This window comes from Cottoperca gobio, chromosome 21 (assembly GCF_900634415.1).
Source record: "Cottoperca gobio chromosome 21, fCotGob3.1, whole genome shotgun sequence".
In the NCBI taxonomy this organism is placed as follows: Eukaryota; Metazoa; Chordata; class Actinopteri; order Perciformes; family Bovichtidae; genus Cottoperca; species Cottoperca gobio.
Genome location: NC_041375.1, coordinates 20,352,202 through 20,481,318, shown reverse-complemented (window position 1 = coordinate 20,481,318; position 129,117 = coordinate 20,352,202). Strand labels below are relative to the sequence as shown.

The 129,117-nt window shown below is 40.8% G+C and overlaps 6 protein-coding genes across 8 annotated transcripts in view; 3 read left to right on the top strand and 3 right to left on the bottom strand.

The window, feature by feature from the left end:
• Positions 1 to 17,846: 17,846 nt before the first annotated feature.
• On the top strand, positions 17,847 to 29,534 carry col8a1a (collagen, type VIII, alpha 1a). The gene is given in 4 exon segments (XM_029458349.1): positions 17,847 to 17,861; positions 25,350 to 25,553; positions 25,555 to 25,648; positions 25,919 to 29,534. Coding segments are annotated over 3 exon segments (2,226 nt in total). The 5' UTR covers positions 17,847 to 17,861; positions 25,350 to 25,358; the 3' UTR covers positions 27,856 to 29,534.
• A 322-nt stretch (positions 29,535 to 29,856) lies between these two features.
• jagn1a (jagunal homolog 1a) lies at positions 29,857 to 32,137 on the top strand. The gene is made up of 3 exons (XM_029459186.1): positions 29,857 to 29,964; positions 30,733 to 30,833; positions 30,949 to 32,137. The coding sequence occupies exons 2-3, from the start codon at positions 30,745 to 30,747 to the stop codon at positions 31,409 to 31,411; spliced, it is 552 nt and encodes a 183-aa protein (XP_029315046.1). The 5' UTR covers positions 29,857 to 29,964; positions 30,733 to 30,744; the 3' UTR covers positions 31,412 to 32,137.
• A 200-nt stretch (positions 32,138 to 32,337) lies between these two features.
• On the top strand, positions 32,338 to 46,778 carry tfg (trafficking from ER to golgi regulator). The gene is made up of 8 exons (XM_029459525.1): positions 32,338 to 32,502; positions 34,361 to 34,574; positions 34,792 to 34,875; positions 37,254 to 37,400; positions 38,518 to 38,685; positions 38,795 to 38,941; positions 45,273 to 45,371; positions 45,473 to 46,778. The coding sequence occupies exons 2-8, from the start codon at positions 34,391 to 34,393 to the stop codon at positions 45,892 to 45,894; spliced, it is 1,251 nt and encodes a 416-aa protein (XP_029315385.1). The 5' UTR covers positions 32,338 to 32,502; positions 34,361 to 34,390; the 3' UTR covers positions 45,895 to 46,778.
• An 872-nt stretch (positions 46,779 to 47,650) lies between these two features.
• On the bottom strand, positions 47,651 to 76,030 carry abi3bpa (ABI family, member 3 (NESH) binding protein a). 3 transcript variants are annotated; one of them, XM_029459025.1, is made up of 21 exons: positions 75,715 to 76,030; positions 67,051 to 67,230; positions 66,837 to 66,905; positions 66,610 to 66,742; positions 64,535 to 64,725; positions 63,967 to 64,010; positions 63,229 to 63,277; positions 62,421 to 62,486; positions 62,143 to 62,220; positions 58,018 to 58,206; positions 57,205 to 57,273; positions 54,577 to 54,648; positions 53,182 to 53,307; positions 52,742 to 52,831; positions 52,390 to 52,599; positions 51,819 to 51,924; positions 50,793 to 50,872; positions 50,137 to 50,166; positions 49,842 to 50,000; positions 48,870 to 48,992; positions 47,651 to 48,780 (listed from the first exon to the last, which is right to left on the bottom strand). In XM_029459025.1, the coding sequence occupies exons 1-21, from the start codon at positions 75,821 to 75,823 to the stop codon at positions 48,665 to 48,667; spliced, it is 2,289 nt and encodes a 762-aa protein (XP_029314885.1). In that variant the 5' UTR covers positions 75,824 to 76,030; the 3' UTR covers positions 47,651 to 48,664. The 3 variants fall into 3 exon arrangements, with proteins under 3 accessions (XP_029314885.1, XP_029314886.1, XP_029314887.1); XM_029459026.1 differs by lacking the exons at positions 57,205 to 57,273; positions 58,018 to 58,206; XM_029459027.1 differs by lacking the exons at positions 57,205 to 57,273; positions 58,018 to 58,206; positions 62,143 to 62,220; positions 62,421 to 62,486.
• Positions 76,031 to 97,005: 20,975 nt separating this feature from the next.
• On the bottom strand, positions 97,006 to 119,104 carry impg2a (interphotoreceptor matrix proteoglycan 2a). The gene is made up of 21 exons (XM_029459408.1): positions 118,897 to 119,104; positions 115,114 to 115,280; positions 115,005 to 115,030; positions 114,858 to 114,890; positions 113,932 to 113,978; positions 113,544 to 113,614; positions 113,305 to 113,460; positions 112,376 to 112,434; positions 112,252 to 112,272; positions 110,793 to 111,001; positions 109,562 to 109,605; positions 108,244 to 108,430; positions 107,001 to 107,926; positions 106,171 to 106,458; positions 105,859 to 106,078; positions 104,234 to 104,444; positions 102,893 to 103,081; positions 101,495 to 101,696; positions 100,673 to 100,752; positions 100,108 to 100,168; positions 97,006 to 99,233 (listed from the first exon to the last, which is right to left on the bottom strand). Exons 1-20 carry the CDS (start codon positions 119,102 to 119,104, stop codon positions 100,126 to 100,128), a joined length of 3,387 nt encoding a protein of 1,128 aa, XP_029315268.1. The 3' UTR covers positions 97,006 to 99,233; positions 100,108 to 100,125.
• A 2,205-nt stretch (positions 119,105 to 121,309) lies between these two features.
• LOC115026633 (sentrin-specific protease 7) overlaps positions 121,310 to 129,117 on the bottom strand; it is a 15,114-nt gene continuing 7,306 nt past the window's right edge. The window contains 18 exon segments of the mRNA XM_029459512.1: positions 121,310 to 122,771; positions 122,921 to 123,071; positions 123,155 to 123,223; positions 123,525 to 123,568; positions 123,662 to 123,708; positions 123,783 to 123,840; positions 123,842 to 123,992; positions 124,079 to 124,174; positions 124,497 to 124,613; positions 124,725 to 124,841; positions 125,070 to 125,200; positions 125,486 to 125,904; positions 126,182 to 126,409; positions 126,878 to 126,911; positions 127,013 to 127,117; positions 127,666 to 127,793; positions 127,893 to 128,214; positions 128,814 to 128,932. Coding sequence (XP_029315372.1) covers positions 122,634 to 122,771; positions 122,921 to 123,071; positions 123,155 to 123,223; positions 123,525 to 123,568; positions 123,662 to 123,708; positions 123,783 to 123,840; positions 123,842 to 123,992; positions 124,079 to 124,174; positions 124,497 to 124,613; positions 124,725 to 124,841; positions 125,070 to 125,200; positions 125,486 to 125,904; positions 126,182 to 126,409; positions 126,878 to 126,911; positions 127,013 to 127,117; positions 127,666 to 127,793; positions 127,893 to 128,214; positions 128,814 to 128,932 — 2,474 coding nt within the window. The 3' untranslated portion in view covers positions 121,310 to 122,633.

Here is a 129,117-nt window from a genome sequence, read left to right as displayed (position 1 = left end):
TGGCTCCTCCAACAATGCAACATTCAGTATACCTAAGACATACAAATAAATAAAATGGAGCAATAAAACAGGACATTGCACAATAATTATGTCTCTAAATATGTTGCAGGATCCAGTAAAACCAAAAGTATTTAAGTGTTTTCAGCCAAATGTACTTAAAGCAGTAAAATGTTCCTTGTCAGTGTTTTTACTATTATATATGATGTGTGGATTAATATTACTGCTGCTTGTAATGTCACTTTTCAATACAAAGTCTTTGATTGGCTTCTTCACTATGTCTCTGGACAATTTAAACTAAAGCATTAAATCGTAATATTCTACATAACAAGTTATTAACATTGTGCACTATTGTCCTATAACTCCATTGTTTCTTTACCTACTCGCTCTCTTGTTGTTATTTATGTTCTACCTGCAGTGTGATCCCCCCTCCAGTACGACTTTAGAATTAGATATGAGACATACAACATTTAGATACTGTGATTATAACGCTGTTGTGAACTCTTTAGGCCACGCTAATCGTGTAGTGCAAATATACATGACGTGTCAGACCTACATCAGACAAATGCAAAGGAGTTAAAGTTATAATAATAATAATAATAATAATAATAATAATAATAATAATAATAATAATGTAGACAAGAGTGTGAAGTCTCATAAAGTAAAATATTGTTACTTTGCATCTCTGGTGAATAACAGCAGTAAAATCATCCTCACTTTTGTATTGTTGGTCGTTCACTGGGGCTTACGCAATGACTCCTGTGTGTTCCTGGAACTCAGCTGTTTTATAAACATCAGTGAGAGCTAAAAAAAAAAAACATATTGTCCCACCCGCCCTTTATTATTCCATTAATGCATTGTCCTTTTGGCTGAGACTCTGCCTGCACACCCAAATCTGGTACAAATACTGAGATGTTATTGAAGTGAGACGTACAGAATTAAGTTGCCTTTGTCTCACCCATTCCTTTATTCCTGGACAGCCAAGCAGCACCTTAATGTGAAGACTCGTATTATTGTTCTCCAACACAGCCACACATAGCAGAGAGCCTCACTGTGGTTCAACTGCCAAGAGTAACCAATAGTAACATGTAGCAACAAACACAGTTTCTAGCCTGTAGCCTGTGAGTAATATGTTGGATAATTCTGACTTGTTTTTTCTTCTTCTGGGTGTGTGTGTGTGTGTGTGTGTGTGTGTGTGTGTGTGTGTGTGTGTGCGTGTGTGTGTGTGTGTGTGTGTGTGTGTGTGTGAGACTGTGTTTCTACATCTCTGTGTGCGGACTGTAGGCAGATGTCCACGAGGGTGTAAGAAAGTGTAATGTTCAGAGACGCAGCCAAATAGTCACTCATGCTGAAATTGTCCACTTCTACATTCTCTCCCATACACACCCTTCGGCTGTTTTTACATTCCCTATCTTTATTCCTTATAACACATTTGTACAAGGGCACAAGGGGAACTCCAATATATCAAGAGCGGCAGGCTTATCTATATACTCCCCCCCAACCACCCCCCCCCTGAGGGACATTCTTACAAATTCCCATAAAAGTCCAATATAGATATCATACTATTATGTAGGGTTTTTAAAATATAAAAACATGTTAAATCTAATGTAATGTCCCTGCAGCAGATGGTATGTCTCTAAAGATAGTTACTTCCTCATCGTCCCACAGACGCTGATGTTGTAAGTGTAAACGACAAAATCAACAATTTATCGCCTTCAAATGTTTGTTTTTATTTGCTTTTTACTTGCACCAGTGTAAAGAAGTGGGCTTTCACATTTAAAGACAAAACACAGGCGTTGTTATTATTCCAAATGTTTCACAGTTCATATGTTATATGGACTCTGTGTGAGCGGTGACCGCTTCATTAGGTACAGCTGTGCAGTCTGTTGCAATTCAAGCTTTGCATGAATTCTACCTTTACCGCGTTTATAATGTTCAGTTTGTGTTGCTATTGTCAGGAATGTGTAAATTAATTTATAAGAGGGCTAAAAGTCCTATTTATATGCATGAGAACATTAGAAACTCCTCTAAATATAATGCAGACAGCACAGCAGCACGCTAACTATGACCTCAATGCTTAAACATATCATTGTATTAACACCTAAATACATAAAATACATACAAATATTATAAGTGATTCTCAAAAAAGTCTTAATTTAGTATGTTTTAGAGCCGTTAAAGAGTAAAACTGCATTAAATTGTGGATTAACAGGTGGATATAAACGATCATAATTCTATCTGTTACTTCAGACATGCTTCATCTCTTTCGCTTCCTAACTTTGTTATCTGTGTAACGCTGGCATCACTTTCAGCCCTGGAGGTTTGGCCGTGTACAAAGACTCATCTTTGTTCGGGAGCTGCAGTGCGGATTTCTGATCCAGTTAGTTTTATGATACCAACTAAAGAATAAATACTGGTTATCATTATAAAGACTGTGATGCACTGTCACAGCGAGGACCTCGGCTGACAAGCTGCACGCGTTGTGAGAAAGGAACGCAACCGGAAACTAGACTGTGCCACTCAGTGGTCACAAAGTATTATAACAAGTTTAATGTTGCAGCATCTTTAATCTTTACGGTACATTTTATATTATCACCTTCAGCTTAAACTGAGTGCTACTCATGATTCATATCATGTATTTGCTTTAATGCAAAGCACAGCACAGCGACGGTTAGTTGAGTATTAATAGCTCTTTTATCTCTCGTGTTAGATAATCTAATGAAGGCTTGGCACGGCCTTTTGAGGAAGAAAGTCAGTTAGTGAGCGCTGAGTCATCACATGCCTGCGTCATGTCTGTACCTGCTGATCCAGGTCTGGACAACGAGCGACTTAGGAAACAATACAAGAAACAAAACTTCTCTGCACTGGAGGTTAAAGTAATCAGGCTGAAATCAGAGGCAGAATGACCAATATGTGATACCAATAGTTTTAAATATTAAAAGTGAGTCATGAATATTGCATTAAAGGGAAATTGTGTTGCAGCAGCTACTTAACATAAATCCCGCCCAAAAAATGAACTACTTCAGTAACAAGGACATTAAACGCCCAAATAACAAAATGAGATACAAAATATATAGAATAGAATAAAATAAAGTAAGATATAGATTATTACATAAAGTCTGCTGAGTCACTGAAGATACACTGTATGATTATATGATAGAAATAGCACTTTGAGTTGTGTTTACTCAAATGACAAGTGCGCTTATAAATACAATTTATTATTATTCTAATTATTAAATATACTGTTATATAAAATACATTAGTGCAGTAAAGTAAGATGCATGTCCTTAAATATAAAAAAAAAGGTTTTCAGAATATATATATATATAATTTACATTGTGTTTGTACAGATGGTTAATGTAGTGCATAATAAAACAGCTCATTAAGCTAAGAAGATATCTCTACCACAACAGACTGATGAAAGCCTTGCGACATCTCGCTGCACACATTAAAGGATCTTTAAGAAAGTGTCTGCTGTGGACAGCCTCACTGTTGCTCAACTAAACCCCATGCATGTTAAAACACATGACAGTTAAAGGCACATTGTGTAAATTCTTTGAACTAACAACAGCAGAAGGGAAGCACATCATGCATGCAATAAGAATATTCGAATAATCATGTGCCCAGAAAAATGATCTAACAGATCTATATTTTTGGATTCATCAAGTTCACACTCGTATCAATACTCAAAACAACTCTTAGTATTGGAAGTGTTGTTACTTTAGGTATTAATCTGCCCACCACTCCTCAAATGTGTCCCTGTGAAAGTAAATAATGTTGCCCTTATATTGTGTCCGGACTATTTAATCAGAACATTGCTGCTCACTGATGAGATGTGTGTTTGAGCAGCAAATAGAAGTCGAAAGAATCAATCCCACCTCTGGTTCCCTCCTTATATATATATATATATATATATAAATGGCCTTCTTTGAATGACATAAACAAAAGGTCGTACGGCACATGGTTATAAAGGATTATTGACCTGTTGTTGAGGGAAATGAATGGAATTTCCTGTAAACGTTTGAAGTCTCAGCGTGTCGCTGTTCTTGACCGCTCAGCTCGAGAAGGTCAACAGATGCAGCGGGAGCCTGATTGGTATTCTAGCACACTCGGCTGTAAAGAGAGGATTGGACTTTAAAGAATTCAGCCAAGGTCCTGACAGTGACCACAAGGTCAAGAGTTTCCATGGTGACTCCAGCCTGAAGGTGCTCCGGATGCAGGAATCTCTCTGGTGTAATCCAAGTAAGCAACTTTAAAATCAGATGAACTGGACATGTTGTGTTTGACTAAATCGGTGACTAGGAATACATTTAATTTAATGACTTGCTTTGACAATTATTGTTATCTTGTAAGTCTTTTTACGGATCACCTGTTCCGTGTCTGGGAGTACAACGTGTGTCCTAACTTCTATCACCACTGGGAGTCAGTATAGGGCACAGCTAAGTGCAAATCAGTCACCTGTGCATCATTCTTCCTGTTTCACTGACTCAAAAAAATACAGAACATCCTGCAAAATAACCTCAGGGTGTGAGGGAGATTGCGTTGCCCTTTTGAAATAGGAGTCAAAGCCTCGGCCTCATATATGTCTCATATCGGCGGTCAGATTAAGGCTCACAGTGATCAATGGCTGCAGGTTAAGAACGTATTCATTTGAGGATATTTCAGGATTACAGGTCAGAGTAAGAGCCTTTATAGTAAAGAGAAAGGGGATACATGACATGACTGGTATGAGTTTGGGTTACCACTACTGCATATGTGGTATAAATTGTATAAAGCCCGTTGCGGCTCCAGAGGGAGCTGCACAATATCTGATACATTGCTACCAAAGGATGTCACTTGAGTCACCGGCGGTTGGGTTTGTAAATATAAAAACCCTGTAGTCAAGGAGTTAGAAAGTATTGAGTTTACCGGACCTTTGTAGCGCGTCGCTCATCTCTGCTTGAGGTTAGCGGCTCAGGGAAGCATCAGCTGCTACTAGCATGACACAAGTTGCATTGTGGTTAATGTAGGCACCAGGTTTTGACTAAGAAGAAGAATGTGTGGAAAGACAACATCTCTGGTTCTGCTGCATCAATTTTTGGTAATATCTACATCAGGGGTGCCCAAAAAGGTCGATCGCGAACGCCCCCCCCCCCGTCGCAACATTTTTCTTAGTACAGGTAGATCACCTGGACCTGGTCATTTCAAAAGTAGCTCACAAGCCCAAAAAGTGTGGGCACCCCTGATCTACATTATGTGAAAACCATGCATGTGTGTGTGTGTGTGTGTGTGTGTGTGTGTGTGTGTGTGTGTGTGTGTGTGTGTGTGTGTGTGTGTGTGTGTGTGTGTATCTCAGGGTTACATGTGTAGATCCAGGTTATATATTCCAGGTGGTAAAGCGTTAGAATTAGAGGACAGGGATAAAGGATAGTGTCTAGTATGAGTTTGAGTTATTTTAACACAGCTACTTCTTCCCCTCAGATTTATGTTAACATAATCAATGTAGCTTTGGTAATTCAGACAGTAGACGCTCTGTGTGTGTGTGTGTGTGTATCAGTCAGTGTTTTCCATGCATGTATTTGTTTGTGTGCATGTGTCTGAGTATATATACAAGAGCATGTGAGTTATGTGTCATCCTCCATCCATCATCACGGAGGTTAAACAGATGAAGAGTACAGTTTAAGTATCTAAGGGTCTGCGGTTGTCTGTGGTTTTAGCGATGTGGAAGGAAACATTGTTTAACTACCGGTTTGTTCCATATGTTTTCTTCCATTAAATAAACACGTGTGACTTGATGAGTCAGTCTCAGTATCCGGTCCATGGCCTTATGGGAGATCACGGCCGGTGGTCCACCGCTGTATAACCATTAACCACAGCGTCTGTCCACACCACAGCACCCTCCAGTGGGGCAGTCGACATGTGAACATACATCACAGCTTCCTTCATACCTCTGCACACAAATAGACAGACATGCAGCAGTAATTAGGCCCGGCGCACAGATGGTCGTCTTTTAACTTGGAGAATTTGATGCCGTTTTTAATGGGAGCTTTGGGAACAAGCTCTTTTCTTTTATCTGAAGACTAAATAATCAGCAGCAGACCCTTTCTAATCAGGGGTGACTGTAAATGAGGGATGTCATTTCCCTCAACTTGGATCTCATCTTCACTGGGAATACACATTAATAAACAATAGAACAAGGAGCTCATTCAATGCTGTGTGCACACAAACACATGCAAAAACACAAAGAACACATGATGATGAGGTAATAATGTAAAAACCTGGTAGAAACAAAATGCTTTGTTAACTTTCTTAATGTAAGGGATCAGCTCGGAAGGTTTTATGGTGTTTTTTTAAAATGATTTCATTGTTTTACAATACATATCTCTAAAGGCCGTTGTCTCAATGAGTTTTTATCTCATACTTATAGCCAGAAATCTTCACTTCAGTAGGTTTTACATACACCAAACTGTACAGTTTCATTCTTATCTGTATTCTGAAGGTTGTTAAAGAGGGGTTTGTTCAAATACCATTCATGGCCTGATTTATATACATTTTTATTCTTAAAAACATGGCGAGGATTGATTTCTTTGTATGGCTGTGAATCATATTTCAAGTGTTATTAGTTATTGTTATTTACCCTATTCATCTTTTGTAGAAAGATGCAGTTCTGCAGGTTTACGCTTGTTTGATCACACGTGCAGAACATTTTTAATTCAGTAGAGAATCCCTCGTCAGTCCATCTCTCTTCGTCCTCTTTCTCTCCTTCTTTCATTGCTTTTCCGACCTCTGATTGTCCTTTCGTACTTATTGTGAGCTAGAGGAATCGTGTTTGTCCATCAGGGTTGTACACACTAGGGTCTTTTCAGCAGAGAAATACCAAAGACTACAGGACGAAAGCACACAAATCAGTTTCTCCGTGCGCAACACGGTAAAGAGTGTCACTCTGAAGAGCTTTTGGAAAAGTTAGAAAACTGAATCTTTAAAACACTTTTGTTTTAGCAGATAAAACCACAGACATACATGATCCAATAATCTAATGGAGCAGTTTGTAGAATTAGATCATGTTCGGGACGGGTTGGTCCAACATGACCTCTGACCTCTCCTCTGGCTCAGTGTTTACTCCGATTGAAGAGGAATGTGTTTCTGTTGTGTGTGTGCTTCTTTTCTGAGTTGGCAGTGCCACATGTACACACATACACACATGTACACACCCACGTGTGTCACGCTGGTCATGCACAAACAGGCATGCAGCGATGTTTATTCAAATAGTCATTGGGAAGTAATCAGCAACAATTTTGACAATAAATGACCCGTTTCAGTGTGTTATCAACCCAACATTCTCCAGTTCCTGCTTCTCAAATGTGAGGATTTGCTGCTTTTCTCGGTTATATATCAGTAAAATAAATATTGTTTTATTTTATGGACCATATTTTTGAGACTGTTGGCTGAACAAGATGAACAATTTTAATTTCTCACCTTGGAAATTGAGACATTTTATGCCTTTTTCCCTCATTTTATAAACCAAACAAATAAAAAATGTAATTGATAATTAACAATGAAAATAATTGTAAATTGTACAGTTTATAAGTACAGAGATTTGGAAATTTGGAGATGAGCATATGTTCGATTCAATTAGTAAGAGCACATTTCATTGTGAAATCACTGAGCAGCCAGAACAATAGAAACACTTAGTAAAAAACATTTTAAAAAGCCAACTTTGAGGCAGTAGTTTGTGTTGTTATGATGGATTACGTACATTGTGCACTCATTGTACAGTAATGCACAGATTTACAGTATATGATTGAGGTTTAAGGTTTTGATCCGGGACGTGAGTTGAGTTCGAAGCTTTTGAAACTGTGTTTTATTCTACCTTTTCTCATTTTCTGCAGAACCTAGTCTTGGTTCAAGGCCCAGAGGTTTTTTTTCTTGAGGCTGAGATAGTCGGTCCTGAGCTGGACGAGCTCTGTCTGGAGTTTTGGACACATTCCTTGTCCAGGTGCTGTGTATTTTCTTTTTCATTCTGCATGAGCACCCCATGTAAACTTTTCCAGGCCAAATTCACTCATTATTCAAACACACAATAAAAGGTTTCATCTCCCTGGCAAGCAGACCAAGACTTCTTTTATATATATTGCTCATTTAACCAGCTTGGGACAAATCAAATTCTTAACTTAAACATTTTCCAAAAAGGCAGCAGGCCATACTTTATTCATAGTCAAACACCGCAGGTAGAGAGCTGGTATTACTGGTTCTGGTAGCAGTTTTTATCTTGGGAAAGAGAGGCATATTTTATGGGTATTTCATCTTCCAAGACAGAGCAAATAAACTGCAATATCTCTATTCTGGGGTTCAAAGGTCGACTTGTAGGAGGTCCGTCTGGTACACTCAGCTGTACTGTATATGGAACATGTTTGCATGTGTATGTGTGTGTGTGTGGTCGGAAGCTCCACTGCACATCATTTACAAAGCATGTTTTATTGTAAAGTCTCCCAAGTAGCGAGCAGAATGCATAAGTGATTGACAGAGAATGAGAAGACAGCTAAACAGTGGAGGAGCCTGTTGCTCCTGTCATAGTGGTTTCGTTTATGCCCAGTGTTTCTCAATACCTTACCTTTTCTACATGTGTACATCTCAAAATAAATAACTCACTGTGAAATTAATAGGAATCAGACATTGGCATGTGAATAAAGAAGTCAGTGAATGGATGAATGAAATATTCTAGAGGTTTGGAAGAAGACTTAAAATGAAACAATATTAAAACAACTCTCTGAAACTCACACCAAAACAATCTACATTGATACAAAGCACTACAGGTAAGAAGGAGAATATGGATTTTGGGCTGCACTGTCCCTTTCAAATGTGCCATCCTTTGCTTTCCATCTTCATCATCAACTCTGATGTCATGTCATGAAATACAAGTTAAAATGTATGTGCATTTTAACTTGTATGTTATAGCTGGCATGTGTTGCCTGCTCTGCCTTGGTTTGACCTTTAATGATGCCAACAGTGTGCGTAGGGTGGAGTAAAAGCTTGTAGTGCGGTGGACTGCCTAATGTATGGGCCATTTGGGACTATGGACTGTACATTAACTGTTCTCCCCAGCTAACAGGAGGGCCGACATGTACGGTCACTATAGAGGTTATTCCAATGTGCTTTAATGTGCAGACATTAAATAGTGCTTTTGTGTAAGCGCACTGTTTGACAGAAGACAGATTGGTTTCAGAGAGGAAATAAAGTGACGCAGACTTTGTTACTTGCTTGATGTTTCTTGTATTTAGTGCAACATAGGGTCCGTTACCCTTAGGGGGGCCCTCAGAGTTAATGCATGGGGACCGCCAAATTATAGTTTTATTTTTTCTCATGTGTATGTCTGAAAAGCCACATTACAGTAACATGGATCCAATTCATTATTAGCAATTATTATTATTAGCAATAAATCGGCCTATTCACAAAAAATGTACATTTACACAACATTGATGATAGCTAGCTAACCTATGCTAAATCACCAATTTAATATGCAACTCAGTTTTATACACATATAGTAGAGGGTCCCTGCTCCGTCTCTCTTTCAGCTAAGTGGTCTTAAAAAATGTTGAGTGTACCACATGCATAAATGCTTGTTTTGTTTTTTTAAGGTAGTGTCCCCGGTCTTTTACAAAGCTGAATGATTTCTGTCTTAAACGTGCGGGTGAGTCCCACATAGGCAAACTGCTGAAGCCAGAGCTGTCCCCATATGCTGCATCCGAGCACGCTATCTGTTTGTCCCAGGTCAACACTGAGTCCTATGAGCATTCCTCACATACTAACACCTCACTGCAGAATACCCTACCCACAATGCCTTTCAGAAAGCACCTGTGTTTATGGCCCAATGCCTTAGCCTTTCACCCAGTGGGGAATATAGCTTTATTTTTTTAGTAAAACAAATACATGGAGGAGCGTCAGTCTCATCGGAAAAGCTTACATCTTAGGACTGAGTGTAAGGGACAAGACCCAATGTGGAGATGTGTAGGCTTTGTGTGCAACAGTATCTCTAACATCTGTTGTATGGCAAGTGAACATTGCCTTTAACCTCCGACCTTTCAGCACCTCAATTCTGCAATGCTTGTGCATTTTGTTTGGTATGTGCACTGACAGCATGCATTCACCCTGACCTTCCTTTTCTTCCCATCACTGCGCTTTATATCAAGCGATGAAATGAGCTCAAATCAGTTACGATGATAGTGTGAGAGACAGTTATTCAGAAGTGCAGAAGTCTGTTCAACTTCATATTGAACAGACAAAGAGTGGAATCGATCTCGTCATCGAACACAAAAAAGCAAATGAGCGTATTCCCCCAAAATTGGAATTCCTCTTTAAAGTTGAGGGACACACAGGAGACATAAAGTGTGTGTTTCTTTCCAAGTGCATTTTAAATAGATGCATAAAAAGTATGGAAATGCCAGAAATTCTAAAAGATATTTAAAAATGTTACGTTTTTAAGCTTGACTGAGGAGGAAAGGTTATGTAAACGAAAATGATGCGACGACTAAAACATGATGTCCATGGGACTTAAATGTCCTCTGAAGAGATGAAAATATCGCATGTGTGTGAACCAATGAGGAGACTGTAACATTCCTTAAATGTTTAAACAGACATGCCATATTTAGATGATGTTTTCCACAGTTGGAGGTTTGACTGGCGCATTTTTAACTACGTCATCTTGTCACGTCATCTTCTTCCGCACGTTAGGATCCTAGCAGAGGAGGTGTGGGATCTGCACACACGTTGACAGGAAGTGTTGCCCGGGAGGCTCATCTCTATGAGGGAACATCCTCTTCCCCTTATTAAATTCTCCTTCGACACGACGAGAGATACACTTAGGCAAACAGTTCATAAATCCGAGTCGGGTTAGTGTGTGATACAAACAGGCTATAATCTAACACATGCGAGACAGATGATAATGTCAGACGACAGGAGCAGCGATCAGAAGAGAGGAAAACAGAACAGGCCTGAAAGACTTGTCTTTACTCTTCTCTCCGTGTACAGTATGACCTTGTTCTATGCCACTTCGTGCCCCTGTACCCTCCTCCTTATCCTTCATCTATCACTCACTTGTTTCTCTCACGCACCTAAAATCTGAGCAGTAAGTCAAATGTGACAGGAGTCTACAGACAGTCTGTCTGCCTCTGACTGTCTGTTTGCCCCGTTGTGGATGCAGATATAGAAACAAGGCGATAGTGTGATGAGGGAGGCCGGGGTTTTCTGTACATATGTGTGACTGTAGGGTGTTTTGGATTATCCGGCATGTGTGACTTTCCATTCCCTATAAACATCTCCTGTAATGACAAAACCAGTGCACAGGGGTCACAGCAGAAGAAACAGCTTGGGTTCGTGTTCATTAACGCTTTGTATTCACTAAATCGGCATTCAGTTTCCTTGAACACAGACTTTGGCTGATGTGACGCGTCCACGTTTGTATTTGCTAAATCATAATTACTGTATTGGCTAGCATTGACAATAAAACTGAGAAACAGCTAATTAATTACGGTAACTCTGACGCGAACAAGGCATCTTATGGAGCTGTGCTTGGTAGGTGTGGTTTTTCACAGAGCCAGGTTAGCTCTTTCTTCCTGCCTCCCTAATGCTAAGCTAAGCTAAGCGAACCCTGTCCTGATTCCACGTCTCTACTTAACACACAGACCAGCCTGGTCTCATTCCCAGAGCGTCGGACTAATGTTTTGTCACAGCCCTCAGCGTCTGATATCGATACACAAGGTACCCTTGAGCGTCTGTCTGTCAGAGCATTAGACGTAGCATGAAGATCAAGAAAGTCCTCTTACAGGAGACATGGATGGATGGGTCAAACAATCACAGGACGATCCCCCAGGAGACCGCTGTACGTGAAATTATTAATTAGGTTACGTTTGGTAACAAATATACTTAGTTTACTGTAGTTTCTCTGCCTAAACATACCCAAATGTAACTGCAACCACGGTGGAACGTCATAGTTTGACGAATTGCAGGTTAAAAAGGGACGCCAAGGGGTCGTGACCAAGTATGTAACGAGTGAGTTGCACACATATGAGGTTGGTATCAATCATCCAATCTCATTCTTAGACAGAAAACAACTAAATAAGTGTATTTCACCAAATGTGAACCATTTCTAAAGACAAAGACACATTTCTTAAAGAAACATCTGTTTGTTTTTGATGTCTCGTCAAATATTTCATTTAGATAAACTGCTCTTTTTCAACGAGCCCATTAGAGAAGAGAGCTTTTTGAATCCGACTCGATCCACCGAGCCGCCTCATACCTTGTTAAACGGTGTACCCGTCTCTCTCTGTAGACTGATGTCATAGTTGGACAGCCCTGGGTGAGAGACAGGAATGTTACAGCTTGTTGATTGAGGCAAAGGATTGTGGGGTGGGTGCTGTGTATGTGTGTTTTTTAACATGTGGAATGAAGACACTATGGAAGAGAGGCCGTGCACGTGTTTGTGCATGTGTACGCCTATGTGCATGTATGGGGGCTTTGCTGCAACACTGCTGTGTGAAGACTTGTCTAAGTACAGGCCAGCTGTGAGCGGGGGAGTGTGTGGACCGCCTGTACATTCACAGCAAAGTCACAAAGCTAAATAAGCCCACTACTCACTTAGAGGCACACATACATGTACAGTAGGATGAATACATGATTGTAGTCGCAGGGTTTGTGTTGTGCCATTATCCCTGGGGAGACTGAGTGGAGACTGTGCTGTTTGGGGTCATGGTGGTTGTGCGGGAGCCTCCAGTGTGGGATAAATTGCGCATTTAATTCCACTTTGGGAGAGAATTGGCCAAAATATGTAATCAAGTACTTTGTGTTGTCTTTAACCCACATTCTGGAGTCAATAAAAAATACTGCACATATGACAGATGGACGATTATTTTGAGATAAAGTAAAGGTTGTGGGATTTTGACCTCATTGGAACGCCCCATGTCTTAAACGCCACAGTGTACATTTGTTTCATAGGGTGGAGGTCTGTGAAAGAGGGAGGTGGCTGTACGAGTCCTGGGAGCCCCACTGTGTGAGCAACGGGCTTGTTTTCTTAAAAAACTGAATAACAAACCTCTGGACTTGTTGGTGGTGAGAGAGGCTTTTTTTGAAGTGACACATGGGGACTCTTAAACCCAATGATTTATTGCTACACCCATGGTAGGGGGCGAGGCACGAGAAGCACCCACCCTGAGTGTAGCAGGTGTGGGCTGAAGGCTGCAACAGTATGGTCATCATAACCTGAGTAATGTAGTGGGCGGGACTGAACTAACTTTATTTTAAAAAATGTCTTTATTTGGACATTTTGACAACCATAGAAGCAGTGAACATGTACTTGGACACATATTTCCTTTAAAAAAAAGGGGAATACTTTACATTTTACTACATGAATATCTAGTTTTGTGGATATTTTAAAGAGATATGAAGTAGTTAGAGATATCTGTTACTATGATGACAGTCTTTTTCAACTAATTTGTGGTATTTAGGTGCTACTAAAATCATGAATAAGGAAAATGATATAACATATATAACATTTATTTTACTTATTTTGGGAAAATGCAATTGTTAGGAATATAAATCACTATTACTGCTCGCAGCTCTGTTAGGCTGCACTGTACAGATTTAAGCTAAATGCTAACGTTAGCGTCAGCATTTAGCTTAAACAAGCATTGTTTACCACGTTCACCATCTTAGTTTAGCATGAAAGAGTGCTAATGTTCTCTAATAAACACTGAACTCAAAGTACAGCTGGGACTTTACATTTAAATGTTGACCTTCTGGTGGCAATAAAGGAAAAGTCAAAGGATCGGCAAAATCATTTGGATTCATGTTTCCTGGGCACCAAGAAAGACTGAACCAAATTTCATGGCAACCCATCCAACAGTTGTTGAGATATTTCAGTCTGGACCGTCGTTGCACCATGAGACTGAGATGTGTCCATGAAAGAGAATTGTGCAGTAGGCCTATAGATATTATTTGTGACGTAGTTTGGTTTCTTAGTTTACTGCCCTCAATTGTTCAAGTGTGGGGTTAGTTAAGTGTGACCTTTCAGAGAAGGAAGGTCAAGGTTCACTGTTCTGGGCACTGGGGCAAAAGTTCAAAATAGTAAAAGTCTAAAAAGAAAGAAGCTGATCACATACTTGTTGAAAGGCTCTGTGGGTATAACCCTGGTTTACTTGTCTGCTGAAAGATCCTCCAGCAGCAGGACGCTCGTTGGTGACATCATGAAGAGGTAAATATTAACTCAGTGTGAGATCAGAATCTGGCGAGAGAGGCATAAATATGTTCTACTATATTTAGGTATTTATGCAGTATGAGGACGCTCTTGAAAAGCACTGGAGCCATTGCAGACAAGGTAGCCAGTAAATAGCCTGTCATTCTCATGTTGGTGACACTGATTGTTTAAAAGATCACTTTCTACAGTGCTTTCTGGCAGGTCTAAATTCCACAGCTCTCTGTCCCTACGGACAAAGTGACACGGACACATTCAGATGTTCACTCCTGTTTGCACTGCAAATTCCAAGATTGCCTCATGGTGAAGAGAGAAGGAGTAAGGAATGTGGCAGCCTCACAAAGTCAGATGCCATAAACTCATCTGAATATGTGACAGGGACTACGGGATAGCAACTGTTAAACTGTTAAAGAACAGATTCTTAAACAGTGAGTTACTGGGGTGATGATGGGCTGGTTGTCTCTGCTTTATGACTGTAACATTTTAACTCACAGCTGTGCAAATATATGTAAAAAAAAAAGATGCATCTACAGTTGCCATGATGTGCTTGAAGCAGAGATGGTGAGTTGAATCCACAGCGCAGGAGCACACATAGTTTGGAGAGTGGAGGTCACGGAAAATGATCTGTGAAAGTTGGAGACTGAGAGATAGACAGTGACAAATGACAGAGTGGACACAGATTGCTCTGCAAGTTACAAATATATCTGATAATTTCCACACACTGACAGACATACTGCGTCTTCTGTCTAAAATGCCACTCTGTCTGCCATCTACTTGTTTGGACTATTAATAAGCAGTATTTTAATACGACCAAATGGGTGTTTTCTTTCAGCCTTTAAGCGGTGGTCCACGGGAACGCTGGGGCAAAAACACAAATACCTAGTGTTACTCTCATCGAGGGGCTCTGGACAATGTCATGCATAATACGCATCATAAACTTTCTCAGGGCACAGAGGTGGCGCTGCCAGCTGGTGGGAAAACAAAGACGTATATACAGCGTGTAAATCTGTGTTTGGGTAAGTGCACACAAAAAACATGTGGGTGATAGTTTATGTGTGTTTGTGAGCCCTCAGTTAGGAGAAACGTCCTTATGTTATTCTCATATGGGAGGAAAGAGCATTGTGTGTTAATGCAACTACCCAACTGTGTATCTTAATACTAACTATGTTCTTTGAAACTACTTACATGCAAACGTATGGTTTATATACGGTCAATTTTGTACTGCGTAATGCTGCACATGATATAGAGTATTATGTACAATATCTGTATGAAAGTGACTCCAACGCTGTATTCAGTTCTCCTTATACTTCCATTGTTCACCCGCTTGTTGCTGTCTTTGTCCGGCCCCTGTTTGGTGCCGAACAGGTCGGGTGCATCAGAGCTTTTTCTTCTAAAAACTGCCGAAAAAAGTCAAGCGTTACAGTTACAGTGAACTAAGTCTACTGTCACAATCAGCAGCATACTGTACAACAGGTGGAGGCCGGCTGGTGAGAAGCAGTTGTGAGGCCCATTGAGGCTTCATTAATGGAACAGGAAGAGAATTGAAGCACAAGGGTAAACACACACAACTCATTACCCCCTGTCTATCGTGTACCTTTCACACCGCAACTCTAAGTGTGTGCCTGTGTGTGTGTGTGTATGTGTGTGTGTGTGTGTGTGTGTGTGTGTGTGTGTGTGTGTGTGTGTGTGTGTGTGTGTGTGTGTGTGTGTGTGTGTGTGTGTGTGTGTGGTGCATTTATTGCATTTATATGAGTTCTATTTGAGTGGGCGGGAGAAGAACAATTACAAGCTATGCTCCCCATAAGATGAAAACCGCATTTGAGTATTTAATCTTATGTTATGGGTTACGTTAAACGCTGTAGGAATAACGCTAACAGAAAGATGATTTATTCATCCATTTTGAATGTTATCAGCCGGTTAAATTATATTCTTCTAATACAAACTGCACCTACTATGTTATTCTTACTTTGTTACACACACTCAACATAAAAACTACAATTTTTGAGACCTCTAAACATCATCACCAATGACTGACAGTCCTCGTCTAGAAAGTAGTGAGCTGACTAAGCTGACACTTGGCTGTCAGGACATCCACCCTTTTACACCACTGTGTCAGTTTGGAACCGCACACACACCCACTATCCTTCACACCCGCACACGCACACACACACACACACACACACACACACACACACACACACACACACACACACACACACACACAAACACACGAAGCCACCCTCCACCAGGACACACTGCTGGCCTCTGTTCTCTATCTAAAATCACGAGAGCAAGGAGCAGATCGATTGACGCACAGGAAATAAAAGAGAAAACACACAGTCATAGCTGAGGTGCAGAACACAGGCTCGTGCTGTATGTGCGTACTGTCTAATAGGTAGAGGCTGGACACGCCACAGTTACTAAGTTGTTGTGGACAGGTGTCAAACCTGCCCTGGAAAGTCTCTGTCGTCACAGACCAACAAAGACCCTCTTAGAAAAAGAGTATTTTTAGTCCTTGGCTGTGACTGAATTCACTTCTTCTCAAATGCTCATCTGACAGCTTCTCACCACGTGTAATGCTGACTAAGTCACACTGATGCTGCGACAGGTGCAAATGCAAGGATGTTATTTTTCCCTTGAAACAAAAAAACGGACTTTTTTTATCTTTCAGTGTACTTATACACCGTGATGGAGTTTTCAAACACTTTGTTTTATCACAATGAAAATACATTTTTAGTTACAGTCCCACTTTTAAATTGTCCTTACAGTAAGTCATATCACAGAAGTAAATACAATCCAAAAGTAACACTTACACAACCAATACACACAATCTAATCTAACTACAGAAAAGCACAACGTTTCTTGAGTTCGTTATGTGCTTCGAATGTTTTAAAGTAAGAATGGTAAATGGACTGCATTTAAAACACTTTATATTTTCATTCACACGTCGGTGGTGAAGGAGCTGCATGCAATTGGACAAAACTTTGGGTTGGAACTCTTCCTCATGGACAGTTTGACATGCTGACAGGAGAAGCTGGGGATTGAACCCACAACCTTCTGAATGCAGGACGTCCCACTCTTCTTCTTGAGCCGTAGCCACTGCTTAACATGGAAGCGGTTATATATCACTAAGTAGTAAGTAAGTAAGTAAGTAAGTAAGTAGTAAGTAAGTAAGTAGTAAGTAAGTAAGTAACGAACTAACTAACTAACTAACTAACTACTAACTAACTAAGTAAGCAAGTAAGTAAGTAAGTAAGTAACTAACTAACTAACTAACTAACTAACTAACTACCTAACAAACAAACTAAATAACTAACTAACTAAGTAAGTAAGTAAGTAAGTAAGTAAGTAAGTAAGTAAGTAAGTAAGTAACTAACTAACTAACTAACTAACTAACTAACTGTGATTACCTGGGAGATGAATATATTTGCTTATTTCTCACCTCAAAAAAAAAACTTAATACTGTAATGTATTGTGTGCACAATTGTTCAAATGCAGTAAATATTGTGTGTGTGTCTGTGTGTGTGTGTGTGTGTGTGTGTGTGTGTGTGTGTGTGCATCCTTGGCCCGTGGATCTCATCATTAATGAGGGAAACGTCCCTCTTCATCATTGCCATCCAGTGTGGACGCTCAGCGGGGGCATGTGAGCATGTTTTGCCGCTATAAATTATGGCATAACTTTTTGGGAGGTTATATTTACTCTCAGTCATCCCTCCTTTCCTCTCTGTCTCTTCCCCACCCACCCAAGTGGCTCCACCCTCGAGCATATATAAGCTGCGTCCACAAGGTGTGCGTCTGTTATGAGCACATATCCCAGGGTTCCCTCTGTGTGGTTGTCTGTCCGGCTGCTTTTCTGTCTTTTAGTTTGACTGCAGTGATTATTTCCTCATAAACGGCCGACCACCAAGGTAAGCACGGCCTTATTCTCATCACATCCTGTGTTTAATATGGGTTTGATTTGAATATGTTAGAAGTTTATTTGTGTGATTAATACATATCTTTTCTCGTGCATGTGCATGAAAGTTTGTGCATTATGTGAGTTCCAGTGGTGTTTCTCTACGAACTATGCATCCAACTCGTCTTGTAATAAGTTCATTTAAAGATTACTTTCATTGTAATTGAAGTTTGGTAGGAATGCACGGGAAAAATATTTTCATTTATTGGGTTTCTTCTTTTCACTCTCTTTTTAAATGGGATGTTTTATTTTAACACGTCTCCAACTTTAGCTTCGATTAAATCTTAAAATAGAAGAATTTAATTATATCGCAATAATGTTAAATATACAGATAACGGATAAAATGTTCTTATTTTTAGAAATATTTAGAAATAATTTTGATTTTTAAATCCAAAATCATTATTGTGTTTTGGTGACATAAATTAAATGTAATTGATAATTGTTTTGGGCTACCGAGGGATCTTAAACGCTTCATAAATATAGCTTTTAGCTTTGGAGTTAGCATCATGCACATGGTGTTTCCCAGGCTGCTGCATCCTAATGAACTATTTTGTCTCCAAGGCTCCAGAGAGCTGAAGTATGTGCTGTGCATCCATCTGTGAGAGAAATATTTTGTGTGCATGTGTGTGTGCAGAAAGCTGAAGCCAATCTGTCAGATGTATGTGACGGGGGTAAGAGCAGCAGTTTGGTGAGAAGAGACGGGAGAGCAAACACCGTCTTTGGCTCTGTGCAGCTCTGTCTCTCTGGACTGATTTGCTTTGTAATACTCTTTTCTCTGACATTAATCATCTGTTCGGTGCCTTGTCAGTCGACCTTTAAATTAATCACTTGCTAAAGGATGACATCTATTTATTTAAATGTAGATACTGAGGAATAGATCTGAAGGCACAAATTCCACCTCAGGCCTGTTAGTATGACGCTAAAGTGACAATTTTACTAATTGATAAAAGCATATTTTTCCTCTTCCAGCCATTCATACAGTCAAATCAAATCCTTATGAGCCTTATGTGCTTTCACTGCATTACTTTGAATGAAAACGATGTAAGGAAAAATATTTGTTCTTGATTCTTTGTTAGGATGAAGATCAGGTATTCTTCTCTTGTTTGATTATTAATATGTCGTTTTGTCTTTGCTGATCTGATCTGTGTGCATGATGTTCAGGGACCTTAAGTAAAATACACATACTACTGTGTGCAAATACACGTTTTCTAAAGGGTTTCAGTGTTCCTCACATAATTACAAATTCTTCCTTTCTTATTGTTCCACATAAAGTTCCTCCCTTTCTCTCTGTTCTTTTTTTATTTTCATTATTGATCATTGCATTGCAAAGTATAACATCAGTGTACGGCCTCTGCAGTGACCTTAGTGTGAGAAAAGTGCTTCAGAAGACAAGAAGTGACCTTTCAAATGGAGTGTTTGCTTGTCTGTGTGCGCACACAACATTGTACCCTCCAGTATACATTATTTTGGAAACTTCAGGAATGCAGTGGACAAAAGGACCCAATGAAAAGCAAGAATAATGGAAGGGTGAAGGAGAGCGACAGAAGTAAACACTTTGCTCATTTAGCTGCACAGCTGTGGCAATGTGCGTGTGTGTGTGTGTGTGTGTGTGTGTGTGTGTGTGTGTGTGTGTGTGTGTGTGTGTGTGTGTGTGTGTGTGTGTGTGTGTGTGCGCAAGGTTTGTTTGAAAGAGGACGTTTGCAGCGTCACTTGAAGAGGTGTTAATTTTACGAGGTGTGCTTTGTGATAAAAGCTGCGTTTAGGGAGCCGAGGAGCTGAAAATGTTTTTTTGCCCTTTCACTGAGAAACCACAACGTCAGTGCACTCAGCCAACCAAAAGATTGAGTGCATGGTTACTGCTGGCTTAAGTATGAATTTGTAAATGGTTTGCGGTGTAGGGAGGAAGGCGGAGTGGTTTGCCAAACATGTTCACTGGGATTATTTTAAACACTAGCTTTTGGTCAGGCTGCAGAAGGAGAAACTCACAGACCTAATTCGGCTGAATATATGAATTGCTAAATGTTTTGTACATATGCAGACATAAAGCACAAGCAAAGTAAATACATATGCACGTTTGCTATGCTCTCATCGCCACCGGACTTTCCTGTAGTGTCTGTCTCTGCTCTGTAGCAAGGTGGTTTAAAGAGACACACAGTCCTCCACGGCGGTCTGTAAGGTCACCGAGTGGCTTCAGGTCACTGAACCGGGATGTTTCCAAAAGGGGAAAGAAAAAGGGCCATCGAGGGCAAACAGACAGAAATGAGTCGGAGGTGGAGACGGTGCAGAACAGGCACAGCTCTGTTCACTCAGAGACAGGGGAAGAAAGAGAGACGGCGAGAAGAGAGATGTCTGTATCTGACAGAAGAGAGAGAATAGACAGATGTGTCTGGAGCTGATATTTCCATCTCTTGAGATTAAAGGTGCTTTTTTGAGGAAGAATGTTGGCCGTCCTGTCCCATCAGCTGAGCTCTGTGTGTGTGTGTGTGTGTGTGTGTGTGTGTGTGTGTGTGTGTGTGTGTGTGTGTGTGTGTGTGTGTGTGTGTAAGTGCGAGGGTTTGTGCATGAGCAATATTAAATCCAGGACACCAGAGACAGGTGTGTTTCCATAAGTGAGGAATCAGCCAAAAGCAGCTCTCAATGTCCTACATTTTTGGGTATTGACCTGTACGCTGCACTTTACAGCAACGTACAAAGAATTGTATTACTTTTATGTTAATTACATAACACAACATGGACTCCGTCTTTCTTACAGAAATAGAGATATATAAATCATTGACTCATGACATTAAAGCAAAGCTACACCTCAGTAGTGGAGTACTACACAGACTAGTTGTGTGTTTGGAGTTACACCTCGACATTATAATGACATCATTATAATATTATGCTTAATGGTGAGTGCTGAAACCACAAAAAGAAAAGCATTTAAACTTGCTTCAATAACTTTCTTGAACAGTTTTTAAAAGATTTGAAGTTTGACATTTTGCAATGAGCCCATTTAAGAAAATGCATTCTTCCATTTCTTTCAAATGTCCTATAGATATTGCGATAATATTGTAACCGTTAGCTCTTTTGGCCACGATAATCGCGTCGTGAAAAATCTGATATTGTGACAGTCCTATTCCATTTCCTGTTTTTAATATTTCCTCACTACCTCCAAGCATGTCATGGTGAATCAGAAGTACAGATGGAGCTGAGCTTCATTTCCACACACTGTAGTTTTGATGGATTCTTTCTTCATTCATTTGTTTAGGGGGTTGCACAGCTGCTGCTGCTGCTTTAATGAGATTCTGGAGATCGCAGCTTGTATAAACCGCAGTAGCCGACACCTCATCTTCTGTCGGCGAAGGTTAACTCAGCAAAAACAACATCTTACAGACACATGATGCCCATGAGTCCTCTCAAGTCGCACACCTGACAGACAATTTATTGTGTTTCCTATACGTAAAATGTCAAAAAAGATGGACATCTGGAAGTAGTCAGGGAAACAGAGGAACACACTTACACACACACACACACACACACACACACACACACACACACACACACACACACACACACACACGTTACATACAATGTAGACTTATTTGAGGTTTGCTTATTTTTGAGACTGTCTGGGCCTGGCAGGACATGCTGAGAAGTCAGTGGTGTATGAACAGCCACACATGATTTTGGTAGCAGATGTTAAAAGAAATTAGGATTTGGACCTCAGATATTTGTACCTCCTTTTGAGTGACAGAACTCACTAAAGGTGATGGATGTGTGAAAAAAGTAAATAATATTTCGGCAGACTTTTGTCCTGTTTTAACATGCTAACCGTTTTTACTGAACTATACACACATTACAGCCTGAAAGAATGTGTAACATATTGTTTTTTAGCCACACTAGCGGCATGTTTGTAACGATAAGATACCTCATTAACTTTGACTTGGACTGAGATTCATGGTCCCCAGATGATGATCAGGTCAAAAATGTTGATTGTTCACTTTGATTCATAGCTAAGTATCAGCAACACTAACATTAACATCAGCATCAGCTGTTCTTTGTGTTTACTGCTAATTAGCAAATGTTAGCAAACTAACCTGCTAAGCTAACATGGTAAACATTATACCTGCTTAGCATTAGCATATTAACTAGGCTATAGACAAAGTGCAATAAAAAAATTCATTGCAACTAAACAATAAAAAACAGGCAAATAGAAAAATGCAAATTATAACACATAACACAACACTGAAACTCGTTTTTTAAGTTGTGATCCATAATTGCACAAATATATGTCAATTGCACACGACGGTGTTGTGTGTGCTTTTTCCTTTGTCTTTAATTTATTCCGCTCGGTGTGCGCGTGTGTCTTGTCCTGCCTCGTGAACAAAGCAGTTTGCAGAGTGTGTGAGCTGAACGGGTGACATCTGAATATGTAGAACATTGTTGAACTGTGTTGTCGCTGTAACAAATGACAGCTTGTCAGAGAGTCATCATTGAGGGACATAGATTGTTTTACACAAACGTGTGAAAAGAATTAAACTGTAAATCTCACAAATGAGAGAAACGGCTCACAACTTGTTATATTCACGCCGTCACGACTTCTCACAGCTGTGGCACATTCATATCATGACTTCATGTCTGACATCTCTGGGATGACACTAGCATTTTAAAACAAAGTTATTTGGTATAATAGACTTCTTTATAGTGACTTTGGTTTGACTGCAGTTAAAACATGGAAACTTGCTGGTTAGTGTTTGGTCAGATGTCTGGAAGTGGCCCTGCTGTGTGAACGAGTCACTCCGGAGGCAACACTTATGTAGAATAATGTGTCGGAGAAAAGCACACCAGGTAAGGACAGGAGGAGTTTCCATCACTCGCCATGACAACGTCATGGTGTTGCTATGTGACACTGAACAGACCCCTGTTGTACGGTCCCTCTGATCCGTGGTCTCAAGTTTTGTCAGAATATTTCCAACCCTTTAAAAACACTCATGCATACTAAAACAAACACACACACACACACACACACACACACACACACACACACACACACACACACACACACACACACACACACACACACTACACACACACAGGGAAATATTTCCATAATACATCACTGACATCGCTGATCATGTCTTCTCTCTAGTTAACTGAAAAGAAAAAAAAACATGTATTTATAATAACTGTCTTGACATCACATTTTTATATTTACATTTTCAGTAAATTCAGTAAAAAAAAGTTTTATGCAAGTCAGAAAACATGGTCAACACATCACGATCTCATTCTCCAAACAGAAAACTCAGTGAAGACTGTTCCAATAAGTATTTGTAAGGTGATCTATGAAAATGTTTCAAAAGTGCATTTACTGCAGGCTTTTCCTCTTTGCCATAATTAGTTAATCAGATTTATAAGAAATATTTGTGTTTAAGGCATCTTTAAAAAAAACCTAATGATTGGAACACAAATCCTTTTAACTATGATATAAAGGATGTTTGACAAATATATTAATTTTAACAATATGGATAAATGTCTGAAATCAACCTTATGGAACTCATATTGTTGATTAGGACACTGGGAACAGACCACAGCTTCCGCTCAGCGGGAGAAAATAGGTCCCAGTTTTTGTTGGGAAAAACTTAACGCCATTCCTCCGTGCTCTTTGGCATGTCTGGCTTCTGTCGCCGTGGAAACAAAGTGGGTTTCTTTCAAAGACCAGCTCTCATCGGGGGGAGACAGTGGCACGGCCATGTCAAAATCACCAGCCGACTGAGAAAAGGTCAGAGGGCGGTAGAGATCCAAAGAGCCAGAGATGGACTGGACACTAAGGAAGTGGTTTAGGATGTGAATTAGAAAAACTACAGTTGAGTCGGCTGTGATAAAATGAGTGTGGCAGGAGATGCGGAGACTGAGACTGGGATGAAAATGACAACTGTAAAGAATGAGACTGAATTCTGACAAGACTGACAAGAATGCTCTTTTTTTAATACCAGCAGGAGTGGTGTGTGCCCCCAGTTAACTGGGAGGTGGAAGAAATACTTCACATGCTTGTAAAAAGAGAAGAAAAAAACAAGCTTTAGTGTCTGAATGCATGTTAATAAAAATGTTATCATTCTAATGTCACCACACATCTCAGACAGTAGGAATGATAAATTATGGCACTTGTATTTAATTGTATTATTTTCTCCAAGTTTTATATATTCACATCACATTTGTCAAATGGTAAAGTTTCAGCGCAACATATGGACATCCTTGAAAAGAATATTCTCTTTGACTTTTAGTGTGGCTCCCTCTTGTGGACACCTATAGTAATTGCAGTTTATCCCAGTTTAGCCAGTGAGAGTAATACTTATTTTATATTTCCCTCATGTGTATATTTAATGCCCTAACATACACATTTCAGCTTAAGCTCAGCCAAAAATAACATTAACACACATTTCAACCTATACTTCTGAAGCACAATCCTTTCCAACCCTTCAGCAGTAGGTTACAAAGACCCTAAAAAAAAGGACAGAATCGGTAGACATAAGCAGTCCAATCAGTAAAGATTACGAATCAACAAAAGAAAAAGGAATCTGTATTATATTGTAACTTGAACACATTTGTAAATCAGATTTAAACCAGAGGCAATTTGTTTACAAGAGTAAAGCTTTCCAAAATCTTATTCTAAATGTGTTTTTTCAACTTTATTGTTAACATTTATAGAAATAGTAACAGTCATGGCAAAATAAATGTAATTTAGGCTTTAAAAATTAATATATTTTGTTTCATGGAAATTGTTTCAGGTATGTGATTATGATGGTTTTATATAGTAATAGCATAAATATTTAAGTTTACACTCACCAACTTTGGTTAATTGCAAATGGCCTATACTTAACCAGCCCAAAATAAATTGACAACTTTCCAATTCTAGTCTGCCTATGACAATATTATAGTGCAACTGACTAAAAACACTGGTCACAAGTCCATTGTGTAACTCCAATGTACATCCAACAGAGGGAGACAGAGTGTGACCTCCTCCTACTGCGTAGTTTGCAAATCATGTTGTCCACTTGTCTCATACAATTAAGGTCATAATAACTCAAGAAATGCTAAACTGCTACCATACTGATGTTTGATCTACGTACTTACTAATGTACAGGATTTAAAAATAGATCCCTCCCTCATATCTTGTCTTCTCTACCTTCCATACAGGCCTTGGCCATGCCTACCTTCCCTATGACACTCTTCTTGACACTGCTACAGCTTGCGGTACTTATTTGTGTGAGTTCTGGGGCATACTATGGACACAAGCAACACCCTCAGCCATACCAGCCGATGCAACACCTCCAACACATGGGCAAAGAAGGCTTTCCCCAACAACAGTACCTTGGCAAAGAGGTGCCCTATATGCAGTACCCCCCACTACAGGAAGGAGCTACCCCAGATGCCCATGCACAAGGGCAAAGACAACGCTCGTAAAGGGGGCGGCTATAATGGTGGCCAAGACAAAGGTGAAAAGTCATAATTTTTACCAAACAGTAACCAACAATCTTCCGAGAACATACATTCACATCTTGAACAAAGGTGACACTACCTGCTAAAACATGACAAGCGCACGTTTCTTTATGTTAAATGGCTTATTGTTATTTGTTAGTGTTTCTTCATGTACCAGAGAAGAAATATTAATAGGAAGTATTTCTACTGAGTGCCGATTGTATGTGCATGTGTGCATTCTGTATTTTCAAATAATAATTTCTGGTTGAATATCTAATTTCTCTCAGGTCAGACAATCCCTAGTGGTGCTGAGGGAATTCCCCAAGGAGAGCATGGCCCAGCTGGACCACCTGGACTAGAGGGACCTGCAGGACCTCCTGGACCTCCAGGGATTGTACAGCCCGGACCTGAGGGACGACCAGGACCTCCAGGTCCTTCAGGAGGGCCTGGACTGGGAAAACCAGGTTTGCCAGGACTGCCAGGCAAGCCAGGAGGAAATGGCGAACCTGGACCACAAGGAGAAATGGGCACTAGGGGTGAAGAAGGGCCAGCTGGACAGCCAGGGCGTCAGGGTCCCCCAGGACCACCTGGACTACCAGGAATAGGTAAACCAGGAGTACAGGGATTACCAGGCCAACTAGGGCCCAAAGGAGAGCCAGGTCACAAAGGTCTGCCAGGACTACCAGGATTACCGGGACCCAAAGGAGACAAAGGGATGGGCCAGCCAGGACAACCTGGTCACAAAGGTCTCTCTGGGCCCCCAGGACCTGCTGGCCCAATAGGGCTGCCTGGTTTTGGAAAACCTGGTTTGAATGGGGCACCAGGGCCACACGGACCACCAGGAGAGAAAGGACATCCTGGGGAGCTAGGACCAGCTGGGCCACCTGGTGAAGGAGGACAGCCTGGACCACCAGGTCTACCTGGTCATGGAAAACCAGGTCAAAATGGCCTGCCAGGACAGCCAGGCATGCCAGGCGGAAAAGGTCATCCAGGACCACCAGGTTTGCCAGGAAAGCCAGGACTTCCTGGATTTGGTAAACCAGGTATGCCAGGACCAAAAGGTGACAAAGGTATGGGGGGACTACCTGGACTTCCAGGGCCAAAAGGAGATAAGGGCTATGGAGGACTACCTGGTATACTTGGACCTCCTGGACCAAATGGTCTACCAGGTCCTCAAGGCCCTATGGGAACCCCAGGAGGTTTAGGTGCACCTGGTCCTAAAGGAGACTGTGGAGAAGGAGGACCTAAAGGGCTTAATGGAGCCCAGGGTAACCCTGGTGCCTCTGGTATACCTGGTAAGGATGGTCTGCCTGGAGATCTAGGAGAGCCAGGACCAAGAGGTCCACCAGGACCGAGTGGTGCCAAAGGAGACGGTGGGCATAAAGGTCTACCTGGTTCCTCTGGTTCTCCAGGACTTCCTGGACCGAAAGGACAAGGTGGATTACCTGGTGAAGTGGGACCTCAAGGTCCTAAAGGAATCCCTGGAATGGATGGCACAGCAGGACCAATCGGGCCTTCTGGTCTTCCCGGGATAAAAGGAGATAGTGGCCTACCTGGCCCACCAGGCATTGCCGGTGAGGGGAATTTAGGTCTTCCTGGTCCTATAGGACCCCGAGGGAAAGAGGGCTCATCGGGACCCCCTGGACAACCAGGTAAACCTGGTCTTCCTGGACCACCAGGCCCAGCTGGAGCATCTGGTCTGTCTCCTGAGATGGCTGGAGTGCTCTCTCAGATGGGCCCTGCACTAGATGGTGTTAAGGCTGGTGGCTATGGTAAGAAGGGCAAGTATGAAGGCAATGGGGCTGAAGTAATGGGTGCCAGTGGGTTGGAAATGCCAGCATTCACAGCTCTAGTAACAACTCCCTTTCCACCTGTGAACACTCCAGTCGTCTTTGACAAGCTCTTGTACAATGGTCGTCAAAACTACAACCCCGAGACAGGAATCTTCACTTGTGACATGCCTGGCATTTATTACTTTGCCTACCACGTTCATTGCAAAGGAGCTAATGTGTGGGTGGCTTTGATGAGGAACAATGAGCCAGTGATGTATACATATGATGAATACCAAAAGGGTTTCCTGGATCAAGCATCAGGGAGTGCAGTACTACCTCTACAACCTGGGGACACTGTGTATATTCAGCTGCCCTCAGATCAGGCTGCAGGACTTTATGCTGGACAGTATGTGCACTCCTCATTTTCCGGATATTTGTTATATCCAATGTAAATCCACAAACTACAGGGAGAGAGAGGCTTCAGTGAGAACAAAGTGGGAGCATATTTTTGTACAATATAAACATTATCATAAACCACCTAAGACTTAGCAGTCTTTTTAATGTAAATTCAATAACATTTTGATCTTGTAAGCAGAGGTGAGAGGAAAAATCGGAAGTATGATGGTCTGTATGTACATGAGGCTTTTATACTTTATAGCCTTATAGCCAAGTAATTGGGAGAGTGAACACGTTTTCTTTTACAGCTTTGAAGATATAAAAGAATATATAAAAAGGCATTCAAAGAACACCTAAAAGATGACAGCAGATGTATTTTCATATGAAGTCAAAAAGCCAAAAGGCGATCAGAGCGCAATTTGTACAAATTTTGTTCCTGTACCTCTTCAAAACTGGCAGCTACCCCATGTGGTGAAGAATGTGAAACACAATAGAAAACATGACAGCATATTCCTTTTGGTTGGAAATTTATATTTTTGCATGCATACCTCTTATAAATACAATTGTGTCTCTACTGAGAATGGCATACATGTTAAATGACCTCTTGAGAATGAGGGTTTGCATTACAGCAGTTTGTTTTACATGTTTTAGAGGTAATCACATTTCTGGTCATGTAACCTGCAAATGACTGAAGTTTGGGAAAAGGTTAATTGTTTACAAACTAATTCAGATTTTCAATGGATCAATCTCTCAATGTACCACATGGATTATCAAAAAAAAAGGATCACATTTGCAAAATGCAGTGTGGGAGAAACCCTAAATGAAGGCCTTACGTATACTGGGGTCAGGGTGGTGAACTATTATATGGCTATTAATGTGCTCTCTTGTAGGAGCACAAACAAATAGAGAGTGAAAATTAAATAATCACACACATGATATAAAATATGTTGCTGACTGACAATTGCTCCCATGAGTGAGATTCAAAGAATAAGAATGTAATATTAATTTTGTTTGCGTACAGGTTTATGGGTGTTAAGAAACAGCTTTTTTGCAAAAGTGCAAAAGTCCATATACCATACTGCCCTGAACTACGAAAACCACTCCATATTAAACATGACACCACAATACAGAAAGAGCCACGCTATACAGAATCTCTGTGTCACAAATTGTACAGGTATACATGACACATGGTAAATATCATGAAGCAAAGACTCTGCCTGTGAACATGTACAGTTGTAACCACAATGTTATACTCAACACAGATCAAGCAGTGTTTCAGTCAAACAAATCTCTCTGAGGATTTGATCTAATGACTCTTCATTTAGCTTAATTTCAAAGCAAAATCATTAAAAAAATTAATTAAAATTAAATGTATTCTTCCTTACTTTTTAATTTAAAATTCAACCGATTATACTCTGTAACTGTTTTGTAAGATGAATCCATTGTTTAGTTGTAAATGCATTATAATTATTCATAAAATGGTATCTTGTTTGGAAAACAAACTATGGATTGTTCTTTTGAAATCAAACACTTTAACAGTGGGACATGGTTGTTATCTAGTCCAAAATACATTTGTATTACAATTGACTAAAGCAAGTATTGAATGTCGCAGCAATTCATAACAATGGTTATGCCAATAATTTATTATTTTATCTGCTGATCACTTGCAATGACAAGGACATAAAGCATGACAACTTTTAAAGAAAAATAAATGTATATTTTTCATTTTAACCATGGTGCTAATATTTTATGTCTTAATGTTTCACTTTTGTTATTAATGTCCATGTAGTTTTTCTAAATAAAAATTGTTTAAATAAATAAAAAACTGTTGTTGACATCTCGATTTTTAAGGTCACATAATGCAAAACATACCAATTTGCCTGACAATGGTATATTCAATGAAAACTGTGTAGTTAAATTCACTGTGGGGGGGGGGCTCACCCAAGAGAGATGAAATGAAGTATCACTTCCAGTTGAAATCTTGAATCATGAGCTGTGAGGAGAGATGCTGAAGCTGCGGTGGGAGTGTCTTTCAGTCGACGACTGCAATTTTGCGCATGCGCAAAGCGGTTAGCAACATCTGTCGCATCTTTTGTTGTTACAGATTGAATCTGTACTGAAACAACGAGCTCAGCCAAACGTTACGGAAATACGCAGCGGTCACGGTAAGCATTATTAGCTATCAAGATTTTAAATGGTGTCACACTCCGAGTTGTAATAGCTAATAATAAAACGACGCCAGCCCCATCATACAATACGGAACTATCTGTATAAAGGTAATGCTGAATTGGGTTAGCTAGCAACAGCAGCTAACGCGCTAGCCTGTTTCGGTGCAACTGCCCAACTGCTGTTAATCTACCTGAAATAACTCTCATTTTCTATTTGAATACTTGGTAGCACCTTGGTATCAGAATTAGACAACGGTCTGGATGGTTAAGATTGATCTCATGTTATATACACGATTTTCTCTTCCCTGTGATATCATCGTTTTTGTGTTGTTACATATGCCCGTTAAATCCATTCTCATAGTTAATACGAGCTGGCTAACAGTGTCAAATGTTATGCCTAGACCTGAAACAAATAGTTGATTGATCAATTAGTCGACCAAAAGAAAGAAATTGGCAATTGTTTTGATAATTGATTGTTTGTTTGAGTCATTTCCTAGTAAAACGTCCACATTGTGCATAGTTCCAGCTTCCAGTTGTGAGGATTTCATCTCTTAAATAGATAAGAAGATAGTTCATCAAACATATTTGAATATCTTGAATATATTTCGACAGCAATTTAAAGACACCATCTAAAGGGTTTATGAAATTGTGATTTTTCATTATTTCCAAACATATTATAGACCAAGTAATTAAAATAATACAGTGTAGTAGTTTTGTAGTAGAAGTTTTGGTTTCTGTAATAAGATGTGTTTTGTGTGTCAGTAGGTTTTCCTCAACATGACGTCACGTGTTGGTCTCAGAGCTGGAGGTACTAATGGAAGTAACTTCAAACCCAGAGAGAGGGTGGCCCCACAATACCAAATGAGGCAAGTAACTTTTTATCTATTTCTGATATTAAACATTAAATATGAATGTTGTCTAGCAGCAATATCAACAAGGATTGCTAACACACCTTGTTTATCTGTTGTCTTTTTTTTACAGTGCTGCCCTGAAGTCAGAGGTGCGGAAGTTAAACCTGGTGCACCTTCTCCTCTGGCTGCTGGTGGCTGCACAAGTGACTGTTAGCCACTTCGACCTGGTGTCACATGACACAGTGTCCATGCCGTACCAGTGGGAGTACCCCTACCTGCTTAGCCTCCTCCCTCTATTTTTCAGTGCCCTATCACTTCCAAAGAACAATATCAGTTACCTGGTCTTATCCATGATCAGTGCAGGGCTGTTCTCTGTGGCACCGCTCATTTATGGTGGAATGGAGATGTTTCCTGTAGCGCAGCAGCTCTACCGACATGGAAAGGCCTACCGATTCATTTTTGGCTTCTCTGCTGTGACTGTTATGTATCTCATCATGGTGGTTGCTGTTCAAGTGCACGCCTGGCAGTTGTATTACATGAAAAAGCTGTTAGACTCATGGTTTGACACCACTCAGGAAAAGAAGAAGAAGTAATGGAGTGAGAAAGCTGTGACTGGGCAAAAACTGTGTTTTTATCTTAATTTATTCATAAGTTAAGCATCTTATTTATGTCTATTTATTCAGTCATCATTATCATGAAACATCATACCTTAAAACCCAGTGTTCTCTGACGATGTACAATTTATGCAGGAACATGGATTGCTTTGATGCCAGGAGTGGCATCAAAGCAACATTCATACACATGGCGTTCAGTCTTCTTGTTCCCTCTTCATCACTGAGTTTAAACTGCAGCTTTACTCCAAAAGTTTAGGATCATGTTCATACATACTTAAGTACAGCGGTGAATGCAATATCTGTTCTAACATATACAATTGCTTAGAAATTGTAGCTGAATGTGTTAAAGGTGGAGTCAGCAACTCTGGAGAAAGATTGTTGATATTTGAACTCAACATCTGAACAAACAAAAATAAACGTAAACATGTGCCAGATTTACCAATGCCTTCCCCCTGTCCTGTGCACCAGCAGGCGTGAGTAGTGATGGCTCAATCCACCATGCCACTTTCTTTGTTTCCCATTTACAGAGCAAGGGATGTGTATGAACGCCAGATTTTCTTCAATCGCTGACTGCGCCTTTAAAGGAACTAGGTTTATCTTTGCTGCAGATGTGCGGATGCTGTCTCCTTCATTAAGTCTACCTCTCACAAAATCTTTTTTTTCCAGAATGCATTTTAGCCATTAAAAAAAATAAAAGATGGTGATCAAAATAGCTGATTGTACTGTGTATTCTTTCCGCATAAGAAAGCCAGCCCTTCACTCAAGTGGACACAAATAACATATGCATTGTAAAGCAAATACAAATAAAATCAATGCTCTTTAACTTGTTACATTTGATGTTAGATCATCTTTTCAATTAGGTGAGTCAGTCATAGTATCTGGTCACAACACACTTTGATCTAGATGGTCTGAGGCTGCGCAGAATGAATGCCACGTACTGGTTGACGTTGACAGTCTAAGGAGGACACTTCCTGATGCTGGTACCCGGGTCTAGCTAGGCTAGCTAACATATTTGATTTTCACGGTTTAGGGAAACCTGTGAAACAGCGCGGACAAGTCGTCTGATTCAGGTAAAATACTTTCTTTTGTAAATGGTCCAAGTATGTTATGATGTAGTTCAAAAGACACAACAGTTCCCATCTTCTCGCTGTTGGAGTTGTATTTTGCTAGCTAGTTAGCTTGCTAAGCGGGTAGCTTGCTAGCTAACAACTACTAATGTTACGGTCGCTACGCAGGGAGCTAATGCTAAGATAGCTCGCCTAAACAGGTGTCGGCTGATTCGTAGGAAGTTACTTACAAAAAGAACTGACATTATTATTTTCGAATTTCAAGGACGACAAAGTTGATACATTACTGTGTTAAGTATATGCTGGTATATTCCTAACGTTAGCCCTGAATGCCAATTAAAGGTAGCTGTTCCAAGTTGCACAGGAAACCGCTTTTTGCCGACCGATTGCTATAAGTGCAATTAAGTCGAGCTATTATACCGCAAGTTATGGAAGAATAAAATGGGAGATTAATGATATGATTGCTTTTGCCTCCGAATTCATAGTTTATAATGACACCATTGACAGTGCAGTGATGGGACGGCCTAGCTAACGTTAGCCGTCACTAGAGATCTGTTTATGGGCCACTGACAGATGACTCTGCGAATGAGCGTTTTTTACAATCAGTGTTAGCTACACTTCAGCGACATTGTTCACGTTCAATTCCAAAGTAACGTTACCAAACGTTTCACCAAACATGTGGTATTGCCAATCTAGGTAGACGTAAGTTTGTTGTTTCCCCCATTTAAAACAAATGTATGCTAATCGCTAGCTACCACACAATCCCTAGCATCCAGCTAATTATTCATCTGGCTAGGACAGTCAAAGCCGTAGCATTTCTGGAATTAAATTCAACATCAGCAGGTAACGTCATAGTTAATCCAACTGCTGACAACACACGATCAATGAGATTAATTAATTAATGTTAATGTATCACAAACTGTTAAAGCTAATTTAAACTGAATGCCAAATGTAAGTAACCCTAATCTAGGATTGCATACCAAACCAAATATGTACGTTTCAGCTATCTAGCATACAAATGATCACATTATATTTTTCTAAAAGATCCATTCGACATAGTTGAAAGCTGTGATTATCTTATCGGACAGGTTGATATTTTGGGTCAAAGTCTGTAATAACGTACAGCTGTTTCTGCCACCTCACGAGGGATGTTTGACCCTTAGACTGCAGTTCAAGTAAAACTGTGATATTGTTACTGCATAGGCAAAGTCTTGATTGGATAAGATTAAGTAGTATAAACGGACTTTAGAAAACGCATCACTGGCCTGCAGTTAGATAGCCCCATTGTTGAGGGACACTATTAAATCATATCTTTAGTAAAGATAAGCTATCCCTTGATTTTGAATTATCAGAGTGTCTTTAAGGAAGACAATAAGGATTAGTTACAACAAAGAGGAGCTGCTCATTTGAATAACTTAAATAATGACTCTCACAGCGACCCCCTCCCCTGACCTGTTAACTTAATTACACGGACCCAGTGGTATCTAAGGCCTTAATTTCTATGATCATTTTGACATTATTGTATTTTATTCCCAAAGATGGATGTGTATATTATTGAGTGAATAATTTATATCTGGCAATACTGAGCAGAGTAATTGTCATTGTTATTTTAATCATAATCTTGCAGTCCTAGTGGGGTGCAGCATGTTTACTTCCAAACACTTTTGTCAGTATAAACAGTTTCTGTTGGTGATTGTTTTGTTTATGATACAACATATGATCAAAGCCAGTCCAACTCAGCTGTTGGTAATATGTCATACTCAGATAGGCCCTTTTTAGCATTAAGACAGTAGAAGGAAAGCTAGGACAACAGGCTTGTTGTTTCGTTGGTTGTGTTTAAGTCTCCTCTGACCCTGTTAAGTGGTGGGAGCAGAAGTGGTCGGACGGCACCATGAACGGCCAGCTGGACCTGAGCGGGAAGCTGATCATCAAAGCCCAGTTGGGCGATGACATCAGACGCATCCCGATCCATAACGAAGACATCACTTATGACGAGCTAGTGCTGATGATGCAACGTGTCTTCAGGGGAAAGCTGCAGAGTAATGACGAGGTTACCATTAAATACAAGGATGAAGGTGAGTAAGGACATCCAGGGCTCTTTGCCCTAATTGGTCTCAAGGATCAAAGTGTAAATGTTGCCAATAGGTTTTCTTCAGGCCTTATTCTTTATTAAACTAGTGGCAAGTTTATGATACTGATACTAATTACTTAACCAGTTAATTTGGTCACATGACTAATTCCCATAATTTCCCATACAGTGAATCATCTGGTCTTTCTTTTTCCTTTCTCTAGATGATGACCTCATCACCATCTTTGACAGCTCTGATCTCTCCTTCGCCATCCAGTGCAGTAGAATACTCAAACTGACTTTGTTTGGTAAGATATTAAAGCGTTCCCTTTCTCTTACCCATTCATATACATACACCGCCATGTTGTGTGTGAACTTTGCCTCGAGGAATCCAAACTTCAAGCCTGTAGATGTCCTAAATCATGTAAAAGTGTCATCATGATAAACCGTAGACCAAGATGTTTCACATCAGATGTTACTGCAACCAATCACTGGAGGGCAGTCCCGCTTATGTTTCACACAACAAACCCCAGCTCTGTCCGAATGAGAGTCGTCTACACTCCCTTCTGACTAATTTGGGTTGGAATTTCAATGCGTTTCTTAGTGCGGTTCAAACAAACAGCATGACAGGCAGTAGATGGATGTATTCATAAAAGCCTTTTCTGCCAGTTATACTGGTTCCTAATAGAAATCTGAAATATGTACCAGGCCAGCTAAATCCACAGTCATTCAGTAAACCAAACAAGATTTAATTACATTTCCTCAACCTCACCCTAAAATGTCAGGTTGAGGCCTGTTTTTGTTTGTAGTGCATACATGTTGCATAAGGTTTTACAGAAATGATATACAGGTCTTGCAGATTAATTAATGCTTGACCAAAAGTATGATTATGATCATTGCGTAAAAAGGAATACTTGAAAAAATGGCTTATATGGGAAATGTACATGCAGCTTTATGGGTAAATTGTGTTTTCTGCTTGTCTGATTACTTAATCTTGATAGAAACTGTATCTTTTCCAGACATTAACAAAAATAAATTCAAGCTATTAGTGAATTTAATCTGTTCTGTGGGGGAAAAAAGTGTTCAATGGATTTCCTGTAAATGTTGTTAATTTAAAGGTAGGACTATGTCCCAGTTTTTGGCTGCTTGATAGTCTAAATTGAGTTCCTTCCTGCCAGAAAATAAAGTTGGGGTAGAGATTTATCAGTATTGGAATATATCTACAGAATATTGCTATCATCTGGGGGAAAAAAAACATGCCTCAATCATAGCACACCATGAACGTGCATTTTACAAATTTAATAATCTTGAGTTATTTTTAAACTCAAACTGGCACAAAGTAAGATGTACGCTCACTCTGCTCATGAATCTGTAAAGGCAACACGATCCTGTGCTCTGCTCCGTCAGTCTGTCCTCCTGTTACCGCTACTATTAGCCAGGGATCTGTATGATTTCTTTCTTTCTTTAAAAACAAAAAAAACATGCATGATGGCCTCACGTGGAATAGATTTTGTTGTACATGTGTCGAGATTCAAAACGAGTGAGAGTAGCTGGAACCTTGTGGCAGCCCGTGTCGCAGCACTGGGCCTCATGACCCCGTGCATCTCTGTTCAGCATTATCCACTCAAACAGAGAAACTTGTGTGAGAAAGGAATGTTTGGCGATCTCCCTTGTCTCATTCATTCTTTGCAATGGAAATTACACTTCTCAGTTAATTTGTAGTGGGAAAGACTGAAAGAAGGTAGAATGACCCACGTGGTGCAGGTCACATGGGGTCAAAGATTGTGAAGACCTTTTGTCCTGTGTTTCCTGCTGAACGGCATTGTAATAATGGACCTATTGTCTTGATAGTTTTAATTTGATTTCATTAAGTAAGCGCAGAAAGACAGCGCCCTTTTGCTCAGCCTTCCCCAGCTCCTTTGTGTGCTCCTAGCTCTCAGTCCCTCGGTCAGTCTGGCTGCTATTGTAAATGGCTTAGTGGATTCAACCATGTGATAGATGATCTCTGTAATCCCAGGTATTCAGAGCGTGTTGCCAACATAATTGGGACGGGTCATCATTCATATTGTACACATAGGTGTTGTAGAATTAACAGCTTTTCTAGACCAATGAACTGGAGAATTATGAGTTTTCACTGTGTTTATTTTAAAATGAGCAAATGTTGGTGGATAATACTGTCTGTGCTGATTACCCGACTATACATTTTGACTATCCAGTTAACTGTTAATCATAATTTACCAGTGAAATATTTTCAGTCTAATAGATTGAACAACACAGTGTGTCCTTGCGTGGGTGTGTACAGTTCAATAACTTCAATGCCTCTGTGTGGCAGCTTGTATACTGTCAGCTTTTAGTCCTCGACAGACGCACTTCTGTATAGTCTGACCCAGATATTACTGGGCGCTTGTGGCTATAACTCAGATCCAGACCATATTATATGTCAACCAGCAGTTCCACTCCAAATGGGAAATGATCGTAACTACTTAGATCCAGATTCACTAATGTACAGAAGTGCCCATTAATAAAGGTATGAGTTAAAGGATTGTTGTCTTCTGTAAAAGCGATCATCAGTCTATCCATCACCCTCCTCGAGGTTTTACACAAAGATGGAGTCGGCTGTGCAGACATCTCTTTGTTTAATTTGCTCACTTGTACCCTCTCTCTCTTCATCTCTCGTTATCTGCAGTGAATGGTCAACCACGACCTTTGGAGTCTAGTCAAGTGAAGTACCTTCGCAGGGAGCTCATTGAGCTCAGGAATAAAGTCAACAACCTCCTGGATAGCTTGGAGCCCCCAACAGAGACCGGTCTGTCTGCTACAGCACACGACAGTGGTAAGCATGTTAGAACTAGACCGACAAATCAATCAATATTCCCTTATATTTTAGTATCAGTGTGACAAGAAATTACAATACAGAAATGCCAAGCTATGTCTGAGATAACTTCAAAACAGTGTCACCATTTCATAGTTTGTCCACCAGAGAGCGCTGACAAGTTGATCTTTCAGTTGGAAAATGTCCTACTTAGTATGTATCCTGGGTCACACACAAAAGAACAAATCTAAGGGATCCGTATTAAGATTTTCTGTTTATGTTATGCCGATATATCTTTGGTTGGATTTTTTTTTCAACTGTCAAATATCGATATCAGTATCGGCCTTTAAAAAGTGTCTTTCGGGTTATAATAATATATATATACTTTGCAATATCTTGAGTCATTTGCAGTCTTTCCGACAGTGTGTGTGCACAACTGCTCGTTGAATTGTTGTAACATGAGAACTCATAACTTCTGCCCATTAATGGAAATCACAGACGCATACTTGTGCATGAAACTGACAAGTTGAAAATCAATTTACAACTCCTATGTGTGCATATGTATTTAAGACAAGAACTTGTTGGATCCATAAGAAACATTCTGCCCTAATAGGCAATGGTATATGTCCACACATCCAGATGGTTTTATTTGTCTTAGTTTGTTTGTTTTTACATATCACAAACCTTGTCTGTTGGGTCTCTTAATCTCACTGATGGGGGTCACACGGCTTCCTAAACAAATAGCACTTGTTCGTATTCCACATGCTCGCTTTTGAAATCGTAAGATCCCACATGGATACTGGTACAAAAGTGAGACAGTTTATAAGGGTCAGTCATTGTTGGAATAATTTAACAACTTGTTTTCATATGAAGATGTGTCTGGATAATCTGTAGTATACTCTACATTTGTAGTTTTAATTCTAAACTGCATATGTACTGGTTCAGACCAGTTTGAATTTAGTCACACACTCACACAAATACGCATCTCAAGCAAAAATACGCCCCTCTCGTGTCATCATAACTTTGACCAAAGCATTTATGTCGGTCGGTCATATCACAGTATGATAGTAGGCCTTATTGCCACATTTTGTGTTTGCCTCTGCCGGGTCTTAAACATTTCTGTGGCTGTTGTTTCTAGAATCAATGGGCGGACATGAAGGCAAAATGGTGGCAGCAGACCCCACTGTGAAACAGGCCACTCCAGTCAGTGCAGCCAGCATGTCAGCCTTCGACCCGTTAAAAAACCAGGACGAGGTCAGCAAGAATGTCATCTCCGCATTTGGCCTGAGCGAGGACCATGCCCCAGGTAATGCACCCTATCCACATGCAAAAAAAATAGAAGACACTTTGTTTTTCTGAGTATTTGTTTTGCTGTCATGGAAATAATTCATATCTCCTCTGTGCTGTCTGAGCAGCTCCGCCAGCGGTTGCACTAGAGGAGCGCTCAGGAACCCCTGACAGCATTGCCTCCTCCTCGTCTGCAGCCCCTCAGCCAGTGGTGGCCCCCCAACCACAGGCTCCCTATGCTGGAGTACAGCAGGGACCCCAAGCTGGCATGGATGGTGAGGACACATGCACAAACTACTGCACCCCCCCAATAAATCCCATATCCACACACGCCCTATTTAATACAAGCATTTGGTAAACACACAAACCGACACATACTGTGAGGCAGGTTTGTGTACAAAGAATGCATTATGGGATAATGTCCTAATGAGCACAGGGAGGAGGAGACCCTGCCATATGGGTGGTTAAGCAGTTACACTTCATTTTATAGTGGTGCTGTTGTATGGGATGTTTTACTAACATTACCACCAATGTTTCCTCATAAAAATGTCGACCCCTGCTGAGCATGTTTTTATGTGTTGCCCTAAACTACAGATCCAAGCTCTTTTGATTAAAGTAGTTCTTCTGGAAACTTTTAGGCCAAGAACTATATCCCTTGGTGGGTTTTAGATGGTGGGATTCAATGTACAGGCTAGATAATTGTTCTTTTAAACATTCTGCATTAGTAGTATTGGTTCTTGCTGCAGTAGGTGTAAATCTCCACCACCCAGACACATATTTATTATTTCTAGCCATAATTACTCAGGGTAATAATACTTTAATGTACAAATGCATGTAGAGGATCCAAATGTAATCAAATTGAACTATGCAGAGAAGTAAATCCATTGGTTGGAGGGGCAACACAAAACATAGAAGCAATAGAAAAAGAGATGATGCCCAAGAAGAAGAAGAAAAAGCTCTGCATTGTCTCAGGGCTGACACACGCAGTACTGCAGTAAAAGCTCTGAAAATAAATCAAAATGTACGACTAAAATATATTAAATCATAGACTCTCCAAGCTGCAGTTTTTATTATGATGTTCAGTCCTGTCTGGACTGTGGTCATGCACATACAGTACATACACAGGCCTGTTGCAACGCAACGCCCTTTCCTTTTCTTTAGAACTGTGACTAAATGATTTACTCCAAGATCCTGTGCAGACAGTCAGTGAAGTCCTACTGTGTGAGATGTAATTTCATGCCTCGCTTGAGTGTGTCCACTCTGAAAACAATTACACATTCAAGTGTAATTTTGTATTTCTATGACAGATTAAGATCAAATAATACACCAGACCATACTACATTACCATTGTTTAGTTAGCTGTGTTGATTCAATTCACCTTCTTCGTGTTTCTCAGTGGATTATAGAGAGTATCACTTTCCCCCTGCCGGCTATTAGATTAGGAGAAATCTTCACAGGGTGGAAGAATGTTGTTAAAGGAACACATTGAGGAGGATAATAGATATGATGCACATAGAGCACCTTTTGTTTACATTTACTAAAGTTTGCAGTTCACAGATGTGTGCATGTACTTTAAACAAGTACTTGTTCCTTGTTTTGGGGAATCGGATCCATTCTGCTGTAGAGTCTCACCACTGCGGAATCTTAATCCACTCTATAAACAAGAGTATCCATTGATTGTTAGGGTTTATCTTGCTCAGCAGAAACTTTATCACAGCTATCCCCTGTGTGCGATCTTTAACATGGACATGCTGGACCCAAACCTAAAACCCAGATGAAGATTAATGAACAAAGGTTCAGGCAGTAAATTGGCAAAAACAAACATGACTTATTTTACTTAATTTTCTCAACACCACTCTTGGAAATGGTATTCTGTGCCAATCACGCATGTCCATTTCCTTCCGTCCTTTATCCAAGTATCTAATTTAACATGAAGGAATTCTCTCGCTAGTTTCTCTTGTTGTTGTGAAGAAAGGCCCAGGCAGGTGCTGCCACAGAGGTGACGCATGTTGTATTGTTTACCACATTTCTGTAAGGGATCGGATAGATTTCAGTTTGTGGTTTGGCCTCGCTGAATGAGGACACCTCTGGAGCAAAGGAGAACTAACTTATTCTCAGAGCGATCACGCTGCTGACTCCTGAGAGCACCTGCAACATAAAAGATCAACACACATGTGCTATTACTACTTCCATTTAACTGGTGGTTTGTGGTTTGGCCTGGTTGGTGTTGTAGGGGCCCATCCATTGGGCTAATAAGAGTTTAGTTGATCCAGATGAAGATTTATTAAATCCCTGGGTTTGCCATCCCAACAGCAAGCTGATCATTGCTCGTTCCTTCATCTCCTTAACACGAGGACTCGAACAAACAGACTTTATTTTCTAATGAGTAACTTGTTCTTGCTGATTTGATGTTTGCACTTTAATAGTGTGTGATGCAGCGATGCTATCGTTGAGGCATGTTTTTGTGGAATTATTATTGTTGAGCAATAATCTGAAATTGCTCATACTATATCTCTCTTGCCCTGTGATGGTTTTGTGCAAGTTCTCATCACATGTCTGCCAGATTAGTGGTTCATAACCACGGGCATTTGTACCCCAGAGTGTCCATCCTGTCAGGCTTCACATAATGCGTTTGTGCTTTTTGAAAAAATAGCAAGAAAACGACTGAAGACTTTTCTCGGTGGAAAATATGTTGTTGCTGTTCTCCCGACAGTAAGAGTTTGATTGACGGATGGTTCATCCAATCACCTGCCAAGTATTTTTCAAAGTTCCTGACTTTTCCAAGCAGTTTCCAACCGCGGCTTCTCGGGTGGTGCTGTGTAAATAAACCATCTGGCGTGTCAGTTCCGAGTTTCATGAAAATCAGGCCAGTAGTTTTTCCGTAATCCTGCTGACAAACAACAAACCAAACCGAAAGCAATAACCTTCTTGGCGGGGGTAATAAACTACCAGAGAGAATAACCCAAGACAGGTGGTGGGATGAAGGGATACTTGATCTGATCTGATAGGAAAGTTTGTAAAACACCAGTCTATGTCAAGTACTGGATGTAGATAGCTAAATGTAAGGTATTAAATAGGCTGACCGTCCATTAGTGTAGGACTGAGATTCAACTAAAGGCCCTGTGTGAGCAAGCATTACCACTGGTTAAAGTTCAGCAAGCCTTTGTCCCAGCTCCAGGGGAACTTTTCTGTACCAACTAAAAACGATGATTTCCCCACAGAGATCAGTAAATTATTGTTATTGTACACGTTGGCAGCTCTTGCTAAATACCATCTTGTAAACTTGTAGCAGGTTGTTAGATGCCTCTCCAAGCCCAACGTAGCGACGAATAGTTTGTCCTCTTCTTACAGTTTCCCTTCTTCATTTCTCTTCTTACTTCCAAGGCTGCAGATGGTTGGCACATAAAGACATTAAGCTAGATCATGCCAGCTTCTCCCACTCAACCCTTTTTTCTCACATTATTTCGGTCTCTGGCTGCAGACTATCTGTCAGTATGACAGCCTCAAGGTAAATTAGAACAGCCAGTTGATGCACGAGAATGTATAAAAGGTAATACATGATGTTGGATGCCAAATAAGCCTGTGTGGCCATTTGAAACTAGCCTCAAGCAAATGCAAGCTTAGGTTACTTATTACCATAATAATGACGCTAACAAGATTCATAAGCAGATGGTAAAGATTTTAACCTATTGTCTGTCACATGCTGAATATGTGTGCAAGACATAAAGAAACGATAAATACGTGTTTGTAACAACGACTCCTACATTTGCATGAGGCTCTTTATCAGATCGGCAGAAGTGTGTTTAGTCTGAAGTGTTTATTTAAAAATAGGACCTTGTTTTCTTGACTTTTTCTTGAGGCATGCTTAGAGGTCAACAGAACTACAGCCAAATGCTCCTTCGTTCCAATAAACATAATTTTCCCATCTTGGGATGTTTCTCCTGAAAAGCTGGCTGTCTTCAGTGAGCCCCTCGTCAGGGCTCCAGGCTGCAGCCAAAATGATCGCATATGCGCATTTGTCTCCGAGTTAAAAACTTCACGTAGTCGCATTCATGCCAGTCCATGATTATCATTATCATTGGTTCCCTTCGCAGAGGTTCCCCGTCAAATCCATCCTCGCTTTCAAAGTCAACTTGACAAGTGAGCAAGCTTTTCTGTCTTTGCGCTTGCGGATACTGTAATGTGCGTTCGCAGAGCAGAATGTTCCCTCGCGAGGATGGTTTTCCGCTCGGGGCTACTGTTCTGTTCGCTCGTATCACGTACACGGGCCTGGATTTTATGTGCACTGGTTTTGAGACTACATGCCATAAGCATGTGTGTAGCGGCGCACAGCGCGCTTACCTAGCGGCGCACAGCGCGCGTACCTAGCGGCGCGTACCTAGCGGCACGTACCTTGCGCCGCACAGCGCGCGTACCTTGCGCCGCACAGCGCGCGTACCTTGCGCCGCACAGCGCGTGATGTGTATGTACGCAGTGGCGTAGAACTTAACAAAACAATTAAATTAGCCGTGGTCCATATGGTATATTATATTTAGATTAGATTCTGTACCAAAAAAGGGTGCTAGAGGAGAAGTTAGTCTGGAGCCCTGCCCCCAGTCATTTCTTTGTCCCGTGAGCGCTCAGCAGGCTAATGGATGACCTCTTTGCCACACTGAAGTGAAATGAACTCCCCAGGCCGAAGAGGTCTAACATCCTTCCATCATTCTTACATAACACGCATGATGGATTACAGGTCGGGGAGAACAGGAGGAGAAGCCAATTTAACACACATGCCTTCTCACACAATAAAGACCATGGTGTTAAATGTTAAAGGTGCTGTCAGTGAGATAGCAGATGGCTGCCACATCACTTCAATGCTTATAAAAAGACACTAAAGAGGTACACTGCTTCCAGCAAAATGTCTCCCAGAACAACGCAAAGCAATATGACTTGTTTTCTGACTGCTGGTTCATGGAGCCTCAGCTGCACAGTCAGTCTCCTTTTTAGGACAATAATTTGTACTGTATGTGCTACTTTGAATTATTGGATTCAAGAAAAATAGGAATTATTTACGTTCTCTTTTCAGCTTTGCTTTGTTCAGACTCTCAATAATTGTGAAGTGTCATGTCAGCCCTCCCGAAGAGTGGAAAATCAGCACCACTTTTACCAGGGCTTGAAAAACCAGTGAACCCTGGTGCGGCCGTTTTTCATTATGCCTTCTCTCTTTGTGCTTTTCGTGTGTCGTCACCCCAATTTATATGCCAGGCAGGAGATTTGGGAGAAAAATATAGGCCTCGTTAAGGGGGAACACTAGTTTGCCAAGTCTTTGCTTGTCTGTTGAACATTCAGGCATTCAATGGAAAACTTGATGAGCAAATTTAAAATAACAAGGAAAAATAGTTTCCATGTTTTTGAAACATATAAGAGATCACAGTTAAGCAAGATATTACCAACTACCCATCATGCTATTTAAATGTTGCTATTAAGTGTAACATGATGCTCCAGACTGGCTCGGATATTCAGAGGCCTTCATCTTTGAGTTGACTGGAGCTGTAGACATAATGGTGGCCATCTTCCACATGTGCATGTATGCTGACATCGATGTGTCTAGTGCTTCAAAGGACAACTCCTTTCCTGAGCTCTGAATGTCTGTGCCTATAGTATTTCAATAGTGGATACATATGGTAGCCTCAGTTTTTCAATAATTGCATCCTTTACTTTGTGTGTTTATGTCTAATCGGAAACTTGCATGCTAGCTTAGAGCCAGTTTTTACTGTAATGTACCGTAGAGGTATATCTGTGGGTACTGGGCTTAACAACAAATACTATCAAAGTGGTTGCAGCTGTTTTTACTGAAGCAGTTGTTTGTTTTTCTGTCTAGATGAACAGGTGTTTCCGTGAAGTTGCAGTAACCCCATCTACACTTACTTACTTCATACATCTTGGAAAGCTATTTGATTTCTTTTTAAAGCGTAAATGCAACCAAAAGGCTTTCAAGATAAATTTGCCATCCAATTATGTTCTAGCCAGATGTTTAAAAAGGTGTAAATGCATTTGTCTCTCCAAGACATATACGTAATCTTTACTCCTCCCAAGTGTAACTACGTCAGTAAGTGGTCTATGAAAGAGCCGCTACACGATCTGTTCCCTGTGATAATGCCACTAAAAGTAGCAGTTGAAAAGCTGCTCCAAATGTTAACACATACAATCATTCAGAAGACTCCGCAGTGGATGGTAGTTGGCCAACTATTCATTATTGCCAATTTTTTTTTATGTTGTATCTTAACTTCTTATGCTGAAGTTCCTCTGGCTGTTTTTGTTCCTCCTCGTGCATTACTGCCACCCTGGAGTGACCTTGATTTGCATTTAGCCTGGAAAAACCATGATCTGGCCGAAAGTATGTGGCTAAGTGTATACGGAGGTGTATTAAATCGCATCTGGATTTGAACCTGATACAAGATACAGTGTTTCCCCTTGGTTGACAGCATTGGGACGGCAGATGGGCCAGCTGCTTTTTGAAATCCACATGAACAACACTCACACATCCACAGCATATAACTCTCGTTATTTCATATTGGTATTGTATATATTATCTGTGTCCTGATCATGCTTGTCCCGTGTCTTCAGGTCAGTTGTATCAGCAGTACCAGGCTCCAGGTGGATACCCGCCTCAGCAACCAGCTGCCCCACCTCAGCAGCCGCAGCAGTACGGTATGCAGTACTCTGGTAAGAGTAAAAATGTAGCCGTTGTGAAGTAAGATGGCTCTCTTTCCTGTCTAGAGTGAATTAAAGATACTCACTCCCTTCCTCCTTCCCTCTCTCTGCAGGATACAGTACTCAGCCTGGAGCCCCGCAGCCGCAGCCGCAGCCGCAGCCGCAGCCGCAGCCGCAGCAGCAGCAGCAGCAGTTTCAGAACTACGCGCCTCCCGCCTCCCAGGCTCCAGCCCCCGGTCCGACTGCAGCTCCGGGCTTCCAGGGTGGCCAGCAGCAGCCCCATCCAACACAGGCAGCCCAGCAGTATCCACCAGGAGCCTTCCCTCCCCAAAACTATACCTCCCAGGCCTCCCAGCCTGCCAACTACAGCCTGCCGCCCAGCTCCCAGCCCGGCTCAGGGTACCAACCCCGCCCAGGATACACCCCGCCTCCAGGCAACACTGTCACCCCTCCACCAGGATCTGCTAACCCGTACGCCCGCAACCGCCCCCCTTACGGCCAGGGCTACACTCAGCCAGGCCCCGGGTACCGGTAAAAGAGGATAGCGGATGTTACTGATCCTCACACACACCCCCAAACCCCTCCCCTATGTGTTGCTCCAACAGTTTGGAGTGGGTGCAGGAAACATGGTTTACTGCTCTGCATCCCCCCCCCCCCCCCCCCCTTTACAAATATCAAGTCCAAACATGAAACAAGCAACCCCCCCCCCCCCCCCGGTCTGATGGTTAGTGTTCGTATGCTGTCTCTCCAACACACCACTCTGCTCTGGCCCTGGTGTCTGTTCTTTGTTATTTTCCCCTCTTCTCCTGTGACCACCACTGTCCGCTCTGCCCTCGTGTACCTGTTTAAAAAGTAACTAGTCTGTATGCACACACCTGGGAGACCAAATCGGGCTGTTGCACAAAACGTTTATTGTTCTTTTCATGGTAATGCTTCATTTTGCGAGTGAAATCAGCATCTTCATTCTGCATCGGTGTCATACATGTCGGTGACAAACGTTGTCAACCGGTTGTGTCGAGTATACTATGTATAGATGCATTTATAAGACACTATCTAAATGAAAAGTTATCCTTTTGTCGTTTTGTTTTCTGTCTGTTTGTCGTTTTGTTTTTCTTGATTTGATCAATTTCACCACCATGTCGATATTAATGATGTGTTAATGAAACTGCCCCATGTTGGGAACACTAGCTAAGTGATGGCTAATGGGAGGTGTAGATCCCAGTGTCATGAAGAAGGCTTCTTTTGTTTAGCTAATTATATCATCCGCAGTAAGGCTTGCTATTCCTCTTTTTCTCTTTATCTTATCACTGGTTTTTACTAATAAATCAAATTCCACCCTCAAGTGAGATTAGTTGTTTATGTATAAAATGTAACTACTTTTTTTTTTCTTTCTTGAACCTAATAAATGATTGAGACCCAGTTGGAGAACTTTTTTTTTCATCTTTTTGTTTTGATATTGTGTTGCTCTTGGCCCGAACGTTGTCTTGTCGTCTCGCTCTTAACACTCTCGCTCACTTTGGTTTCTGAAGTTCATGTCTCTGTTAAGTTTGGCTTCTCTCTTCCTCTTCTCCCCCACACAGATTTGGAAAACTGTAGTAATGCTGGTATTCCTATTTAGCTTTTCCTGCCTGTGGGTTGTGGTTGGCTGGGACATGTGGCATGGGAGTATGTGGTTGATATTTCATGTCAAACTGTCTCAGCGAGTGGGAGGAATTGAGTACACAGGGTTTATTAAAGATAATTTAAGAGAAGTGTGTTTAGCGTTGCTCTTCACCTAGTCGGTGCAAAACCAAAATCCCTTTTTAGATGTTAAAAGCAATATTTGTACAGTTATGAATTTGTTTTCTGGTTAGCTAACCTCTGGAGTTGAATTCCATCCATCATCTTTGTGTTTGATCCAATTCAGATCAGAGTTGATGCCAGTGACGATGCATCATCCCTTAAAGGAAAAGTTGGACGTTTTGGAAAATACGCTTCGTCTATTAGCGGAGCACTGAGAGATAGAAATAATAAACTTTATTTATAGAGCACTTTTCATACAAGAGTTGTGCTTTACACAATTTTAAATACATTTAATTTAAACGGGCAAACTGTAATTAGATGATTTTTTTTAATAATTAGAGAATTTTTACAAAAGATATTGAGTGATAAGCCAATTAAATATAGATTTTCAACTGTTTTAATTGTTTTAATTGCAGATCGATAATCTCATCTGACTAAATGCAAGAATTCCCAAAATGTCTACTTTTACCTTTTACCATAAAGTCATTGAAGTGAAACGGAAATGAATATCAGTAAATATAAAAACAAGATTTATTGCTGAAAACAAACATACATACATACATGGTGCATCAAATCAAACTGCCGTCATGACAGATGTGGAAACAAACTGACAATTTATAGCTTCATGTACACATTAACATAAATTATGTCATTTAATTATGTAACTTCCACAATAAAGCTCAGTTTAGTTATTTATAATGTTTTTATATATGTTATTATTTTATAAAATATAGGACAAGACTGCATTAGCATTAAAAATACATAAATCTTTCCAAGTGACCCCGTAGAAACATCGGGCTCAAGCTTCGGCTTTCTTACAATAAATCAACAATTTTGCTAAGAGCTGTCTTTACCTGAAATGTATCAAACTATATCACCCCTGGTATACATACTGTATTTCACACCATATACATATATGAACGAAAGGTTAAATACTGTGCAAACTGCAACTGCTAATAATCCCTTAGGGCCAGCAGAAGGTCAATTCTGCATGTCTGTGTGTACTTGTATTTTACATAATCCAAATGTACAATGAAAGCATGATTGCTACCTTTCTGTATACAAATGACACAATGTGTGTGCTCAGTGACATGCAAGTATTGGGAACTATTATTATTTTTTTCTCATCTCAAAAGCCCGAGCACACACAGAATATTCAATAACGATCCCCTTTGATAAATAATATCATACAAGTTATAACACTTTGGGAGCCAGCTTCCCAACATTTTCTCTGTAATTACTGTATATTCAACGCTTCGGTTCACTCGAACCCTCGCATTCCTTTGTTGAATGCATTTTTAGATAAATAGAGAAATTAAGACCAATGTTACAAATGCACTCAATAGAGTTTTGTGACACCCAATAGTCCTGTACAGGTTCATACCTTGGAGAATAGACTGAGTTCAAACAGACAAACCCATCTACAGTGTCAAAGAAAGGCCACCTCCCTTCAGGCCTAGTCAGACGTCTTCTTCTTCCTCCCCACCAAGGAAGTCATCCTTCCTGGACGGCCCTGTAGGGTCTTACCACTTCCCAGGTATGGGTGTGCCACACTCGTACCAGCCTACGTAAGTAACATGTGACTTCCCTCCAATCTCTCCGAAGTGGACAGGTTCCTGTCTCATCGCTCTGTAAAACCCTGGTACAAGGACACAGAGGAGGGTATGAGAATATTGCATCATTTGAGACTTAAAAACATGATTAATGGTTATAACTAACTAAAAATACCTGGCCTGCTTTGTAGCTGGTCAGCAAACATCTGGGTGCCGGTGCGTCCATCCAGAAAGGAGTCCACAAATTGACAATGGTCCTCACCATACCCCGTCTGATCTCCGATGTTGTAGAACTTCCCTACAGAGACGAAGGAGGAAAAAGGTTTTATGGCTTTTGAAAGAAAACCCGACCACATCATCATTTTGGAATCTGGTTTTCACATTGACATGAAATTGAACTGGTCAGAAATTAGTCACGCTGTGTTAAAAAGACATCGTCGAGGATATTTTTCCTCAGGAAATTTAAAGGGACAGTTCAGCCCAGATGATTTTTTTAACAATCATGATTATAGACCGTTTCAACGGAATTGCATTGCTAAGCAACAGCTTGAGTCCATGACTATTTCCTGTCAGCTGATGTCATTCACTTTATACTGCAACAGGAAATAAACTGGCGCACATTTATACGTGAAATAGCTTTTTCATAAAAAATGTACGACATGTTAATGGCTTTATGGCATTTCTTTGGCATTAAAGTACTATCCTTCTGACATTTCTATGGCATACCTTACTATGCTGTTTGTTTTCTATTACTTTTTTTTATAGATATGCTATAATATGTCATTTTTGTGCCTTTTTTTTAACTTATTTTTACAATACTCTATTCTACGACTTTTTATTTACATTTTTAATGACAAGCTATACTAGGACTTTTTTTTTTCCTTACGACATACTATACTATGACTTTATTAATCACATTTAGATGGCGTATTGTACTATTTAAAATTTCATAATAGAGTATTTCATAAAATGGATAGTAATAATGTATAGTATAATACCTCAAATGTAAAAAAAAAAGATCATAGTATAGTCTGTCATGAAAAATGTCATAGAAAAGTCCATGTTTTCAATTGATTTGTAATTTGCTGAGGGCCTCTGGAGACAGTAAGCAGCTGCTCAGTTCACTCATGTCTCAGTCTGTAATTACCTTTGAGAGAGTCACTCAGGTAGATCTTGTATCTCAGGGAGTTGCAGAGCTGGATGCCCACAAACTTTCGGTACCAAGTTCTCTTCACATACTGCTTTCCATTGCATTCGGAGTAGTCGTCGGATTTAAATGGGAACTGAGTCCAGATGGCATCTTTGCCTGTGAAGAAATCATTAGAAGGCTATTCTAATCTTTATTATCTGTATAAACAGGATTAAAAAACTAGTGAACGTTTTTAAAATGAAAGCTTAATTTGGATCGAACACTCGAGAAAAAACCCCCCCACAATATTCACCTGAAACATGTTCGCTCACTCGTGGATCCGCTACACACGTAGGAGAAAATTGCAATGAATATCATCATCAAAACAAGTTAGAATTAACACACAGTCATAAGACAACTTGAATCATTGTGCTAGACAAACCAAGACTTGTATCAGAGCCCATTTGGCAGAGTATTCAAAAATATTCAGTCCCAACAGGCTGGGCTTTGATTGCACAAGGGCAGGAGGCCAATTAAGCAAAGCTTTCCCCTCTCAGCGTTGTCATTGTGAGTTTAAAAACACAACATTTGATCAACTCAGGGCTGAAATTCAGCTTCTTTACGATTGGTGCAAAATGAGTTTTGTTAATAGCGCTCCGGTCCAGGTGGATGATACGCCTCTGTTAGAAATGAGCCTCGAAGGACATGTTTTTATTGCCAGCTGACAAGACCCTTGAGTCTTAATCAGTCAGACTCCAGTGCCATGTTGAAATCATTACACTAACAACTGCTTAACAGCCCACCTTCTGAGATTTAAAGCAATGCTTACAACTGCCTGATAATTAGCAATGTATACAGTGGGATTAACATGCAACTAATTAGTGTCTTCTGTCAGAGCAAACACATTCGAGTTCATCAGGAAATTCCTCTACTATGACTTCAGTGGATTATATGGTTTGTAAAACTTGCCTGATTCTGTGCTAAAAGACACAGGATCACTGGAGGGTCCTGTTCCCAGCTCATTCTTTGGTGTTACTGTGAATTCATAACTGAAATAAAATAGAAAAAAAAAGGAATAAAAAGGCATAATCCAAACTTTGAGGTGTTTTCAATCTAAATTCCTCCCAACCTCCAGAACTGGGACGCATAATATTTTCATGCCTTTGAAAGCTAAGAATGGGTCACACAAATACACACACACGCTCACACACAGAGCTGATGGTTATTCCACGTGCTGCATTCAGATGTCCTGGCAATAGTCGGGCCAGCAGACCCAGCCCATGGGAGGGTTCTGGTGAGTTTTTGAGACTCCAGATGCTGAGATCTAATTAAAAAGTCAGTGAACCTCTTCACCCAGATTTGGTGTCACTTTGGCCATTTTGTTATTGCAGAACTGAACATATTTCGCTGCAAAAAGTACAAGTGAATCTGAACATACCTTTAAAAGTAGCACACTAATATCCATTCAGTGCCATTTAATGTGACTCCCTTGATGAGATGTACAGTAAACCTTACTAATGCAGTCAGCCAGCCAGCAGTTCAAGCATACAGTGTTTGTTAAAGGTGCGCCGTGGAGTTTTCTTATAAACAAACAAAAGTAATGTGTACATTCAGCGTTACCACCAAAACAAACATGATCAATGCATTTCCTTCCTCATAAAACACTTGTAAAGCCAATTTTTTCTTAAAAGTCAGAAACCTGCATTGTTTACATCAATGTTTACTAGCCAGATGTTTTCTTCTTCACTGTCTTTGTTGGCACATAAGTATTTTGTTTTACATGTTACCATCAGCTGTTGCTCAGTGGAAATAGAGAACCTGCCCTATAGCTCCGCTAGAGGTTAAAAACTCCACAGGGAAACTTTAAGCAAAAGGTTTGTGTGGACAACCGTGTGGTATTGTAAACCTGGTTTACGTAGTAAGAGTACCTGACCAACTGAAAGATTAAAGGAAAGAAATGTTTTTACAATACATGATCTGTCTCAAGTCACAAACCTGCTCTCTGGGTTGAGATTCTCCACGGCTGTGTGTGTCTGGTTGGTCGTCAGTACAGACACCTTCTCTCCATTTGGTCCTTTAGTGGTGGATACAACTTCATACTCTGACAAAGAAGCAGGAATAAGTTTCACCTTGTCAACAGTTGTAAATTATACAACCTCATTACTTAGTTACAAGTAGACAGTCTAACATGTGATGTTGAACATGGAGAGGTATTTTGATGAGAGAGGTGTGAGAACTTGTGGCAGGATATGAGGTTTGGGGTTAAGGTGCGACATCGAAAGGCTTCCGAAGCATCAATTATAACTAACCATATAGACAACCTAGTTACACTGCAACCCTTAGGTGCAGTTAGTTATGTACAACCCTTTATCAAGTGTTTCCATTTACATCTGTTCTACTTTGTTATCATGACAGGAGGCACAGCATGAATGAGTGAAGATAGACTTATTTTGCATTCAGTGCTCATTTTCTGAAACAAAATTGGACTTCCAGACAAGTATAACGAGCTCCCGGGTGCAATTTAAACCAGCTCCATCCAAAAATGTTTCGTTTGTTTTTACCGTACCTCTCGTTTCATTGTCAGATTTTTGCCAGTCAAGAATGATGAAAGACGGGCAGCCCTCCACAGTCACCACCGTGAGGTTGGAGGGAGGGATGCGTGGAGGACTAGTCACGTTCTGATCAGCGCTTTCCTCATCTGGGAAGAAACTGAGGGAGGAGGTGATGGAGCACGGCTCATCCGGCTTCTTATCTGTCTTGTAGATCACATGGGGAGCTGTAGACGGGTACAATACAAACGACAGTTATTCATATATGCACGCTACCTCTTTTGGTTATTCATTGCAGTAGTACCGAGTGAGAGAGATTTCTATGATGACTGCAGCGGAGATGTAAAAACGGCCATGAAGAAGTCTTACCTACAAAGCGCTTCTTGCCCATGATGTCTACATCTGACGCAGGCAAGGGCCTGAATATGGAAGAGTTTTCATTTATGTCAAAACGGCTGGCTGAAAAGGAAACAGGAGAGAGGAGTTGGGAAAAGTTTGATGTGCCAGCAGTCCCTGGCAGCTCTCTTTGTCCTCATTCTTGCAGCTCTGGCCCAGGTCAACTGGCAAGCCTAGCACCTGCTCTTTGTCTGCCTCTAGATATTCAAAATGTTGTCATTTCACCTTCCTACTATACACACCTGCAAGCTGCATCACCAATACATCATGATTATTATCACATGCATGCATTTATTCAAAGTCAAAAAGATTTTTCATTGAAGTTCTCAATTTTGCCTGCAGCTATGAAAGCTTTTATGACAATGAGACGTAACTTTCCTCCTGAAGTACATTATAAGTTGTGCTACTCGTACTGTTTACTGTCGGGGCAGAGGTGGTTGTCTGCTGTTGTCTGCGCTCTAGCTTGGGCTTGACTGTGACCAGAGGAAATGGCTTCAAGATGGACTCCTTGTCTCCTTGTTTCAGATCCATGGGTTTATCTGAGGATAGAGAGCAGCAGAAGAAGGAGAAGCGATCAGTTCTTCACCCTCATCATCTGACTCATAGTCATACACAGTTGTGATCCATCTGCTCTGGCCATCCTCACTGAGCAACTCAGTGGCCTTTTCCTGGCTGCTGAAGGATCAGAGATTGCTTGTTGAGTAATCTCTCTTGTGCTCTTTAAAGGGGAAAAAGGTTTGCCAGAATACATCTGCTGAGACCAAAGATGCCCAGATGCTCAGAACCATGCACACACACACACAGGCTTTGTGCACATAAGTGCACTTATGTGAGGACAGAGAGATATAAACAAGTGACAGAGATGAGCTGAATGCTGTTTTGTTCATTAGTAAACAGTGCATTTTATTGCAAGCCATTGTGAAAGTTGTAAGCAGTTGTTTTTTATTTGCAGGCTAAGACAGCGGTTCTCAAACTATAACAGAGGCCGCAGAGGCATTGCAGCCAAGACTTACTTGACCTTGTGGAAAAATGTGCAGTGGAACTAACGTTGGATAAATTGGATTCATGTGGGACTAATAAACAAACAAACAGTGCTTTCACGCTAGTAAAGCTATAAAGATAAAATGTAGCAAGCTTCATTCAGACAACAAAACAGCATGTACAAGTTTAGATGGACTGATAGACAGGAAGTAAAGAAAAATATGCGATGCTCATTAAGCAATCATGTCAAAAGAAGTCAATTCAATACAAAAAAGCTTGTTTTGATTCAGGCTCACTGTCAATGTAACAAGCCTTATGTCCTATGTGTCTGGCAGTTTGGGTAAAGTTAAAAGGAATAGTTGGGCATTTGGGGAAACGTTAATTTGCTTTCTTGCCGAGAGTTAGATGAAATCGAAACTCCTCTCGTGTACAATAAGTCAGTCAATACAGCCAGCAGCCTTTTAGCTGGGCTGAGAATGAAGACTGGAAACAGGGGGAAACGGCTAACCTGGCTCTGTCCAAAGGTAACCAAATCCGGCTACCGGCACCATAAAGCTAACACTTTATATATATATTTTAATCCATACAAAACATGAGTGTAAAAATGGGGCTGTTGTGAAGAACCTTTTATACTGGTACCTGGCTGTAGCTTCATATTTACCATACAGACATGAGAGTGCTGTCAATCTTCTCATATAATTCTCAGAAAGCTTTTTAACTATCTATACTTTGGCTACTATGTCTCGGCTTGCTGTGTAGGATTACAGTATACAGGACAAGGTGCAGCAGTGTTGAGTGGTCAGTGCAGCCATCACTGTTGCCCTCACCATTGTCACTAGGTTTCCCCACCAGGTTGGTCCTCTTGTTGCCAGGAATAAGGGGACGCAGGACTGCAGGGACTTGTGGGAAACAAGAGTCAATTTCAGATTAAGAATCACATTGAAAGAGAACAAGTGGTCGGCACTGAAGAAGAGAAGCAAAACTGAAAACAAGTTTGGTTATTTTAAAAGTGCAATAATGATGAAATAATGTCAAGTTTATAGTTTCAAAAAGAGGGAGACATTTCGTCGGTCAAAAGAACAAACACTGACATAATGTACAAGCAACAATAAAGCACATAAAAGCAAAGCAGATCAAATCATGTCAGTGTTTAATAACCTTAAAACTATAAAGCCGGTGCTTTAGTCACCCAAAAAACCCGCAGAATTTAATTTAGAAATGTAAAAATCCTTAGTGAATCCTAAACAGGAAAGTGAGGTAGCAGGTTCAGTAACTTGCTTGTATGATTTTAACTCCCTTCAGTGGAAGATTATTTTGGATCTGATGCGGTTTGACCATCATATTTTCCACCAAATTCCTGCACCATGGAGAAAACAATAAAATAAAGATTAAGCCAAACTATGAGATGAAGACCAGATCAGTTCAACTCTAAACTGCTTTAATGAACACGAGGAATGAATTGGCTTTACTGAACCGGATAAGTAATCACAAGGAAGAGCGAGTAAAGAAAACACCATCATTCTCAGATATCTTAGCATTAGGGTTCTGAAATGATTTAATGTTGTTTAACAAGCATAATCTCCCTAAACATTTGTTGCGATATCTTAGAAGTGAAGGTTAAGCACTGGGAAGTTTGACACATGCAATTTCCTTTACACGTTTCATATCCAAGTTGCTTAGAGATCATTTGAACTGCGATTTATTTCCAGAGCATCCACTCTCTTCGCAGTCTGTCATCCTCTTATCTCAGAGATTCATTTATGTTCACTCTGTCGACAAGATTCCGTAATTGTCCAATTGTTGAGGCCAAAAAAACCTTAAAAAGATTTCTCTTGGATTCGATCCTCCCGCTTACCTCCCCCCGAGTCGGCATAAATCAGTGATCTCTGGCATCTACTCCCAAGACAAAAGAGTTGAGTCTATCAAGACAAACTGAAACAACATCTGCCGACAACTCTCACTGATTAGCTCAGAGTACATTCAAGGAGGGCCCCTGAGTCCCACATGGTATAACTGACAGTTAATGGCAAACATATGCTCATACAGAAAGTCACACATTATGGAATGCCAGTCTTAAGATAAACAAATACTAAAGACGTACAGTAGGTACGTGAGGATAAGGACTGACAGCTCAGAATGATACAAAATAGATGTCAACAATACAGTATGTCTACAATGCATATAATACGATCTGGTCTGCGTTTCTACAGCGGGTGTGTTGTGTTAACTGTCTCACAATAAACCCCTAAAACAGCAGGCAGAGTCTCTGATGTGCCAAAGGCCTCAGTTGTGTGATATAAAACAGCAGTGGTGGTGTGAGCGCTGGTTTTTGTCAGATAACTTCATCTTCAGGGCAAGAATGTGAAAATAGATGCAATCAAAACATAGAGATTTACGTTCAGTCCAGAAAAATATTCCCACTGAAACACATACCATTGTCTCACATCACTGGGGTTTGTTGCTTTTGAAACAAACACTCAGATTTCATGGATGGGATTCATGGATGGACACTGTCCATTACACACCTGGAGTCCTCTATAAGCAGAGCTTTGAAACAAACTCAAGTTGAAATGCCAATGTGAAACTGAGCTCCATAAAGCTGTCAAGGACAAGCTAAGTCACGCCAAAAGAAAACTCTGTACCAGCTTTTGTGTACAATACAAAGTTACAGAGTGCTTTTGTAGAATAACAAGTATCATTTACTTCATGGGGACAGGAAGGTGAACTACGTGTAGGTTGTGTCTTTTTTCTTTTTTAGAAAGGTAGAAACGGTCATTAGGAGCTTTGTGCTTGATGTGTGTGCAGTGTGGCAGGCAAAATGTCTATTTGTTTCTGAAGAGTTGCTTCCAGAGAGCCATGTGACTCCTTGAAGACCTCTGAAACTGTCAACGTTTCCAGAAATAACACACACCAGCTGTGACATGGGACTGAAGCACAACCTCTCTTCACAACTCCAAACAACAGAGTGAACGGAGCATCACCATTAATACATGTGGTCCAGACATGGTTTGCATTACTACTTGAGATGGATTCAATTACTCTAATTAACTGAGCCTGCCTGGCAGAATGGAAACAAAATGATTGACCAAAAAAAAGGACAAACCACAATCACCTTTCACAACAAGCAGGCTGAAGCTATTCTCAAACAAATTCAAACCAGTTCCCGATTACAGGTCCATATGTGCAGTAGACTAAACAATGTGGAGAGGACAGGTATATGTTTAAATTAGAATTATATATGGCTTCAGTCTCAGTCAAGTATAAGGACTATTGGACAACACAGATCACAACCAGACACAAAACGTCACACTGACAGACAAATTGAAAATCACAAAGCATGAGAGAATTGTGACAAAAGCGCAGATCAGTGTGACTGTGTTGGACGGGACATAACAGTGCCTCTTAGGTTAGTGAGTGAGGAACGCTGAAAGGTGGTTATCTTGGTTTGTCTTTACCAGGTTTTTCTCTGGACCACGGCATGGGTTTAGGAAGAGCATTGCCCCTATGATGAACCCCACCGGCTGCTGGAGGGAGAAAAAGGTCTGTTATAAAATGTTTTGTGTCACTGTGACAAACAAATACCAAATAAGAAAGTCGGAAAGAAAAAATGTTTTTTGTCTTTCTTTCTCATCATCTATTTTCTTACTAATGTCAGTAAAAATGAAGTTAGAGACTTGTTTGTGTCTTCAACCTGGTTTTACAGATGTTCTGGATATAGAAATAGAATTGCCATGACTTAAAAACATTAATTATATCCTTTGACAGTTCTCACTTTATACTTCTATAACTCTTTGGGGAGTATGTGTTTGAGAGAGAGGAAGAGATACAGAGAGAGAAAGAAAAGAGAGACTGGCTGTGGCAGCTGTACTGTCTGCACACTGCTTGGCTTGGCATGGTTGGTGTAAAATGTGGTGTGTCCTGGCCAGTGCTGTGGCCAGACTTCCCAACCGGCCAGCAAGAGGGACCGTAAATTATGTTAACGATCTTGACCCCAGAGACGTACACTGCTGCTCATGGTAAAACTGTGAAATACACATTGAGCACATGTGGCAGAGCGTGGAGAACATATGGACTGTGAGAGGAGGTAAAGCAGAAGATTGAGCGGGAGAAGGAGAAAGGCACCAAGCATTGTGTATGAGTTTTGGATGCCTTCTTCTGTAGATGCACAGTTGCATAGGAGAGTGAAGAGAGTGCTGACAGCAGAGGATAACCTGAGGTAGCTACTTGGGAAGAGGGAATAAAAGGAAGGGAAATAAGTACTCCATTACCCCCAGGTGTGCTGGAGCTGTGAGAGGAGGTCAATGTCTTGGATGGAGAAAATGTTCTGCCACTATTACGGGTGGAATGAGGAGGAACCCGGGTGCGGGACAGCGTGGTGTTTCTTCCTGCTGGAGGACCTGATGAGCTAATGGGAGAACGAGGAACCTCAACAATGGATGGCCTGAGGACGCCTGTACCTAGATGAGCAGAAAGGCAATTAGGAAGGTTAAGGATTAACCACTTCCGACCGCTTGATCGCTTTACCTAGATGGAATAAATGATAGAGCACATCAGTGAAAAGGAATGTAGAAGAGTGGACAATGGATGAAATGACAGAAAGGCATAAATGAGATCGAAAGTCAGACACACTGCACTGGTTGTGAATGGGGGCAGGGGTGAGGTGAGTGTGCTAGGCTGAAAATGGAGGCACACATAGAGGCAGGGGTAATGATGGGGTGGGGTGTGTAGGGTGGTATGGATGTAGATGAAGATGGGGAAGCAGTGACATCATCCAATGGTTTGAAGTACAACTGAAAGCACTGGGTTCCATGTGACTTGACGAAAGCAGAGATGGTAATGGGACAAACTTGTCATGGTGTTTACCCTGCTTGTAACTATCAGCCTTCTCTGTAGCCAGGGCAGGTCTTGGTAGAGGCTTGCCCTCTTCTGGTGGACTAGGAGCTGTATGAAAGAAAACTCACTATTTATCTAAGATAATACGAATATATTTTTGACTTTTAAAGGGTGCATAATAAAGATAATGGACAAAGAGATTATTGTTGGTTTTAAATCAATGCAGCAGGGTATTTATTGTGATCATGATATCTATGAACAGTAAACTTTTTCATGTAGTCAGACAATGCTGAACTCTGACTGGAGGACCAATTTGACCAATGGCTCATGTATATGGACTCTCACTTTGGTTTACCAATTGAGAACATTTAATCATGCTTTGAAGGAGCCCAACATTCTTTATTTCTACATTGTTTGGAGCAGATTCTTAATACAAAATCTATATCAAAGATAGCTTTTTAGCAATTTATCAAGATCACATGAAAATCCGCAGAATTTATTGACCAGATTTGGACACTAACAATAAGTATTTATCAATACAAATACAACCAACATTGTTAGATAAGGTCTTAATACTTAATTGTGTGGACTACTGATGGCAAAAAGAAGGGTCTTTACCCGTAGTGACTGCCTGCCTTGGGGTGACCTTGGTGGGATCAGAGTAGGTCCTGGTCTGAGACTGAAGCCCAGGTTGAGGTTGTGGCTTGGGTAGAAGTTCAAGTGGAGACTGAGTCTGGGCATTTGGTGAAGGTTGTGGTTGGGTAATAGGTTGAGAATGAGATACAGGTTGGGCCTGGGTCTTTGTTGGAGGTTGTGTTTGGGGCCATGGCTGAATCTTTGGTTGAGGTTCTTGTTGGTCCCTTGTTTGGGTCTTTTGTTGATGCTTCGGCTGTTTTTTGGATTGAGGTTTTTGTTCAGGCTTTGGCTGATTTTTTTTTCGAGGTGGTGGTTGGGGCTTGGGTTGACTCTTTGGTTGAGGCTGTGTTTTGAGATTGGTTTGGAAAAAAATAATCTTTGGTTTAGTTGTTGGTTGGGCCTTAGTCTGCTGCGTGGTGGTTAGTTGAGCCTCAGGGTTAGTTTTTAGTGGAGATTGTGGCTGAGGCTGTGGGTTGGTCTTCGGTTGTGTTCGGGTTTGTGGCTGAGTTGCAGATTGAAATTGTGATTGAGGATGTGCCACAGGTGTGGGCTGAGGTGATGTTTGAACTTGAGGCAGGTTTTGGGTCTTTGGATGGGGTTGTGTTTGAGGATGGGCCTGGTGTTTCGGCCGGAGTGTTGGTTGAGGTTGTCGTTCAGCCCGGAGCTGGGTTGTGGTTTGAGGCTTTGATTGGAGATGTGGCTTTTGCCGAGATTGTGACTGAGGTTGGGTCTGGATTCGTGGCTGGGATGTTGGCTGGGGTTGTGTTTGGGTTTGGATTATATGCTGGGATGTTGGCTGGGGTTGTGTTTGGGTTTGGATTATGTGCTGGGATGTTGGCTGGGGTTGTGTTTGGGTTTGGATTATGTGCTGGGATGTTGGCTGGGGTTGTCTTTGGGTTTGGATTATGTGCTGGGATGTTGGCTGGGGTTGTGTTTGGGTTTGGATTATATGCTGGGATGTTGGCTGGGGTTGTCTTTGGGTTTGGATTATGTGCTGGGAGGTTGGTTGTGGTTGGGTCAGGGGTATGGGTTGTGATGTTGGTTGTGGGGATGGCTGATAATGCGGCTGGAGCTTGGGGTTTGGTTGGGGTTGTGCATGAGGTTGGGATTGAGGCTTATGTTGTGATTGAGTCAGAGGATGCTCTCCATGTTTCTCTCCATTTTTCTTGGGGGCTGGCACAGAAGCAATGTTGGGTGTAATGTGCAGTGGAGGATGGGGCTTGGGAACTACTGGGACCTCCATGAAAAAAGGCAAGACAGATCTGGAGAGGTCTCCTCCTCCTGGGTTGTGTGAAAAAGAGAAAATATGGCCATGAAGCCACAATACTGTACTGTAAAATATAATTTCTAAATATATTATATTCTGACAAAATGAAATAAAAAAAGATACAGTATTTTATTGTCTAAGCAAGACATAAAGGCCGTCAGCAGAAGTGCCAACAGCTACTGGCTACTGAGCTAATCTTGGACTAAAGCACAGGTTACATAATAACTTCTACCTGGCACATGTCTGATAGAGGGTGTCTAATTTCAAAGGAAAAGAGACCATATGGAAATATTTGCAATGTAACAGCCGTGTTACTACAGACAGACTCAGCTACCAGTGCCAGAACGCCTGTGAGCAACGGCCATCCAAATCCATTGGCTGTGCCCTTAAACACATGAGGGTTTAATAGTTGCTGACTGATTGCTTGCTGTAGGATTTTGATGGACCATTCTAAATTGATTGTTCAATCTGATCAGATGTTGACCTCAGTGAAAGAGAATGAGAGGGAACAAGAGAAGAAGTCAGAAAATAAGAGAGAAAGAGAGAGAAAGGGCAAAGAAACCAATAGATAACATGACGTTCCAGGCCTTTAGTACCTCTGCTCAACTTTATGGCCATGTAATGCTTACAGTTACACTGTTTTGGGGGTTGTTAGCCAATTCAGTGGAATTACCAAACCAACTAAGAACAGGGAACATCGGCCAAATGAAAATTTCTTGGAATTGCCTCCTGTATATCAAAAAGGTATGGAAACTATAGCCGTGTCTAAATACAGACTGGATCCTCCATCCTTCAAATTCAGGCTGCATTTGAAGGAGCCTTTGAAATTAACAAGGTCTATTTGGTTGTAATCAGGCCTTTAATTGGGACATAGCATTTATATGACAACAATCTATCGTTATTCAATAAGAATTAAGGTTATTTTCAAATATAATAAAAGATAAATGTTGGAAAAAGGGACATAGAAGGACAGTGTAGTACAAGTAAAGAGTAAGATAAAAATTCTGCTTGAGTTCCTGTGGGAGAGAGAGAGTATGTCTGGTGCATGCAGTTATGTCATGCAGACTTCACATCACCTGCACTGCATTGAAAGCAAAAGCCTCAGGTTTGTAATCAGCAAAAATGGTCATACTGTAAATATTCCTTATGTGATGTAAACATATTAACTTACACAATGTAATTGACTGATGCAAGATTGCGTACAAATGCCAAAGAAATGAGAGACGCAGACAGAAATACAGTCTGCATATATGACATGTGAGTGATCTGAAATGCATTGTTTGACTGAGCAGCACCTAGCAGGGTTCTAGGGTAAGATTATGTTGATTATATCTTGCAAATCAGTTCGTGTAAAAATAACTGGCACACACACAGTATAAAACATCATTAAGAATTCCTGCAAGCTTTGCTTTGCTAAAATGCCATGCAGCTAAGGCCACCTACCTTACACTCATTACAACTCAAACAGCTGACTCCATTAATTTCCACAGGGAGGGTCTAGCCACTGTACTCACTCAGAGCATGCTACTCATGCAGCTAATTACAAAGGACACTGTGAAGCATTGACAGCCTCTACAGTCTGCCATGTCTATAAATGCATACAGCTTGATTGAGAGCCATTAAGCTTTTTTTTTAAGAACCATGATTCACTGTTTACCGATTGGCTGTTTGGTGAGCACAGGCAGTGTGGGTCCAGGGGTCGACAGAGATTCCTTTTTAGTAGTTGTGGTGGGAGCTGAGAAATATAGTGTACATTAGTAGACCTGCGAGAAAAATGATTACTGTATGTCCTGCATGTACAGAAAAACTGGTGTACAGTATGTGCAGTAAACAATGAGCGGGACAGTGAGGGAGAAGTCAGGTGGAATGGTCAGATGTAAGGTTAAGAATATTTTCAGACCTTTGAACTCAGATTTAGGTCAGAAAAGTCATTACCAAGAGTTGTCTTTGGGGCTATTTTCCGGGAGACGGGCAGTCTGCCCTGGGTCCTGTTATGGAGAACTGACAACGACAAGGGAGGAGAGATTTAAGTGAAGGAGAAAGTTAAGAAAAATTGTTAAGTAAAGGAATTAAGATCAACTATTTCACAACAGCAAAATATGCATTGGATGAAACAAATCCCCCTGTGTTATATTTCTGTAGTGTGCTCAGTATCAGCAAAATGTTCAATCTGTTAGTATTCTGATCCAGATTCTTTGGCCACATGGGGGCAGCGGAAACAGGGTCTTAACACAACATTAAAATATTATAACCTTTTAAGGTGATATGATGAAGAGTCATGTTTATGGCAACCTGAGAAATGTAAGTCCAAAAATATTCATTCTCATTGTATCTCCTTTTTTTTTGGGTTTCACCAACTCCTCAGTCAAATTTCTGATTACAACTCCACAATGTGCGGCAGAAAACTATTGAGAACAGTGAGAATGAGTTAGACTGAGATAAGAGAAACCGTAGAGCTGAGTGGAACTGCACACTCCAAAGGTAGGTAAAGTTTGAACATGTGGGCAAACCAGCCAAAAAAAAAGGTGAATTTAGAAAAAGTTCTTTTCTGAAAAAACGATAAAACAATAGTTATAGTTAAAATTCTTAAAGTCTTGAAGTTTTAAAACAGGGGTCAGTGAGAAGGGCTAAGACAAACAATACTGAACAGCAATAAATCAAAGTATGTAATGAAAATTCTGCTGCTGTATAAAAAAAGGGTTCAGTGGGTTTCATTAAAAGCAGCATGTCTCTCTTGGCTTACCATGGCGTGGAGAAAAAGGGAAGGGATGTGGACCTGTCGTTAAAGGTTTCTGAAGGGTGGAAGACAAAAAGACAAGGGGAAGAATTGGTCATTGTCTTTGTAATGACCACAGCAAAGTATTAGCATACTACCTCAATACCACTTCTTTCTTTGCCTCTTTCTCTGTGTTTCATTAGTTTCTAATCCATGTCAAATTGGTAAAGTCCCTGGTGAGAAGCTTGTTATTTTAATTTTCCCTCTGGAAGGGCAAGTGTTCGTGCTGATTCTCAACAGCTGTGACGTTTTGTGAGCACAGAGCCAGGAGCTTGTGACATATCGGCCCTCCACTGTCAGTAAATCAGTGCCACCTTTCTCCTCTCAACTCATTTCCACACGGTGATCCTTCCTCCTCTATCCTGCCTTCTCATCTCCTTTTTTTTTCTCTGTTTTATTCCAAACTCCAGAAGTTAGCTAGCTACAGTCTGTTCTTGGCCTGGACGATCCTGGCTGCACTGGTGCTGTTTCCATTCAGCAGTTAGATGGAAAACTAATGAGGCAAACAACCCTGAGAATAGCATAAGCTCACTGAAGTGCACAACATGGACTCTAAGGCTTATTGCCTGTTCCAAATAAACACCCTGTTCCCAAAAGTATATGCACTGTACCTGTGCAGTCTCAGTACTTCCTAATGTAAGAACATCTCGTACAAAACACCATCATCATAAACGTTATAATTAGTTAAATGTGTCCAATACATACCACAGGGTTGACGGGACGTTTAAAGATTTTCTTGATCGCCTTCTCTAGAAACATGACACAAGATAAAAATCAGTAAAGAATTCAGCGCAGTGGAACTAATAGAAAGTGAAGGAACTGAGCAAAACCACATGCTGCGCTTCAAGATGCATTTCATCTCAGTGGTGGCTTCATACAAGTTAACCACACAATGGTTTGGATTCAGTAAGACTAGTTCATATCTCCTGCTGCTATTACGAACATGAAAACTGTTAAATTAGCAAACGTGCTGTTCCCTGAATGAGTGATCAAACAGATTTTCACACAGCAAAGAAATCATGCAGAAGTTTTCAGACTGTCAAGATGAGAAATAACAGAAACAAGATGAAACTTTCTTGGGAGCTGTGTGACATTGAACCACAGAGCACAGGGTTTTCTTAATTAAACATGAAATACAATCTAATGCTTGTCCACTAGCTTCACATGGTCACATTGTTTAAAGATACTTGTTTTTGTATTTGCAACAGCTGTAGCAGGTGTTTCTTTTGTGGGGTGAGAGGGACAACATGTGGTAAACTGACGTCAAACATACCCTCTATGCCCCCTGAGCTGATGTTGTGAATGACCGGCTTGCTCCACAGTCCAGTGCCATCCTTAGAGTTGGGCTGGACACCAAACTCATAGACTGTGTTGGGCCTCAGGTGGTCAATGACCGTGTCGCTAGTTGGGCAGGTCTGGTAGTTCCACTTCCTGTTCCTCTCGCGATAACGCACGGTGTAGTGTCTGAGCCGAAGACAGGAGCAAAAACAGAACATGAAATTTAAACGGTAAAGTCATATGTCTATAAACAAACTCAGACATCCAGATGATAAAATATCTAGAAGTACAAAAGTATTTAAATGTCACAGTCGAACTGCCAAGTGCTTTCAGATATCATAAAATATTATTGTCTTGTTTTAGTCAGTATTGCGTAGTTATTCCAACAACGCTGATAATGTTCGACTGCAGGGATTTGATCTTAGCTTAGGCTCATTTTAAGAAAAATGCGCGCACTCCTTGCAAAAATGTCCATCTCAAGTTTTCCAGTGTAGTTTAACACTTTACATTCCTGCAGGAACTGCACAGTCAGGATACGATGTTTTGATGCTGGGACAGAAATGTGCTCTTCTTCCCACAAAAGAGCAGATGAGTGCTTTTATCCATTTTTTTCAGAAGACACATATGAAACTAATATTAGACATAAAAACAAGACATTTGTTCCAAAAAGCAGAATAGGATTATTTTACTTCAAATGCTTCCAAAATGGCTTTTTTTTTTTTTTTTGAGACAAGGAAAACTTTGTTCACTTGTTGTGTGGGTGGACTCCTCTCCTAAACACCTGTGTGCACAGGCTGTCCGGATCCACTTCTCAGTAACCTGAGAGACTTCACGGATTAATTTACTGTTTATGCAGTTATAGCAGATTATCTACAACGCCATGTGTGTGTGTGGGAAGAAGAGAGAGTGAGTTATCTGTTTCTAAGCTTACCAAAACTACAATGCAGTCAGTGTACATGACATGAAAAGGCTGAAAATTGAATGCTCAGATCAGATCAGAGGTGTTCGGTACAGGTTGGACAGTGGTGGAAGAAGTATTAACTAGAACTAACCCTAACCCTAACCCTAACCCTAACACCTGGTGGAAAGAGGATGGAGGAGGAAGGAGCGGTTTAGCATTTTGAATTTAGAAGCAGGGAAACCTCAGAAGAGAAAGACAAATAAAGAGGATTCATGGAGTCATAATGAGAGTGAACAGGAGAAAGAAACTTACATGGTTTGAATAAATATGTGGGTTTGGGAGAAGTGGAGCTTTGTCAGAAAAACACACTGTGCCAAGATGGATAAAGAAGGAAGAGGGAGAAGTTAAACTCATCGATAAAACGATCCGGCTTTATAGCCGTCCAGTGTCTGTGAAGACTGGAAAAAGTCTTGATTTTGGGGGATGGGATGTATCTGTAGCCAGCAGCATGTTTTCAGCTTAGCACTAAAGCTCTAATAAAGGCGTAAAATACTTGATGGATTATCAAACGGATTGGATGCAATAAGATTTAAAGAGTTTAAAGTAGTTAATGAAAGGTTTGAGACTAAATCTGTTATGCTTCACTTTGATTTGGAGTACTTGCCAGTTCTTGGACCACGTGTTGTACCCAGTAAGGCGGTATGTTCCCAAACCACTGCACCGCTACAATGAACGAATTGTTGGAGGTTTGGGCAAAGTCTGTTTGTGTGTAGGAGGGATTTTTCCACATGTGGTAAATGTGGGAAGAATAAATGCGAATTCTTTGCAAAGGGAAGTATGCAGCATGGGAGGCTAACTCTCCAAAGAGAGTAAAGGAGATGTAAATGTTCAGGGTTACATCTAACAAAAGGACAAATCCGTCGGGGAGCATGAGGAATCTTGCTTTTTGTAAGAATCAAAACCTTTGTGGCCATGGGAACTGTACTGCTGGAGTAGAAAGAAAATTGGCATGATTATAGCTGCCGCAAGGATTTGTCTGGGTATTATGGGCAGCAGTTCAGAGAGAAGCTTTTAGGCTCTCTCAAACACCTGGGAAAGAGAGACTTTATAGCGAAATTGGTGGGAAGGAGATTAAGTTCTTGAAAATGTGTGTCAGTGTGTAAGCTCACCCATCCTCAAGACAGTCATTCATGACGTTGCCTTCATAGGGAGTTTTCAGCAGGGTCCCCCAAGACAGGAGAACTGAGCTGGGCGTAACGGACCCAATGACCAGGTGTAGCGGCTTCTGCAGTTCAACTCTACCTGAGAACAAATGAACATTTTACTTTTACCTCCATGTCACACCATGTCACATTGATGATGATTTCTTAATATAAAAGTCTTGCAGTAGCTTTACCTGCACAGTGCTTTTTCAACTCATTGCTTGGGATGGGCTGGACGGCGATAAGGTACTTGGGCTCAGCATCTAAACACAGAAGAGGAACAAACTAAAGGTAATAAACCCTCTTAGCTGTCGCTTTTAGCCATGACTATAAGGTCAAAATACAAATGTACAATATAGCATCTCTAGGTGGAATTTAGCAAACACACATATCAACAGCCTTTCTTACCAAACTCAGTCTCGTACGGCTGTCCGTTCTCAGGCAGCTGAATGAACTGTTTGGAGAACATGCTGCTGCCGTAGCCCAGGATGTAGCCCTCAAGCTTGGTGTCAGCGTTGGGACGCAAAAACTTCATCACGATGGTGTCTCCTGTAGCGTTGATACGCACTTTCATGTTCTGACGTCTCACTGGGGAGGCAGGAGAGGACACAATTGTTCCAATCAGCACATTCAGGACAAGGTAAGTTGCATGAAGGCCCAAAAGGTTCCGCACACTTCAGTTCATTGCATGTATTTGAAGATAAAACTAAGCTTTCGGTCATTATAGACCTTCATCATGGCAGATGTTTGACAAAGGTTGTCTCAGAGCTTCAAATGACATCAAATAGAGCACACTTGTGCTTTTTCATGCATACAGGAAATGTAGTTTAACATTGTAAGTCTTAACTTCTAAATATACAGCAGCTGCCACAGCAAGCGGGAAATCAAAATACATATCAAAAGCAATACAAAAAGGAAGGAAATACTTCATAAAAATGGGGAGATTGCAGTACAAACAACCCTCAATTAAACTTGTTTTATTAGTCTTCTTTCCATTTGAATCTTGTTTATATTTGACAAAACTTCCGCTCAGAGCAGTCAAAGCAGACTTGTGGCTGGTTTAAATTTAATAAAGGAGATTTCATCAAGCGAGCACAACAATAGAAGAAGTGCGTACTAACACTTTTTATTGTTTGCTTTCTAACTGGATAAGACTTTTATAGAACGAGCACACGTTCAGGATCTGCCAAAACAAACATAAACTGCAAACATTAAAGCTTTTGTATGGGGTCAACGTAATTTAAAATGCATACACCGTTAATGTGAATCAAAACCAGTGATTCAAACTGGAGGTCATCTTGATCTCGTGTTGATTTCACAAGGAGATTTTTGTGTCTCTATGTATCACACACAAACACATTGATGTCACTATTCAAGAAACTGCACATTTGGTGCCAGAACTGACTTTAACAGAACACAGTCCTAATGAGCAGAGTCTGGGGACAGATATTGGATGAGGACAGCCATTATAAAGGGTGAGTCATAATTAACCAAAGCCAACTTGACTTCTTGTGAGGATGTTTAATAAAATATAGCAGAGAGCCACTTGGCAAAACAGTCATTTATTGTTCTGAATAATGGTTATCGATTTCTTTTCTGGCACTGAATACTTTGTTTCCACTTCCCAATTGAGCAAAAGGCTTTTCTTTGCTGTAGTTATAACAAGTAAAAGGTTTTTTTGTTTTTTATTTGGAGGGTTTAAGGTCCCTGAGGTCACTGAAAGTGCAAGGTGCAAGATGAACGTTGGTGTGATCTGTGTCCAGCTCTGTGAAGCATGTTATTGTCAGCGTAGAGGCAGCTGTTAGTGTCTGTAAATCCCATAATCTGTGTTGTTATGACGGCTGTATTAGCTGAGCATCAGGGTTGGAAGAAACTTTATATGTATTTAGATATAAAGTTCTTCCCACTCTCACCACATATTTGGTGAGGATTTGGCAAATTTTGGATGCAACAGTCTTCTGACCAATAATCTTATCTGGAGGGGATATGATCTTTATCATTATCAAAGCTCTTTATGCTTTATGGCTGTAATTCCTGCTGGTTTGTGTTAACTTTTAACTTGTGTTTAGGAAGCAAGTCTAGTGACCTGACAAGCCGCTCAAGCACTCTGCAAGTACAAAGAATGGATGAATTTTCTCTCATCACTCGCTTCTGTCACGTGGCCTTCGAAACAAGCCAAGAACAGGGCATGCTAACAATTACCTCGTTTGTAACAGGCATGCTAATAAACATCAGAAAACTCGACAGTGTAACTTAATTGTAAAACAAACAATAAATAACCACCCCAGTGCAGACTTGGATGATAAATGGTGAATAGCGGTATAAAAAAAGATAAATAAATACAGGTTTGATTAATTAAGCCTGTTTTTTATTACATTGTGGTTTTGTTTTTATCATATTAAGCGTGTTTTGATTCAATGATTCAAGCCCTTCGTGAATCTAAAAAAGAATGTAGAGCAAATTTGTAGATATAATTATATTTCCATCCTCTGTTTCTATCATTTTTAAGCAGTGGAAATCACAAATGAGACTATAGGGGCCTAAACCTCCACCCCTCTTAGTCTGTGAAGTAGGATTATGGCTTGTGCTATACTCTCCTCAGCAAGTCCACGGATCATATTTCAGCATTAAATGAAATAGTGGAACTTTGCTTGAGGGATACTGCCAACGGCTGCCTGGACGCCAAATCACACACTGACAGTGAAAGAGGGGGAAGCCCTGGATTTGAAAAATAACCCCCTGCTTTTCCAGCGATGTGTTTCCTATCAAAACAGCGTTTGTTTTGATTCTTCCATCAATATTTCCAATAAAACACAAGTGAGATTGGCTCAGAGGGAGAGGCACTCAGAGCGTATGAAACATAGGGAAACTCCAGTACAAGCAAGCACTGGCTCAGTCCCACGATAACCAGTCCAAGCCCAGCCATTTGGCCCACACACTGCTGAGGGACTTATCAGTATTTCCAGAGTAAAATGTATAAAGCTTCAGGAATTAATCTTGTCACAGTCCTGATAATCAATCAACTACAGTACAAAGGGAAAATATTGATATTTAGCGAGCCAGAAATAAAGCTACAAAGTAATCTTGTGTGTGTTTGTGTGGATGAAGAATTAGTAGAATAATGATGAAACATTTGAATCCATATTCTTCCTGAGGGCAGCTCAGCTGTTGACTCTGACATTGTTAAATACATGAGATCATTGAAGATTTACAACCAGGCTCAAAGAGAGCCTCTGTGTGAAGTGACTGTTAACATTTGTTGTTGCAAAGTTGATGAAACGACCACAAAGAGACATGAAATAATCACAAAGAGACGTAAAGAGACGTAAAATGACCACAAAGACACATAAAGAGACGTAAAATGACCACAAAGAGACATAAAGAGACTTAAAATGACCACAAAGAGACAGAAAGAGACGTAAAATGACCACAAAGAGACGTAAAGAGACGTAAAATGACCACAAAGAGACATAAAGTAACCACAAAGAGACATACAATAACCACATAGAGACGTAAAGAGACGTAAAATGACCACAAAAAGACGTAAAATAACCACAAAGAGACATAAAGTAACCACAAAGAGACATACAATAACCACAAAGAGACGTAAAGAGACGTAAAATGACCACAAAGAGACATAAAGAGACGTAAAATGACCACAAAAAGACATAAAGTAACCACAAAGAGACATACAATAACCACAAAGAGACGTAAAGAGACGTAAAATTACCACAAAGAGACGTAAAATAACCACAAAGAGACATAAAGTAACCACAAAGAGACGTAAAGAGACGTAAAATAACCACAAAGACACATAAAGAGATGTAAAATGACCACAAAGAGACGTAAAGAGACGTAAAATAACCACAAAGAGACGTAAAGAGACGTAAAATGACCACAAAGAGACGTAAAGAGACGTAAAATAACCACAAAGAGACATAAAGAGACGTAAAATGACCACAAAGAGACGTAAAATAACCACAAAGAGATGTAAAGAGACGTAAAATGACCACAAAGAGACGTAAAGAGACGTAAAATAACCACAAAGAGATGTAAAGAGACGTAAAATGACCACAAAGAGACGTAAAGAGACGTAAAATGACCACAAAGAGACAGTAAAGAGACGTAAAATAACCACAAAGAGACGTAAAGAGACGTAAAATAACCACAAAGAGACGTAAAATAACCACAAAGAGACGTAAAGAGACGTAAAATAACCACAAAGACACATAAAGAGACGTAAAATGACCACAAAGAGACGTAAAGAGACGTAAAATTACCACAAAGAGACGTAAAGAGACGTAAAATAACCACAAAGAGACTTAAAGAGACGTAAAATAACCACAAAGAGACGTAAAATAACCACAAAGAGACGTAAAATGACCACAAAGAGACGTAAAGAGACGTTAAATTACCACAAAGAGACGTAAAGAGACGTAAAATAACCACAAAGAGACTTAAAGAGACGTAAAATAACCACAAAGAGACGTAAAATAACCACAAAGAGACGTAAAGAGACGTAAAATTACCACAAAGAGACGTAAAGAGACGTAAAATGACTACAAAGAGACGTAAAGAGACGTAAAATGACCACAAAGAGACATAAAGTAACCACAAAGAGACATACAATAACCACAAAGAGACGTAAAGAGACGTAAAATGACCACAAAGAGACGTAAGAGACGTAAAATGACCACAAAGAGACGTAAAATAACCACAAAGAGAAAAATAACCACAAAGAGACGTACAATAACCACAAAGAGACGTAAAATAACCACAAAGAGATGTAAAATAACCACAAAGAGACGTAAAATGACCACAAAGAGACGTACAATAACCACAAAGAGACGTAAAATAACCATAAATAGACGTAAAATAACCACAAAGAGACGTAAAATGACCACAAAGAGACATTAAAATAATCACAAAGAGACGTAAAATGACCACAAAGAGACGTAAAATAACCACAAAGACGTACAATAACCACAAAGAGACGTAAAATAACCATAAATAGACGTAAAATAACCACAAAGAGACGTAAAATGACCACAAAGAGACATTAAAATAATCACAAAGAGACGTAAAATGACCACAAAGAGACGTAAAATAACCACAAAGACGTAAAATGACCACAAAGAGAAGTAAAATTACCACAAAGAGAGGTAAAACAACCACAACCACAATCTATCACAGGGAAATGTTTAGAGCAGCAAACATGCTAACAATAAATCTGCGTCTCAATAAATAAATATATAAATAGTCTAATCTGTATGTTATGGAGAGATGGTGACAACACGCTCACATACTTACATAATTAATTCGATAATATACTTTCAGTCAAATCCCTCCAATTAAAACATATCAGACATAATCAGTCTGCAGAGAATGTAACCAATTCACCCACACTTACTGTACCAAATCCATCAAAACGTTCAGAGTCAGCCAATAAACATGTCAGATTATGCAGTAAACAACGCCACATCATTCAATAAACATTTCACCGTTGCATTTTTCCTGTCTTGAACAAATCGCCAGAGGATGTAATCCTGCTGGCCTGAACAGCAGAAACACCCTCAAACTGGAAACTCAATCTTGGCTCAGCAGAGCGGCGATCTTGGATCATCAGCAGTGATGGATGATCCAGCGGGAAAGGGAGTATGTTAATGGGGTTGTCAGCTTGACACGCTCACTTTGAACTGCTGTGCAACATGATATTTGTATGTCTGTTTGGTGTTCGAGAAATAAATATTAAAACGTGCATGGTGCACATGCAAACAACAACAACACATCCTGATTTACTGTCTGACGTTATCCTACCACAGAGTTCCACTATTGGCAGCTCTCTCACACTCCGCTGCCTCTCTCCTCTCTTGGTTCAGAGGACGAGGAGGACTGCGTTAAAGTAAACACTGACATCATGTCAAGACTTTTCCACTCACTCTGATGTGTGAACTAATGAACTATAAATATCTGAAGCAACGCCTCAAAGAAACAAGACTACAAGCCTTGTTTTGTTTTCAAAATGTGCAATGGAAAATAACTTTTCCCGCCATATGTTGAAATGAATGTGGTCGTTTTTTGGTGACACAAAATAATGAAGTCATGTCAGTTTGTCTCGACAAGCCTGTAAATCCCCCCAGACTAAATAAGGGTATAAACTCTTAATATTGCTGCAGTATATCGCGCTACACCCATCACACACTTTCACATCTATGGAATCAATTAAAGGGACTTTAGATGACACCCTTCCTGAGTGATGTTACGCAGCTCTGGAGTATAGTATTTCAGCCTCTCGGGTTTCTGTCCTGGAAGAGGAGATGTGGGAGAGGAGACTTGGCTTCCAGCTCCGTGGAGACAGACACGGATGTTTTATGGCCCCTTGGTAAAACGGTCACCTTCATTTAAGGCAATGAAGTGTGAAAGTCTCTCTGAGCTGCGTGCCAGCCGGAGCACAGAGGGTTTGAAATCATTTAGCTGGTGTGCGAACGACAGCTGAACTGACCTATATTAGGCTTTAATGGGAATGTCCCGAGCCTGCAGACCGGGCTTACTGAGTCCTCTGAATAGATGTCATCCAGCAGGAGCCTCTTTGATCCCGTCCTTCTCTGGGATTATCCATCTCACAGGTTCACAAGAGGCCTCACCTTGCAGCCCAGTGGGAAAGAGTCGTCCCTGGGATCATACTCCGACATTTTCCCCCCACCTTGGCAGCTTCCATGCTGGTCCCTGCGCTCTCACACTATAAATCTCCCCCGTCAAATTCAACAGAGCAACAGCTGTTTTCCCCTCCCCTGTGGCTCCGCTCCATCCCATCCCTTTCCTCCTTCACTATATCTTTGCAGCCCTATATGTGTCAGCGGCCATCTTTCCATCAACCTGATCCTTGTTTAACTTCCTTAACTGCTTTGAATTTATCTCTCTTGTCCTTTTATCCCCTCTCTTTCCTTCTCGTTACTGTAATCTGTACATGACGAGTGGCCATTTTTTTTGGCTCAGCTGCAGTTTCCAGGCCATATATTCTCCTGAAGGGTAGTGGTTTTGTATTGGATTAAAAATGTTTCAGAGTATTAACACATGTAAATGGCCTTGGAAAGTACAGATTATCTAAATCACCTGTGTGTTATGCTATAATATCTATGACATAAGAACGCATGCACACATCATTGCATAACGTGTTTGTTATACTTTAAAGCCAGGGCCTTGATCCAAGAAGAACAGAGTTGCAGACGTCTAACTCTCATCCCAAAGCAAAAACACACACTTTCCTTTCATCTGGCTCCCAAAGCTGCACACTGAGATTTGTCTGCGAGCCAAGTTCAGACCGCAAGTTACACACTGGAAGAAGCCTTTTCTCCACCGTGCTTACCTCTTTATATCGACTCCAGTCTGCACTTTTACTATCATCAAAAGTCTTCAAAGGGGTGCCCGAGTTTAACATGCAAAACAGAGCATGGCTGCGACGCATAAAGTAGATGGAAAGCCAGAGTTCTGTGTGTGTGTGTGTGTGTGTGTGTGTGTGTGTGTGTGTGTGTGTGTGTGTGTGTGTGTGTGTGTGTGTGTGTGTGTGTGTGTGTGTGTGTTGACTGATACAGCAGTGAGATAATGAGACAATATGGAAATGGTTTGTGGAAAGATTTTCTGTTTTCCAAGAATGTCGTGAGAATCATAATTAGATATAGGCTCAATCTGATATAACTTATTAAAGTGAGTCTGTCTTTCCTTTATGGCATGTTGGAGAAGAAAACACTGGATGTAAAAATCAGTACTGTATATAATGCAAAGATGCTGTGATGGTTTGCATGTTGCTGTTGTGATACGTCCACTGCGCTGTCTGTGTTTAATAAAGGCTCTCTGCAGGGGGTTTGATTAACAATCCATTAATAAGAGCTGCGATGTGTTTAAAACAAAAGAAACAATAAAACTACTTTTGACTGAGGCAATAAATTAAATAATGACCCCACTTACAAACAGTTCGGAGCGCCTGCTTGGTGGGCACAGTTCCAGGAAAGCCATCCCACCAGGTTGTCTACAAGTCTAACCTCTGACCCCCAACCTGGAAACTCTTTCATTACAAGCTGTGAGCAGCAGCTGACCTACTTCCCTGCGTCTGCTCGGCTCATTCCAGGGAAATATGGATAAAACACAGGGATCAAAAAAACTGTGCTTTCTAATCGATGCAGTTTGAAAGCCTGTCAAGTGGCTCAAGAGCAGATAGCTGATTTCACTTTTAGGTTTTAGGTTTCGAATATGAATTATTTCAATGTACCCTATACTACTGAATCTATTCATTGCAGGAACTAAATAGGTTCAAACTCAAAATATATGAACAACTTAATACACTTAGCAACTTGACTTACAAATAAATACAACTTGGCAAAATAACAAATATGGTACATTGCTTTTTAAACAAAACCTTGAAACAGAATTTAAAATAAACTCAGAAACTGAAACTTCTCTCTATTCAAGCTAAATGTGGTTATCACATGTGCATAGTGATGGTGGAGGAAAGATGTTTTGTCTTGTTGCCTTCACTTATCTGCATCAACCCCCTTTGTTCATCTTGTGTGTGTGTGTGTGTGTGTGTGTGTGTGTGTGTGTGTGTGTGTGTGTGTGTGTGTGTGTGTGTGTGTGTGTGTGTGTGTGTGTGCGTGCGTGCATGCATGTGTGCGTGCGTGCATGCATGTGTGTGATCAGAGGCTTCCAACTTTCTTTATGATGTTGCAAACGATATGTGTCCAACTGTATCCATCACTGAGGTACTTTGCAGTAACTTGTTGTCTAAATATGGTTACAAAACACTTTCTCTTGTCATGTATCTTTGAAACAAATATCCATCTTACTAACTATGACAAATACTCTCTCCAAGCCTATCCCAGCATGCATTTGGCAGAAGACAGAGAAAGACCATAGAAAAGCCATGAGTGCAGCACTGGACTAATAGAGAAAGACAATCACGCTGATGTTCACGTTCACCTGCAAGGATTTTACATCACTTCACATGCATTCAATAGTGTTTCCTGATGTGGATTTCCCACTGGAATACATTAACACTTGAATGAAGGCATCACCCACCTCTGCTTCTGCGGGGAGTTGAGGGGCCAGAGAGCACTATTCCAGCGATGAAGACCAGGAGGAGAACGACCAGAAAGCTGTGTGAGTGTTGCTGCATCCCCATCCTCATCTCTGCTGTGGTTGTCTCTGAGTCTCAGGTGTAACAAGCTGCCTGTTATCTGAATGAGCTCAGTTCAGCGTGAGACACAGAAATAAGAGGCAATTACTGAGCGTCACCTCGCTGATTGAATCTAACAGGTTGAGCTCATGTGTGCTGCAGCTGCAGGAGTCAGGCTGGGTGTTTCTGGAGAGGCTGGACTACTTCTCTGAGCTGGTGGCTCTCAGGACTAGTGCAGCTTTCTGGACTGGACTTCTGGCTGCTCCTGCACCATCTATACCTCGCTATAATGGAGGGAGGGAACAGACAGAGTCGGACACACCCACTCCCTTACCCTTCCCCCATCTCTGCTTTTCTTTCACTCTCCATCTCACACTCTTTTTCTCTGGAAAAGGAGTGAAAGTTTTCTCCAAGCTTCCCGCCCTCCTCTGTCTTTTTTTTCTGTTCTCTTTTTTCGTCTTTTTGAGCAATCCTACTTTCTATCTGCAAGGCCCTTTGACACTTTTTATTGTTCTCATTCTCTCTATGAATTTCCCTTTCTCTCTCTCTCTCTTCTTTTTCTAAGCTTGTCTTACACTGAGACCTGCTTTGATATTCTGCAAAAGACGTTTACATGGAAGAAATCTGGTTAAACCTGATTCTGATCGTATTCAGGTTTCTAATAGTCTGTGCAAAACTTAAATATGTATTCAAATTCTCACTTTCTACAATATATAACAATATATAACTACAGTACGGTTAGGAAACTAAAAGATCAGAGTTGCAGCTAATAAAGCGCATTATAAAGAACAATAAATGAGCATTAATAAACTGTAGTGTTCTGCTACACTCTTGACGGACACAATACTTCCTGTAAGTGTTCATGAAGTGCAGATTTGTCCAGCGACAATATAGTTTGTGCTTCACGTTCACGTTCGTTTGCCTCGTTGGCATGCGCACCTTTACTTTTATTTAAAAAGACTGTACATCTTGCACACGTACACAGCATGCGAGACACTATTCACACAAAGGATAAGGCAATTCATTGCAGACAATATGTCATGTGTTACAGATAAAGATGTGTAAAGTGATGTAATAAAGTGTTATCCAGGTTTATGAAACCATGATCCAATGTTTACACAGACAAAGTATCCCTGGGATACTCAAAAGAAAACAAATGAAACCTGGGGTTGTGGTGCGCCTGTAAACACATGCACCGTGTTACTGTGTGCATGTAAAGAGGTTTCATTTGTTATCTGTGTGCTTACTTGCATTTTACTGCTTTACCTCTTTTCTCTCATTTTACAGACAAACACACACACAGACACAGCCATGTAAACAAGATCTATTCAAGCCTGATCCTGGACTCAAACCTACAACCAAGTCACAACCCTAAAATAAGCCGTTAAAGTTTGGAGGACCAACGTTTTGGTCCACAGAACAGGCAAGTCCCTGCAGCATGCAGGCTTCCAGATTTTGGTCCCCACAAAGCCATATAAAAAAAACGAATCCACGCTTCAGTCAAGAGAACTTGAAGAGTAATTGAAACAGTCATATAAGATGTGTGTATCCAAAAAGTTATGAGTGTACGGAGTGTGGCTGCCATTATATTCCATGGAAACAATGTCTCTCATTATCCTATCTATAAATATCTTCCCTGTCAATGACAAAAGACACATTAACATCACATGCACAGCAGACCAGTTCACAAAAACATGGCATATGCAGCCATGTGTCACACATTCAGGCATGACTCTCTGGTGCATCACAAACACTTTGTTTGAGTAGCATCATGGGCTTTCTTTGGAGTCGAACTAATGGTATATTATCGTTTACAGCCAATGAGTTCAGTTTGTGTGTGTGTGTGTGTGTGTGTGTGTGTTTCCTAGAGAAGTTTTATTCCTGGTCAGCCAAAGCTCTCAGCCAGAACTGGGCCTCAAGGACGAGAAGTGTGTGCGTTAGCGCAAAGCGCTACACATGTCTGCTTGCACGTGCATGTGTGTGTGAATACTCCCAACATCTCCGCCCTCCAATGCAGTTGATTATATCCCACGTGTCCTCACACGAGACAGGAAATGGTGTTGCGCGCCAGAGGAGGTGTGTCCCACGAGGAAGTCCCTGAACAGATTGTTGCAGTGGAACCCCGGCCTTCATCACGCCAGAAGCCATTAAACACAGATGAATCATAAAGTGCTCTCTGTGAAAACGATTTTTAAAAGAAGGCATTGGGGTGTAACCAGTTTGACCAAAGCTGCAGATTTGTTTGTTCATGAAGTCGTGGTAATTCTCTGATGAGGGGAAACATGGTAGATAAAGACGACCATATTAATGACTAACTAACTAAGGCCATTTACTCAAGAACTGTACCTAAGTACAGTCATTTGTTAGGTACTTTTGAGTATTTCCATTTTTGGCCACTTTTGTACTTAGAAGCCACTAACTTTCATAGGAGGAAATTGTACTTTTTACGTTTTCAGATTTAGATTTTACACATAAATAAAATACATGCATACAATGCATTGTTAAAAAATAAACATTTTTGGTTTGTGACCCCCCCCTCCCTCCAGATGTCTCCACCAAAGAGAAACTTCCACTGTAAACTTCTCAGATGGTTTCATTTAAGTAACTGTTTGATTTCCAAAGTGGTAAAATTATCCCAAAGAAACAAACTGAAATACAGACTTTTGCAGCAGAACTTTGTTTTTCTTCTTTCCTCTCCCATTAATCATCTCACGACCCTTCTTGTTTATCTTGTGACCCTTTTGAAGCTACATTAGTAACCTAAATTAAACCACCAAACTTTAAATAAAGTAGCTAAACAACCACCTGGATCATCTACAGCAGCTAAATCCTGCATGTTTATGAACTCATGCATCAGTATTAACAATCTAATCATGTGATAATATCTCACAGGTGCAGTTCTTTCTGCAGAATAAGTACATTTTGCAGATCCTTTTTCTGTACTTATGATGGCATATTTCTTCATTGTTGCATTAGTACTTATACTTAAATGAATGTTGTATACACCTGAGTACTTCTTATCCATGCAGTAAAGCCAAGACCTTTTTAATTTGAGCTCTTTTCACTTTCTGTCCTTCATGCAAGAAATAAATCCAAAGCTTTCAGGCATTCGCTAAAGGTCTTTCTCTTTCACTTTGTCTTTAATCAGTGGGTCATCCACCTTTTTCTTGCTCTGGTTTCCTTCACTCCCCTCGTGCAACCCTCTTCCGGCTCTTCTTTCTTTCCTCCGGGTCTGTTAACGATGCGTTGGACAGAGAATGGGTCAGACACGCTGTCCTCACTCAATGTACACACTCACACATCCGTTTATGTGTATATCAGTTTCTAATTCACAAGATCATAGCCACTACGCTCCTTGAAGATGGATCACCTGTCCTCAGGTGGAAAAGCACTCACTAAAATCTGAAACTGACATGTTAAAATTTTAAGATCATGACTTTTGCATCCTCCTGGATTTCTTCTGCAGGCGATTGGAAAATGGTTGCCGCTGCGTGCCAAGAGCAGAAGGTCTTTCACAGCTCAGTCAAGTGTGTGCAAGTCTCTTCACCAGGACTGGTTGTGATTTTGAGTATGGAAAAAGACAATAATTTAGATATTTTTTCCACTCACTTTTTCCAATCGGCCGATGCCATGAATGAAGTGGCTTATTAAGTTACAGACTCCCATACCAGGTCGGAGCAGTTTGAGAATGAAAATGTTGCAGACACATATTCATACTTCTTATGCTGTACTTCATTCCCAACCACAGATATCATGCTCCTCTGTCATCGCTACATCCCCACGTTTCTACATTATAACCTGTATACTGATACATTAACTGAAAGAATACCTCTGACTTCTGACCCTGGTCCATTTAAGTAAATTTATTATGTGCCTGTCAGGATGTGTGGCAGTGCAGCAAGTCTGGTTTTCCTGCCAGATAAACGAGCACTGCATTCTGTAGCAAAGTGGAAAATATGATGGAAATATTCTTCCAAATATTCACAGTTTCTCAGAGGTCACGGGCTCATTCAGTTTCACTTGTGTATCCATTATGTGCACACACACTTTCTTTTGCACGTGTAAAAAAAATAGCAGATCACTCTGTCATGTTGCTGATAATAATATTAAGTCATAAAGTTCAAAATGGCAGCGGTACCTGGATCCACCCTGAGGATGACTTCATTGCTGATTACTGTAACAGTCGCTTGTTGCTAAACAACTACACGATGCTAAAACGTTGCACACTCCCACACAGAGCAGGTGAACAACATATGTGTGTTTTTCTGTATCTGAGGAAGATTTTTGAAAAGTCTAAAACCTACATAACAGACAATTCTTTACACCACAGGCCAGGATCAGCCATTCCTTTGAGAAAATGAGACCCACAACCACAATATGATGACGTTTGACAGACAGGCCAGTGTTATTGCCAACTGCCATGTGGCAATCAGCAAATCTTTCTTTCTGGAAAGCCCACAGCAGCATTGTGGATGATGAAGCAGAAGGATTTAGGGGGACTAGAGGACAGAGAAAAGAGACAAATATAATTCATACACTCTAAATTTGTCTCAGAGAGCAGAAGCGAGCAAACCAAAAAGCTCAATGTGGTTCTCATTTTGTGTGCCTTTCTTTGTATATTTGTGTGTGCACGCTCACTGTGACTGTGCAAGCGTGCATACTTTATGTATGCGAGTGTGCTTGACGGGATGGATCCTCCATCTGAAAGATAAATAACCACATTACATGGGAGGATCAGGCGTGAAGCTTAGAGCTGACAGCAGATAGGATACTAGACAAATCCACAAGCATTAAGTAAGAATCTGGCTCTGATTCACTGATACAAAACCACACAGATGTCTGCGTCATCACTTTTAACATGCTTTCTGCTCTGCTAATGCGCCGTTATTTTACTACTAATACTTTTAACATTCTGCAATACAAATGTGCCTCTGTTGTACACATGCTCTCCTTACCCTAACAAACTAAGAGATATTTCAACATGTTGGTAAACATGCGTTGCTGTCAGTTAGTTGAGAAGATGATACCACTCGTCATGTCATGCTAATGTTGCTCCGTGTCTGCTGAAGGCAAGGCGAGTTTATTTATACAGCACTTTTCAGCAACAACATAAAAACATCAAAAGCATGAACACAAAGTGCAGGAAATAAACCCACAAAAGGACATTCAAATACAATTAAAAACAGTCATCAAAGAGCTGAAAGAAGAGGGAGGGAGCGACGGCATGCGAGCAAGTTCGACATAAAAGTTGTCAGTGTTACGTTCGTAGCTTTTATCCACTGCCCCAAAGTGGCAAACTATGGCCTGGAGACAGTTAGCTTAGCTTAGCATAAAGATTGGAAGCACCTCTAAAGATTTTTGGAATTTGTTTCTATGTGCAAAGTGAAAACGTGCAACGCACCCAGAAAGATGATTTCATCAAATTCATTATTTAACAAGAGCCGAAGATCAGGCTACTCAGGCTAAAGGGTGGCTGTGTCTCAGGGAGAAGAGCGTGTCTGATCGAACGTTCGGGGGTTCGATCCCCGGCTTCTCCTGTCCGCATGTCGAAGTGGTCTTCGGCAAGATAGTGAACCCCCAAACTGAGTGTGTGTTAATGAACTTGAGGTTCAGTGAGGTGTGTTATTAACTGCTCAACCATCATATATTACAATACGTAAAGTATTCTCCACGATTCCATCGAGCATCCAAATGCAAAACACAGACCGGTCAAACAGGAAAAAGGGGGCATCCTTGACAATAGTTAAAACGGTTATACTTTATGTAACACATTTATTACTAAAATAACATAGCAGATGCACATCATGCTAAAGTCATTTTTTAAGCCCTGACACACTGAAAACCGTTCACTTCTGCTTGATTTCAAGTAAAAAATCCTGCATCATATTCAGCTCTTGAGGTTAAGACACATTTCTGAAATAATGTTTTATGGTGGAACGTTGGCGGGCTATGAGAGGGCAGCCTTGTACTGCAGGCTACACGAGAGCTGAAGAATGGGTCAGTGTGCACACAGCAGAGCAAACGCAGGAGGTGTTCAGAAGCCAACAGATAAATTGTTTAGATGTGTTTGTACACAGCGCTTCATTCCTTACCTGCACTTCATCGTTTGTGTTATTGTGAAAGTTGACACTGCACTTTTGTACACTGTCAACTTTTGTCCAGGAATAAAAACGAACGCTGCGAGATGACGTCGGTGCAGCAGCTCCAGCATCTGTTGTCTCTGGATTAAGCAGTGATGGCAAACTGTTAATGTTTTTTAATGTTTTTTTCCGATGGCAGTGACATATCGCCCCATGCTAAGGCCCGTCACTTGTGGACGAGATGTTTAATTGTTAGAAAGAGGTTCAGCGACAGACAGAAAGAAAAGAAGGCCCTCTGATTGAAGTGAGTTTGTTTTCCTGGCTTGGTGATATGATTGTACTAAAGCCTTCTTTGGTCTCGGCTCCGTCTTTGTTCCTCCGGGTGATTTAGACAAATAAACCACGGGATCAAACTAAGACAGGCTCTGGAAGGCAGGAGAGAGGAGAGATGTGGACGTATTTAGCCCAGCTCAGCTCAGCAGATGAAAGCAAACAGGATGCCAGTGCACTGGACTGTGGAAAATAATCACCCAATCCACACCACATCGTTTCACACTTACTGAACAGAATACACAGTTAACAGTAAATGATGTAGCAGCCTGAAAATCTGCTCTTTCTAGAGAAATGAATTGCTCCTTCTTTCCATTTGTCCAACCCTTCATTTATCTGTTAAACCATCTGGACTGTGAGGTAGAGAAGAAGAAAAAAAAGGGCTTTTCCAATGAAAAACATTACCTGGATTGGAACCAGAGTGAATCAACATGTGACAAATGAAGTAAGAGGCTCTATATGGATACACAGCAGTCCTTGTTCGACCTCGCAGGAGATACATATAACTCTCAACAGGTGTCTCCGTAGGGTTTCATCGATTCGTGTTGTTGGAGCGCCGCTTACAGCATCGTGAGCTGGCATGATAGTCATAAAAGTATAGATTGAGGGAAAGAAAGAAGAAAAGTGTTAGAGATCCTGTGCCCAGTAAGAAACAGAAGTAAACACAGGAGCTCATTTTCTTTTAGGCGGCTTTAAAATACAAAGGAAAAGCTCAATCAGATCGGAAAATTCCTCCATCTTTGCACAAAACATTCAGGATGCTCCTCTCCTAATGAGGTTCTTCAGAATATCTAAACACCACAATCACTAATGCACTGCTGCACATGCAACCGTCAAACCACCAATAGGCAGTAGTGGAAGAAGTACTCAGATCTTCTACTTACATCAGTGCAGAAATACTCTATTACAAGTAAAGGCCCTGCATGCAAAATGCTTCTAAAGTAAAGATTTATTTGTTGATTATATTTTGTATTAAATAGTTAGAATTTGCAAAGTAACAACAGTTATTTGTCTCTGAATTGTACCGGAGTATACTCAAGTAAAATAAAAGCAATTAAGTACTTGAGTGAATGTACTTAGTTACATTCCACCTTTGCCCTCTGACATTCAGCACTCACTGGAGGCAGACTGAAGTCTGGACGTGATAAGCTCGCTCATCACGGACACAACAGAGTGCTTTAAGTTAAAACACTCATGAGCAGCATGTGAAGTGAATCTAGAGGACGGCTGATGATGATCCCCTGAAGCAAAATCGTAGCTTGAAGCAGCATTCCTGTGGCAGAGGGATATCCTCAAACCGACAGCGAGACTCATGAGCCAGTGGTCTGCGGTTGTTTATTATGTTTTCAATCTCCCCTAATGACGAAAACACTCCATTCTCATCCACATGGACTCACATGGAGAGTGGATTTTCTGCTCTGCAGGGGAGCATTACAAATGATACAAGCTGGGAAGAACTGGCTTCCTCACAAAGGCACGGAGACTACGACTGGATGCATTTGGAAAATATTCAGCATGTAATGATAGAACTTTCTGCACCACCCTGCAGCGTCGAGAGCGGCAACAAATCATTTCATAGAATGCAAATGGCTGTGGGGGATTACAGACAGTGACGGCAGACGTTCAGGGTTTTGATATGCTTTGCTAACTCCCAAGTGACTTTAACCATCCTGCAAAGAACTCAAAAGGGGAAAAACTAAATATCAGAGCCATAAAAAACTCATGTAGTATAAACTCAAAGCTGATGGCAATGATACTTAAGTTATTAATAATTATTTGGTCCATAAAAACAAATGACATGTCGGTGGTTCTGCATGTTTTAGCCCATTAACTGCTGTTTTACTTTCCATTTTCCAAGGCACACCACAAGTTTTTTTAATTGATTTTCCTCATTTTCCAGGCAGTCATTGGTTTCAGTTTGCTATAAAAATCAACTTGCAGAGACTTTCAATTTGCTTAAGATGTAATCTATCACAACGAACCTTTTTGCTACCTCCACAGTAATTCACAGTCCGAGTTATGTTATGATGTTAAATCAGTTGTTTGCAGTAACTTAAATAAACATGTTTCATCCAAGTTTTGAGACTTAGCTGCTGCTTATACATAACTCAACACTATTCACATTATTCAAGTCACAACATAGACATACTTTAAAGCTTCAGCAGGGGGTCCGCAGAGGTACTGCAGGGGGGTCACAAAACGTTTTTATTTTTATTTTTCTTCTTTGCTTTGCGCACTCACATTCCCTCCTTCGCTGTGTTTCGCGAAGGGAGGGACTTCGCTCCCGACACACACACACACTTACAGTCAGAGACAGAGCGGAGGAAAGGAGAGGGGTGAACCACAAATTTAAATTCCTTCATTATTGTGGCTACATGATTAAAAACAAGACCAAGGCATATCAACCATGCATTGGTCTGCCACAGGGTAAATGAATCACACTCAGAGACAAGTGAATGTTTGTCTTGTGTGTTTTCCAATAATGCCAACACCAACACCAATGACTTCATCCATTGTCATTTCAAAGTGAGCACAAATCCAAACCATTAGAGATTCCTGGAACCTGGATCCTACCTTCATCTAAACGTGCACAACCTGTTCCAGCAAAGAGCAGAAAAGTGAATGCATACACACCTTGAGCGGCTGCCACAGTTAATGGAAGTAGAAAAGTCTCCAGTGCACTGCAGATAACCGGTCTTTATGTGCAGCATGTGGGAGATATTCTCCATGGCAGCAGTCCGGGCCAGCTCTGTAATGACCATGCTAAAGCCTGATTGTGTTTAATTTGATACAAATGAGAACATTATCCAGCAATTTACCAGGAGCCATTATTACATAACAGCTCACTTCATTAACAGATGGGGTCTTATGACTGGCATGTTGCATCAAACACAAGTGTCCTCTCTTTCTCTCAGGGGATTGGATACTCTCGCCGTGGAGAGGAGATGTGCTGCTGGTGTAATAAACTATGATTCCCCGAAATACTGCTGAAAGATTCCTGACAGAAACAGGCCAACATCTAATTGGGCCTGGAGAAGAGCGAAGTTCTAACTCTCAACTCTTTTTTTATTATCCATCCCTGTGTTTCTCATTAAAATAGTTTCCAGCCACTGAAAAGAGGATTTGAAACAGACAGCCTCAGGTAGTACCTGCAGAAATATTTGCCAGACAGTCAGGCTGAACTCTGGACCCTGGTTCTGGTGTTGGACTCTTTCCAAAAGAAACCTTCAACCGTTCAGTTGTAAGTATGAGTCTTTACCATTTATTTGTTCCTCTTTTGAATCCAAAACTCACAAATCCCTCTGCAAGGAATTCTGTGATTCAAAAAATGTGTGTTAATTGTTGTCAAAATGAGAAAGATGACATTATGAATCACGTACATCTACTGTATCATGTTTACTGGAGAAATTAGATTCTGCCAAGTGTTAGTTACGTCAAGGTGGTTACCTCCAGTACCTTCAAGTAACATCAGATACATGGAAAATAAGCTTAAATCAGCTTCTTGCATTGCATCACATAGCAGTTCATTAACAAGTGAAAGCAGATTTATAAAAACAACTGTATTAGTGTTGATATTGGATTTTATCAAAATGTATAAAATATATGAAAAACATTACAAAATGTAAATTAAGTTATGTATTATATTAGTTGCGAGTAGAAGTATTAGTTTTAGGTTTACGTTCATGAGTCACATACCACATCAAAAAATATTTTAGTTTACATTCGTTGTCTACAGTATAGCCTGTGATACGGCGTTAACTCAAACTTAGCAGGGGACAATGGCTGAAATTTGGTGACTCCAAATAACTCAGTCTTAATATTTCTGCACAGATTACATCAAACAGTCTGATCTAAGATTCTTAAACTAGTCTGAGACTAAGACTAAGATCTCAAACTACATTTACAGCATGCAACTGATCTCTAATCAAAGCTACACGACCCATTCAAAGCTTCATGAACCTTCATGAAGGCTTTGGGAGAAAGATGAAGGACCTCAAACTTAATATGTAGCTTAAGAGGATACTCTGAGATAGTTTTATGTATTTTTCAAACTGAAGAGCTGCATGTTTCATAGCAAAACCATGAAGCTAAAATCATCGACATGAAAGTGTATTTCTGAGCTGCATTTTATTGCTTTGATTCCAGTCCTTGACATACTTCTGGACAGTGATTACTGAGGCCGCAGAAGGAGAGAAGAGAAAAGACATCCAGGTCTAATTGTGAGCAGGTGACCAGCAGGCGAACAGTCAACGATTTGGAAAAATTGCCCCGACTTCCAAATGCCATAGTCACCCCGCCGACTGGCCCGTCTCTCTTACAGGCCTTTTTAATTTTCCATAACATTCCTTAATCCACCTGGCCGACTCTGCACACACCATACCAGACACATGCAAACATAAACACACAGATGCACATTCTTTCACATTTTGTAGATGGATGTGTCTGGGCTGCTTTCACTGGTGCATGATGCACGCAAACCACAACATGTGTCAACAAACAAAAAGAGAAAGATCCACAACAATCAGAGAGTGAAGGACACACAGAGGTCTATGTTACACACACAATCACACACGCATACACATAGATGTATTGTGTTACACTATGCATGGTACAACATGCAAGACCGGGTTGTTTCGACAGGTTGGTGTGCAAACCACAATCTCTTGATTACACACACTGGTTAAAGCCTTAGAGGACTTGTTTGGGTAACGGACCATCTGGTTTCCATATGTCTGTCAGAAGCAACTCTTACTATTGGCTGGAAACCAAAAAATATCAGCATTGCTAAGCTCAGCAGTTGGCCGAGGGGCTCGTCGCTTCCTGAAGAGAACAGAGAGCCCTCTGATCTATTAAAAACCCAACACAAAGATGGATGCTTCGTGAAAGTGCTGTTGCTGCCAAAAGTGTATTTAAATGAGTGTAGCCGGGCTCGAAAAAGAAAGTCATGTTTTGCACCACACGGCTAACTCCAAGTGCACATGATGTTACCGCGCACCATCCCCCATCAAATACATAGCTAATTACAAAGATGATTAATTGCATGTATTTAGTTTATGATTAAGTCTTTTTGCACAAAGTTAGATGAGAAGATTGATACAACTCTCATATGTGTATGTTAGATATGAAGCTATGAACAGCCAGCTACCAGTTAGCATAGCTTAGCATAAAAAATGGAAACAGAGGGAAATGTTGTTTCTTAGGTAGGTATTGAAATCCTCCATCCAGCATCTGTACAGCTCATTAAAACACTATATGTATGTATATATATATACATACATATAGTATATTCCATGTTGTGTTCTGGAGTCTACGCTGGGACTTGGAAAACCAGGAAGTCACATAATTCTCAGTAAAGCCACAATATGTAATTTCCTCACTTGAAAACAAATGAAACCGTTTCAAGAATGTGATTGTTTTGACGGTTGAGAAATGATCACAGGTGCTGTGTTACAACTTTTATTTCATTCCTGATTCCCATGAATCTCTGAAAAAACACACACAGATTATTCATAATCAATTAATAGTCAGAGGTTAAAGATTAGTTCAGGCTTTGTATAAAATGAGGCTTCCCTCTGATCTCGAGGACAGGCCGGATCTGTCCTCAAAGTTCTCAGGTCGGAGATGTCGTGTCATCCAGCCAGTTGGACTTGAACACAACCAGGAATGCGCCTGGCTACAATATCCTTTAAGATTGTTAAAGCCAGTGGAGAAAATAAAGTAGATGGAGAGGTTAACACAAGCATAGGACGTAGAACAAGAGGGGAATCGGTTCAGACGGGGTTAAAAGGAAAAAGCTAAGTGGATCAAGAGATTCTCTTAAAGGAGTATCGTAATCGTAGATGATTTAAAACATCCTCTCCTGTTGAGGCCCAGATTTTATATTTCTGCTTTAGATTGGTCGGTAAACCACGATTTCCTCCTCACAGCACCACGAATATCGAAAACATTATCGCTGTCGACCACAGATATGATGAGAAAGACCTCAGCAGAAGGGCCAAGCAAAACAATCCAAGAGACTGGAACACAGCAACAGAAACAGTTGTAAGAAATACTTTGTCATCCTGTTGGAGAGATTATTGGTATTGATTAGATGGAAGTCCAAATGTTTCTTCCCTTTTTCAGTATTTAAAGGAATTGTTTGACAGCTTGCGAAATACGCATATCAAATGTATTGTCTAGAGTTCTGTAAGGAGGTTGATGTCTCATGTCTGTATTGTAAATATGAAGCTACAGCCAGCAGCCAGGTAACTTAGCTCAGCATAAAGAGTCCAAACAATGGGAAACAGCTAGCCTGGCTCTGTCCCACACGAGTGAAATTAACATTCGCCTCCCATTCACTTCTTTTTATGCGAGCGAAGGGGAGAAAAACCTTTGCTTTGGGTGCAAATTTGCATCTTTGCTTTGCATAGAGTTCAACTTTGGTGAACTTTCAGGCGAATATCGAGAATACTTTGCTGTTGAACAAGTAATGAAATGATGTTTGACAAAGCTCACTGTTATGATTGAGTTAACTTGGGTGTGTGTGTGTCAGTTTTAAACACTTTAAAACAATCTGTTCATGATCATGAACAACCTAAGACATGCCACAACATTTTACTCCAGAACATTTCAGGGTGGTGTTCGCCAACAAAGATGAAAAAAGCAACAAACATTTGGTCAGTGAGCTAGCATCGCTGCAGTAACCTGTGCTTGTCGGTTTTTATGAGATCTTTGACAGTGTTTTACAGACGGCCCCATGGGTTTTATAAATGTTCTGAGGCCCAGGAAAGCAGCTTGTCCCAAGAGGAAGAGAGAGGAGCAAGATGTGACGTACAACTGAACAGTCTGCTCCCCGTCTATGACGCAACGCAGTCTTTAAGCCTGTCACATGTATTAGTCTAGTCCTTGTCTTTTTCCTCCCATAAGTAAAAGGTTCATCTACAGCATATATGTTTGACAAATACAATAAATCTCATGCCGGTTGGTTAAACTGCATAGTGAACATTGACCTGGCTTAATTTTTTGCCAAAGTAATATTGATGCACGGTAAATGTTTTGGAAAAAGTGCTTTGAGGACATTTTTAATGCAAAAAAAGCATTAAATTCACATTATCCTTTACCTGACATCTATGGTTATTGTTTGTCTTTACTACTCACCGCCAAGCATGAGTTTTCCAATCACTGATGCAAACTGCAGTATTGAGGCTTAAAAATTGGACTTCATTTTCACTGGGATGGAGTATGTTTCTAGTCTCCACAGGTTAATTATCATCCTGTAATTAAATGACTAGAAACTTTGTTTGTATGGCAGGAAATCTGCCTCAATCTTCTGGTATGCTTTAGAAAATGGTCAACAGTAATATTTGACTTTTGCTTAATGAAATAAAACAGATACGACCCACCAGAGACGGCTTGCAGAGTATTGACAAATGGATTATACTGCAGCAGAGGGCAATGATCTGTGGACTGGTCTGTATCTACTTTTTAAACTTATTTGACCTACTCCTGTTCCAACCACATGAAACAGACAGACAGATTTGGACAAAACAGACAGAAACCTCAAAAAGCAAACTCCCACCACTGTTTCTCAACAAACAATGTCCAAAGGGATTATTTCTCTTGGATTACACAACCTCATTTTTTCAAAAATGTTTAAAATGTCAGAAACCAATGGTGTCAACATTCAAAGAAAGTTGTGTAAAAACTAATTGTTGAGGCTCTGACCACCAAAGTATTACCTCAAAGGGGTTTGTGTTTGGTTCAACTTCTTGCTGATGATGAACAGTGTGATAGTTCTGCTACTGTCTGACGTTTACAGACTTACAGTAAATTAGACTCTCCAGCTGTTCTCTCCACATGAGCAGAAGGTCTCAGGGGGGCTTTTGGTCTTCTCTGGTTTCTACACCTGCAAACTGTCTCAGACTGTTTTCCTTTTCCACACAGTGTCTTTCTCTTCCAAATGAGGTCTTGGTACTCCTGCCAGCAGGTCAATCATCACACACACAAGACCCACATGTGGTTTAAAATATAACGCTTGGGGTGCCGAGTAACTGAGGCTGAGTCCTTACCGGCAGAGGCCCGGTTTCGAATTCGACCCACGGACATTTGCTGCATTTTGTCCCTTGTCTCTCCCAGTTTCCTGTCTATCTTTGGATGTACTGTGGAATAAACTGTAGCCAATGACAAAAAACGAATTTACTTTATTTGGGGGCAGAAGAGGGGACTTCTTGAAATAGAGAGCTGAAGTGAACCTCAGGGTTTTGTTCCAGAAGTGAGAAACCTCATTTAAAAGTCCATTGACATTTGTGATGTAAATAACATACAATAATATCCAGCCTTAGAACAGAGCCTTTAAAAGACAATCTGTCTATTCAGTGTTTCTGTTTTTTAGTGCCATTAAAGAACTCCATTTCCCATGACCCCTAGACCTCCGCGGGTCAAACAGCAACAGCAGAGGTTACAGCTAAAAGGTTGGTGAGCTTTCAATATGAAAATCAACACGATGATGCAAGTACTCATGGTTTTCATGGGAGCTGTAGTTTTTTGTCATCATCATCAATCATTTAACTTTCTTAAAATCACAAAGGTTTATGTCTCTATTATCAAGTGCTGTAGTGGCTGCATACTAGTCTCAGTATATGGAAAGTTATACGCCTATTTTTTGCCGATAGGACAATTAAAAGATTGCAGAAGTTAGTGGAACAGATGTGACGCATTGTGACGTTAATTTAGGCTCTTTAGAGTTTTGCACGCGCTGCCAAGGTCAACAGCCCAACATTTGGGTCGATGTGGAGATCAGCAGTTTGACTTTGATCATTTCAGACACGTTGATGTCAGTGAGAGTGCATTTGGGAATGATTGGGTATTCTTATCCCTCGCAGAAAGCTGACGAAAGAAAATAAGGGGATACTTTTACGAGTTTGATCTAAATTTGTCCTGAATCCTGTCTTGTCTTCCCTCATTAACAGTCCGCATGCAGCAGGCAGTTATGCAACCAAAACAACAAAGACCTCTGGATGATCTCACAAAACCAATACTATAAAATTATAATCGCATAAACAGAGAGCATTTATTTATCATAAGGGAGTAAGAAGTTTTTCCTAACATTTAACACTGTGGCCACTAAAAGCTGATGTGAATGACAGTTTGGAGCTCCGTGGATATGTGAGCAAATTCTTCCCGATCCAGGAGAGACAAACCTGTCCGTCGCTATAAACCGAGGTGTCGACGGGTCAGAAGAGGTTTCCCTGCTTCATTCATTCCCTGTGATGAACTGTTTGTTCCCACCCGCCCCTGCTGAGGTCTCTGCTGACAGAAGGTCTGGAACAAGACAGCTGAGATCATGTTTTTCACACTATTGATTTAGTAGTTCCAACACAGTTATAAATAATGTCATGGGGTGAACGCTCCATTACACCCATATAATAGAGACAGAGCAGAATTGGAAAAATGAAGAAAACCAATATTCATTTTTGCATTTTTGTACGTCAGTGGGGACAAATGCCTCATCGCATCAAAGGGTTTTTTTCACACGGACTGTCTCAGCCTATTATAGTGTAGGTTGAGTGTTTGTACAACACAACAACAATCACCAACACAGAGCGATAACCAGCGCCAAACATCCAACTGATACTTGCTGATAAATAGCCAACTGGTTAGTGCTGCTGCCAAAGAACCTGTTGTGAATCTACTCCTGATTAAAGAGGGATGACATTATGATGCGTTTTATACTTTAAGCTTCAGTCTGTTGTATAGAAGCTAATCTAAAAATGTGTCTCGCTGCATGGAAATGAATAACATCACTGAGCAATTTGATAAAGGAGTAACACATTCCTACAAGGGAATAAATATCAGAAACGTTGCTGCTAAAAATATAAATTACAATGAAAATTAAATTAAATTAAATGAAACATTTAGCTGAAAGAAATGGATAAAAGACACAAGAAACAAGGGGTAATGGAGGAATGGTACAATAGCTCAAAGTAAAGAAAATGTTAATAGTTATTAAAAGAAAGAAATAGTTTAAATAGATTGCTAATAACAAATAAATGGGTAAATATCTCAAAGGATAAACATTTAAATAGAAAAAACAGATAAATGGTTGAAGGTTTGCGACATTTGAAGTGGTAGTACTGATGTCCTTACTAAACCAACCTAAACATTGAAAAAATAATATATATATATATGAACTTTAAGTGTTAAACACCTTCCAATGTCAAATCAAACTAGAGACCATTTTGCGTTGGGATCACACCAGCCACAATGCCAAATCAGGCCAGGGGCCCACTTACCCACCTACTTCGTCACAAAAGAAAGAGAGAAAAATAAAGTTCCCCGTACAGTAGGTGTCTCCAGGACCATATTTTCCCATGATGACACACACACACACACACACACACACACACTCACAAGGTGAAAACCAGCGTCCCTGTCGTGGTTTATAATGAAGACTTTTGAAACATGGTGGTGTCAATGAAGGGGTTGGTCTACTTGAGTTTATTTGGAAGAGGCTGTCAGACAGAAAAGGTTGGGAGCCACTGTGATATAGTGTAACTGCACTAACCTGCCTTTTCTCACTCTGATAGTCAGGAAGCTATTTTCCTAAATGGGGGGAAAAAAAGAGTGAAAAGCTCTTTTCATTACAGTGCCATAGGACCTTTAAGTGTTTCCCCTGCAGAATACCTTGGAAAGCTCTGTATTGCAGCTAATGGCATCACAACCATCGCACAGACACACACACACTACTTCCCAACAGGATAACTGCTCATCCCAGAACATCTGTGTGGTATAAATCACCGTCAGAGAGGTTACCTCACAAACCACCAGGCCTCAGAGTGACAGAGAGAGGAACCCTTGGCAGCGACCGCCAAGCAAGAGAAAGGAATTTAACTATCATAAACTGCAATACATCATTTTTTTTAATTGTCAAAACATTGAAATTATGCTTCAAGTGGGATTTGGGGATTAGAAGTAAAAGTAGGCGGAAAAATGGCACAGTGCAAAGGCATGCTGAAATCAACACCCCATTGTGCTGAATGTGTCTCCAGAGGCCTGTATCACCGTGTGGAGGCTGATCTGTCTGCCTCAGATGCACAATAGGAAGTCTGAATACTCATATATGCTATATGATTTTTGGAACAGTATTAATACAACTTACAAGAATTACACTCTAAAAGTAGACTTTCACTGAAAATGCAGAATAAGAGTTTCCTTCCTTTGGATAATAATAATAATAATAATAATAATAATAATAATAATAATAATAATAATAATAATAATAATAATAATAATAATAATAATAATAATAATAATAATAATAATAAACAAAAAATACATTTTAAACTAGAAGGGCAGTCGGAGAGCGCAGACCTCAGGCAAGGCCATTTCCATAAGTTCAAAAATAATGCGCGTATCCGCCCTGTGATTCAGATTCTCTACAAAATGTTAAGAGTTTATAATTGATCCATTCTATGCGCTTCCATCAAGTTTCATGTAAATTGGGAAAAGTAATAATTTCTGTAACACTGCTGTCAAACAAACCAACAAACCGAAAACATAACCCCATATGACGACAAAAGGGATGACTAAACGTGATGTCTTCATGATTAATGACACAAGGATTTCCCCTACACCTGCCACACAAGTTGTTCTTTTAAAAGAATAAAACTTTTGCTTTTCACTCACTGCAAAAACCTGAATTTCTTTTTTATATTTGTGTGACATTATTAAACCTGCAGTAATTGATTTTTTTGGCCACTTGGGGGCAGCACAATAAACACAGCTTTGACATATTGCTGTTGTTAAAATGGTGAACCAGTTAGCGGACACTTACGTATCCAGCAGGTAAGATACGTTTGTAGACACTCTTTCTCTCTGTAGCCCACTGAGGAATACCTCTGGTGAAAAGTGTTTAATTAAGGGCAGATTTAGGCCTGTGGCAATGACTGTCTGGCCAGTGGGACTTGGAAAAAGCAATCGATGACTTGCACACTCGTATCAGCCAGTGAACTCCTGTTCACCCATTACATGCACTACACTGCTGGTGAGGCACGTGGGCCGAACACAGAGCAGCAATCCAGCCACGTGCATTTTCTGATTCAATTCTCCCTCGTCTTCCATCCCGCTCCATCGGACACACGCCCACATACAATAACATACTGGAGACATAAATGGGTCCACATCGGGCTTAGAAAGAAGATACTAGTCATAATAAGATATAAAAGGAAATGAAAGGAGGGACTTGTGCAAAAAGAAAGAAGTGAAATGTTATTACAAATAATAGAAAGAGATGAAAGTGAATATAAAATGATCATGTCAGTCCTTGGAAAGGCAAAGATGACCTGCCATGTGCCATAATTTGCTGCAGTAAAACATCTTATCCATTTAAGCTGTTTTGCCTCCAGAAAACAAAAACCTTCCCAAACAGCTGCTGAGAGCAATGAATAAAAGTCTTACAAGGTCATGTTCAGAGGTACCAGCGTGCCAGTATCAAACTTGTGTTCATGCTGCAGGTACACAGAGATATACTCCACAGAGTTTCACAGCCAGCTGGTGAGGGCCTTCCCTTCCCTTCCCTCTAACTCTGTCATTTATCTGCTCGTAAATCAGCGGTCTTTTATAAGACACTTAACAAGAGTCTGCACAGACACGAGGGATTGAGCTGCAGACTTATTGAGATATCAAATAACAGCTCTGCGGGTTTATCAGTATAATTACATGCTGTTGTTGAGGAAGAGGCAGGAGGACAGGAAGAGATGGAGTGGGGATGACTTAAAATGTCCGGACAAAAAGTGGGACTCCTTTGCAATCTCCAAACTACACAGTGTTTTAAACTTGAGACCTGAGCTCTCTCTCTCTCAATCACACTGTCATGTGAGTGCAGACAAACAGATGCATGGCCCTCTTGTGGGGGATCGGGATCAGACACATTCAAAACACCACAAACTCTTCACTTCCTGTAAACTGTGAATGGATTCCACAACAAAAGCGTGTCTGAGTTTGTAATCTGTAACTTGTAATGTGCAGCTGGAGGACATGATATTTATAAACAGTCCACACCCACAAAAACCCATACATTGCTAAAGAAGCTGCTGTTGTGAATACTGATATACAGATTCATTCATTCATTTGGTCATTCCTTTTGGGGAAGTTGGGGAAATAATCTTTTGTTGCAGCATTGATCTATTTTTATTAAAATCACAGCGATTGCTATTTTGTATAGAGTGAGATAGAGACCTTGGTTTCTGGGAGAAAAGTACATTTTATGGAGGCACAAGTGGGGCTTGTTGCAATAGTGGCATTGACAACCCCCTGGCCCTCACCCAGAACCACCACAGGGTCAAAAGAAAGGGTAATTTTGGGATTATTATCATTATTATTGTTACATTATTTATTTATTTTATATTATTTTATTATTATTATTATTATTATTATTATTATTGTTGTTATTATTATTACATAATTTTTTATATTATTTTATTATTATTATTATTATTGTTATTATTATTACATTATTTTATTTTTTTATATTCTTCTATTGTTATTATTATTGTTATTATTGTTGTTGTTGTTGTTGTTGTTGTTGTTATTGCTGCAATGAGATGGGACTCCAAACACTAAGAGAGTGAACACAAGGGTTTTTCCAGAGGCTGGTTCCACACAAATAAATGCCATAAATTACACACTCAATAACTTGGCATCATAATAAGCAGAAGTCTGAAGCTGCTTTTCTCACAAACATCAGCCAGCACTGGGACTTTTCATGTGTTTGTGTCACTCCTCCAGCACGAAAACATTACATGTCAGTCTGTTAGCATGCCGTAATGATTTCCTCCTCCACCCGGTGTTTTCCATTTTTCACCCGCTGACTTCATGCAGGTAGAAGATCCAAACTGAGCCGCTTAAAGCAAGCAAACCCTCCCGCTCCGTAACCATGCTGGTTAAGATTCTTTCTGAAATTTAATTAAATTAAATGACGGGCCAACAACACACCCGCTGATCTCACCAAACCACACCAAATATAATCCAAACCTCTGGCACTAAAGCATAACAAAAGAAACAGCAGCTGGATCCGATATAGTGCAGCACAATGACACAAAGGTCAAAGGTCACACTGTCCTTAATTTATGCACAGCCACACCCTGACATATGTGAATAAGTGTGTGACGCAGGCTGATTAGTAGTTTACACTCTTTTAGAAGCTGTTATGGCCACAGACGAGCCTATAATCCATACCTGAGGCTAATCTGCTAATTTGGGATTATCCAGGAGCAGCTAAACACCTGGTCTAACAGCATAGTGGGAAAAGCAAATATATCAGTCACTCGAAGAGAAAGAGCTCTTCCCGCTCTATGTGTTCTTAACAACGAGACAAGAACAATGGTGGAGGTGTTCACATATTACTAAAGTAAAAGTATCAATACATTTTTAAAGGAACAGTACCCCTTTAATATTACAGTTAGGAGATGGCTATTTTAGCTTAGCATAAAGATGTTACAACCCCTTCCTTTAGTAGTTACTGGTGGACTGATTTTGGTATCTTTGGACAGATCCAGGCTAGCTGTTTCCAGTCTTTATGCTAAGCTAAGCTAACTGGCTGCTGATACATTCTCATCGAACTCTCTGCAAGAAAGCCAATAAACTGTTGAACTGTTGAACTATTCCTTTAATTGAAAGTGAAGAAATACTATCGGCAGAATATTCCTAAAGTATCAAAAGTAAAAGTACTAATTTTGTACAATTGCAACCATACAGCATGATATTATCTATTCAATTATTAGAGTTTTATTTAATGATCCTTTGATATGTAAGCAGCAATGTTTTGTAGCTGGTCAAGAAAGAAGGCATTTTGTGTTTGATAACGAAACATCTTATTTTACATGATTATGTGTTTTGTCAAAAATAATCTGGATCTGAAAAGTAACTACAGCTGAGTAGAAGTACAAAGGAGTACCTCAGAATTGCACTACAGTACAGCGCTTAAGTAAATGTACTAAATTACATTCTACCACCAGACCAGAGTCTGCATTTTATATAAAATTCTTATTCTTGTACACGTTACAATTTATTTATGAGTATTTTACACAGCTGCACGGTTTGATAACACTGTTAAAGTGGTGAAACAGTGATTAGTATAAAAAGAATATGTTGAAACATTTGAGACACACATGATTTAAATCCTACAACTCTCACTAATGATGTTATTTACATGCCAGAACACTGGATGAGATGATTGGCTGTTTGTCCAGGTGTCAGGCGGAGGACGACAAAAACTCTATGCACATCCTAAACAAAAGTATGCATATAAAAATAAAACTGAATATGCAGATTGAAAAAGGCATGACATTGTCACAACAGTCTGCTTCACCGGTTTTAGTCGCTTGTGTAGACTATTAAAATAAGAGCAAAGGACGAAAAGCATATAATGTAAACAAGAAGCTAGGACGTCATCTAAGTGTCTGATTCTGACGGGCACGCTGGCCGACGACAAATGAAAACCTGCAGATTATAATCAACTGCATGCTGCAAACAGTCCGTCACAAGGAGAGAGAACTGAGGAGCAGGATCACGGCCAAACCCGCAGTCACAGGCAGATCGTTTCTGGGTTTTTTTAAGAATTGCTGGTAACCTTGACGTGTTTTCAGCAGGAGACTCAGCTTGAGGTTGTCATTCCAAAGAGCGCATGTTGTTTATCAGCTTGCTTTTCAGTTGCATTACATGTGACATATGAAAGCAGACCATTTGATCAAATCCCAGTGCTGCTTGCCCCCGGAGCATTTTTCCACTGAAACGTGTTTTCACTTATTTCTGGATCCCAGAGCTATAGAGGGTTCATGCTCTCTGCCTTTCTCCCATCACCACTGTTTTCACTTTCTCATGTCTACCACGACGTACATTTACAAAGAAACACCAACGTCTCTGATTGGAGCTGGAAAACGTTCCGATTGTGAAAGGCTGCTCTTACATTGATGAACAGTAATAATACATACGCTAGCAGTAAATGTGGCCACCTTAAAAGGAATAGTTGGACATTTTGGGAAATACGCTTACTTGATTTCTGACAGGGATTTAGATGGGAAGATAGATTCCACTTTTATATCTGTACATCGGCTGCAGGAAGCAATGATTAGCTTAGCTTAGCATAAAACTGGAAACAGGGGGAAACAACTAGTCTGAACGTAAGCTCTGAACCTTATTGACACATTATATCGTGTTTGTTTAATGTACACGTACTTATGCGAGCAGATTTTGAGTCAGGGTAGCTGTTTCCAGTCTTTATGCTAAGCTAAGCTAACGGCTGCTGGCTGTAGCTTCATATTTAAGGGACAGATATGAGAGTTCAATCGATCTTCTTATCTAAGTCAGCGCTAGAAAGAGAATAAGCATATTTCCACGTTGGACTATTTCTTTAATGTGCAGCAGTATATACCTACAGAGTTGATCCATTGGTGTTGCTTTTAAATTGTACAAAGGAGTCATCATAGACCACTACATTATAAATCAAAATAGCACCATTGACTAAAGAAAGAGCAGCTCTCTCAGCGTCTCTCTGAGAAGACCTAAAGAGTAAATATGAGCATTGTAGAGACCAAAAAATAGAGAGTAGTATCTTAACTAGCAAACATCCTAACAGTAATACTATACACATATTCACAGTTTTAAGTTCTTCCCTTTAAGAATGGACAGACATGACATGATGAAACAAAACTGATTATTCCACTAAGCAAAAGTTCTACTGTAGATAGTATTGTGATGAATATTTCAAGTAATAGGATGCAGTCCAGTTGTCCGCAGAGGGAGACGTCCAAGTACATGAGCAACACTTGATGTCACAATCAGCTCACCCAGTCAAGAGAAGGCACAAAGGAAGGAGGAAGAACAGTCAACACTTCTGGGAAATACGTAGAAACAGAGAGGGGTTGTTGGTGGAGAAGATAAAGAGCAGGGTGCTGGATGACAGTCCAGATTCTGAGTTCCATGATGAAGTGGAGTCTTGACAGGGAGCTTCACTTTTCTAACATAGAGGCATGTTTCTGTGAAGCAGGAAAAGAGGGCGTCAGTTTGCAGCGTCCATGTTTTTCATGCATTAGATAAACACACTACACAGTCTTCTAGCATCATATCTTGTTTTAAGGTTTTCTGCTAATATAATATAAAGTATCTCAAATGGTCATGATTCAGCCACTTTTAAAGAATTGTTGGCAAATACACTTATTTGCTTTCTTAAGTTGAGAAGTTTGATACCACTCAGTAAATATGAAGCTACAGTTAGCAGCTTAGCTTAGCTTAGCATAAAGACTGGAAACAGGATAAACAGCTGACTCTGTCCAAAGGTTACGGACACTGTCCCGCCACTATTATTATCTTAAGCAAGAGATTTTGTTGCCCTTCAACAGAGACATGCTAGCTGTTTCCACCTGCTTCCATACCTTATGCTAAGCTATGCTAACCGTCTGTATATTTATATTTAACGTACAGACGTGAGAGTAATGTCAATCTTATCATCTAATGCTAATGTTCTTTTGTCCTGCTTACAAGGTGTAAATCATGCAAATTATTTTTTAATTCCAGCTGCCTTATTCAAATTGTTTAGTTATTTCCATCTTATACATAGTTTATATACATATATGTTATAGTTATGTGTTCTTTGGTCCATAAGCATTAGATAATAATGTGTACCCTTTGATGAAACTGTAGATGTGATCTGTTTGGTATTGATTGTAGGACTCTACATATAGTGTATTATTTATTATATATGCCACGTTCCTTATTGAAAGGTCCATATTACTACCAGTTTTGCTAAATATTTGAGTACACAACATAGTGTAGCTGGTATTTTTCTTCTTGAGAGGACTCTTAATTGAAATTAGGAAGCTGCTACACATTCTTCAAATTAAGAAGAAATACCTTGTTCACAGGAGAGTTTCATGTGTGTGCAGAGGAGCTCTCTCTGCGGGTGTCCACGACACTGCGGCACATACAAACACAAACACATTAGATTTCATCTTTTAGGTAAACTAGTTGCTTTATTAACTGCATTAACAAGTACCCACAGCTTAACTCAGGGTTATCTGACAAGAGGCATCCCTCTGGCGCACAGAGCGGTGATTTACAGCCAGATACGACTTAAAAGCAACCACCACTTTTGCACACAGACGTGTCGCTACTGCCAGTCTGTTGGCAGACAAAGGAATGTCTGTGTCTACTAATGGTTTCTGTCTTATTGAATCAGCTCAGGAACTAATTGGTGAAGATTCAAGAATGATAAATCTGTTTCACCCGCTGGTTTAGCATGGCTTGAACTCTTCGCTGTCCTCCAGCTCTGAACAAACAAACTAATCCTTCTTTCAGCACAATCTTGAGCAGACTCCCGTATCTCCAACTCACTTCCCTTTTTCCTCCTATCCCGGTTTGTTTGGTCCATGTGTTTATCTCATTGCTGTATGAAAGGAAAAACAAGAGAGGCACTCACGCTTGATGATGCCGTACAAAGTCTGCAAACTGTCGGTCCTTTGCGTAGAGCTCAATAATGCGTATCCTGTCTTGGATTTCCTGCAGAAACACATGGTATCAGTCGGGAACATTACATCACAAGCAGATAAACAGTAAACAGGCTGTGCCTCAAACAAAACGTGACGTTTTACACGGAGAAAAATACAATGACTTTCCTAATTAATGGCACAAAAACCAGTCAAAAGTTTACAACCTGATATTTCACAATTCAGATCCTTGTCAGGTAAAATCTGGATATGGGACGTGATGTCCTGGGCCTGGGTCATTACCTCTGTGCTTTAATGTGCACGGAGAAAACAAAGCTTTTGAAAAACTATGATGAAAACCAGCCCAGTGAGGATCAGAGGCTGTAAAGTAAGAAGACTCTAATTAAATAAACTATAATTCACCTCCAGTGGTGGAATTTAACACACATTAAGTACATTTACTCAAAGTACTGCACTTAAGTACAGTTTTGAGGTGCTTTTTCATGCTACCTATATACTTATACTTTAAATGTGTGATACTTTACATATATTTTGATGTTAACACTATATTACTTACTTACTTCTCCACTGGTCCCCCCCCATTTATTTAAAAAGTCAATGTACCCGATCGCACAGTACTGATGTAATCACTGCAATTTAGTTGGTTAACATTTAACTGGATAGTGAAGGTAACCTTAAAATTAGAGTCTCTTAATGTGGCACACACACACACACACACACACACACACACACACACACACACACACACACACACACACACACACACACACACACACACACACACACACACACACCTCTTTGGTCAGTTCACTGTTCTCATAGATGTGTCGTATCTCCTCGCTGCTGAAGTCAGTGGAGGCCTCAGCACTGGCGCTGCTGTACACGGGGGCTTCAGGATAGCGGCGGTAGTAGTGGCTGTAGCCTGTTGTGGCCTCGCTTTCGTACATAGGGTTGTACTTGGTTGCCCTCTCCAGAGACGGGAGACTCTCTGCTCGCCTGCGGAGCAACACACACATGCAATCAGTCACATTGTACAGGCAGGATGACAAACAAAGCAACACATTGTCAAGGAAGCCAGAAAAGATAACTAAGCTGCCGTGAATAAGACTTCAGCATAGATTAACCTTCATTAGCCCTGGAGGAGTTCTATTAGTTCCTCTCCAGACTAATAGAAAGCCTTTTGTGTTAGGTGTTTATGGTTTGTTGGAAATATATCAACACCATATCTGATCCGTTAACTGGCTTAGGTAAGCACAGTGATTCTCCACAGGCTGCTCTGGAAACAATGCCAGACACACACACATACACGCACACACACACACTGATAGATGGTGAACAGATACTTTGTGTATCTTTGTGTCTGCAAAAAAAACGAGAAAAAGTATAAAGGAAGGATCAAAGCAAGACAGGAGGGAAGAGACATCCAGGCAAAGGGAGACCTACTGCTTTCAGTCTAGGGGAGTAAAGGGACGGAGTCATGGGATGTCTCAACTTATTCAGTCCCCTTAAGAAAGTAACCAGGCTCCTCTAATCTTAAAAGGATTACGTGGAGGAGAGAAAACTTCAAACACACTAAATGTAAGCGTTTCTGTTCACTATCAAATAGAAAAGTAAGGATTGTAAGAAGTAACACTTAACATCTTTTGCAGGCTGACAAAAACATAATGGATCATATACTATGGTGTAGTATTATATGGATATATACTGTATAAATATACATATATATTTATTTATTATGTTTTTGCTTGTTCCAGAAATAAATTGCACATTTATTCAAACCCAGAGCTGCATGTTTTTTAGATGCAACTTCATACGGATGCATCTTTACATCCAATATAATATATTTTGTGCATAAATAAATTCAGCCTGACATATTTATTATCTTTGGAAACATGTAAGATCTCCACTAGAAGTTAAAATAAATAGTTCTGTAGGGTTAAACAAAGCTTGGCCACACAACATAAGAAGGTTCTCCAGAGTTAAAGAAGTAGAAAGAAGCACAATGATTTGTTTGTTAAGGACACAATTACATATTCATTTATTCACCACTATGTTACTCCCTGATGACTCTAAATATAGAAACTATAGAGAGACTAAGGCAGAATGACATGACAATGGATTAGATGTTGAATCTAATTCATGGAGGGCTGTTGAGAAGTTTGGCCATGTGGTACTTCAGTGCTTTTCTTTACCGTATGGGGTCTTCTGACTCGTCCTTGTCGTACTGATCCCGTAGCGTCCTGGCGAGGAAGAAGATGACTCCGGAGGCCACCAATAGGAACCCAGCTACAGAAGCGATCGCTATGCCGACCACCAGCGGCTCAGATACATACTCCTCACAGTGCTCTCCTCTGTACCACCAGTTCTCCCCGACGCGACACCTGAAGAGTGAAAATGTGTCGGCTAAATGAATTTAAACTGAACATACAGGTACCAGCAGAGGAGCAACACACCAATCATTGCTTCTTGTGTTCATTTATTTTGTGTTGAATGATTAAAGAATGTGAAAATGATTGACTGATTCCTCAATCGTGTCTCAACAAAAGTTAATAACAACAATTATAATGTTCCATATGTGGCATTAAATCATTAATGCCTTGTTTTCTCCTGTCTCCACGGAGCAATACTTTTGGTTGGGAGGCGTGAAGTAAACAACAATCCAACAGCATCTGGAGCCGCCTGCATGTTTAATGATGTTGTAGAAGATGTAAAACGAAGGTTAGCATTCATGTTGGCACACAGCCACGTATCTGTCTGGTTATAATTATTCAATTTAAAGTGCAACACATACAAGAGTTTCAACAGAGCCAGAGGACATGTTTCTGTCACTGATTTGGATTACATCATGTCAACATGCACAAACACGCTTAGACACACACACACACACACACACACACACACACACACACACACACACACACACACACACACACACACACACACAGCAAAATTGTTTGCAGGTTGAAATGATTTATATGATAAAATAAATATAAGAGGGTTGAAACACCATAATGATAAACACTATTTCACTAAACAAAAATGTGATAATATGCATCGTGGAACTGAAAAATGTTTCACAATAAAAATGTATCTTAGTAGTTATGTCTCCTCAAATGGTGCTCATTGTTGTACAGTACCTTTAGTACCTTTGAAATCAACATAGTAAACTGTCAAATATTTGAGTGTTGACTCAAAATGTTTTCTTTAAAAACAATCTTGATCCAGGCCAGAAAACATAAAAGTTTAATGACTTATTAAAGTTTAAAAATCCTTATTCAATGCAGTTGGTTCAAAATATGAGGAGCTAAATAAAAAATAAAAAGCTTTTTAGTACGTTGAACATCTTTCATCTCCACATGATCCACCTCCAGCCGTGCTAACACGCTTTAAAACAAGAAGTTAAGAATCTGGCCTGCTGCATGATCTGTTGAAAAGATGTTTCTGTGATGAAGCTCGGGAAACGCAAAACCTGCAAACTCAGACGCTCATTTCCCGCAAACACACGCAGCTCACTTCCCCTAATCCCCACCCACCTGCAGATGGCTCCCTGGCCGGGGATGATGTCACACTTTCCGTCATTGAGGCAAAAGTCAGTCCGCAGCTCACAGATACTCTGACAGGGCAGTCTGTCCACGCTGAAGTAGCCAGCATTACAGACGCACTCCGCCTCCCCCGACCACTTGTTCACCTTGCAAGCCGCATACTCGTTACACGCCTGGAACTTACAGGGGTCAGCCTTGTCACCTGGAAATAAAAAAAGAACCAGAAGTGTCGACTTTTAATGGTTATCAAGAGAAACTGTAACAAGCAGGCTGACTAAACGTTGTTATATTTTAATGTAGTGATAAGTGTTTAAAAGAGGGGAGTAAATTCCTTCACGTCTATTATCTCAAAAGAGAATAACAGAGACGTATAAGAATATGTGCGTTCTTGCCCAGAGTTACATGAGAAGATTGATACTGAGAGAATTGATCTTCTTATCCAACTCCCTTTTTTAAATGACAGCAAAAATATGCATTTTTACATAAGTACATAAGTTCTACTCTTTAACCAAAAATGTAAAAAATATAACCAAAAATATAACCTATTGTTGCACACACAATTCTAAGTATTTCAGATCCAAAATAGACACACAGACACATACAAAGGCCATTTTCCCTCCTTTTCTAGCCCAAATGCATGCTGGGATCCAGAGATGTGTGCTGGCAGTGACTCAGACAGATTATGACAGCTCAGCCATGATTGTAAACACAAGCATGAATCACTGATATCATGAATGGCCAATTACAAGCTGGTTGATGTTGTCATACACAGAAACCTGGAGGCCGATGCCACATGAAAAAAAAAAGAAAAAGGGTTAGGGTTAGGTAACCCAAACCCTTTTTCTTTTCTTTTTTAACCCTGGCTCCATAATTGAGCCACATAAAAAAAGATGATGGCAATATAATACACACACTGTGTAAAACCAACAGAGCTGCAGACTGTAATCAGCTGGTCAAAGTGCAGATAATGATATGTGTCGACTTGGCTGCTGTCCACGGAAGCCTCGATTATCTCAACCCAGCTGTTGAGACAAGTGTCACAGACAGGGATTCGACACCTGCTTTCCCAGGACTTTTCACACACTGTTCTGAGATTACACTCGTCAAGGGAGTAGTTCAACATTTTGGGAACTACGCTTTCATACTGAGAGTTAAATGACAGGATCGAAGCAGCCCCCCCCCCCCCCCCCCCCCCCCCCCCCCCCACACATACACACACACACACCGCACGGACCTCTTCAAGCCTCTTCTATACAATATATATAGTAAGGGGTCCCTGCACCATGCTACACCAGTTTGGGGGTCCTTGACCTGAAAAACGTTGAAGACCCCTGGTCTAGCGCTTTAGAGGTGCTAGTCAGCAGATATTGTTGCCTTTGGACAGAGCCAGGCTAGCTGTTTCCCCCCGCTTCCAGTCTTTATGCTAAGCTAAGATATCCGTCCGCTGGCTCCAGCTTCATACTTATTTACCTCACAGACCACTAATTTAACTTTCTGCTTGAAAGCAAAGAAGCATATTTCCTTTAAGAAACATCTGACATAAGCTTCAAACTGTTAATGTTATCACAGTTGCTGTCTTGGTCAAAACACTACACTGTATATCGGTGAGAACCTACCTGACTCAACGTCCAGTGAGTACTTATCGATGGCCAGGTTCATGGTCTGGTAGGCTGTGTTACAGAAGTCCTCCAGGATCAGGTAGACAGTGGTGGTGACGGTTTGAGGCACAGGTTTTCCAAATTTCATCCGGCTGTTGACCACAATGCTCCCATTCCTAAAGTTCAGGATCTCCAGGTTCTCGAAGTTACTCAGGTTGGACTGCAGGTAGGGCACAAGCTGGGAAAAGATTGAAAAATGTCCAGTTTGATGTTACGGCACAACGGTGGGAATACTGATAACCACAAGTACAGTGAAGGAGAGGAGTTTACCAGCTCTATGAAGCGTTGCTCCAAAGCTTTGTATTCTGGGGAACTCTTGTTAAAGAGATCCTCTGAGAAGATCATGTTGGTCACCCTCAGGCTGAAGAACACCATCAGTGCTCGTCCAGGGTTCACAGGCATGGCGATACTGGCTTGGTCTGTGCCGTGTGCCACACCAAACGGAAAGCCAGTGCTGCCCTCCTCTGTGTGGTTAATCAAATCATAGCCATAATGGATCACGTCGTAGTCCTGGTCTCCAATGGTGGCATCATCCAAGCCTACGTTAGTGGTCTGGATCTGGGAGGATAAAAAAAAGATGAGAGATGAGAGATTGACCCTACTAAAGGTCACGTCGATGAATATATACATTTCTTTGGAGGCACCGGGAAGCTTTTTTTATTCCTGGATCCATCTTTTTCATATTTGATCACATCATGTTGTAATTTTACGATGTTGTTTATTCTCAACACATGGCATCCTTTGCACGTCTGTCCGTGGGAGAGGGATCCCTCCTAAGTTGCTCTCCCTGAGGTTTCTTTCATTTTATTTTAGGGAGTTTTTCCTAGTGCGGTGCGAGGGTCTAAGGACAGAGGGTCTGTTGGGACAAATGTGTACTGGGCTATATAAATAAATGTGATTAGATTTGATTTAGAGACTTGCCAGGTTAGTCCCACATTAGCCCTGTTCTTGAAAATGGAAAAACCCTCGCATTTGCTGCAGTATCATTATAGTTTCCTTACACAAAAACTACAAGTTTAAACATTAAAAGGAAAAGCAAAGCAGTCATTATCTGTTTCAAAAACTGACATTTGGTATTTAGTTCATCTTTGCTTCTTTACCTCTACCAGTGAAGGGATGTTGACGTCAGGGTGTCCCTCAAGCGCAGGGTTGACATCAGAGATGCGGGTGAAAGGCGACTCCCTCTCTGGAGACAGGGCAGTCGGTTGGGCAGGGCCTTGGTAATCTGTCACTGGTGGCTCTGGTTCATCTATGTTGACCAGTAAGATCTCATCTTCTGTAAGATCCTCTGCCGAGAGCTCTGGAGCTGCCGGGCCCTCTTCCTCTACAGGTGGAGCTTCAGGTGCGGTCTCCTCCTTCGCCTCTTGTCCCTCGCTCTCTGTTGCTTCCTCCACGTCTCCCTCTGAAGGTACAGCTTCTTTAGGATAGCTCAACATCACATTATTGTCTGCGTCTATCGCAGGTTCTTCGGGGATAACTTCCTCAACTATGGGGTTGGACTCTTCACCAACGGGAAGCAGACCTGTTTCTGCTGCTTCCGGCTCTGATGCTTCAGTCGCTATATTTACAGTCTCGGGAGATGGGACGAGAGCAGGAAGGCCTTCTTCTTTTATGGTCACAGCTGCGATTGTGGAGATCTCAAACTCCTCTGGAATATCTGCCTTATTCACAACAACCTCATCCAGATGCTCCTCTTCCAGAGATGCAGTTGTAGGTTCTTCTCCCACTGCCGCAACCTCAACATCCTCAGGTTCAGCTTCAGAGATGGCTTCTGCATTTATGGCAACATCTTCTGTCCCATCTTCTAAAGCAGCCTCCTCAAGATGCACTTCTTCTTCTGTGGGTGCAGACGGTTGGAGCAGGTTCTTCAGGTCGTCTGTGCCCAAACCGGAGGCCTCGACCTCCACTGGTGGCTCAGGTAGTGTGACTCCTTCTATCAGCTCAGCTGGGAGCTCCTCTAGTGGGGGGGTTTCTACTGCAGGAGTCTGCACCGTGTCCCCCAGCAACAGACCCTCCTCTTCAATACCTGCAAAAACATGAGAAGAAACTCAATCTCTGCTGGTGTCCTTTTAGAGGAACTGGCCACCTTTTTCCAGAGATCCACAGATCTATCCGGTAAACCAGACAAAACATTTAATTTAAGATCGACAAGATGAGAATTGAGAAGGACAGAAAATCATCCGTCTATTGCCTAGGAAGTAGTTTAAGTGCAAACATGAAGCAGTAGGTGTCTGAGTGTCACAAAAAGGGAAACATACTAGATGTAGAATTAAAAAATAAAAACACCATAGGGGGATAAACTGCATGTGTGAATGTATGTTTGTGTTTAGGATAAACACTCACTGCCAACTTCAGGTGCACTAGGGGTCAGGACAGAATCAGACAGAGACACAACTCCACTCTCTTCCAGAACAATGACGTCATTTTCTGAGCTGGTTTCGAAGGGCTCAGGCAGGACGTCAATTTTGTCGACATCCTTGGTGTCCTCCTCTAGGATCATGACCTCTGGTGGCTCACCGGCAGCAACAATCTGCATAACAAAGAGGCTTCATTATCCAAAGCTTTTTGCACTCTTTCACTGGAGTACACTGCTTGTGTCTTAAATTAAAAGGTAAAGCAAAAGATCAGTCTCGAGATAATATCTAGGGGTCGCCAGATGGTTGTGGAGAAAAAATAAAATAACATATTTTAGATTTGGGAATGGCTTTTACGTTACATCGTCTGTACCAATGTTATGATTTGCCTTAGAAAAGATTTTATTGAGTGTGTTTGTGAGAGTCAAAGTGGGCTGCACGTGAGTTTTTTAACAGGCGATTTCCAGCAGGTCAGGGGGGGAGAAAAAGTCACGGAACGCATCAAAAATCCACCGTGACAGGAGCAAATTGGACAACGTCTAGGTGCTAGCTGTTCAGACGAAACAAAAAGCTGTCATCACAAGCTTTATTTATTTTCTCTCTCTCTCTCTCTGCATGATAGCTTTTGATTCATGTATTGGCTGAACTGTAAAAAGTCTAGAGTTATTGTAGTCGTGCTGCAGGCTCCGTACATCTAACATCACCTCAAAAGAAAGCTGAAAAAACAGCAGCTCAACCTATTGTAAAATGTTCCAGATCTGAACCAGGGCAGCAAAGTGCTTCAGTGGCACAGTAGCTCTGCGCTCTTGCCTGCAAATCAATTACTGACGAGAAGTTTGCCAAACTCTCCCAACTCATATAATGAGTCAAATTAATCACTTAGCGAGCTGAGCTGTAAAGTGAACCAGCAGACACATTTAGTGCAACCCAAACTCTGATTACTATCAAAGCACACAGTCGACCACAAGACAGCAAAAATAAAGACAGACTTACGATGGTATTACTTGTCTGAATAAACTCATATGTGCTGTCTCGCCTCCTTACTCGCTGTGGTGGTCTGTGGCCTTTCCCCCCAGAATAGCAGCGGATTATATAACAAGAGCCAAAGTAATCCTCAAAGCCTCACTTCATCCTCAGCGGTGAGCTCATCCCTTACCTGCACCGGTGTGGGTTGTGATAACATCACAATCAGTCACACCACAACTCTCGAGCTCCTTAAACAAAAGTGATCTATCAGTTCAGAGCAGCTGGATAGCCCGGAGAGAGATTGCTGTCATGATAGCAGCGGAGGTGACTTGTTAACTCACCACGGGTCCGTCTGCTGCGTCGACAGAGTCAGGGACCTCAGACACTGTGGAACCAGTGGGGGAAACAAATATTTAAACAAACTGACACAGAACATACACATGAGCCAAAAACATCAAATGAGCATGCCTGCAGGAGTCCGCAGAATCCTTTTTAAATGATACCATTGCAGCACTGATAGCCTTCATTTTGACAGCATTACCTTCAGGGGTAAAGATCTACAAATCAGTGCCAAGATCTGGACTGAATATCAGCCGCTGTGGGGCCAAGGCTATTACTGCCTCTGCCACTAAAGCAGAAAAAGCAAAGCCAAGCTGTGCCTTTAAGTTCCCCAGCCGCACATGTCAGCCATATGAGAGTGTTTAGCCATTGTGTCACATGTCCAAGCTTATAATTCATGCGTGCCTCAGATGCATCTCCAGGGAAGTTTGCTAACACAGTAAACTAATGACATGCATTCTCTCCAAAACATGAGCAGGGAGAAATCACAAAGGAGGAAGAGAGATGCTATAGACATTATCACATCATTCAATGTCTTCACATGGAGAAGGACGCTGGCCGGAAGCAGGAGGGAGCTAACCTACTTACTGAAGGGCTCAATCTAACAGATGCAGCGGTTTAGACCGCCTTGTGTGAGCATTTAGGTGTGTTTTACTTTTGTTTTCTTCTGCTGCAACAATTTTTACTCTTTTTCTCAATATACTGTCGATCATGAGTCCGATAAAGTGCTGTAGCCGTAAGATCCACTGGTTGCAAGTCCAAATAAAGGACTACAGTAAAGAAAAAGGCAAAACATTTCAAACATCCTCAGCTCCCTTTTGCAGACTGCTTAATGACAAGGACTTGAGTGTCATAAATCACAAGTCAAGTCACAATCATAAGTCACTGAATAAATACACAGTTCCTATAACTGAGGAGCTCTTTTGAGCTGAAACTTCTTTTAAATTTGTCTCTGTCCGCTTTGACAGAAAGAGCAGTCAAATAAGAAAAAGATGAGACTATTAAAACCCTGGAATGTTTTCTTAAGTAGTGTAGCGTATGTTGTCATATCAATGCTGCGTCTACCGTGTCTCTATTTGATATGACGTTTGGAGGTTTGCCCTGCACTGCATGCACTAACTCTGCCAATGTGTTCCCAGTGACGTTGCTGCCATGTCAATTAGATAAATAGCTGTAATGGTGGCATGTGTGTGTTCTGTTTCAGTGCAGTCAAACACTGGCCATCGGGCTTACCGATCTCCAGCACGTCGTTATGCAGAACTTCAGTGATGATGTTTTTGACCTCGCTGATGGTGTGCACCACCGTGGGGAGCTCCATGACCTCACGGTACGAGTTCTCCACCCGGTTCGACTGCAAGGTCAAGTAGTCCAGCTGCTCAAAGCTCACTCCTGCTCCATCCACCACCACTGTGACAGCATAGTCCACCACCACGCCATCCAGCCTGAAGACACAAATATGTTCATTTTAGTGGAATCGTTGTGATTTACACTCCATTAGGTACACTTAAAACCACTTCTACATTTAAGAAGATTATAATGTTTAGTTTTTGTTGACATATTGTATATTTATTGCTGAGTGTTGATGCTGTAGTGGCTGCTGTAAAGGCCCAAGGTCAGCAGAATGATCAATATCATCATAATAAACATGAAAACCTCACAAGACTTGTTAAAGTTAAACTGCACGATGTACCTGTCAGCTGACGATAACCGTAGAACGTTATATGCAAAGTATGAAGAGCTGTATAAAGACACTATGCCCGTAATCCATAATCTATAATGTTTGTCATCTGTATATTGTGGATGTTATGATGCCATGAGGCAATGATGTTGCTTTTCTGTGCTATTGTTTAAAAAAATAAAATAATTCTTGTGTCACAAAAAGTGAAACTGCCTAATTGTACAAAAAGTTGTTCAAATTGGCTCCAACTACAACATTAAAATGCTATAATTGGGTGGATTTAGTTACTTTCGGACTGAACCAGGCTAGCTGCTTCCCTCTATTTCCAGTCTCTATGCTAAGCTAAGCTAACCAGCTGCTGGCTGCAGCCTTATATTTACTGTACATATGTGCTATCAGCTAACGCTCCACAAGAAAGCAAAAGTATATTTGCAAAAATGTTAAACCTTCAGTTCAAATTCAAATGCAGGACTTTTACTTGTAATGGAGTAATTTCACACTATGGTATTACTACTTTTATTTCAGTTAAGGATCTGAATGCTTCTTCCACCACCGATAGTATGATAACAGGAAAGATCCTTCCATTAACCACTAACTTCTCTCCCTCTGTGTATTTATTTCATTTCAAATTCATCTCTTTCGCTCTTTCTCACCTTCGCGCCCCTGACACACACAACAACTTTCCATCTAACTCTCCTACTCTCTATCCCTCTTCCAGAGGCTGATCGGCGACATCGTAAAGCCCAGATAATCTTCTCTGTAGAAGAGCACCTGCTCTCTCCGCTGAACCCATCCTGATCCCACTTAACATGTGAGCAACCACACTAAGACCATTAACACAGGAAACTACTGAAACACCTTAGCACGCGCTCACAGGTGAATAGAGTGCGAGATGAAGGTAACGCCACACGCACACTCACGCAGCTCTAGCTAACGGATGGTTGATAGGGATCTGTGGGCTTAAATACAAGAATATTCTAGGTCAAACTACCACAGCCGGTAATGATGACTCACCCTTGGATGTCCTTCTGGGGCCTACATAAAACAAGGAGAGGGAAATGGCGTTAATGCTACAAGTCGAGGTAGTTTGGGTCATTTCTGTTGTCCAGATCTAGAATAAAACCACCCAGAGACTGACCTGAAGTCCATCACAGACACACGCCTAAATCCAGGAAGCTCCTGCAGAGCGTCCTCAATCTGCAAGGACAAAAAATGATCGTAAAAGAAGCCATAGGAGGAGTTTGTTTCTTATTTTACGGGGTTGCAATGACCTTGCTTGGCAAAATAAATCAGATTTATTATTCCAAAAGGACTCATTTTGTTCAAAGCAGCTGAAAAGTCTTGAGTCCTTTGTGCTGTGGCCCAGATCTTTATCCTCTGGAGGCAGACGACTGCACTGTGGTCAACTCTTTTTTATTGGTCTACAAGGCCTTGTTTCTAGGCACTAAGAAAAAACAATCCTTATACTGTTCCGCACTGCCGCCCCAGTTTACACTGACACATTTATTTAATCTATCAGAGAGAGAGGGGACAGGGTCCTTTGTCTCCTGGCTTGTCCTCCGATTCCTCCCTCTCTACGTTCATTTACTACCCTGTCCTCACACTTATAATCTCTACAAGGCACGTGAGTGTGTGTGTGTGTTCGCAGTGTGTGTGGGTTTATACTGAGGTTCAGCGATTAAGAGAAATGTTTTCCTTTGTAGGCAGAACATCAAGTCTGTGTTTATGATGCCAGGGGAAAGCACCAAAACAAATGTACTGAATTTTCCAAAGGTACCTGTAAATCCACTGAAAGTTCTTCCAAAGGTACCTGTGCATACATGTGCCTGTGCAAAAGTTTATCTATTCCCAAGACACGTCATAACACTTGTATATGGCACATAGTAGTGTTTTTGAACTCCCGCCTAACAGTTTAACTACTTCTGCTGTTAAAATGTGTGTTATTAAAACTAACAATGCATCCATCACAGACCATAAAAAGGGAGTCCAGTCAGGAGCCAAGATACAGTAGCACTAAGGGGAGTCATAAAGAGAGACAGTCAGAAGGATATGGAGCCAGAGACGAACCTTTTCAGCGATCTGTTTGCTGAGTGTTTGGTGCTGGAGGCTGGCTGGATCCTGGAGGTCGTGGCTGTACGTCTCTCCGGTCAGGAGGAGGCTCAGCTCCACCACCTGCTCCAGCACAGCGAAGGTGGGAGGCTGCACGGCGATGGCATTGTCCAGCTGTGCCATGAGAAGAAGATGCAGTTGTATAGCGGTTACGTGTGCACATTAGTGAGTCTGAAATAATCTTTGTGTGCACTCACTGGATTCTCCTCCACCTCTGGGACGACGGTGGCTGCTTCCTCCACCTCGTCCTTTCCTCTAGCGTAGTCTTCTGGGTGGTTGAGTTCATGTGGGAAACAAAAAAGGGACTGCATGTTTATTTCAAGTGGAAGTGAGCATGTACCTTTGGCAGGTGCTGTGATTCCTGATTCGCTGTATGGATTAGACTGCCCTGACCCCGACCTGAGGTGGCCGACAGCCAAACTCACTAAAGACAGAAAGGATTCACGAACTAACTGCATAGAAAGCTTGAATAATACGTTCTTGGAAACACACACACTGACACTGAAACCAAAATGCTTGTGCACAGGTGCAGATATGGCAGGATCCTTATGTGATCAAAGTCACATGACCTCCGGTGTCACTGACCTAGCTCAGGAGCTTCAGGAGCTTCCGGTGCTCGTGGTGTCGGAGTGCTGTTGAAGAAGAGTGGAAGATTGTTTCAACAGTGCTGATGTCATATTATTTATTAATAATAAGCACATAGACGCACACTTGTAGGTAGAGATACGAGTAGGATCTAAAGAATGAGGCTACGGTAATTCTTTTATTTTTATTTTAAATCAACAAATCCTGTTAACAAAACCAAATGATTCATTTATTCTGTTAATAAGTAGAGTCTCAACCAAAGCTTGATATAGCATATAGAAAATAATTGTTTTCCTAAAACTATTATAAGACTTAAAGGAATAGTTAATTTGGGAAATACACTTAAAAATGATTGTTCTATCTGAGAGTTTGTTGAGGAGATTGACACCACTCTCACATTCGTACGCTAAATGTGAAGCTACAGCCAGCGACTAGTTAGCTTAGCTTAGCATAAAGACAAGAAACAGGGGGAAACGGCTAGCTTTTATATATGATTATATGCCAGACATTATATTTACATGACAGAGTCAGGCTAACTCCACAAGAAGTCAGTAAGATCCATAGTGGTGCAGTGGGGGGACATATTACGCCATTGATGAAGGAATATGTCCCCCCACTTTAAGGGAATAGCTCCTATATGTGTTTTTAATGGAAGGCATTAGCTATATCAGACTGTGGCTACATTGTTGGTTTTGTTTTGTTTTTTATGTGATTTGTTGAAAATAATAAAAAAGTTGAAAAATATATATTTCAAACTCAGAGAGAGGGAAGCACAACATGTGGAAAAAGAGCTTGGATAGAAGCATTACAAGTCTAAAACAGGAAACAAATCAAACACAAATGAACACGAGACATCTGAAGCCATATGTGGTGAGTGACGAGGGGGAATATGAACAAGTAAGGTTGAAGATCCTTGACAACCTTACCTGCACATATGTTGCCAGGACCTGGTGGGCTCACTACAGAGTGTGGGAAGAACAGACACGTTTACAAAACACACACTTAATGATGAGATCAAGAAATGTATGATCACAATTGTGAGCAAGCAATGAGGTTGAAGATGTTTGTTTTACCTTTTCAAACCTGGCATTGACATCCTCTGGAAATTGAAAAAGAAGTTACAGTTTATATTATGTTCTGTACTTCTTTTTTTTAAGTTAAAGCATTTAGTTATTCACTTACCTTTTTAACCAGAGCCTGATGCTCCTCTGATTGGCTAAAGAAGCTGCCAATATATTGGGCCGTGACTGTGCCCTCCTGGCATTGGCTCATCCAGCTTTGGTACTCCTCTTGCTCTGGGAGGCGGTCCCAGAAGATCTTAAACGCCTCCCATATGATCTCCTGGCACACTGGTCAGAAGAGAGAAGGACACAAACACAAGCTTGTTGAACTCGCAGACATATGACTCAAGTCTCAATTAAGTCCTGAGTCATGTTTTCTCGGGAAAGTTAAGTCACAGGTTATGTCACTTCCCCCCACTGCAGTACCCAGTCCTTATGAATAGAAAGGACAAGGTATTAGTACCCGTCTCAAAATTATATTACTGGCCAAATTATCTAACCTGTTGATTGTTTGTTAAAACAGTATGACTGTGAATTAAATTTGATATTTAATTATTGATCTTTAGTGAAAAAAAACCCTAAATGGACACAGACGAGTCATCAAGTCTTTAACTGTCAAGTGCAACTCCAGCCTCAAGTCATTTATTTTATGTTATGTGAAGTTGCAAGTCATCAAAACTGTGACTTGAGTTGACTCCTATACACTATCTCCATATAAAGTAGTGTTATGCAGATGATTTTGTTGGCGAAACTTCAGCTCTAGGCGGACTGTGAATGTTTATCACTATGGTGCCTCTGCCAGCAGTGTATGAATGTGAGTGTAAAGTGCTTTAAGTGGTTGCTAAGACGAGACGAGCGCTATATAAACGCAGCCCATTTAACTTCATGACGTAACTCCCTTTCATGAGTTACAGTTACGATTGGGCCCTGATCCAAAGTCAGTGTATAAACATGTGCTACAATCTTCTTCCTTAATCACCGCCGACTGCGAAGCCTGAGAAAACCTGTGGTCACCTCCAAATCCAAATCTATCTTACATAACAAACCTCCACTTTTCACCAGTCACAGACAGTTACAGTCTGTTGGCACCAACAAGCCTGTCTACGCCTCGCTGCCCAGGAGTTCACGGACAGAAATAACACCTTGATCGCTGCCCACTCACACGCACATAAATTAAAGAGTTTCTTAAAGAATAACAGATCTAAATGTTTCTTATCTCTTGAATATATATCGCTTCAAAGTTGCTGCCAATCTCTGGTGCACTGCATCTGTCTCTTGAGATGTCAATTCACACAAATCACACACAAAAAAACATATTTTATCGCTTACCCCCTAGAGGCATCTAGCAGTGGTGGAAGAAGTATTTAGATTCTTCAAATAGCAATATCAAAATCTAAAAATATTACTTTTTCCTCAAGTAAAAGTTCTGCATTCATAATTTTACTTAAGTATAGCAGTATAATCAGCTAAATCTAAGCTAAGTCTAATTTTATAAAGTTGATCTTCGTATGTAAATATTATAAAAGGTATCTATGGAACATACTTAAGGACATAAAAACTTGGATGTCTAGCAACTTTTTGATGTTAAACACAGACAAAACTGAAGTTATTATACTTGGCCCTAAACGCCTCTGAAACGCATTTTCTAATGACATAGAAGCTCTGGATGGCATTAACTTGGCCTCCAGCACCACTGTAAGGAATCTTGGCGTCATCTTTGATCAAGATCTGTCGTTTAACTCCCACATAAAACAAATCTCAAGGACTGCCTTCTTTCATCTACGTAACATTGCAAAAATAAGACACATCCTGTCTCAAAATGATGCAGAAAAACTAGTCCATGCATTTGTTACTTCAAGGCTGGATTACTGCAACTCATTGTTATCAGGTTGTCCAAAAAAGTCGGTTAAGACTCTTCAGTTGATCCAAAATGCAGCGGCACGTGTATTGACTAGAACAAGGAAATGGGATCATATTACTCCTGTATTAGCTGCTCTGCACTGGCTCCCGGTAAAATACAGAATAGAATTCAAAATCCTTCTCCTGACTTACAAATCAATTAAAGGTCAGGCTCCAGCATATCTTAAAGATCTCATAGTACCTTATAAACCAACTAGAGCATTACGCTCCCAGACTGCAGGGTTACTTGTGGTTCCTAGAGTCTCTAAGAGTACAATGGGAGCCAGAGCCTTCAGCTATCAAGCTCCTCTCCAGTGGAACCAGCTTCCAGTTTGTGTTCGGGAGGCAGACACACTCTCCACATTTAAGAGTAGGCTAAAGACTTTCCTTTTTGATAAAGCTTATAGTTAGGGCTGGCTCAGGTTTGCCCTGGATCAGCCCCTAGTCATGCTGCTATAGGCTTAGACTGCCGGGGGACACCTCCCTGCTCTCTTCCTTCTCTCCCTCTCTCTTCTTCTCCCTCTCTTCTTCTCCCTCTCTATCTGTATGCATTTATGTAAATATATGTTACTAACTCACCATCCGGGGTATCATCCCCGGAGTGTCTGTCTCTCATGTGGCAGGTTGCCACTGATAAAGTTTACGTCAGGATCATGAATCGTGACAGCGCCTGCTGACCTGGTCCTGCTGGACACCGGGAAGCCTTATTGACATTTTCCTGGATTCATCCAAACTTTCTATTTCTTTTTTTTTTTTCCAACACAACATAATTTCTGTCAAATGTTGTATTTGTACTATGTTGTTTATCCTGTACACACGACATCTATTGCACGTCTGTCCGTCCTGGGAGAGGGATCCCTCCTCAGTTGCTCTCCCTGAGGTTTCTTCCATTTTTTCCCCTTTAATTTTGGGGTTTCTTTTAGGAAGTTTTTCCTTGTGCGATGCGAGGGTCTAAGGACAGAGGATGTTGTAACCTGTACAGTCTGTAAAGCACACTGAGACAAATGTATAATTTGTGATATTGGGCTATACAAATAAATTTGATTTGATTTGATTTGATTTACTGTATGTGCATGTAGTGGAGTGAAACAGTACATTTCTCTCTGAAATGATATATTGGAAATACTCAAAAACTGTACAGAAATACAAATTGTATGTACTTGTATTTGAGTAAATGTTCTTAATTACATTCCACCACTGGTATCCAGCCATTCAGACAGTTTTGGTTTTATGTGCCCAGAGTTTGAGATATCTTTGGCGACTTTATACATCACAGTCATAAAGTTGACTCAAGTGATGTCACTCAAGGCAACATCTGTTAGGGCTGAACACCACAAGTTTGAAAAATTAAAAATAATATGAGGGTGTGTTGTGAGAAGAAGAAGTTTACCAGAGCTTTGATCTCTGCTTGAGGCTACATTAGCCGCTACTAGCATAAAACCCACCGATCCCCTGACCAAACTGTTTGCGATTGAGTTGCATTGTGGGTAATGTTGTTACAGGATGGATGCTGGGAATAAAAAATATGAAATCTCTGGTTCTGTTGCATCGGATGCTCACTAAAATCTTTTAAGCCACATAAAAACAAAACTATCTGCATGAATATAAATGTGCTTTGTTGAGCCTGTCAATAGACCACAGTCTGCTAAATGTATATCTCATAAGACCTCATTGCATCTGGTGTCCCCACAGATCGACCTACACTCACCTACACTCCTCTGCTTGACCCAGGTGGATCACTTTGTGAACTAAAGGTTAACACTCCTGCCTATTGGACAATTAACTCCTTGGAGAACGTTTCTCACTATTTACAATACTGTCATTATTTTAAGATACAAAATCTTTAGAGAAAGTTTCTTACGGGATCTTTATTTCCTCACATTGAGCTGTTGCTGACATAACTTCCTGCTCTGCTGTCCTCACTCTTCATCTAACCTGATGGACAACAGTGTGAATATCCATCCACAGCGTACAGTGATCTAATCTCATTCATGTTCAGTCTTACCTCTGAGATGAAAGTAGCTCAGGTGGTTTGCTACAACTTGCTGGGCGGTCTCTTGTGCACAGAGTTTGACTCCATTTGGGAACAGGATGCTACGCTTCTGTCTAGAGACAACTGCACGGCCTTCATGAGATACTTTGACATCCGATAAACGAACGACGCGGGGAATCAGCTCAGGTTCCTGATTATAAGGCACACTCAGGTAACCCATAGAGGAACCCTCTAGTGTTGCATCTGGGGTACCACGAAAGAAAGAAAACATTTAAGATTTAATGTTTGACTCTTCTTTTGGAAAGTAGTTTAAAAGTTGCCTATAATACATACCTGTCCTTATGTCCAAAAATATGACCACAAAACTAAATACAATAGAGTAGAAAACGCATCTCCAAGATACGATGCTCATGCTAAATCCTTGATTGTGTTTATATCCGTGTTGGAAAAGGATCAAGTAGATATGTACGTCCTCTCAACAGCAGCTTCTTACAAGTGTGCATAGTTCAGAAGTCTGCAGACGCAGAAAAACAACAGAAACGCGTACGGAAAACATTTGACGACACTATGACACGGTTGGTTTTCCCGTTTCTCTCCTCAGCTGAAGAGAGGTGTGTAAGACGGCTCCTGGTTCAGGTAGATGTGCAGATGGCTCTTGGAGGGAGGGGGATTTTTTTTTTAATGCTCTCTAATCCTGTTTACTCTAAGCCTGTCAAGAAGAAGAGCTCGCCCAGAAGTTACTGGAGCAACACTGTGTAGCTAAAGAGTTGAAGAAATGTGGACAAAGAGAAGGTGACAAAAGCTACAGAATCAACAGCAAGCTGAGATATGCATCAACACATACATATAGTGTAATAGTTAGTTGGGATTTAATGTTTTCTGCCAGAACTCAGCAAAGGTCCAATAACAGATACTTAATCCTGGTCGACCAGTTGAAGGACAGGTCCTTTAACTGTTAAAGCACCCTACTACCCAATTAGGCAAATGGCATTAAACACATCCAGGCTTTGGAGATCATAATGGCGGACATGCGTCTACTGCTCCAAATGAAACAAAATGAAAACATAAAACCAAAAAGGAACAAGATCATATGACAGAAGAAAGTGCTAATCGGACTAGATAAAGAATGGCACCACTTCAGATCTCATCTAGAAAGAAGCTCCTTACAAATAATTGATATCATTTTGTAGAATACTCCCCCCTGGTCTGAGCGAAGGAGCGGCAACTGGAATCCTGTTATGTATATATTGACAGCAGTGAGAGTCGTGGGCTTAGTCTCCCTCAAACGCTTCCTCCTGTGAGGTTTATCCTGTTTTCAAAAGGAAAATCTGACCTCTTATCTCTAAGTAGCTGCATTATGTATGTGAAAATGAAAAAAGGAGCAAGCAATGAGGGCTAAAAACAAATTTAGGTTAAAGTAAGCTGACAATGGCGGTAAGAAGCTCACTATGACTGCCAACATGCTGGTGTTAGCAGGTATAATGTTGCCATGTTCTCCATCTTAATCAAGCGTGGCAGCATGCTAATCTTTGCTAATTAGCATTAAATGCTCAGGCTGTAAAATGTCATTAACCACTGAAAGCACTGGACAAAATGACATTTAGGTAGAGCTAGGTGAAAGGTTTAAGGATCATCATAATTATACAGCCTTTAAAAATGTAATGTCTGTACAAAATGTAACGTAATGGCAATCCATCCAATAGTTGTTGAGATATTTGTGTGACGCTAGGCCATGCCGCTTACTTGGCATTTTTAATAAATAAATAACAATTGTTTTAGAAATCTTTCTGTGTTAGCGTAATACATTTGTTCTAAAAAGTCTTTATAAAAAAGGTACACCTCAAACTAATGCAGTGTATGATTTATTGCAGGACTGATTTATTAGACTGCATTACTTTAGCTGGGTTTACCTAATAAACAAACAACTGATGAGATGTTGTAAACGCCAATCGGCTGCGGCACACTGCCATACAGAATGGGAGGGGGATTACTCAGGGTCAGACTGAGGGGATCCGACAGGCTGAGACAGTAAATACACCTAAGCCAACCATGTAACCCTCTGGACAGATTATATTGGCATTTTGTTGTACAGACATTTCAAAGAGAAGCTTTTTTTTTTTTTTTCGCTTTGGTCAAAAAGGAGAATTATTAACAGTAATAAAAAAAAAAGGGGGGGGGGTTTCAGGACTGGAAGCAAAGAAAACGTCTAAATCAGCTGATTTACAACACAAACTTTCAGTCTCTGTTTTAGTTACCAACCTCTAATCTTTATCTTGTTACCAAGTAGGACACGAGGTCAAGAGTCAGGACCCCACTCTTGACCAGTTGGCGTTAGTCACAGAAATCTGGGCATGTTTAATACAACGTCTCGGTATGTGGTTGGAGATGGAAATAAAAACAAGACACAAACCAACAGAACAACAAGTGTTATTTGGTCTTCTAGTTTTAATATACGATTGAAACCAAAGATGTTTTGGAATCAGCTCCTGTACATTCATCCAACACAATGTCTAAAAACAAAAACAACATTAAGTGTTGAAAGTGATACAAACATCTGAACAAAAGGAGGAAAATCTACAAGACTATCAACACTGCTGAAAAGAAGAATGTAGGCACAAACTGCAGGGCAGGCTTTACATTTGAGAGCGTACTGTCACACATGTTAATAAATGAGCACCCCTGAACTTTTTGCAAGTTGTATTAACGATTGAAACGTGTTATATGTTGTACACAAGTTATAGTAAGTGGCGCTGAAATGAATAAATAAGTATTCTGTGCATGACGGGGAACTTCTTCTCCCACATTATGTTCCAAAAATATTCCTTCTTAAACTATACACGGAGTAGTTCACATGACGCAACCTACTTTCAAAAGGATCAGTGTGTCAAATCTAAATAAAAGGTAATGCCCACGAGACTTCAAACTACTTCAATGCCTTATGACTATCAGAAGTATGATTTACAATTCAACACAAGTAGCATGTATTGATAGTCCATGATCAGGTGTTAATGTGTCCCAATATTATTTTTGGGTTGTCACAGATAAATGGTAGCATAGAACAGTAACGCTTTGTTTCAATGATAGGTGAGTAGTCATCCTGGTGTACTCCCATCTGGCACAGGGATACAACAATGGGGAAAACATCGCTGCTTCATGTTGGGATACCAGTTCCCAAGAAATTCAGACAGGAAACGTAGGAAATGTGTTTCATACTATGCCTGTGTTCATCCTTTAACGGTTTTCCGATGCAAAACAATTCAGAATAAGAACAGCTTTGATTAGAAAACCCATGACTGAGACTGAAATATATACACATGACCTCAAATGTCTCAGAAAAGCAAGTAAACTCCAAAAGAAAAAGTGTTTACAACCTTACCTTTGTTACACTTGAAAAACAATTTAACTATGATTTTAAATGTGAAATAATTACATTATAAAATATCTTGCAGGATAAAAAACAATCGCTAAAAATTCAAGGGGTGTTAAACATTTTCATGTCTGGATGTAAACTACGGTAAAACTTACTAGTTGGATGGACAGCTCCCCGTTTATCATAATTGATGCCCTCATGTTCACCCAGAGGACCCGCAGATAGTCAGAGGTTCACATGTTTTGTTCGAGTTAATGCATAAAACAATAAAAGCATATATATTTCAAAGGAAATATTTTTAAATTCATGCTCAGTATGAGCAGTGATGTATAATGGCTACAGGAATGAATGCACTGAACATCAGAGCTTCTTCACGTGTCTATGTGTCAGTGTCCAGGTTCTGATCTCTGTAAAGGTTAAGTACCAGGTCTCTGATTTCGTCTCGTTTCCTCCGCACCTGCTGCCGTGGAAACCATCGTTGTAGATGTAGAGGGAGATCAAAATGCACCACGGGGTCCTGAGAGCAGAAGCAGAATTAATTACAGTTGCACATGCTTTTAAAATGTCCAACTGAGTTTTCATCTAAAGATAAAGATGTAAAGCCGTTGCTGATCCAATATCACATTAAAACATCTCGGAGTGTTTTGATGCTGACAAACGCTTTACCTTTAAAAAACTCTCAACGTATTGCAGCAAGTAGAGGCCACAGTCGCTGCTGTTGTCCTGCAGGGGAACTTTGCAGTGTGAGCTTTGCATCTGATCAGGATTGAAGTCCCTCGATGAACCGCGACGAACTTCCCATTCAGACTGCAGGTACCTGAGGAACAAATGCACATCCTCTTACATCCATTTACAAAGAAAACAACACGCAGACGGACGGTTTAAAAGTGTCGTACTTACTCCCGTAAGAGTTTGAAGACTCGCTCATGAAGAGAAAGTTTCAGCGAATCCATGATAAGAATGCACGGCCTACAGAGAGGAGAGGCACGTCTGTCATTCAAGGTTTAAATGCACATAAGGCGTATTCTTTTACATATTTATTATGGTAGTGTGTAACTGCAAGCAGTAGGTTGACCAAGAGCCGTGCCATGTAAATATATAACTGCACTGAATAATGGTGGCGATATGTAATATTATGTATAATGCAAGCAATAAACTCAATGCATTCTGCATACAATATAAAATGTTGAACCATTATCTTTTAAGTGCACACATCAAGTATGACATCTGCACCCGTCTCATATATTAGGCAGCAGAATAAAGCACTCACCTCTTTCTAACAGTTTTCTTCTGGAACGTCTGCTCTGTGCAGTTCTACAAACAAAGAAAACATTTGGTAAAAAACAAATAGTCTGCGAGACAAAATATTGTTATTCCTGGTGACCACATAACAGAATAAGTTCTCACCACTGGACCAGGCGGTGGGTCTTTAGTGGATTTGTCTTGAGCCTTTTCTAAAAACACACAAGACATAAACCGTTAACTTCAGAATAAATACAGGATCATTGCAATGAGAAGCCATGCATACCCGTCTCTGTGTCCACACTGTCACTGTGTGTTAATGTTGGTGGTGTAGGTGGCGTCTCCTGTGATATAATTTGGGCTCTGAGACCCTTGTTCCTGAAGCTCTCCCGTCCCACCCTGACTCGTCTCATCCTCTGAGTTCGGACGTCTCCAGGCTTCGGATTTTGTTTCGTCCAGTCCAGGAAAACAGATGACAACTAAATACCAATGAGCCCTAAACAGACAACAAAGCAACGTGATACATGTGATGTACCAAACATAAACTGAGCGAGACACCTCTTCATGATATATTTAACTCACTCCTGATTGACGGGCACAAACAGGAAGTCCTTTTTGAAGATGTCCACATGTCGAGTCCATGTCTTCACCCGATGGTGCCGCCTCTGCCTCTGACAGCTGGGTGCACACAAGAGTAACGTTTTAAAAGTGTTTCACGTACATACAAATACCTGTAGACACATGGGGGGTGCAGGAGGGTTTGCACCAAGTGAGCAGGTGCTGAGTGAAATAGTAAAGCAAGTTATTCTTCATTTAACTTCTGAAATATTAAGTTGAAGGCTACACCAAGTTGATAACTTATGGCGTTTCCATTTTGATGCCTGGAAACGTCAGACTCGAGTGTGAGGCTGTTGCCATTTCCTGGAAGCAGTACATACCAGAACCATTACGTACCAAGCTGAAAAGATTTGTCTCGTTATTTTTTGCTAGAACTACTCACGAGTCACTGGTAACGCCTTCACTGGCGTTGTCCCTCCGCGTCAGCTGCTTGTAGAAGAAGCTGCTGAAGATGTGGGAGCGCTCGGCCACAGCATCAGAGGCACTCAAGAGGACGTATCTGTTGAAAATCACATCAACACAATCTGTTCAAAAGTGCATCTCTTTCCCACAAAACGTGTGTGGAACCAAAGTAACCTTGCAGAGTATTGCTTAAAGGCGTGCTACTTACTTGAGATAAAAGTCAATGATAACGTCATTGAGGAAGTGCCCGATGTCGAGGCATTGCAGGTCCTCCAACGTGACGGTTATTCCTCCTTTCAAAGGCGGAGGAGGAAACTGTATCAACCTAATTAGAGGTGGAGGAAAGAATAATGAGCCGGAATACGATTACAGTAGATGACAGGTCATGTATGTACCAGGTGTAGCTGCAACTGCCAGCGCACAGAGCAACCTAACTTATTCCTAAGAGTGAACTGCATTGGCTGCAAGAATCTTACTTTGGAAGCCAGGTGCCCGCCCCCTGCTGGACAGGGCTGTACGGGAAGCTGCATATATGATAATGTCGGTTACTTGCCTTCGAGCGAGGCCGTGATGTTTGAATTTAGTCCAAATGGAGTCTGGTTTACACAGGGACACGTGGTAAGATCCTTTGGTTCTCCGATGGCACAGCGTGTATACGGGAGCAGGCTCCTCCTTCTTCTTCTTCTGTGGGAGGAAATGCGTGTCACAGGAGCAGAATTTACATTATAATCATGTGAGCAGTGGAGATCCACCAGGCCAACACAGAACAGATCTGAGGGGTTGCAAGAGGATTTAAGGGGGGGTTATGCTTATTTCTTCAGAAGGTTTTGCTTTTTTCTTGTTTTTTTAGCACCATTTTACTTTTTTGGGACTCTATACAATTATTCCACAGATAATCGCTCTGATGCAACTTGTCACAACTAGTAAACACATGCCTCCTCTGATCAGGTAGACACTGCTTCATCTTACCATAGAAGGCTGTTCCAGCTCTTCTTCTTTGCGATCCTCCTCTGGTTTGAGTTTTGTCCCCGTGCTTTGTTCTGTTGCCGTCTCTAGCTCCAGTACCGTCTCTTCCTGTGAATCAGCCTCCCACTGGATGTGTGGCGGGGTGTTTTCGTCTGTATCAGAACGTGGGTCAGAGCTCTCGAGGCCCAGCAGAGTCAGCAGGGGAGAGTCCAGTCCAGTTCTTCTTATCAGGTCTATGCTATCATCCAGAGAAAGAACAGGAGTGTGGAAGTCTTCCAAACTAAAAATTGTGTCTGCCCCGTGGATGGATTCATGTGCCAGACTGTTGAGACAGTCAATGTCCAGGAAGGAGCGCAATAAAGCCCCCTCCATTCCCTCCACAGGATGTCTCAGCGTCAGCAGGATAAACGGGCTCACCGTGTCTATTAAAATGAGAGAAAATCATAATCTTATCACACATCTCACAGATTTACATCGAGAATAATGAGACATATCAAACAATACTTAAAATGATATAAGAAATACGAAACAAAAACTTTTTTAATTCAAACCTAAAATATGGAAACAAAGCTGCCAACAGTAGAAATCTAGTCTGCATCTGTTTAACACTTCAGCCTGCTTTGACTGCAACTAGTCTTCCAAACAACGCTGAGAAAAGTTGAAAGGCGGACGTGTCCTCCTGCCGTCCAGCGGTCTCACCAGTGCTCCTGATTCCATCTTGTTTGGCACACAGCTTGAGGAGGTCTCGCTGTACGGCAGCTGCAGCAGTTTCCGACACACAGAACAGAAGGATGGCGGCAGGGAAAGGCTCCACGTCGCTGTTGAAGTGAAACTCCCGGTCCTCCAGTTCCTGCTGCTCCCACACGCTGTACCTCCTCATGTCTTTACGGTTCAGGGTTAGCGTCACCTCCACCTGTTCATCAGCGTCTGGGGGAGAAAGAAGTGGTCGGGTGAATTTAGCAGCTCACATTGTTGATATCAAATGATGCATTAACATATAATGTTAATAATAATTACAGCCATTAAAATGATACCTCTGTCAACTGTCAACCTAATTATTTGAATTACATTTTTGTTTTGTTATCTTACGTTTTTCTTTCCTTTTGTTCAAGTGTTTTTTTGTTTGTTGGACCACCTGAGGTCCCTGAAAGGGAGATTTCACAGGCACGGAAGGTGAAAGTGCTCTCGGGCCATGAGGGTCTAATCCAGGAACACACACATACTTTAGCATCTGAAATAGACCTCTAAGCTGGGAGTGGACGTGTGCAGACAGCATGACCAAAACAAGGATTTTAAAACAACCCAGACCAAAGGGCGCAGGTCGGCCACAGCCCACACGCACTGTGATCATACTTCAGTGTAATTCACACATTCACACAATATTCACATCATTACCTTTCAGTGGAATGATGATTTCTTGGTCTGCGATCTGTGAAAGAAAGAGGAAATAATGTGTTACACTCAATTTCCAGATATGTGATAGAAATACTTAAACCTCAGCAAAATGCATGTTTGGTTTATAAAAGTTACCATGATGTCTCCATTGGCTTTCCCTTGGTAACCTCCACAGTGCAGCGTGGAGAAAGAGTAGTCTATAGTGGGGTTGGGAGAAGCATCTACAACTACATGCAACACCTGCAACACACAAACATACACACATGTTTTGGAGAATTGCTACAGAAAGAAATACATAATAAAAGTACAATAAAACACAATAACAGTACAATAATAAATATATACACACGATGTTTTTCAATATTTTAAAGCCTACGTGTGGATTCCTTAAACTTCACTACATTGGCGCCATCTAGTGGTAGTAAGAAGAATGACAGTGTATTTGACAGTAATATAAGCTGCTACTTTTTGGTATCTTAATATCAAAACATCTCTTAATAATATCTTGTTAGCATGAGGGATAAAAATAAATATGCGTCCGTGATCGCAGGCCTCACTGCCAATATAGTTTTTCATGGACAGCTACATTTTATAATAGTAACTGTTTAATTAGGAGATAAAAGTGGGTTCTGGGAGGGCATTATCCTGCAGGCATCATAATCAACTAAACTTAACTTCTGCTCTTATCAGGATTAAGTCAGGAACATTCTTGATCCTTTATAAAACCGTGCTTATGTTGCATTGAAGAGGTATGGACCAAACATAATACAGGAAGACATTCTGCCAACCTGCATGTCCTGTAGGTCAGAAGCTTCTGGCTCTTTGGCCTCAGCTTCCTGAGGGGATTGTGGCTGTATGACTGCGTCTCGCACAGAGACAGCGTCACCGCTCTCCTCATCGTCACTGGACAGCACAACTGAAATACAAGCACATGAACAACACATCAGGCCCAGTGTGACTTTTTCTTTCCCTGTACAATGAGATTGCATTGAATTTGCAAGTTGTGTGCACTCACTGGGTTCAGAGGGGACGGGTGTCGTCGCGTTGTCCTGGCTAGACGAAAGACTTTTTCTGGGGGTGGTAATAGAGTCTCCGACCTCCGAATGAGGGCGGACGATTGGCATCAGAACTTCCGTTTGATCCTCTGCTCCCACCGTGAACTGTACAATGGTACGGTCCGAGCCCTCCGAATCTCTGTTTTCTTCCAGACAAATAGGTGCAGGCGACTGTCCTCCGTCTCTTCCGTCTTCTCTGGTGAGGCGAAGCACACTCTCACGGTGGCGTTTGGGGCTGCCTGTTCCGTTGCACTGGGACGTTGCATCCTTTCTTTGCTTCTTCTGTTGAGACGGCACAGAATGCAGCACCTCAGCTTGTGAGCTAACCAGAAAACTAGAGCCGTGTTGGTTAGGAAGACTTAAGAGATGCGTCTTCAGAGTTAATCTATTTGTTTTCAAACATAAGGTCTCTATTAAGTAAAAGTTATGTGAAGTTTTATTCAAACATGACAAAACATTGTGGAAGGAGCCACAAAGATGGAACCAGTGGAAAGTAAGAGGAGTGTTTTTTAATTTGCACCAATGTGTGTACTTCATTTCAGACTCGGAGTGTTATGGAAACACCAAGTGAGCACAATCATGACTTTTATGAAAAGGTGACTTAAGGGCTTATTCAAAACACGAGGCCAAAAAAGTTGGCACACACACACACACACACACACACACACACACACACACACACACACACACACACACACACACACACACACACACACACACACACACACACACACACACACACACACACACACACACACACACACACACACACACACACACACACACACACACACACACACACGCTCTTGTTTAGTGCCTCATGTAGGAATGTTTGGGCACAGTGTACTTCTTGCTGAGTCCCTCTGTGACCCTGTACTCACCACACTGTGTTGTCCTTTCTTTTCTGGATCAGTCAACCTGTCCTTGACGCTGGGTGGCGGGAACTCATCACAACTTCCTGTATCGTCGTCAGGCTCCCATCTCACTGACAACCCACAATCTGTATCAGATGGAAAAACAACGATCAACCTATCCGGCTAAAATAAGCACATAGGGCACTGACATACAAGGACCACTACCATTATGAGCAAAGAGAAAAGGAGACACGCTTATAAAAAGGAAAAGCGGAGTAGATCCTGCTGTGTTTCACGACTGTAAAGTGTTGCATCTGTTTATTTACTCTGT

What these genes read in the sequence shown, in the direction of transcription:
- jagn1a (XM_029459186.1), top strand. Translation starts at nt 30,745, where the DNA reads ATGACGTCACGTGTTGGTCTCAGAGCTGGAGGTACTAATGGAAGTAAC. An exon ending in GCCCCACAATACCAAATGAG is followed by an intron (nt 30,834 to 30,948) that starts GCAAGTAACTTT and finishes TTTTTTTTACAG; the next exon opens with TGCTGCCCTGAAGTCAGAGG.
- tfg (XM_029459525.1), top strand. Translation starts at nt 34,391, where the DNA reads ATGAACGGCCAGCTGGACCTGAGCGGGAAGCTGATCATCAAAGCCCAG. An exon ending in TGCTACAGCACACGACAGTG is followed by an intron (nt 37,401 to 38,517) that starts GTAAGCATGTTA and finishes TGTTGTTTCTAG; the next exon opens with AATCAATGGGCGGACATGAA. An exon ending in GAGCGAGGACCATGCCCCAG is followed by an intron (nt 38,686 to 38,794) that starts GTAATGCACCCT and finishes CTGTCTGAGCAG; the next exon opens with CTCCGCCAGCGGTTGCACTA.
- abi3bpa (XM_029459025.1), bottom strand. Translation starts at nt 75,823, where the DNA reads ATGAGGATGGGGATGCAGCAACACTCACACAGCTTTCTGGTCGTTCTC. An exon ending in GCCGTACGAGACTGAGTTTG is followed by an intron (nt 66,906 to 67,050) that starts GTAAGAAAGGCT and finishes TTCTGTGTTTAG; the next exon opens with ATGCTGAGCCCAAGTACCTT. An exon ending in CCTGAGTGACTCTCTCAAAG is followed by an intron (nt 48,993 to 49,841) that starts GTAATTACAGAC and finishes TCGTCTCTGTAG; the next exon opens with GGAAGTTCTACAACATCGGA.
- impg2a (XM_029459408.1), bottom strand. Translation starts at nt 119,104, where the DNA reads ATGGGTTACCTGAGTGTGCCTTATAATCAGGAACCTGAGCTGATTCCC. An exon ending in ATCAGGCTCTGGTTAAAAAG is followed by an intron (nt 115,031 to 115,113) that starts GTAAGTGAATAA and finishes TTCAATTTCCAG; the next exon opens with AGGATGTCAATGCCAGGTTT. An exon ending in ACAGTGAACTGACCAAAGAG is followed by an intron (nt 100,753 to 101,494) that starts GTGTGTGTGTGT and finishes GTGTTTCTGCAG; the next exon opens with GAAATCCAAGACAGGATACG.